This window comes from Hypanus sabinus, chromosome 3 (assembly GCF_030144855.1).
Source record: "Hypanus sabinus isolate sHypSab1 chromosome 3, sHypSab1.hap1, whole genome shotgun sequence".
NCBI classification, from domain to species: Eukaryota; Metazoa; Chordata; class Chondrichthyes; order Myliobatiformes; family Dasyatidae; genus Hypanus; species Hypanus sabinus.
This window is the reverse complement of record NC_082708.1, coordinates 155782974-155927152: the sequence shown is the minus strand read 5'-3', so window position 1 is coordinate 155927152 and position 144179 is coordinate 155782974. Positions and strand designations below refer to the sequence as shown.

General features: G+C 39.7%; 2 protein-coding genes across 5 annotated transcripts; one reads left to right on the top strand and one right to left on the bottom strand.

The window, feature by feature from the left end:
* The first annotated feature begins 33150 nt into the window (after positions 1-33150).
* On the top strand, positions 33151-51301 carry LOC132391795 (hematopoietic prostaglandin D synthase-like). Its single transcript, XM_059965420.1, has 6 exons — positions 33151-33324; positions 37684-37824; positions 45524-45616; positions 45723-45832; positions 47208-47306; positions 48094-51301. Exons 2-6 carry the CDS (start codon positions 37692-37694, stop codon positions 48253-48255), a joined length of 597 nt encoding a protein of 198 aa, XP_059821403.1. The 5' UTR covers positions 33151-33324; positions 37684-37691; the 3' UTR covers positions 48256-51301.
* A 451-nt stretch (positions 51302-51752) lies between these two features.
* LOC132391793 (SWI/SNF-related matrix-associated actin-dependent regulator of chromatin subfamily A containing DEAD/H box 1-like) lies at positions 51753-115154 on the bottom strand. Of its 4 annotated transcripts, none has more exons than XM_059965416.1 (23): positions 114833-115154; positions 104267-104441; positions 101941-102112; positions 98073-98136; positions 91203-91306; positions 87852-87941; positions 85301-85385; positions 83321-83727; positions 77469-77671; positions 74045-74135; positions 73555-73654; positions 73241-73300; positions 70839-70914; positions 70026-70161; positions 69658-69795; positions 64256-64351; positions 63338-63455; positions 61381-61499; positions 57315-57503; positions 56565-56683; positions 55609-55791; positions 53528-53637; positions 51753-52595 (listed from the first exon to the last, which is right to left on the bottom strand). In XM_059965416.1, exons 1-23 carry the CDS (start codon positions 115014-115016, stop codon positions 52534-52536), a joined length of 3081 nt encoding a protein of 1026 aa, XP_059821399.1. In that variant the 5' UTR covers positions 115017-115154; the 3' UTR covers positions 51753-52533. The 4 variants fall into 4 exon arrangements, with proteins under 4 accessions (XP_059821399.1, XP_059821400.1, XP_059821401.1 ...); XM_059965417.1 differs by having other exon boundaries at positions 83321-83724; XM_059965418.1 differs by having other exon boundaries at positions 51754-52592.
* Between the last annotated feature and the right edge of the window lie 29025 nt (positions 115155-144179).

Below are 144179 nucleotides of genomic sequence, written 5' to 3'. Positions count from 1 at the left end.
TCATAGATAATACTGAAAATAAATCTACCTATTGTGGATTTACCACCTCACCTGTAGCTCAGTGGGTCACTGAGGGAAAAGGTTGTCATTTCAATCTCAGCCTAGGAGCATCCAAAAAGGTCAAAGCTATTCCTCATGTGCAGAGCTGTGTGAGATCCTTACACTGTTGGAGGTAATAACATCTGGGCAAGATGTTAAATTGTTCATAAAGTAATAGAGACCCTCCTATCCGTATGCATCATGGCTTGATATGGCAACTTCTCTGCCTATGACCATAAGAAACTGCAGAGCCTGACTACACACTCATGCGTTCGATAAACAGCCAACATAATCAAAGCTGATGCAATAGCTTGAAAATATGTTCCATGAGGTTTTCACTGTTATAAGACTACTAAACAGTACCCTTGTATGATAGGATGGAGTCTTGACACCACAATTTTCCTTGCCATAGGTTTGTATCTTATTTGTCTATCTGCACGCACTTTCTCTGTAACTGCATGTTATTGATTTTCCCTTGTACTACCTCAATATATTGATCTGAATGGGTGGCATAGGAAACAAAGTTTTCCATTGTTTCTCAGTACATGTGACAATAAAAAATTACCATTGAATGATCAAGTTTGTTATCATGCAATACAGGATATTCATTGAGCCAAGCATGTCATTGCAATATATCAACACTTACCGCTCTCTGTGTAAAAAATCCTAGCCCTGACCTCCCCTAAATCTTCCTTCAGTCACTTGAAAAGGATGTCTTCTGGTATTGCCCATTGCCACCCTGGGAAAAAAAAGGCACTGGAGATCCATTATCCCTGCCCCTCATATCGTACACACCTCTGTCAACTGGCCTCTCATCTTCCTTTGCTCCAAAGAGGCAAAGTCCTAGCTCACTGAATCTTCCTCATAAAACAATTGAGAATAATTTGGAATGGTAAATATGAGGGGTGATTGATAAGTTTGTGGCCTAAGGTTGAAGGAGTCAATTTTAGAAAACCTTGCACATTTATTTTTCCTACATTTACACACTTAGTCCAGCGGTCGTGGAGCATATGGATCCCTTCTTTGTAGAAGTCAATGTCTTGGACCTCCAGAAGTGGTCCACAGCATGGCGTGATTGGTAAGTTTGTGGCTGAAGGTAGAAGGAGATGAGTTATTAAGTTTAACTTTCTGCATTTTCACTCGAAGAGTTGAATTGTAACAAGAGCTGTATAACTCATCTTCTTCTACCTTAGGCCACAAATTTATCAATCACCCCTGTTGTGGACCACTTCTACAAAGAAGGGATCTGTATGCTCCACGACCGCTGGACTAAGTGTGTACACGTTGGAGGGGACTATGTTGAAAAATAAATGTGCTAGGTTTTCTAAAATTGACTCCTTCTACCTTAGGACATGAACTTATCAATCACCCCTCGTATATATGGGAGCTGAAATCTCTGTCACAACACTCAGCTCCCATTTTCGCCTATTTGTTTAAATCTTATATCTCATCTTTTCTGTCAAAGTTGCAACCACATTTCAATCTGAATTGAAAGGGTTTATTTTCTCTGCCCAAACAAATCATTTACCTCACCTACCATCCACTAGCCTCCGCATTCAACATATAATTCTCTATAACTTCCACCATCTCGAACAGTACCCTACCACCAAGCAAATCTTTCCCACTCCCCACTTTTCACTTTCCATGGGGATCACTCCCTACGCGACTCCCTTGCCCACTCATCCCTCCCGGCACATTTCCTTGCAGGTGGGACAAGTGCCACAACTGCCCTACACCGCCTCCCTCATTACCATTCAGGGCCCCAAACAGTCCTTCCAGGTGAGGCGACACTTCACCTGCGAGTCTATTGGGATCATTTACTGTATCCAGCGCACCTGGTGTGGCCTCCTGTATGTCAGTGAGAGCCGATGTAGACTGGGAGACTGCCTCGTCGATCACCTTCGCTCCGTCTGCCTCAAAAAGCGGAATTTCCCGGTAGCCATCCACTTCTATTCTGCTTCCCATTCCCATTTTGGCATGTCAGTCCACAGTCTCCTCTACTGACATGATGAGACCACACTCAGGTTGGAGGAGTGACACCTTATATTCCATCTGGGTAGCCGCTAACCTGATGGCACGAAGATCGATTTTTTGATCTTTCAATAATTAAGCCTCCCCCTTCTCCATTTGTGTTTTCCTCTCACACCTTCTCTTCTTGCCTGCCCATCACCTTCCACTGCTGCTCCTCCCCCTTCCTTTTCTTCCACAGACTTCTGTCCTCACCAGTCAGATTCCCCCTTCTCCAGCTCTTTATCTCATTCATCTATCAGCTTCCCAGCTCTTTACTTCACCCTCTCCCTCTCCCAGTTTCACCTATCACCTGCCACATAGTACTTCTTCCTCCCCTCCCCCCACCTTCTTTCCCTTCCTTTCCAGTGCCGAAGAAGGGTCTCGGTTCAAAATGTTGACCATTTACTCTTTTCCATAGATGCTGCCTGACCTGCTGAATTCCTCCAGCATTTTGTGTGCGTTGCTTTTGATTTCCAGCATCTGCGGATTATCTCTTGTTTGTAATCATACACCACTTTATTAAATAAACACATCTCTATTATTCAGGAAAGTCATATGGTATCCATCTGATAAGGATAAATAATCCCAGAGTTAGTTACAATAAGCTTTTCTTTCTCCATCACAACATAACAGTGATAAGAAAATTTAAGCAAAGTTTTTGATCATACCTCTAATTGTGCTGATGACTTTGATAACTAGCTGGATATTTTTGAAAACTACTATCACTTGCAACACTTAACATTTGGTTCTCTGAAAATGGCAACATAGGTGGATAGGATAGTGAAGAAGGTCCCTGCCTTGTTTGCCTTCGCAGACAGGGGTATTGTGGGTAAGTATAGGGACTTCATGTTGCAATTCTACAAAACATTGGTGAAGCTATACTTGGAATATTGTGTATGGTACTGGTAAACACATTTTGAAATCATTTGGAGTGCTAGAAAAAGTGTAGAAGAGATTTACAAGGACGTTGTTTCCATTGGAAAGTTTTAGTTATAGAGAGAGTTTGAATAGGCTGGGATTATTCATATAAACAGGGGATTTATAAAATTATGAGGGGCTTTGATAAGGAAGTCCATTTGAGGCTTGTTGGCCAGAGGCTGAGTCTGATAAGACAGCCCGTCCTGGGCTTAGAAGACTGTATATGTGTGTAGGTGAGTGGGTGGGTGGGTGGGAGGGAGGGCAGAATGGGACTTGTTTCATGTTGAGCAACGTGGGCATGCCATGTAAGCACCAGAATGTACGGTGACACTTGCAGGCTGCCTCCAGCACATCTCCACCTCTTTCTCAATAGAAGAAGCAACCAGTTCCACTAAACCATTATCCTCTTCCATCAGGCAGAACTGGTCCTCTCCCTCAAAGTTTTTTCCTTTGGCTCCTCCCACTTTCTCTAGACTCGAGGGGTAGTCATGGGCACCCACGTGGGCCTCAGCTATGCCTGCCTTTTCTCTGACTATGCAGAACAGTCCATGTTCCAAGCCTTTCCCGGTAATGCTTCCCAAATCGTCCTCCATTACATTGACTATTGCATTAGTGCTGCTTCATGCACACATGCAGAGCTCAATTTTATCAACTTTGCCTCTAACTTCCACCCTGTTCTTAAATTCACTTGGTCCATTTTTGACACTCTCTTTACTTTCTCGATATCTTTGTCTTCATGTCTGGAGACAAACTGTTGACCGACATCTTTTATAAACCTATTGACTCCTATGGTTACCTTGACTATATCTCTTCAATCCCTAACCTGTAAAAATCCTATTTCCTTTTCTCAGTTCCTTCAATTCTGCTGCCTCTGTACCCAGGATACGACTTTCTTTACATCATTAATGTTCTCCTTCTTCAAAGAAAGGAGTTTCCCTTCCTCCACCATTGATGCTGCCCTCATGCATTTCCTCCATTTCCCAAATATCTGCACTTGCCCCATCTTCCCACCAACTTAACAGTGATAGAGCTCCTCGTCCTTACCTACCACCCTTTGAGCGTCCGTGCTCCACACATCATTCTCTGCAACTTCCGCCACCTCCAAAGGGATCCTACCGCCAAACTTATCTTTACCTTGCAGTCTGAGAGTCAGATGTATCAGTATTACAGTGGAGCAAAATTACAGAGGCTTGAGAGAGGAACTGGCCAAAGTTGATTGGAAGGGAACAGCAGCAGGGATGACGAAAGACCAGTAATGGCTGGAGTTTTTGTGAGCAATTACCGGATAGAATTAAGCAGAAGTATTCTAAAGGGAGGATGATGCAACCATGGCTGACAAGGGAAGTCAAAGACAACATGTAAGCAAAAGAGAGGGCAAAGGATACAGGAAAAATCAATGGCAAGTTAGAGAGCTTTTAAAAACCACAAGAAGGTAACTAAAAATGCCATAAAGAGAGAAAAGATGAACTATGAAGGCAAGCTTGCCTATAAGAGAGGATCCAAAATGGTTTTCAGGTACATGAAGAGTAAAAGAGAGGCAAGAGTGGATATTGGACTGCTGGAAAATGATGCTGGAGAGGTAGTAATGGGGAGGAGAAAGAAATGGTGGATAAACTTATTAAGTATTTGGGTCAGTCTTCACTGTGGAAGACACTACCAGTATGCTAGAAATTCAAGAATGTCAGAGAGCAGATGTGAGTGTAGTTGCTATTCCTAATGAGAAGATGCTTGGGAAGCAGAAAGGTCTGAAGGTAGATAAGCCACCTGGACAAGGTAAAGTAGGCAAAAGTCATCGGTTTTCTTCAGGGAAATCTGACAAACCCATTGGAATTATTTGAGAAATAACAGGCAGAATAGACAAAGGAATTGGATTTTCAGAAGGCCTTTGACAAGGTGCCACCTAACATGATAACAAGGCTGCTTTAGAAGATAAAAGTCCATGGTATTACAGGAAAGATGGATAGAAGATTGGCTGACTGGCAGGAAGCCAGGAGTGAGAATAAAGGCGCTTTTTTCTGATTGACTGCCACTGATTAGTAGTGTTCTGCAGGGGCTGGTATTGGACTCCTTTTTATGTTTTATGTTGAAGATTTGGATAATAGAATTAGAATCAGGTTTAATATTGCTGGCATGTCATAAAATATGTTGCTTTGTGGCAGCAGTACATTGCAATACATAATAAAAAAATTAAATTAGAATAAGATATATATATGTATATAAAATTAAATTAGTAGTGCAAAAAGAGAGCAAGTAAAGAAAAAAATAGTGAGGTAGTATACTTGGGTTTATTGTCCATTCAGAAACCTGGTGGCAGTGGGGAAGAGGCCTGGCTTTATGGCAAGTTAGTGTTGAGGAAGCAGGGAGTCTGCAGAAGGATTTAGATAGATCAGTAGAATAGGCAACGAAAAGGCAAAAGGCAGTGGCGTATCTAAGGTATGGCAGGTATGGCTCATACGTGCCCTGGGCACCACTTGAAATAGGACGCCACTGAGCAGTTTCTAGTAAAGTCAGACAATCCACCCTCGGATAGTGAAAAAATAATTTTCTTCAGATGTATGATCTGCCTTTGATTATCCTGGGTGAGAAGCACTAGGATGGCCTTATTTCAGAGCATTGTGTAAGAAGACCATGAAACGTCTCTTCATGAAGAAGAAGGAAAGTGGAGCTGAAGGACAGAAGAGACAAAAGTTGGAGGTGGAGGAAGCCAAGAAGTCGAGCAAGTTCTTCATGCCCTTCTCTGGAAAGCCTGGAACAAGTAGTTTGACACATTCCATGGAGTCGCCTGCACCTGCTACAAGTTTGTTAGAATCAGAAGGTGGATCAAGTACAAATGTGTCACAAGCCGAGGAGGAAGTCGTCAGATAAATCCGAGTATGACGAGATTAAGAGTGAGGCTGCCACAGAGAACGTGGACATGACAGGAGGGGAAGATGGTGGTGGTGGTGATGATGTCGAGTTTATTGACAAGATTGAACCTGACCACACCGAACCTAGTGAACTGGATGGTCTCAAAGAGCCTCGAACTGTCACACCAGAAGTGATTGAACAGCATGACACTGGACTTCTGAAGTTCGACAAGGATACTGGAAAATCAATTCTGCCTGATGTGTTGAGAACAGAAATAATAAAGTTGGGTTTGAAGTCTTTCCAGAACAGGGAGGGGCCTTCCCTACCAACAAATAAAGCGCTCAATGAACAAAACTTGGTTCAAGAGGAAATTGGGAAATGGTCATGGTGAGGAAGTGACTCACTCATGGCTGGTCTATTCCCCTTCTAAAAAGTCTACATTTTGTATCTGTTGTCTCCTCTATTCCCGGTCAGACCATCAATCCTCATTGAAGCAGGAAAGTGGATTCAACCAGTGGGAAGCACCTGAAAGGATTAGTGTTCATAAAAAAAGCCAAGAATCATCGGGAACACTTCCACAGTGGAAAGAAATTTAGCTGGAAACAGAGAAGTTATTGACACAGTATTTCAGTCACAGATTGAGAAGGAAAAGCAGAAGTGGAGTGATATCTTGAGAAGAATCCTTCGCTGCATAAAATCCCTTGTAATTCAAAACCTGGCTTTGCGAGGACACAGGAGGTCACTTCAGCTGGGCAATGACTCCAATGTGGGAAATTTCCTTGGCTTACTGAAACTACTGGCCATCTTTGATCCTGTCATAAAAGAACACCTCACTCATTTGGAAAGTCATTCTGGATCCATGTCTTATTTTTCACCAGGTGTCCAGAACGAATTCATCCACATGATGGCATCCACTGTTCACCAGAGTTTACTGAGAAGTATTCGTAAAGCCAAGTACTATGGTCTCATGTTCGACTCGACTCCTGATCAGGCGCACCATGAGCAGAAGTCAGAAGTAGTGAGGTATGTGGAAGTTGATTTTGAGAGGAAAACAGTCCACGTTAGAGAATCCTTCCTTGGTTTTATCCAGATAAGCCAGAAGAATGCTGAGAACTTGGCTGAAGACATCTTGAAACAGCTAGAGAAGGATGAAATGGAACTACAAGATTGTCAGTCACAGTGCTATGACAATGCTGCTGTGATGGCTGGACACACAAGTGGTGTTCATCAAAGAACAAGTGAGGAAAAACAACCTGGCCTGCATGAGAATTGCGACAATCTCTCACTCAACTTGGTGGGTGTACCTGCAGCCAAGCAGAATACAATGATGGTCATGTTTTTTGGAACCATTGAAGCTCTCTTCTTTCATTCAACACAGCACTGAGAAAAACTCAAAAACGCCGTGCCTATGGTTGTGAAGTCGGAGTCCAAAACCAGGTGGAGTTCAAGGACAGAAGTAGTGAAGCCCATCAACAAGCACCATGAGGAGATACTACAAGTTCTCCAGGACATGATAGACAATGAAAACGAGACCCATGAAACAAGAAGTGACGCAAGGCAGCTGTACAACCGCATGCTGAGTTACGATTTTCTGATTTTGCTAGGATTTTGGAACAAAGTACTCATTCGCATTGTCCGTATTCAAAAGAGGCTGCAGGATCCTAGCATGAATGTCCATGATGCTGTCCTGGCTTTGAAAGGCCTCCGAGATCACTTTTGTGATGAAAGAGAAGTGTTGGTCAGTGAGTCAGTCAAAGAAGGTATCGGTCTCTGTCAAGAATGGAATATTGAAGTTGAAAGATGTAAGAGACGAAAGAAACAAATGGCTAATGAGACCTCGAGAGATGCTGGGTTAACAGCTAAGGAGGAAATGGAAAGAGTCATGAAGGGAACACTCGACCATCTTCACAGAGAAATGAACAAAAGGTTCACTCGTTTGCACGACACTGATGCTAAGTTTGGGTTCCTTCTTGATGTTGAGGGACTATGTTACAGTGCCAACAGTGACAACCTAAAGAACAACGCAAAAATTTGAGCGAGTTGTACAGCTCTGATGTTGATGGACAGCAGCTATATGAAGAAATTTTGGATTGCAGAATTTTGCTATCAAGGCGGGTCAACATGAAAGTATCAAGACCCTGACGAGCTTCTCAAATTTATTGTTCAGTATGGAGATGAGAGCGTCTTCCCCAATTTTCGCATTGCTATTCAGATAATGCTAACCATCGCAGTTTCCATCGGCAGCTGTGAGAGATCATTCAGCAAGTTAAAACTAATACTTTCATATTTGAGAGCCTCCATGGGTCAAGGCAGACTCTGTGATCTTGCTCTGCTGAGTGTAGAAAGAGAAGAAACTGAAAAACTGACTTTGATCACATCATAGACCAATTTGCATCAGTGAAAGTAAGGAAGGTGCAGTTATAATTTTCATGTAGTGCCATAATTTGTTAATTAAAAGATTAACGAGCTTGACTTGTATTTTTGAGCTGATATTATGGTAAAGTTATCTAAAAGATGGGTGTCAGATGTTTGGACAGGGGCGCAATTTCAGTGCCTGCCATAGGTGTCATTTTCCATAGATATGCCCCTGGCAAAAGGAATATAGTGTAGGGGAAGTGTATGGTTATGCTGCTTGGTAGAAGGAATAAAGGCCTGGACTATTTTCTAACTGGAGGGAAAATTCAAAACTTACAGGTGCAAATGGACTTGGGAGTCCTCATGCAAGATTCCCTAATGATTAACTTGCAGGTTGAGTAGGTTGTAAGGAAGGCAAATGCAATTTTAGCATTCGTTTGAGAGAGCTGGAATATAAAAACAAGGATGTAATGCTGAAGCTTTATAAGGCATTGGTTAGACTGTATTTGGAATATTGTGAACAGTTTTGTACACCTTATCTAAGAAATGATATGCTAGTATTGGAGAGGATCCAGAGGAGGTTCATAATAATCATTCTGAGAATGAAAGTGTTAATGTATAAGGAGCATTTAATGGCCCTGGGCCTGGCCTCACTAGAGTTTTGAATAATGAGGTAGAGGGATCTCAATGAAATATGCCATGAGGAGTGATTTCTTTGGCCAGAGGGATAGTAAATCTGTGGAATTCATTGCCACAGATGGCTGTGAAGGACAAGTCATCGGGTATATTTAATGCAGAGGTTGAGAGTTCTTGATTAGTTAGGGCGTCAAAGATTTGAGGAGATGGCACGAGGATGGGGTTGAGAGGGATAATAAATCAGCTATAATGGAATGGCATTGGGCTGACTGGCCTAATTCTGCTTCTTGGTCTTATGGTCATCATCGACTCTTCAAGATGGCCACGCTGCTGTGTTTGGCTGCTTGTTGTCACCTATCACCGCTCCCGTTCCTGTTCCTGTTTGTGTCTCTGTGTATACATGAAGGGCCGGCCACTATTGTTTATGATCGTCAAACATTACTGAATATTCGAGTCTCTGTCTTGGACTTATAGTCTTTTAAATACAGGCTCAAAACTTACTTTTATTCACTAGCATTTGAATCCTCCTGATGTGGCTGATTTTTGGCTTGTGCCTAGGCCCTTGTGTTGTTTCTTTTTTGCCTATAAGCTGTTTGCCTTGTGGTTAAGTCTGTGTTTCTTGTATTTGCGATTTTAGTTATCTGCTCTGATCTGTACAGCACCTTGGTTAACGTGAGTTGTTTTTAAATGTGCTATATAAATGAACTTGACTTGACTTGACATAAACTGAAAGAAGTGCAGAAATTATTTAAAGGATGTTGCCATGAGTCAGGAGACTGAGTTATAGAGGTTGGGCCAACTAGGACTTTATTCCTTAGGGGTGTCAAACTCATTTTAGGTCACGGGCCGGATTGGGCAAAATGCAGCTTCATGCGGGCCGGATCAGTTGGACGCGTGCGAACGCAGCTTTCATTGCCTCTGTTTTTTCAGCCTGTTCTCATGTGTCTCAGTCTCTGCTATGACTACAAAGTGTTTCACTTCACAAATTCCATTTCTTATGAAGAAGACTGCTGAGCAAGCATTATTTTTATGATTGGTATTAACTTACAATCATAGGCTTCATATCGCCAGGCCATTAATAATTAAAATAATATACCCAAATAAAATGATCTCGCGGGCCGGATATAATTGTACGCTGGGCCGGATATGGCCCGCGGGCCTTGAGTTTGACACCTATGCCTTAGGGCGTAGGAAACTGAGAGAGGATCTTACAGAGGTGTATAAAATCATGATAATTACTCACAGTCTTTTTCCTGGGATTGGGAATCAAGAAATGGAAGGCAAAGGTTTAAGGTGAAAGGGGAAGATTTAATAGGAGGAAAGGGCAAATGTTTTTGTAGAGGGTGGTACGTCTGTGAAACAAGCTGCAGGAGGAGATGGTTGAGGAAGCTTCAGCAACAATATTTAAAAGGCAGTTGGATAGGTACATAAAATGGAAGGATTTAGAAGGGATTGAGCTAAGCATTGGCAATTGGGACTTGGTTGGAAGCTTATCTTGGTCAGCACAGACAAAATGGGCCAAAGGGACTGTTTCTGTCCTTCTATAGCCTGTTTCTGAGCTCCCATCAGATGTCCCTGCAGAAGAACTTCAATTCAAGATTCAAAGTACATTTCTTATCAAAGTACATATGCAGTACACTATCCTGAAATTCATCTCCCCCACAGACAGTCATGAAACAAAGAACCATGGAACCAACTCGTTCAAAGAAAAATATCAAACATCAAACCTCCCCTCCTCCCGTGCACAAATAAAATTGCGCAAACTGCAACAAAAAATGATCAAAAACACCGAATATAAATCACAAAATCAAAAGGCACGTATCAGTTCAGTGTGCAATTGTGGTGAAAGTGTGTTGGGGGTTTAAAATCAGGACTGCCTCTTGTAAACACAGGCAGCTTACACACCAGTTCTGAAATAAAACCATCCCCCTGCTCCCATGGGTGCTCTCTGTCTTCTTGAGTTCCTTTAGCAGTTTGTTTCTTAGCCCCAGATTATAGCATTTGCAGTCTCTCGTGTCACAACTTACATTCTGCTCCTTACACTCTGAGGAATGCTTCCAAATAGCTTAGGTAGATCCTGCTGAGAGGTCACCTCCTTCTTTGCATACCTCCCGGTTTCACTGTCTCCAAGGAAAGCTCCTCTTGGCTCACCTTCACTGCGAGTAACTGGCTTGTGCAGATTGGTTGAGATATCTCTCTGAAGAGTATGGAAGCAGATATGATAGAGGCATTGTAAGAACAATTAGGCCCCTGAACAAGCAAGGAATGGAGAGATATGGACCAGGTGTTGGCAGATGAGATTAGTTAGAAGTAACGTCATGTCAGCACAGAGATTATGGACTGAAAGGCATGTTCCTGTGCTGTACTGTTCTATGTTCTACAGTCATTCAGTGGAAAGATGGAAGCCTGAAGACCTGCAATAGCAGGTTAAGAACTGCTTCCCTTCAACCATTCAATTCTTGAAGCAACTTAATAACTGCAGTGTAGCAACACAATGACCACTTTGATCACATGGCACAAAAATTATTTTTTGTTTTAATTGTGTTTTTGTAAAATAATATGTATAATTGGTGAATGCTGCATCTCTATTGCTATCAGCCTGTGTTGCTGCTGCAAGTTTTCCAATGCACGTAACAATAAACTTGACTTTGTCTTTGGAGATTTCAAATGCCAGAGGGTCCAGAGAGTGTTGGGTCAGCCAGTTCCATTATGGGTACAGGCTCATAGCAACAGAGATGCAGCATTCACCAATTAGACATTTTTTTTACAAAAACACAATTAAAACAAAAAATAATTTTAGTGCCAAGTGATCAAAGTGGTCATTGTGTTGCTCCACTGCAATGATTCGGGGAGGAGGTACAGGAGCCTGAACACTCACACCTCAATGTTCTGTAACACCTTTCTCCCCACTGCCATCAGGTTCTTGACCTGACCTGAAAACTTCTAAGGCTACCAAGGACTATAGCATATATTTTGTATATATCTCTCTCTCAGTTTTGCACTTGTTTTTGTTTACTTCATTGGTTATCTTACACATGTGCAATTTACATATATTGTATGTTAATCTAAGTTTATGTTAACTTTTGTTTGTCTTTTATTGTTAGTGCTTCTGGAAAAAAAGCTCATTTTCACGGCACTTACTCTATGTATGCAAATCAATAATAACAATAAACTTGAACTTAACTGCCAAGTGAAGTGGAGGCATGTTAATAACGTCACTCTGCTTGTGTGCCTCTCTGTGTTCAATCAATTCAACAGGAACATCACAACAAAATGATTAGGAATATACATAAAATGCTGGAGGAAGTCAGCAGGTCAGGCAGGTTCAATGGAAATTAATAAACAGTTGATGTTTCAGCCAGGACCCTTCTTCAGAACTTTAAAGAAAGGGAGAAGATGCTGGAATGATACAGGTGGTGGGGGGAAGAAGATAAGAGGTGAAGTCAGGTGGGTTGGAAAGACTAGAGAGGAAGAAATGTGGTAGGAGAGGAGAGTGGACTGTAGGAGAAAGGGGAGAAGGAGGGGACCAAGGGGGAGGTGACAGGCAAGTGAGAAGAGGCAAGAGAACAGAGTGGGGAAGAGTGAGAAGAGGGAAGGGTGGGGAATTTTATTTAAATTGGAAGGAGAAATCAATATTAGCACAAGAGGAGGCCATGGACCGACATGTCGGAACAGGAATGGGATCTGGAATTAAAATGTGCTGGACGAATATTGTTTTGTAAACATGTTACTGAAATAGATATCTACAAGCCTTGATTAATATTGGCACAATGAACTCAAATCACAGATGTCTTTTGTAGAGTTAAAAACATAATTGCTCTCTGGTATGAATCAATAAGGCATTCAGGTGAATAGCTGTCAAAATTAGAACATAAATACCAATTTGCGCCACATTCTACGAATGTTCAATGTCAAGTACCTGCATACTACATACTGTGGCTTGGCAGCTTTAGTCTACTGGGAAAAATCCTGCATAATTCAGCAATGACAAAGTTACCAAACTTCTCCGGAGTCTGGGCAGTTCCTGGCAGACTGGAAGAAGCCAAGTATCACACCACTGTTCTAAAAAAGATTCAGGCAAAAGGCAGGTAATTATAGGCTAGTTAATTTAACATCTGTAGTGTGATAATATTTGAAGCTATCGTTAAAGAAGTAGTGAGGCAGCTGGAAAGAAAAGGATCTATCAGGCAGACACAGCATGGATTCAACAAAGGCAGGTCCTGTTTGACAAACTAACTGGAGTTCTTTGAAGTTATAATGAGCACAGTGGATAGAGGGGAACAGAAGGTTGTTATTTAAGCAACACACACAACCAGTATTTTGTGCGTTGCTTGAATTTCCGGCATCTGCATATTTCCTTGTGTTTGAGGATGTTATTTACTTGGAATTCCAGAAGGTGTTTGATAAGATGCCACACAAAAGACTTATCCATAAGATAAGGATGCATAGAGCTGGGGGTGATATATTAGCTTGGATAGAGGATTGGTTAACCAATAGAAAGCAGAGAGTTGAGATACATTGGTGTTTCTCTGGTTGGCAATTAGTGGCGAGCAGTGTGCTGGGCCCATGACTGCTCACAATATACATTAATGATCTAGAAGAGGGGACCAAGTGTAGTGTATCTAAGTTTGCTGATGACACCAAATTGAGTGGAAAAACAAATTGTGTAGAAGATACAGAGAGTCTGCAGAGAGATATAGATAGGTTAAGTGAGTAGGCAAGGGTGGGCAGATGGAGAGTACAAAGTTGGTAAATGTGAGGCTATCGACTTTGGAAAGAAAAGTGGAAGATCATATTATTATTTAAATAGTTAAAGATTGCAGTATGTTGCTGTGCAGAGGGACTTGGGAGTGCTTGTGCATGAATCACAAAGGGTTGGTTTGCAGGTGCAGCAGGCTCTTGAGAAGGCAAATCATTAATGAGGGATAGAATTTAAGAGCAGGGAGGTTACGCTGCAACTTTATAGAGCACTGGTGAGGCTGCATCTGGAGTATGCATGCAGTTCTGGTCTCCTTACTTGTGAAAGGATATAGTGACTTTGGAGGCGGTGCAAGGGAGGTTCTCTAGATTATTTCCAGGGATGATGGAGTAATATTATGAGGAGAGATTGAGTTACCTGGGACCATACTCGATGGAATTTAGAAGAATGAGAGGATATCTTACAGGAACATTTAAAAATTATGAAAAGGTATTGGAGTATAAAAGTTGTAACTTGCTATTTGCTAGAGAATGAAATCCTAAGAATGTAGAAGACAATGGTGGGTTAATGAGAGGTAGCTAAGAGATGTAGATTAGAACATGATTAAGTCAATGGGTAGAAACAATAATGGCGGATATACGTGTGGTACGCAACTATAGACCGATTGCATATGCTAAACCAGGAGATTGCTATAAAACATGCTATGTCCAAGGATCGGTGGGCAATCGGCAACTAGCTCAATGACTGTCTCAGCTTTGATTTGCAAATTAAAGTTTAATACTTCTTGAAGAATCTTCTGCGTCACCTGGTCATTTGTGGGGCACGAGAAACCATGCAAAATTGGCGACCACGGCAGGACCGGAAAGAGACCCGCGGAAAGGAAACGGCAGATCGGGGACGCTTCCCAGTCCTCTAGGGACCCCCACAAGGCTAACAGAATTAAGGGTGCACCCAAACAAAAGGTAAGCACTTTTTGCAACAATTTGGACTAAGAATTCTGTTGGCTTTGGGGAGGTCTTGGAGTCTCAGAAGTGTGGAACCACTGCCGAAGGGTCTCTCCGGTCTAAAGAATCTGGCAGAATTGGGGGTTAACAGGAGGCTCAGAGGATTGATCAAGAACACTGCAGTGAGGGTAAGTACAAATAAGTTAATAAGAAGTTAAGTTAAGAAAAATTCCACGTGGTGTTGGTAAATCCCTGTGGATACCACTTCGTATGAAATGAAGGTCTGAATGGGCAGGGAAAGGGAAAATAGAGAAAATCCCTGTGGATACGGCTTCATATGAAATGAAGGTCTGAACAGGCAGGGAAAGGAAAATAGAGAAAATCCTCGTGGATACCGCCTTAAGAGATAAGGGTCTGAATAGACGAGGTGCAAAGAGCAAGTTCTGTGGGTACCGCTCTGAATAGAGGTCTGTATGGGCAGAACAGAATAGGAAACAAGGACAGTCCAATATATAGTTTAAAGCGCTGGTAGATAGACGATAGACTAGGCATAGAATTAGAGCAAATAATATTATCCAGTAAACGAACTGTGAACCTCTGAAATACCTTAAAAAGAGAGAACAACATGACAGGTAAAGGAATGGCAGTAGAGATTCTGAGCAAAAAAAACCGGTAAGTAAATATGAGATCACAAAAACTTCAGAAAAACGGGAAAAAAGAACCAAAAGCCTGGTCACAAAATGGCCAAGAGAAGGAACGTTTGATGTAAGCTTGTGCGAAGAAATTAAAAATTACAAACCAAAAGATAAATCTAAGAAAAGAGGGCAAAAAAGAGAACGAGAAATGGAAGTGCTAAAACTCTTCAGAATGGAGGGAAAAAGGAGAAAGGCTGAGGAGGACGGGTAGAATATTGATTACAAGCGAGGAAGACACTAAGGTGCTGGAGAAAAAGCCTGTTAGAGAGAGAGGAGGGTACGGTGAGAAGCTGGCTTCAGCTCCATACCCGGATGCGAAAGAAACAGAAAAGCCCCCTCCCTATAATGAGGAAGGAACCCCTAAGCAATGCCCCCTGCTGACGGGAACAGTAAATATGCAGGGAGAAGTACAAGTTTGGGATAATGAGGAGGAAAAATGACAATACGAGAAGGAAAAAGCGGCGATATGGGAGGAGATACAGGTAGAAAGGATAAAGGTGGAACAGGCAAAGAGAGAAATGAAAGAAGAGATTGAACGGATGAAATACTTGCTAGAGGAAAAGGAGTATGAGGAGTATCGGTTATACCATAGAAATGAACAGACTAGAAAAGAAAGTGGCTCATCAGGGCAGGAAGAGATGAGGCATTCAAGAGGAAGTGGAAAAAAGATAGGAGATGAGAGTCTTGGAGAAACACAAGAGAGAAGGGAATCAAGCACGAGTAAGGATCACGAGGAGTCCCTGCCACAGGTGTACAGACACGGACAGGAAGGAAGAGAAGGTGACTCTTTGGAGGAGCAAGAGTTAAGTGGAGAGAGAGAGGATGCGAGAATTTGTGGGGAAGAGGTAGGAGGCAGAAGCCTAGAAGAGCAGGAGGTGGCGGTAGGGGAGTGACTTACGGAAGTAGAGAGAGAGCCAGATAAGAGGGGATTGCCAGAAGAGATGTGAAAAATACTCCAGGGGCCAACCAAGTATTGAATCAAGACAGAAAGGAAGGACTCCACAGGGAGACGGAGGGAAGAAGAGAACCCCGGAGACATTTGTGTGGGAGTCAGTAAAGACATACCCTGAGACAGATGGGGAGTCAGGCAAGGAGGAGAGCCAGGGCAGGTGGGAAGAAGGAGGAAGAAAGATGCCGTTGTTAGTAAAGGATCAGGACAAGTGCAGTATATCTCTTGGGGATCCCAGGACCTAGAAGGACTGAAAAACACTCTGCCTAATCTACATGAAGGAGCAGGGAAATGGATTAGAGCCTTTGAAGAAGAAATGGTGGGATGATTATTGGCTATGGGAGATTTGAAGGAACTATTGATAAGGTTGATGGGAACCTCCAAATTTAACAAACTAATGGAAATGGCTGGCATAGTAAACTCGAACGACCCAAGAACTGACGGAGACGGGTTTGACAGAGTGAGGCAGAGGGTATGGCAGGCCCTCAGAAAGCTTTATCCACCCAAAGTGGACCCAAAAGCCTTAAAAGGGGATCCACAGGGAGACACTGAAAACCCAGCAGCCTACGTAGAAAACCAGTTGAAAAGGTGGAGACTGGAGACTGAGCAAGAGGTGGAGAATAGCTTATTTATGACCTCACTGTTCTGACATAGCATTTTGGATGCAATGCCTCCACAAGTAAAATCCAAACTGGAGGAAGTGGTTGGGCTAACGTCAAAGACCCCACAAGAATTTAGAGACCACGTAGTCCATGCAGTTGAGAAATACCGGAAAGACAAACTAAAGTTGGCTGAGTAGCAGGAAGAGGTGCAAAGAAAGTTAATACAAATGCAGCTCGAAGAACTCAAAAAGAAGGAAAAAGAGAAAAACAAAAAGATGCTGCCAGCAACCACGGTTCCGAGTACAGCCATTGAGCTGGATGAAGCACCGCTATATGGAGGAACCGATCATACTGTAAGACAAGGGCCGGAAAACCCCATGCCAATAATCAACGCCTTTGGAGGAGCATTCCCACAAATGCCCTATCAGGAACAGACTAAATTCAAACAGCCCAGACAGGTCTGGAAGTCCCAAGGAGGGGGACAGAGGAGCTATGGGCAGAGGGGACCAGTGAGGATACAGGCGGAAAGAGAGGTAGAGAGATTGTGCTTGGGGATGTCATCAGCCAGGTCACATGAGAAGAGATCGTCTGTTTGCACCATGGCTTGTCACATACCAGCAGGAACCGATAAGAAGGGGAGTAGGGAACTAAAGTTTAGCCAAGGACCAGCCCCCACAGGCCCAAGCAGACCTGTGAACCCCTATGCGAGGTATTAGGGGTGCCCCGAGAACTCGAGTGGGAAGGGACATTACCCAATGATAACAAGGGAGGCAGATGAGGAACCCATTGTTCAGGTTATGTTAGAAGGGCACCTGACAACAATGATGATAGATACTGGAGCCACGTACACCTGTGTACAGCCACAGTATGCCCTTCACCTTCCCACGTCAGGAAAGTTTATTAAGACGGTAGGGTTCTCAGGGAAAACACAGTTGACACAGTGCACGGCTCCAGTGCAGTTGAGAATGGGAAATAAAGGAATTGTTTTTCCAGTGCTAGTATTTAAAGGAACTCCGATTAATTTGTTAGGCAGAGATGCCTTATTGGAAACTGGAATTAAAATTAGAATGCACCAGAAATGGGCTGTGTGGAAAGAGCAGGGGCTCAATTGATAGCGCCAGAAGACAAGAAGGCTAATGTCTTTTGGATAGGAGATATTGCAGATCAGATTCAGGAAACCTGGGAAAAATGGAAAAGGGCGTGCAGGCTATATTACCCAGGGCTGTAATGCCCAAATCTGAGCTACATTGTATGGTGATTTTTGAGAGACTCAGGACAGGAAGTTAGAGGAGAGATGGCACCTGGAGGCATGTACCCAACATCACCTGGAAGGGGAGGCTGTGATAATTGGAAAGCAAGGAGCAGCTTTACAAGTTAAGTGGAACACCTTTTTAGAAAAATGGTACAGGATACCAGAGGCTGCGCCCGACGTAACGTTGCTGGTAAACAAGGGATATCAGTCTAAAGCGGGGGTCGGCAACCTGCGGCTCCCGAGCCATTTGTGGCTCTTTCACCTCTGTGCTGCGGCTCCCTGTGGCTTTGGGAAATAATTGGTCAGTATTTAATTAAAATGTATTTTATGTTAGTTTGTTAGCTTTTGAAATGTAATTCTAAATTTGAAGATTATGGTGATCTTGTACAATCTAAGTGTGGCGACTCATTTCCTCACAATTAGCCAGCATTCCGGCTAAGGGAGATAGCCTACGGGGGTTTGTGAGTACGCGTCTTTTGCAGCATCTGCGTCCATGGGGGCTGGGTTGAGGGAGGCTTAAAAGCAAGGCTGTTTAGTTCGAATAAAGTTATTCGACTGCAGTTTACTGACTGCGTGAGCACACCGCTACAACGTGTTTTTATCGCTATTAATATACGTCACCACTGCCAATACCTGACACCCGCCAGTGCACGATTTCTTTAATTTTTCGATCCAAGGTAAGCCAACTATGGAGAATTCTAAAAAAAGAAAAGTGACTGAAGAAAACAGAACGTTTAATGATACGTGGACAGATTCATTTGCTTTCACTGTTGACGAGACTGGTTTACCGGTATGCTTAATATGCAATGAGAAACTAGCAAACAACAAAAAGTCAAATGTCGCAAGGCATTTCCAGAATAGACACGCAGCCTTTGCTCAAAAATATCCGGATGGAGATGAGAGAAAAAAAAGCCGTTTCGGAACTGATGCGGAAGGTTGATCTGAGCAAAAATCATTTCCAGAAATGGATGAAGTCTGGAAAATCAACGACATACGCCAGTTATATTGCCGCTCAGGAAATAGTCAGGCACGGGAAGCAGTTTACAGATGGTGAATATATAAAAGAATCTTTCATTAAGATTTCAGAACATCTATTCACGGACTTTAAAAACAAGAGTGAAATTGTGCAGAAAATCAGGGATATGCCCCTCTCTGCAAAGACTGTCAAAGACAGAACCATAAAAATGGCAGAAGACATCACAAGACAGCAAATTAAAGACATCAATTCAGCTGTGGCCTACTCGATTGCCTGTGACGAGTCTAAAGACAAAGGTGATATTGAACAAATAGCGTTGTTCTGCCGGTATGTAAACTCTGCCGGGCCACAGGAAGAACTGATTGAGTTGATACCTCTAAAAGACCAAACACGGGGGGAGGACATCTGTGAGGCTGTCTTGAATTGTTTAAGAGCCAAAGGAATAAAGACCACCCATCTGGTGTCAGTAGCTACTGATGGGGGCACCGAATATGACGGGAACGCACAAGGGAATTGTGGCTTTACTGCAGAAGTCGCTGGACAGAAAGCTGCTGACTTTTCACTGCATCTTGCACCAAGAGGCACCGTGCGCTCAAACATTTCCTCCGGAATGCACAGAAGTAATGGATGTTGTCATTCAGATTGTCAATAAAATAATGGCAAAAAGTTTAAATCACCGTCAATTCCGTTTGTTACTGGACGAGCTGGAAATTGCATATTCTGATCTCCTGCTGCACAACAAAGTCTGATGGTTGTCCAGGGGGGAGGTGCTGAAACGCTTTGTCGCGTGTCTGGAAGAAGTGAAAACTTTCCTGGGCAGCAAAGGGCTCAACTTTCCTGAGCTGGAACAGCCAGAGTGGCTGGAAAAGCTACACTTCATGGTAGACATGACAGCGCACCTGAACACGCTGAACACAGCTCTTCAACGGGGTAAGGACGTACAGCCCTGCACATGTTGGAGGATGTTTTGGCATTCGAGCGCAAGTTGATGTTGCTTGCCAGAGATTTACAGAAAGGCACATTGTCTCACTTCCCCAATTTGAGAGAGTTCAAACAAGGTCACGACATGATAAATTCGGAGTATTTACATTCTGCAATCATCGCAATGCAAACATCGTTTGGGAAACGCTTCTGTGAGTTCAGAGAGGAAAAAAACACATTATCCTTCCCGGTCACTCCCCTAAGCATCGATCCATCCCTACTAAATACGACTGCATTGTCAGGTGTGAGTCAACCTGAACAAGTATGATAAATATTTTAATTGCCTATTATTTTACATATATTCATATGTTTTCATTGTTCAGTGAAATAGTCCTTTTATTTTTCAGGTTGACAGCTGGCTGACGTTATTTTTGGTTTGCTGCTGGCGGCAAATTTAAGTTTGGCGTTTTTCATAAATACAAGAAGGACTCAAATAGACGTTGAGTATTTTACTTAAAAGTAACCTTCAACCCAACGTCTTTTTTTCGGAGTTCAAAATGTTTTTGTTGCATGCAGAAATGTAATTTCATTTTCTCTGCAGGAGTTCATCAATTTCATAAATGCAACACATTATAGTTTGTTTATACATAGCATAAAGGCAAAACAAAACGTTGTATGCAGTGTTATTTCATTTTAAATGTCAAGCGGGTTTTGCAGCTCCCAATGTTTTCTTTTCTGTGGGAAACGGGTCCAAGTGGCTCTTTCAGTGGTAAAGGTTGCCGACCCCTGGTCTAAAGACTTAGGACCCTTAGTTAAGAGCGCTGAAACCGTAACAGTGTGGAGGAAAATCACGCCAGAGGTGTGGATATCAGAAGACAACAATTGCATTAAAATAATGGTAAGTGTAGATATGGTAGGGACAGTGAGAGAGGTCGAAATAACTCCCCAACCACACCTGCCCTTGCTGGGAAAGGAAAGAGGCCAGCCGAAAGATAAAAGGTTAGATGAGTTGCCGTCTATTCTATGGTCACAGCATGACACGGATGTAGGGAAAATAAAAACAGCTAGTCCGGTGGAAATAAGGCTGAAAAGGGGAGCAATTCCAACCAGGAGACCACAATACCCTCTAAGACCAGAAGCAGAAGAGGGAATAGCATCGACAGTGCAGGGGTTGCTTGAAATAGGAGTGCTTAAAAGAACAAACGGTTCATGCAATACCCCGTTGCTGCCGGTCTTAAAAGCAGATAAATCTAAGTGGAGATTGGTGCATGATTTGTGAGCGGTAAATGATGTCGTAGAGGACTTGCCAGCGGTAGTCCCCAACCCACACACGCTTTTGACTAATGTTCCACCAGAAGCAAGTTACTTTTCAGTGATTGATTTGTGTTCGGCTTTCTTCAGCATTCCTCTAGCCGACCAGTGTCAGTATCTGTTTGCATTTACTTACAGAGGTGCTCAGTAACCCTATACCAGAAATCCGCAAGGGTTTAAACATTCACCACGTGTTTTTAATCAGGTGTTGAAGGCAGACCTAGAGGGAATTCCATTGGAAAGTACATTGTTACAGTATGTGGATGACCTGTTGATTTGCTCCCACAGTAAGGAACAGTGTGAGCAGGACACTATAACTCTGTTAGAGAATCTGGCGCACGGAGGACATAAAGTATTCAAAAAAAAGCTGCAATTTTGCACGCAGCAAGTGGAATACTTAGGCAGGGTAATATCCAAGGGAGTGAAGGCGATAGCACCAGATCAGATTGAGGCAATAACTAAGGCCCCAAAACCCCAGACTGTAGGGCAGATGATGACGTTTTTGGGAATGGCAGGGTACAGCTCAGATTGGATAGGAGAATATGCTGAGATTGTGGCACCTTTGAGAAAGATAATGAAAGAAGCAGGACATACAAATTTGAAGAACGGACAGTGAAATGAAGAGGCGGAGATAGCTTTCAATACTATTAAGCAGGAATTGCAGTCAGCACCAGCATTAGCTTTGCCTGACTACGAGAAGGTTTTTCATTTGTATGTATCCAACCGACAGGAGGGTTGTGTCACAGCGGTTCTAACACAAGAGACAGGCACAGGAAAAGCAAAGCAGCTGATAGCATACTACAGTACGAGACTAGACGATGTGGCTCAGGGGTATCCACCCTGTTCTCAGGGATTAGCGGCGCTGTACTATGCATATGAAAAGGTATCATCTGTAACCCTGGGCTATCCTGTGACTCTGCACACACACCACAAAGTAGCAGAATTGCTGGAAAGAGGGAAATTTGTGCTGACGCCAGCCAGGATAGCAGTGTATCAGATGCTATTGACATTACCAGACATAACTATACAGAGATGCACTACCAGTAATATAGCCGATTTTGTCCCTTTGGGCTATGAAGGAGAACCCCATGATTGTGTAGGGAAGATGATGGCATTTGCCAAATTGAGAGCAGATTTACGGTCAGAACCACTAGAGGATGCAGATAAAAAGGTTCTGTTTGTAGATGGCTCTTGTTATAGGGACTATGATGGAAATCATGCAGGGTCCTCAGTAGTGCAGCAGGATCAGTCGAGCTATAAGATTATTAGGATGGAGTCCTGTCCCCAACCGTATTCTGCCCAACTAGCGGAAATCAAAGCCCTGACAGCTGTGTGTGAAATGATGGAAGGGGAGAAAGTAGACATCTATACTGATTTGGCATATGCTCATGGAGTATGCCATTTGTTCGGGGCAATGTGGAAGCAGAGAGGTTTTAAAAAAAGTAATGGAGATCCCATACAACGTTGTCAGCAAATTCTAGACTTAATAAAAGCCATAATGAAACCTAAAGCATTGGCTACAGTAAAATGCCAGGCACATAAAAAGGGAAATGATGTAATAACAAAGGGAAATCAAGCTGCAGACGAGGCAGCCAGAAAAGAGTCTGGGTGTACATCAGGTGTCATTGCCCCCCAGGTAAGCCTAACTCCAGAACCTGAGGTAGAGGAGCTAATTGAAATACAAGGTAAGGCAACTTTGGCAGAACAGACAATGCGGAGAAAAAGGGGGGCCAAGCAGAATCCGGAAGGCTTGTGGAGCATGGAAGACGGTTTGTTGGTAGCGCCCACCCCTCTACTGACGTTTCTGATTTCAGAAGCGCATGGGATGGACCATTGTGCAAGGGGGGAAGTGATAAAGAAAATAAAGAAGGATGGTTTTTGGTCACCTTATTTACAGGCTTCAATGGACTTTGTCTTGTCACAATGCGAGGTATGTGAACAGAATAATGTTCAGAAGGGAATTACAATGCCAATAGGTCACATCCCTGTACCTGAAGGACCATTTAAACATCTAGTGATCGATTACATAGACATGATAAAGACAGTGAGAGGGAAAAGATACATGCTGGTAGTAATTGATCGATTTAGCAGATGGGTGGAGGCGGTACCTTCAAGAGATCAAGGGGCAAAGACAGTGGTAAAATTTCTGACAAATGAAGTGATCCCAAGGTTTGGAATACCTACAAAAGTTAGCTCAGACAATGGTTCAGCTTTTATCCAGAAAGTGGTCAAATTGGTACTACAAGCGCTGAGGATAAAGTAAAGATTTGGATGTGTATACCACCCTCAGTCACAGGGCATGGTAGAGAGAATTAATGGAACCCTGAAAGCCAAACTGAACAAAATTTGTGCAGACACTAAACTTAATTGGGTCGATGCTTTACTGTTAGCATTGATGAGTTACCGCATGCAAACTAATCGAATGACATGCCTGATACCGCATGAGATGCTCACTGGGAAGCTATCATACCTGTGATAGGGGTAAGCAAAAATGTTGAATGGATAAACTATATATACTACAATGAACAGAGATTCATCAACTACACCGATGATGCACTGGAGGCCTTAGGGCAACAGCTAGATGCAACTAGCAGGATGGCATGGCAAAACAGACAGGTACTGGATTGGCTTTTGGCAGAAAAAGGGTGTGTGTGTGTAATGTTTGGAGAACAATGCTGCACTTTCATACCGAACAATACTAGCTCAGAAGGGTCTTTCACCAAAGCAAAGAATCTGCGGATGGAGGTCAAACAGAATGCAGGATTTGAACATCAGTTCTTTGATTGGTTGGAAAGTAGACTTGGAGGATGGGGAACATGGCTAACTAAAATGGCAATAACTGTCAATATTGTATTGTTGAGCTGTGCGGTTGTGCTGTGCTGTTTTCTTCCTTGTCTCAAGTGTCTTGTAGTGCGTGCTGCAGCCAAACAATTTCCAATGCTCGTAGCAATTACTGAAGCAAACTTAGTGGAGAAAGAAACATCGAAAATGTATCATTACAGCCTACAACACCTGCAGGATGAACAAGAGCAAAACGACAGTGTGGGAGTAGATTGTAAGGGCTTATGAGTCTTTTTCCCTGTCTCAGGTACAGAGGGACAGGTTTTTGGCTCAGCGGCCCAGGGTAACAGGGAGAGAATACTTTGAGGTCTTGGCGCAGAAAATTATAGTTTAACCCGAGATTTGGGAATAAGTGCTTGAGTTTATTGGGGCTTTTGTGTGCAGACTCTTAGTCTTCTTTCTCTGTGTGAGACCCTCTGGGTCTCAAAGGGGGATATATTGGAGTATAAAAGTTGCAACTTGCTATTTGCTAGAAAATGAAATCCTAAGAATGTAGAGGACAATGGTGTGTTAATGAAAGGTAGCTAAGAGATGTAGATTAGAACATGATTAAGTCACGAAATACTAAGAATGTAGAAGAAAAGGTGGGTTAATGAGAGGTAGATAAGAGCTGTAGATTAGAACATGATTAAGTCAATGGGTAGAAACAATAGTGGCGGATGTACATGTGGTACGCAACTATAGACCGATTGCATATGCTAAACCAGGAGATTGCTATAAAACATGCTATGTCCAAGAATCGGTGGGCAATCAGCGACTAGCTCAATGACTGTCTCAGCTTTGATTTGCAAATTAAAGTTTAATACTTCTTGAAGAATCTTCTGCATCTCCTGGTCATTTGTGGGGCATGAGAAACCACGACAAAGGATAGGTAAGATAGAGGCATTAAAGTTGTTTCCACTGGTATTTGAGAATAGAACTAGGGGACATAGCCTCAAGATTCCGGGGAGTAAATTTAGGATGAAGATGAGGAGGAACCGCTTTTCTCCAAGAGTAGTGAATCTGTAGAATTCTCTGCCCAATGAAGTAGTGGAGGCTACCTCAGTAAATATATTTAAGACAAGGTTGGAAATATTTTTGCATAGTAGGGGAATTAAGGGTATGGGGAAAAGGCAGGAAGATGGAGATGAATCCATGGCCAGATCAGCCATGATCTTATTGAATGGCGGAGCAGGCTCAACAGGCTTGATCATCTATTTCTACTCCTATTTCTTAAGTTCTTATGACGACACTGACCGATTAGAATTGCTTAAGATAGAGTGTAGCGAAAGCAAGTTTAGATAGAGCAGGTTCAAAGAAGAACTTTCCTGAGACATTGCTTCTCATAGCTGCCCTTGATGGTGGGAACTGGCAGAATTCAGCAGTCTCTGCAGCCTCTTGCATTCCTGTGCATCGGGGCTTCTAAAAGAAAAGACAAGTTCATTATCAAAAGCACAAAACACATCTAGCACAAATGCAATAAAAAACTTAACATTCGGCAGCATCACAGGCAAAGAGCATCATAGACACAACATTCACAAGTAAAACAAACTAAACATCAAATACAACTATTTTTTTACAAGAAAGAACACAAATCAAAACAAAAAAATCCTTCTAGTGTGTTATGATTCAGCAACAATGAATATAGAATTGAGATAGTTTTTTTTAAAAAAAACTTTTATTAAAAACACCGCTAAAAAACCCCCCAAAAGTAAACAAACGACTAACTTAACCAGAAGTCAGCTGGTATACGGCAGCTCGAACAGTCCTTAAACGATAAATGTGAACACAGTTCTTAAAAGTAGTAAATGCAAAAGTCCAAAACGATGTACACAGTCAATTAGGAGAGACTTTCCTTGAAGTAATAAATTCTCTTACGACGTGATGTTACTGCTGATCCCAGCCGAAATTTGCCTTGCCCAAAGGATTTGTGATGAAGGAAATAAAAATGGCTTAAATGGACTGACCTTTTCCTTTTGGCCAATAGCTCACTGCCCCAGGCCTTCCTGCTCTTACAGCAGGGACTATCGTGGGTGCGGATTACTACCTTCAGAATGAAGATTCCATAAGGTCGAACCTGCTTTACCACCGACACCAACTTTTCTCAATCCTTCAGCTTCCTGAACTTCGATAATTCTTCAATCTCCGACTGGACTTTAACTGGCAGCAATTTTCAGAATTGCCGACACAATGATTCTTACAGTAGAAATTAAAACTCTACTTTTAAGTGAAACTGCGTCATGAAATCAAATACGCAGCAGAACGGAGTCACTGATGAATTAAGCCATGAACTGACCTGTGTCACAGTCAGGTGTGCTCCTTTTAGACCTGTTGAAACAGGCCATCACATGACCTCTCACTGATGGGAAAATTACATCACTCCACCATCACAAGACCATTACATCATGTCCAGCAGAGACTCAATTACATCATGGCCATGTGACAGTCACAAGATACCCATGGGGTATGTAACACCTCCCTGCAAAAAAAAATTTTTTGGTCTGTTATGAACAAAATTTTAACAATTAACTATTTACAACATACACAGTATACATAGTATTATCATACAGCATCTTACAACTTACTATACAGTAGGAGTGTTACAAATGTTAAAATATCACTCCATAAAAAAATTACATTGTACATTCAACATCGAGATAGACAATCAGCAATGCCTTTAATATGAGTTATCAAAATATTGCACTCCTGTAACATCAAACTTTTGTTGCTAAATTGGAGTTTGATTTATTTCCTTAACCATTTTCTTTAACCAAGCTCGGACCTACAACAGAACCAAGGTAAGTCACAGTGGCATTTACGAATTCACTTTTAGCTAAATTAGTAGTTAACTTCTGAAAGCCTTTCAAATAAGTTTCTCCACCGCAGCAATGTGTGCTTCCCAAGTATCATTTCCTGTAACTAAATTGCCAATGTAAGCATCCGTATCTTTTAACCTCTGAATCACAGAGTTAATCATTTGCTGGAAAGTACCTGGGGCATTCTTCATCTCAAATGAAAGAACATTATGTTCATATAACCCAGACAGAGTTGCAAATACAGAAATCTTTCTACCTCTATCCGTTAATGGAACACACCAATACCCTTTCAATAAATCAATCTTTGAACGGAACTTTGCTTTTCCATCTTTAGCTACACAATCATCTACTCTAGGAATTAGATATGCATCTGTTTTTGTTACAGCATTCACCTTCCTGCAGTCCATACAAAACCGAGTTCTACTGTCTGACTTAGGCACCATAACACAAGGTGAACTCCAATTCAAGTTAGAAAGTGTAATAATATTATTCTCTAACATATATTTAATTTCTTTCTCAGCAAGTTCACATTTTTCCAGGTTCATCCTACACGGATGTTGTTTTCTGGGTTTGGCATCTCCAACATCTACATCATGTGGAGCTACTGTGGTTCTTCTAGGAACATCTGGAAATAAATCTCTATATTTAAAAATTAATTGCTTCATCTGCTGCTTCTGCTCTGGCTGTAAATGAGCTAATTTCTCATCAATATTTCCCAGAATGGTTGAGTTTAGTAATCTCACAGAAACAATGTTGGGTTTAGAATAAGTTTCAGATGAATCATCCATTATGTTCCTAGTGAGATCAGACTCATTATTATTGACCACACCAGTCATAGTAGCAGACTGTTTCTCATAATATGCTTTTATCATATTTATATGGCAAAGTTGTGTTGGCCTTCTATGATCTGGAGTTTTTATCACATAATCCACATCATTAATTTTAGACATAATTTCATAAGGACCATGAAATTTAGCTTGAAAAGGATTCGTTTGCAGCTGGGAAAAGAACTAGAACCTTATCTCCAGGCTTAAGTATCCTCATCCTAGCTTCTTTATCGTACCAGGTTTTCAGTTTTTCCTGAGCTGATTTTAAATTTTCCCTGGCTAAGCTACAAGCTTTAAGTAATCTGTCTTTAAATTTTAAAACATAGTCCAGCAAATTAGTGTGCACCTCTTTATTAATCCATTGTTCTTTTAATAAAGCCAAAGGTCCTCTAACTCTAAGCCCAAATACAAATTCAAATGGACTGAAACCTAGTGATTCCTGTACCGACTCCCTTATTGCAAATAGAAGTGTATACCCTCATTCCAATCATTTTCATTTTCCACACAATGCATCCTAATCATATTCTTGAGGGTAGAATGAAACCTCTCCAAGGCACCTTGCGGTTCTGGATGGTATGCAGACGAAGTGATTTGCTTGGCTCTCAATTTATAAACTATCTGTTGAAACAATCCAGACATAAAATTACTGCCTTGATCAGATTGTATTTCTTTAGGCAACCCAAAATAAGTAAAGAATTTTATAAGTGCATTTATTACAGTTTTAGTTGTTGTATTCCTAAGTGGTACTGCTTCTAGAAACCTAGACACAGTGCACATGATAGTCAGCAAGTACTAATAGCCAGTTTTTGTTTTTGGTAATGGTCCTACACAATCTATAATAATTTTGGAAAATGGGATGCTGGAATAGGTTGCAGTGGGCCACTGGAGTAACTTGATTAGGTTTACCCACAATTTGGCAAGTATGACACGTTCTGCAAAATGTCGCCACATCTTTTCTCAAACCAGGCCAATAAAAATGTTTTAAAATCTTGTCCACAGTTTTTCTTACCCCTTGATGTCCACCCAAGGGCACACTATGGGCTAAAGTTAAAAATACATTTCAATAAACTTTAGGAACAACTCCCTGATGAACTCCATTCATCACTTGCAGGAATTGTAGGAGGTCTCCACTTCCTCATCAATACTCCATTCTCAAAATAGTATCCTACTGGCACCTTATCAATTTCACTGTCTGGAAGAGCTTGTTCTTTTACTTTGATAATCTCTGACCCTACTCTGCTCTACTACCATCTCTTTCAGAGACAGAGACAAATCTTTATGGTCAGTCTTACTCCAAGAACCTTGTTCAAACAATGAAGGTAAAGTTTTTGAGACATCCTCAAAACTCGAATCCCAAGTTGAACAGTCATGGGCAACAACCTCATTCTGCACATCAAGCCTTTTAGCAATAGCTCAAGTTACAACACAGGAGGGATCTGTGTTAGAAACCATCCATGGTTCCTCTGACTTTATTGTCAAATGCACTTCAGGAAAAACTTGTCCATTTGTCAAGTCATTTCCTAACAATAAAGAAATATCCTTCACAGGCAAACTAGGTTGTAGTCCTGCTTTAACAAGCCTGGTAACTAACCCTGACCTTAAATTTATTCTATGCAAATATACAGGCATAAGGGCACTCCCAACACCTCCTATATAGTTTACCTCACCAGTGTCAGACTCATCATTAAACTTTAACATACTGTCTAAAATCAGTGATTGAGAAGCTCCAGTACCCCTAAGGATTTATATTGGCACCAGAGTGGATCCCTCTTTCAAGGATACAAATCCTTCAGTTATAAAATAATCATATCCCTTCCTAACTTGGTCAGACTCTAACAAAGCTTCATTTGTGTTTATCAAACCCTGTGGATTTACAGGTGTTTCAATATGTTGCACACAAGCATCTGGGACTTCTTCCTTCTTTTTCAATCGGAAACAGTTAGCCATTACGTGACCAGGTTTCTTACAGTAATTACAAATGGGACCAAACTTTTTTTCCTTCACAGGTTTTCCTTCCTCCTTAACTTTCTTGGTAACTTCTGATTTAATTTCTGGTTTACCTTGATTTCTCTGTGTTATTTTTCCTTTTAAAAGTTCTGCCCCGAGGAAATTTATTCTTGTGGATTAAAGCATACTCATCAGCTAATTTAGCAGAGTCCTGCAATGTAACAGTGTCCCTCTCATTTAAGTATATCCTTACTTCAACAGGGATGCTCCTTTTAAATTCCTCCATTAAAATCAGCTCTTTCAATTTATTATAATCCCCATTTACACTTTTAGAGGAAATCCATCTCTCACAACACACAGGTTTATCATATGCGAATTCCACATAAGTTTTTTCCACAGATTTCTTCAAATTTCTGAATCTTTCTCTATATGCTTCTGAAACTAGCTCATACGCCTTTAATATATGCAGGTTCACAATATCATAATTAAGTGCTTGCTCAGCAGTTAAAGCTATATAAACTTCTTGTGCTTTGCCTTTATTACACTCTGTAACAACACTGACCATTTCTCTTTCAGCCACTCTGAAATCAGAGCAACAGTTTCAAAATGCTGAAAATACTTCTCTATTTCAGTTTCATTAAATGGAGGGACCAATTTAATTTCCTGACTAACAGCAAACGTTTTTCTAGAACCAGAACACTGATTCTCAGACTTTAATTTTGCCATCGCAAGTTCAAATTCCCTCTGTTGATTTTCAGCTTCTAGCCGACGTAGTTCCAAGTTAGCTTCCAATTGCTTCTGTTTTAATTCAGCTTCTATTCTAAGCTTTTCTAACACAACCTGTTCTAGGTGTAACTGAATCACTGCTTTACTCACAGGGAACTTATATAAAACCGCTTCATCAAAAACACCCGAATCTACAGCATATAGTGTTTTGTGATTTCCCTCTGAATTACAGGCTTTGTTGTAACCTTCGAAATACCTTTAAGTTCCAACCTGCTAGCAACCTCAGAAACGTCACTCTTCTTCACCTTCGCTAATAACTCCGGATCTGGCGATGTCAGGAAGTCGTCAATATTCATTGTTGCTGAATACCACTCACAAACCAATCAAACAAAAGAATCAGGTATTCCCCTTTTCTAATACACTGATCGATAATTAAACAAACATCTAAGCACAGAAACAGTACTTATCCCATGAGCCCCCAATTGTTATGATTCAGCAACAATGAATATAGAATTGAGATAGGTTTTTTTAATAAATAAAACTTTTATTAAACACTGCTACAAAAAATGAAAAGTAAGCAAATGACTAACTTAAACGGAAGTCAGCTGTTATACAGCAGCTCGAACAGTTTTTAAACGAGAAGTGCGAACACAGTCCTGAAAAGTAGTAAATGCAAAAATCCAAATGATTTACACAGTTAGTTAGGAGAGACTTTCCTTGAAGTAATAAATTCTCTTACAACGTGATGCTAATGCTGATCCCAGCCGAAATATGCCTTGCCCGAAGGATTTACGATGAAGGAAGTAAAAACAACTTAAATGGACTGACCTTTTCCTTTTGGCCAATAGCTCACTGCCCCAGTCCTTTCTGCTCTTACAGCAGGGACTATCGTGGGTGTGGATTACTACTTTCAGATTGAAGATTCCATAAGTTCGAATCTGTTTTACTGCCGACACCAACTTTTCTTGATCCTTCAGCTTCCTGAACTTCGATAATTCTTCACTCTCCGACTGGACTTTAACTGGCAGAGATTTTCAGAACTGTCGGCACAATGATTCTTACAGTAGAAATTAAAGCTCCACTTTTAAGCAAAACAGTGTCATGAAATCAAATACGCAGTAGAACGGAATCACTGAAAAATTAAGCCATGAACTGACCTGTGTCACAGTGAGACGTGCTCCTTTTAGACCTGTTGAAACAGGCCATCACATGACCTCTCACTGGTGGGAAAATTACATCAATCTACCATCACAAGACCATTACATTATGCCCAGCAGAGACTCAATTACATCATGGTCATGTGACAGTCACAAGATACCCACAGAGTATGTAACAAGTGCAAGTGAACAAAGTGGTCATGGTGTTTCTAAACTCTAGTGATTATGGTTGCGTTGGTTGGTTCAAGGGAAATAGCATTTTGTTGAACCTAGTTGTGTGGCACTTCAAGTGTCTTAACCTCCTACCCAATTGAGGTTGCAAGAAGATGGAGTGGTCTGGAGTTAGGAATCTTTGATGATGGGTTACAGCCAGAGAAAATCTACAGGTGCTGGAAATCAAAACAATACACACAAAATGCCACAGGGCCTCAGTAGGCCAGGCAGCATCTTTGGAAAAGAGTAAACAGTCGTGAGAATAGTTTACTCTTTTCCAAAGAAGGGAGAGATCCTTTATCGGGACTCTTTTCCATAGATGCTGCCTGATCTGCTGAGCTCCTCCAGCAATTGTGTGTGCAATCTTGATGATGGGTGCTGCCATCTTGTGGCACCATTTCCTGTAGGTACTACTGATGGTGAAAACAACTAAACTGATAGAAGATTAGAACCTCTATAGATAAATCATTTCAGTTTGGTGTGCTGGAAGTGAGTTGTCTCCTGATACTGAAGGTACATTTTGGGATTAAGCATGGGTATTAACTGAAAATTGCCTATTCTGCATCTGGTAAATGAAAGCTGTATATTCTAGCCCTTGTATCCTGTATCTGATGACATTTTGGATAGACCACAGTGTTGATAGTGGTCAAGAAATACACACTATGGATCCAAACTTCAGACCTATGATATAATTGATTTTAGGTTTCTCTTATAGACTGGGGTACACTTTCAAGGCCAACATTTATTACCTATGCCTCATTTCCCTTGAGAAGGTGGTGATGAGACCTGGTTTTGAAAAGCTGTGATCTGTGTACAAAATAGGAAGAAGTTTTGACTCCAAAGGACAGAGATATTTCCAAGTCTTAGGCTTGGAGAAGAGCACATAATACAAACAAGTCTGGAGATTGTTTAATCCATTGTGCCTGTATGAGTTTTTTGAAATTATCTAACTGATCCCATTTTCTGACTCTTTTCCTGAAGGAACTGATTTTCTCACTATTCAATTCACTTCAACTTCCAGGCTCATATAAACTCAAGAAATCCAATTTTTTTTGTCAATTTTCTTGTCATCTGGCTAGTGACCTTGACAACCATAGGTAAAGCTCACTCTAGAAAAACTGCTGGTAACTTTGGAAACTTTAATTCAATTTTCCTCAGAATTGCTTTTGCTTTGAGAAACAGCCCCAGCTTCTCTAGTTTCTCTGCTTATTGGAATTATTATGGTAAATTCGTTGTGTGCATTTGAATGAGAAAGTATGCGGGTTGAATAATTGTTCTTTTGCATAAGATTCTGAGAGTGCAAATGGTCTTAGATCTATTGTTTAGGAAACGTTGAAGCTGCAGTATTTTCAATTAGATTGCCTTAAGTTCATCCCATTCTCAGCTGCAAAACTGAGGTTTCGGATGAGTCCATCCTTGTTTTCAGTCCACCCTCCCCTGTGGAACAGCTATGCGCCTTACGTCACCAAACGAAAGTGTTTAAACAGCACTGGAGGATGGTAAGAGGCATTATCTCGCCGTGAAATCATAGTCACGGCTTCAACTGTTTGCCGGTCCAGTTCCACTGAAGTCCAGAACGTTACTTGATAGACTTTGATTTCAGTACCGTTCGATATAAGGGAACTGAGCACATCTCACAGTAGTACCGAGATCAAACTGCGTGGGTAAGTGTAACAATGGATTATAAATAACTCTTTTGTTGTGAAATGAAAGTGGTCTGGTCTGAGCTGTTCAGATCTTTATTTGAAAGGTGATGATACATTAAAAAAAATTAAAATTTTCATTACAAATACGGATGGGGATAACCCCTTATGAAAGTTTTTTCAAATACTTAAAAAAGTTCCCAGGCAGAATGTATTGTAATGCATTGAAGGTTCTGAACTCCCATAAACTGGCCTGTCTGAGTTTCTTGCTTCATCTTGTTTCTGAATCAGAATCAGGTTTATTATCACCAGTAGGCGACGTGAAATTTGTTAACTTAGTAGCAGCAGTTCAATGCGATACATAATCTAGCAGAGAGAGAGAGAGAGAGAGAGAGAGAGAGAGAAATAAATAAAATAAAACATAATAAAGTAAATCAATTACGTATATTGAATAGATTATTAAAAACTTGCAAAACAGAATTACTGTACATTAAAAAAGTGAGGTAGTGTCCAAAGCTTCAAAGTCCATTTTGGAATCGGCTGGCAGAGGGGAAGAAGTTGGTCCTGAATTGCTGAGTGTGTGCCTTCAGCCTTCTGTATCTCCTACCCGATAGTAACAGTGAGAAAAGGGCATGCCCTGGGTGCTGGACGTCTTTAATAATGGACACTGCCTTTCTGAGACACCGCTCCCTAAAGATGACCTGGGTACTTTGTCGGCTAGTGCCCAAGATGGAACTGACTAGATTTACAACCTTCTGCAGTTTCTTTCGGCCTGCGCAGTAGCCCCTCCATACCAGACAGTGATGCAGCCTGTCAGAATGCTCTCCACGACACAACTATTTAAATTTTTTTTAGTGTACTTGCGCCGTGCCAAATCGCTTCAAACTCCCAATAAAGTATACCCGCTGTCTTGCCTTCTTTATGACTACATCAATATGTTAGAACCAGGTTATATCCTCAGAGATCTTGACACCCAGGAACTTGAAGTTGCTTACCCTCTCCACTTCTGATCCCTCTGTGAGGATTGGTATGTGTTCCTTCGTCTCACCCTCCACCTGACCCTAACCCACCTGGACAAAAAAGACACATACGTTGGAATGCTGTTCATAGACTTCAGTTCAGCATTCAACACAATCATCCCTCAGAAACTGATTGGAAAGCTGAGCCGACTGGGCCTGAACACCTCCCTCTGTAACTGGATACTAGGCTTCCTGATTGGGAGAACTCAGTCTGTCCGGATCGGGAGCAGCATCTCCAACGCCATTACCCTGAGCACCCCCAGGGCTGTGTGCTCAGTCCACTGCTGTTCACACTGCTGACCCACGACTGTGCTGCAACACACAGCTCGAACCACATCATCAAGTTTGTCGATGGCACAACTGTGGTGGGTCTCATCAGCAAGAACGACAAGTCAGCTTACAGAGAGGAGGTGCAACGGCTAACGGACTGGTGCAGAGCCAACAACCTGTCTCTAAATGTGAACAAAAGAAATGGTTGTTGACTTCAGGAGGGGACGGAGCAACCACTCCCCGCTGAACATCAACGGCTCCTTGGTAGAGATCGTTAAGAGCACCAAATTTCTTGGTGTTCACCTGACGGAGAATCTCACCTGGTCCCTCAACACCAGCTCCATAGCAAAGAAAGCCCAGCGGCGTCTCTACTTTCTGCGAAGGCTGAGGAAAGTCCATCTCCCACCCCCCATCCTCATCACATTCTACAGGGGTTGTACTGAGAGCATCCTGAGCAGCTGCATCGCTGCCTGGTTCGGTAATTGCACCACCTCGGATCGTAAGACCCTGCAGTGGATAGTGGGGTCAGCTGAGAAGATCATCGGGTCTCTCTTTCCGCCATTACAGACATTTACACCACACGCTGCATCCACAAAGCAAACAGCATTATGGACCCCACGCACCCCTCATACAAACTCTTCTCCCTCCTGCCGTCTGGGAAAAGGCTCCGAAGCATTCGGGCTCTCACAACCTGATGCACCATCAATAACTCTCGGAGACGGGAGGCAAAAGATGGGCTTTTAATTAGCTGCAAACGTGACAACGACATCTTGGAGACTGAGGGCCTCCAATCCCCTTTATACCGGGGTCTGTGGGAGGAGCCACAGGAGCAGTCAGCAGAGGGGCGTGTCCAGACAGGTATATGTAGTTCACCACACAACCAGACTATGTAACAGTTTCTTCCTCCAAACCATCAGATTCCTCAATACCCAGCGTTTGGACTGACACCAACTTACTGTCTTGTTTATTATTTATTGCAATGCCTGCACTGTTTTTGTGCACTTTATGCAGTCCTGTGTAGGTCTTAGTCTAGTGTAGTTTTTGTGTTGTTTTACGTAGTTCAGTGTAGTTTTTGTACTGTTTCATGTAGCACCATGGTCCTGAAAAATGTCGCCTAATTTTTACTGTGTACTGTACCAGCAGTTATGGTCGAAATGACAATAAAAAGTGGCTTGTCTTGACTTGACCTGCCCCTTCCTGAAGTCCGCAATCACTTGTTATTGAACCAAAGAATGGTATTGGAATATAAGAACAGGAGACATACAGCCATTGAGTCCACTTCCCTATTCAATGGGATCATTCTTAACCCGTATCTCAGCAACATCTAGCTCTCTGTAGCCCTTATTTAACAAAACCTAAACTCTACCTGACATTTCCTTTGATGTCCAACTTTCTAAGTGTTTCTAAGGGACAAAATTGTACATGTTCAGTAGTGTTTTTGCAGCATCATTACCCAAGGAATAGTTAAACTGTTAATCTATTATGTGCTCTAATTCCTGGCTTCTCTAGTACCTTTTTAAATAATTTCTAACAATTAAACCCTACAAAAATCCTTTAAATGTCATCAACCCATCAGTTAAATAATTCTTGAAGCTTCCCTGTAAAAAGAACGATACAGGGGTGGGGGGGGGGGGGGTGATTGATAAGTTTGTGGCCTAAGGTAGGAGTCAATTTTAGAAAATCTAGCACATTTATTTTTCAACATAGTCCCCTCCTACATTTACATACTTAGCCCAGCGGTCATGGAGCATACGGATCTTGGACCTCCAGAAAGTGTCCACAGCAAGGAGGATTCAAGGAGTTGAGTTATACAACTCTCATTACATGCACACACAGTTATACTCTGAGTGATTATGCAGAAAGTTTGAAGTTAATAACTCATCTGGGTGATTGATAAATCTATGGCCTAAGGTAGAAGGAGATGAGTTATTAACTTCAAACTTTCTGCATAATCACTCAAAGAGTTTACTTGCATGTGCATGTAACTAGAGCTGTATAACTCATCTCTTCTAAGTTAGGCCACAAACTTATCAATCACCCCGATGAGTTATTAACTTCGAACTTTCTGCAGAATCATTCAAAGAGCTGACCTGCATGTGCATGTAATGAGAACTGTATAACTCATCTCCTTCTACCTTAGGCCATGAACTTATCAATCACCCCTCGTAAACCAAGTGTTACATAATTTATGACTTCGCATTTCTATAGTCTCATAATTCCTCTTGAAAATTCAGGAATAACAGGTAATAGGAATCTTGTAAATCTTAAGTATGTGCATAATAAAACAAAATCTTATCGGAATGTTTTAGAAGCAAAGATGTTGTACATCCTGCCTGGTTGCAGCGTCGTCAGATATCAAAGGCTTACGCCTCAGGGTGTTTGTGCCACCTGATCTGTGTTTTGTTGTCATCAAAAAATGCACTTACATGACGCCTTTAATCTGGAAAAATAATAGCCAGAAGCTGCTACCAGACAAAGAATTGTCCATGAGTTACTAAAGGAGATATTAGAACAAGTGACCAAAAGCTTGATCAAGCTTTTAAGGAAGACCTCAAAAAAAAAGTTAGCAGCGGAGGAGTGGAAAGATCTGGGACGAAGTTCCAGAGATTAAAATCTAAGTAGCTTAAGATGTAACTGTCAACAACAAAACCATAGAAAGGGAAGATGCATAATAGACTCACAGGAAATTCTGCAGCTGCTGGAAATCTAGAGCAACACATGCAAAATACTGAAGTAACTCAGCAGGTCAGCATGGAAATGAATGAACAGATGATGTTTTAGACATCTGGACTGGGGTGCATAACAGACCTCAACTACAGGGGCAGAGGGATGCAAATATCTTGTAAAGAATAAAATGGTTGGGAGGAACCCAAAAGAACAAATTACATCTATGGTTCATATTTAATGAAAGTCCCACTGTTCTTTCTATTTATTGGAGATTTTTAAGATAACAATATTGCAGTTGAATAGTATCTTTCAATGTTTACGTACCTATTGTTTGGTATTATATTTGTTTATACTGTCTGTTATTGGCAGAATATTAAAATTATGCTTGTGTTCGTTTCACATTTCTTCCTGTAATCCCTGATAGGTTTAAACATGCCAAACTATAAATTAACGTACTTCAAACTGAGAGGGAGAGCAGAAACAGCTCGATACATTTTTGCATACAGTGGAATAAATTATGAAGATGAAACAATTGAAAGATCTGTTTGGGACCATTTAAAATCAAGTAAGCAGTATGGATTACAAATTACATTTGTCACCTCTGAAACTGTTGAAGGACTGGCATACATGTAATGTTTTTCATGATATTCTAAATTATTTCACAGCCAATTGGATTTGGATTTGGTTTATTGTAGTCTAATGTACCAGGGTAAACTTCTCCCGCATACCATTCATACATATTTATACTTAGCGATATAGAGCAGACTAGGCCCTTCTGGCCCTTCGAACCAAGCTGCCCCAGCAACTCCTGACAAACTTGATTAACCCTAACCTAATCACAGGACAACTTATAATGATAATTAACCTACCCAGTACTTCTTTGGACTGTGGGAAGAAATCAAAGAAAACCCATGCATTCCATGGGGAGGACATACAGACAATCGTTACAGAATGGCACCAGAATTGAACTTCGAACTCCAGAATGTCCTGAGCTGGAACAGTCTCATGCTAACTGCTGCACTACCTTGGCATTTGTTACAGTGGAGCATTGAGGTAGTATTTAAACAATAGCTGAATGTAGAATAAAATGTTGCAGCTACAGAGAAAGTAGACAATCAGGTGCAAGGCCATAATGTTGAGAGTCCATCTCATTATAGTATACTGAAGTACATCTTGAGGTTTAGTCACTTATGAAGTTGAAAATTGAGCAGTCAGTTTATACACAGATCATTGAAAAGAAAAAGAATATAAATACTAGAAATCTGAAATAAAAACAATAAAAATGCTGTATATTCTCAGCAGATCAGGCAGCATCAATGAAGAGGGAAAGATAGTTAGTCTATTATCAATAACCCTTCATCGGAACTGGAAAAGTGGGAAAATAATTGTGTTTTAAGTTGCAGGGATGGGGTAGAGGAATGCCTGGCATAAAGTGGGGACCAAGGTTGTCCAGGTGACATAATTACTTGTAGTGCTATCTAAGATGGCACCTTATCAAATGCCTTCTGGAAATTCAACTGTACAACATCTACCAGTTCTGCTTTATTCTCTATGCTCATTAAATATAACCATATAACAATCACAGCACGTAAACAGGCCATCTCGGCCCTCCTAGTCCATGCCGAACTCTTAATCTCACCTAGTCCCACCTACCCGGACTCAGCCCATAACCCTCCACTCCTTTCCTGTCCATATACCTATCCAATTTTACCTTAAATGACACAACTGAACTGGCCTCTACTACTTCTACAGGAAGCTCATTCCACACAGCTATCACTCTCTGAGTAAAGAAATACCCCCTCGTGTTTCCCTTAAACTTCTGCCCCCTAACTCTCAAATCATGTCCTCTCGTTTGAATCTCCCCTACTCTCAATGGAAACAGCCTATTCACGTCAACTCTATCTATCCCTCTCAAAATTTTAAATACCTCGATCAAATCCCCCCTCAACCTTCTACGCTCCAATGAATAGAGACCTAACTTGTTCAACCTTTCTCTGTAACTTAAGTGCTGAAACCCAGGTAACATCCTAGTAAATCGTCCTGCACTCTCTCTAATTTATTGATATCTTTCCTATAATTCGGTGACCAGAACTGCACACAATATTCTAAATTTGGCCTTACCAATACCTTGTACAATTTTAACATTACATTCCAACTTCTGTACTCAATGCTCTGATTTATAAAGGCCAGCCTTCCAAAAGCCTTCTTCACCACCCTATCTACATGAGACTCCACCTTCAGGGAACTATGCACTGTTATTCCTAGATCTCTCTGTTCCTCTGCATTCCTCAATGCCCTACCATTTACCCTGTATGTTCTATTTGGATTATTCCTGCCAAAATGTAGAACCTCACACTTCTCAGCATTAAACTCCATCTGCCAACATTCAGCCCATTCTTCTAACTGGCATAAATCTCCCTGCAAGCTTTGAAAACCCACCTCATTATCCACAACACCTCCTACCTTAGTATCATCGGCATACTTACTAATCCAATTTACCACCCCATCATCCAGATCATTTATGTATATTACAAACAACATTGGGCCCAAAACAGATCCCTGAGGCACCCCGCTAGTCACCGGCCTCCATCCCGATAAACAATTATCCACCACTACTCTCTGGCATCTCCCATCTAGCCACTGTTGAATCCATTTTATTACTCCAGCATTAATACCTAACGACTGAACCTTCTTAACTAACCTTCCATGTGGAACTTTGTCAAAGGCTTTGCTGAAGTCCCTATAGACTACATCCACTGCCTTACCCTCGTCAACATTCCTCGTAACTTCTTCAAAAAATGCAATAAGGTTTGTCAAACATGACCTTCCACGCACAAATCCATGCTGGCTACTCCTAATCAGATCCTGTCTATCCAGATAATTATTAATACTATCTCTAAGAATACTTTCCATTAATTTACCCACCACTGATGTCAAACTGACAGGTCTATAATTGCTAGGCTTACTTCTAGAACCCTTTTTAAACAATGGAACCACATGAGCAATACGCCAATCCTCTGGCACAATCTCCGTTTCTAATGACATCTTAAAGATCTCTGTCAGAGCTCCTGCTATTTCTACACAAACTTCCCTCAAGGTCCTGGGGAATATCCTGTCAGGACCCGGAGATTTATCCACTTTTAAACTTCTTAAAAGCGCCAGTACTTCCACCTCTTTAATTGTCATAGGTTCCATAACTTCCTTACTTGTTTCCCACACCTTACACAATTCAATATCCTTCCCCTTAGTGAATACCGAAGAGAAGAAATCGTTCAAAATCTCTCCCATCTCCCTCGGCTCCACACATAGCTGACCACTCTGATTCTCTAAGGGGCCAATTTTATCCCTCACTATCCTCTTGCTTTTAATATAACTGTAGAAACCTTTCGGATTTACTTTCACCTTATTTGCCAAACCAACCTCGTATCTTCTTTCAGCTTTTCTAATCTCTTTCTTAAGATTCCTTTTACATTCTTTATATTCCTCGAAGAACCTCAAAAATCCTCAAAGAACTCCAGTAATTTTGTCATCCCGGACCCATCCTTCATGAATGCATGCTGTATCTACCTAATGGAACCACTTCTACTCAGGTGTTTAGTTTTTCTTCCTTAGTAATGTTGCCTAGCTGGGTAATGAAACATCTGCAAGCTAACAAGCCAGCTCGGCAAGCCACTCAACAACAATAGCTTCAAGCTTTAAGCTAACTGGCCTATAGTTAGCCATTTCACCTGCATTTTTTAAAACAGTGGTGTGAACTTTGTTGTCTTCCAGTCTGTTGGGACTGCCCAGAGTCCAGTGTATTTTGGTAAACAATTGCAAACTCATCTAGTACAACTTTTGCCATTTCTTTCAGCATCCTGGGATGCATCCTATCAGGACCAGGGGACTAGCCTATCTTTAGGCCCATTAGTTTGCTCATCACTGTCTCTTTAGTGACAATGATTGCAACATGGTCCTCGCCTCCCATTGCATCCATAACATCTCTTTTTAGCATGTCAGGCCTGTCCTCCACAGTAAAGACAGACACAAATTAGTCATGGCTATTTCCACATTACCCAATATTCCCTCCACCTTCTCACCTTTCAAGGGATCTACTTTCACTTAAGCCATCCTTTTCCATTTTACATAATTATCAAAATATTTACTATTTGTTTTCATACTTTGTAACTAGTTTGTTTTCACAATCTATCTTCCTTTTCCTTATTGCTTGCTCAGTGGTTCTTTGTTGTTTTTTTAAAGTTAACTGAATCTTCCAGTTTCTGTTACTTTTGGCAATTTTGGATGCATGACCTTTGAGTTTGATGTCTTCTTTAATTTTCTTAGTTATCCAAGACTGGCTGTCTCCAGCCTTACTAACCTCGCTTTAATTGGGATATCCATATGTTGAGCACTGTGAAAAATCTTCCTGAATGTCTTCCATTGTTTTTCAACGGTCCCATCATATAGTCTGTGTTCCCAGTCTACGCTAGCCAGCTCCTCCCTCATCTCATTGTAGTTCAAAGTAAAATTATTATCAAAGTACGTGTATGTCACTATATACTACCCCGAGGTTCATTTCCTTGCAGGGATTCACAGTAGAACAAAGAAATACAATAGAATGAATGAAAACTACACAGAAAAAAAGACTGACAAACAACCAATGTGCAAAAGACCGAGTGTGCAAATACAAAAAAAAAGTCTCTCTTGTTTAAGCTTAATCCACTGGATTTAGATCAAACTATTGCACTCTTCATTTGTATGAGAATTTTAGTCATACTGTGATCACTCTTTCCAAGACAATTCCTACCTACAAGATCATTACTTTCATTGCACAGGATCAGATCAAATATAGCATCTCCCTTGTAGGTTCAGTAACATGCCATTCAATAAAATTATCATGGATGCCTTCTATGAAGATCTCCCCTGGACTGCCTTGGCTAACTTGATTTGCCCAATCACTGTGCAAGTTCAAATTCCCCATGAGAACTGAATCAGAATCAGGTTTATTATCACTGATTAATGCCATGAAATTGTTTTGCAGCAGAAGAACAGTGCAATATATAAAAATTGCTGTAAATTACAATAAGAATATATAAAAAATAAAAAAAAGAGATTAAATAGTAAGCACAAGGAAATCCTGACAAAGGGTCTCGGCCTGAAACGTCGACAGCGCTTCTTCCTATAGATGCTGCCTGGCTTGCTGCGTTCCACCAGCATTTTGTGTGTGTTGATTAAATAGTGAGGTAGTTTTCATAGGTTCATGGACTATTCATAAATCCAATGGTGATGGAGAAGAAGCTGCTGCTAAAATGTTGAGTGTGTATCTTCAGGCTTTTGTACCTCCCAAGACAATTGTACTGCTCCAAAGAGTGCTATATTACGTAATTCTTACCTTTGGCCATTAGGCTCTATATGTGTCAACCTATAGCCAGGGAAGTGGTGACCCCTCCTGTTAGACTGTTTAAGGTAACTTATTTTTTATTTCTCTTTCAATATTTGTATATCTGCATACTTGTAATGATACTGTGACACTGTAATTTCCTTTGGGATTGATAAAGTATCTATCTGATGATAATAGTGAGGAGAGGACATGTCCCAGATGGTGAGGGTCCTTAATGATGTATGTTACTTTCTTGAAGCATCACACTTTGAAGATATCCTCGATGGTGCTGAGGCTAGTGCCCATAATGCAGCTAGCTGAGCTTACAGCCCTCTGCAGGTTTTTCTGGTTTTGTGCATTGGCACTTCCGTACCAGACAGTGATGCAACTGGTCAGAGTGCTCTCCATGGTACATCTGCAGACAATCTAATCTAATCTATGAACCTGCAGAGTCAGACAGAATGCAGGTTATATGTTAGTTATACAAGACAGTGAAGGGAAAAAATACATGCAGAACAAAGCATTCATGGAAAAAAAATTCAATTAAAGACAAGTTCATGCTTGTGGTGTTCCATTACTGAGGTAGAGTAGGGGTAATGTAGGTCATTTCAAGGACTTGATGTTATAAAGACTAGCTTTATTTGTCTCATGTATATAGGGACATCAAAATATACAGTGAACTGCATCATTTGCATCAATGACCAACACACTCCAAGGATACCCACAGGTGTTGCTATGCTTCAGGTGCCAATATAGCATGCCCACAACTTACTAACCCTAAGCCATAGATCTTTGGAATGTGGGAGGAAACCCAAGTGGTCACAGGGAGAATGTAGATTCCTTGCAGACAGCATCAAGAATTGAACTCTGATCTTTCAATCTCTGCTAATCTAAAGGTTATGTTAACCACTACGCTAGCATGTTGTTGAGAATCAGCTTTTTCTAAATATGGTGGTGTGGGATTTCATGCTTCGGTACTTCTTAAAATAAATAGGAGAATTAGTTTAAAGTTCAACAAGAAAGATTTACAAAAGGACCTGAGAGGGTGTTTTTTGGTTTTTACAGTGGGTGTGGGTATGGAATGAGCTGTCAGAGGAGGTAGTAGAGGTGGGTACAATTATGCTGTTTTAAAGATATTTAGTCGGGCATGTGGTTGGGAAAAGTGTAAAGAGATAGGAGTCAAATGCAGGCACATGGAGTAGCTCAGATAGGCAACTTGATCAGCACAGGTGAGTTGGGTGAAAGGGGCTATTGCTATGCTGTATGACTTTATGTGCTGATGAATGGGATTAGTGTAATTAGTTGGTAGTTGGAAGGCCCATGGTGGATCTGGGCACTAGGATAGTAGGACTCTACCTATAACTTTGAGTATAAATCACTTGTATAATCATGGTGAACAGTTTGCTTCTGTCCTGTATACTATAAAGTAGTTTTATGCAGGTTTGAACCCAGAACTGAAAGTTCATGAAATCCACATTTGAATTTGATGAAAAGTTAAATACACAAGGGAGAAGGGAATAGGAGGACATGCTGACTGTGCAACTTGAGAAGAGGCTTGTGTAGAGCGTAAACACCATTGTGGGCCAAGGTTAGACTGACAATCTGTGCTTTGATTCCTTAGAGGAATACCCTTATAGCCTGAGCTCCAGACAATGGTAGTGGGTGTGGCTGGAAGACCTGAAATGGAGGAGAGCAATTGACCTGACAGCAAGGGTTACTGGTTTATTTGCAATAATCTGACTTTTCCATGTTTTTTTCCCCTCTCATTTCCAGTATTTGGTATAGAGAGAGTAACCCTTTTCAGTAATACTACGTGGTGAATAGAAAAGGCCAACACCAGCTGTAATTTTTACCATAAATGCTGCCTGGCCTGTTGAGTTCCTCCAGCATTTTGTGTTTAGTAGCATTGTATTGTACAGAGCTCTACAGATGCCGACACAGCTGTTTATTTGTTTAATACAAAAGCAAACTCTTGCAGAAATAAGGATATCTAGACCAGAATGCCCAGAAACACTGTGGCCAGATAGCACAGAGAAAAAGAGCTAATGTGTTTTTTTAGTACTGGAAATAGTCATTAAGAGTTTTAGGAGCCCGAAATTAGTTTATTACGGCACTCTTTTGTTTGTGTGCCATCCACAGATGATTTCATATGGAAATACTGTGAGGTAAAACAAAAGGAAAAGTGCTGTATTGCACAGAGGAGAGGATGGTAGGCTGATAATTGGTAAGCTTTGTACTGGATGGAGGGGGAGGACAGACTGGTGAGGAGTGTGAAGTGCGCTTTCTGAGTGTTGAATGGACTCGCCCAATTTGGGCTGTGATGTCAATCTCTCCCTCCTGAATTACCTCCCTCATCTACCCCTTACATGCCGTCCACTGACTTCTGGGAGTGAACAAATTACCGGTGTAGTAGAAAATTGGAGGGAAATATTCATTCTAAAGACAGTCCAATGTGGCGATTTTTGAAGAGGCGGTTTAAGATGAAGAGAAGGACTCTAGGCCTAGGCCTACGGACAATTCTGAAAGTAAATGATAAAGCATTACAAGCTTCTGAGTAATTCCACTGCACTAATGCAACAACAGACACAAAAAATCCATCTTTACAATGAAAGCTACTTATCAATGGATTTTTCATGGACTGGTGATCCAAGCTGTCCTGTTCCATTGAGCCTAGTCTGTGGCAAACAATGTACAAATGCAGCAACGGTTCCAGCAAAATAGAAAAGACACATAACTATCTGATAGATGACAGAACAAGGACAGAGGCAGATATCAACCTGTTCCATAGATATTTTATTTAAATGAATAAGGTGACATGATGCACCAGTAAGGCTGATATTGTTTCCAGTACCAGTTCCTTCAGGAAAAGAGTATATTTAATTGGTCTGTATGGTTCCTGTTCTAGATCTGCTGTTTAAACAACTTCCGATTCTGAAAGTAGATAATATTGAACTGAACCAGAGCACTGCCATTGCAAGGTACCTGGCTAGAGAAACAGGTAACGTTAATCATTATTTTCTCATTCATATTAGGAGTTTAGTGTGATCTCATAACAATGATGCATTTATTCACATAACATACACATTTAAAAAATTTTTACTTAGGCTTAGCTGGGAAAAGCAGCATTGAACAAGCTCAAGTGGATGCCATCGTGGACACAATCAATGACTACATGAACCTATTTCCTTGGACCGAGAAGAATGAAGCTGTGAAAGTAAGACTGAGTTTTATGCTGTATAATATTGTAGTATCTGTGACACTGATAACAAATTAGCAGGTAGCATTTTTGCTCATATTTTGAAATGTTGGATTTTCAAATGTATAGTGGTGTTGTAAGAATCTAGACTTGTTATATTTGGTTCCTTAAAAGCTGATGTCTTCCCAGAACCTTAGGAGTCTTACTGTTTATTATTGCTGCACCTACCTTTTTCAGGATCCTTGGAGATAGTCATTGAAAGAAGTTCTCGGTTTTAGACCCCATAACTTCGCCAGTACTCTCTCTTTTATGATGATTACCTTTTAATCCCTCTTGTCTTTTGACTCTCCCCTTTTTATGCTATGATGATAAACAAAGTATTTATTTAACATTTGTCATTTCTTTATTCCCTATTATAAATTCATCTCTTTAATTCCTAGTTCAAGGTAGATTTAATATCAAAGTATCAATATGCAAAAGATAAACTGAAAATAATAATCATAATAAAGAAATAATACTGAGAACATATGTTGTAGAAAGTGAGTCTACATTTTGAAGAATCAGTTCAGTGTTGGTGAGTGATGTTATCCATGCTGATTCAGGAGCTTGATGGTTGAAGAGTAGTAACGGTGGTGTGGGACCTGAGGCTGCGGTATCTTCTTCCCAATGGCAGCAGTGAGGGTGTGGACTGGGTGGTAGGGGAGCAGCGGGGTCCATGGTCCATCTTAAGGCAGTACTCTTTATAGATGTGCACGATTGTGGGGAATGTTTTTCCTGAGGGACTGTTCTCTATCTACTACTGTTCGCAGTAACCTATTTATCTTTATTGTTTCTTTATGTAACTGCAGAATTTCTTATCCATTGAGATATACAGCACAGAAATGTGCCCATGTCCCTGTTTTGCCCCTCTACATTAATCCCTTTTGCTGCAGTAGGACCCTACTCTTCTATGTCTTGATTGGTCAAGTGTCAAAGTGTTTCTTAATGTAATAATTGCATTTAATTGCAACACCCAATCTAGGATAGCATTTCCCCTGGCAGGCTCAATCACAAGCTGCTCTAAAAAGTCCTCTCATAGGCACTCAGAAAATTCCCCCTCTTGCAATTTGACACCAACCTGATTTTCACAACCCCCTTGCATATTGAATTCCCCATTATGTTTGTGACATTACCCTTCTTACCTGCCTTTTCCAGCTCTTTGCAATCTCAACCCTACATTGAGATTGTCTTAACAATGGTCCTGACAAAGGGTCTCGGCCCAAAACGTCGACAGTGCTTCTCCTTATAGATGCTGCCTGGCCTGCTGTGTTCCACCAGCATTTTGTGTGTGTTGTTTGAATTTCCAGCACCTGCCGATTTCCTCATGTTGTCTTAACAACATTCTTCTTTCCAGCAAAGGATGAATGAAGACATTGTCACCAATAAAGTACCCATACTTCTGGAAGGCTTGACCAAACTCCTGGGGGACCGATCTTGGTTTGTTGGCGATTCAGTGAGTATAACTTAATGAGTTATCTTGATGACTAATTATAGCAAAATAAACATCACATGCAGCAGAATCCAGAAAGCCAGTTGACTTAGCATTCATTTTAGACTGGCAGCCTGATACACTGTATATGCTTAGAATTGATAATTGGTTTCTTATTGCCACATGTACCAAGACAGTGGAAGAACTTGCATTTACATACATGCCATCCACGCAGATCATTCCATGTTTTTATAAAGTAGTACAAAAGGGAAATATGCAGAATGTTGATGTTACAGTTAGAGAAAGTGCAGGCAACAAATAAAGTGTAAGGGTGATGACAAAATAGATTGAGAAAAGAGTTCATCTTTATTGTGACAGAGGTTCATTCTGGAGTCTTATAATAGCAGGATAGAAACTGCTCGAGACGTTGCCATATATGTATTATGGTTAGCTATTTTCCTTTGTGGAAGCACCTGTCTCTGGCAAACAAAGTCAGCAAACACATTTGCTTACTCGTTTCCATTCACCCAATCTAGTGGCTGCCATTTCACCCAATGAGCAGAATTGCCAAATAGAGCAGCCCAGATTCAAATTCCTGAACAATATACAGCTAAATCCCAGTCCAGGTGAAGGGTCATGACCTGAAACATTGATCGTCATTTACCTCGACAGATGCTGCCTGACTTGAGTTTCTCCAGCAGCTCATACTTTTCGCTTCAATACCAGCCACTTTACTTTAACAATTGTTCGTGATCTTGTCTTTGACTTCAAATATAAAAACAACTAACTTTAAAATCATTTTTGCTTCTAGGTTACCTGGGCAGATTTTCACTGGGCTGTCTGTTCGATCACTCTCATCAGCCTAAATGCCAACCTGCATAACTATCCCAGTTTGCTGGCTTTGAAAGAACGAATTGAAGCTCTCCCTCAAATTGCAAGCTGGATAGAACGGCGACCAAAGACTCCACTGTAAAGTTACAGCATCAGTTCTCTGGAAAAGTTATTTTACTTAAAAGGATTTTACACTTCCAGACTAAAGTACGATTCACACAGTATCTTCAAGTTGTAAATACTAGTCTTTATCTTGGAGTAATTGCTATAAATTTCTAAGATTGAAGCTTTCAGTTTCTAATCTGTTAGGATGTTAAAGAAGATCCAAAGACGAGGCTCATATTCCCTCCAGTACATTAGATTGAAAGGGTGAACTAATAGATGCACTTGGTGGACAAGGCTGATCCTATAACAAAGTTTGTGCAATATTAGGAAGCATTTCTTCATAAAAGGCAGTAGAAATCAATAACCTATTCTCACAAAACTAAATGGAGCTTTAGAGAGAATTCAGAACTGAGTGATAAACTGATATAGGGTTAGGGATTGTGAGAAATGTAGTTAAGATACAGATTAAGCTGAATGCCTGAATGGCATCCATCTACTCAGCACTTGGGATGAGATGGAGCAGTTGTCATTCTGGCCTGTTCTGTGACACCTGATTATGTCTAAAGCAACATTGTCTTCTTCTTGTCAGATTGAAATATTTAAATTAACAGTTTAGGCAATGGAATAAGTACAAGTGATTTCAGAATTTAAAGGGGCTACAAAACAGGTTTAAGTAACACTGAGAAGGGTTGTGTCAGGTTTCAAAATGTTTATGAATTTGCAGTACAGGCATACTGGGAAATAAAATTTAAGCAAGTGATACATTGCACTTCAGTTAGATGAAAAGAAACAAATAAAAGGATAAATTGGATATTGACATTGAAACAAAAAAAAAACACTAAAAGTGGAATTGTAGACAGCCCAATTTTAGAAGTGGAACTGAAGAGGAGTGCAGTTGTGTTAAACATTTATTTGCTATTGTTTAGATTACACTTGAATATTACATACTCGTCATTATGCAAAGGAAAAGGGAAAAGGTGACCAAGAATAGCAGCAAAAATGTAAGGTGAATGCTATTGGAAAAGGGTAACATGATTGGTATCATATTTCATCAAAAGGGAAGGCTTAGGGAAGAGGCCTTTATCACTGGAAGATAATTTGATGGAACAAGGTGGGGAAGTATAAAACTAAAGGTCATTTATGAAAGCCCAGAAACTAAATGTAAAATTCAGAATAAATACCATTTCCTGTAGAGATGAGAACACGGAGTGCTTTGAGGTGAGCAGTATGCATATTTAGAGCAAGGCTAGAATATTCTTGAAGCCATCTTGTGAAATACACCAACTTGGATGTGCATTGTAATATTCTATCAAGATTATAGCTGTCAATACAGCAATGGAGATGTTTAATAATCTAAGCAATTTAACTTATGTAACTCAATTACTTTTGTAAGGCAGCTTTACATTGTTAGTTGTGGCTTTCTTAAACATGAATTACTGCACTCATCTGTACATATTATTAATGACTATGACAACCAAATGGTGCATGTATTTTACCTGCAATATACATTTCAGCAGGTGAATCAAATATGAGATGCAAGTTAATCTTATAGCATAAAAATCCTTTGGCTCACTGAGGTCGTGCCATGCACCCACCCACAATAACCTAACCTCCCCTCTCCCCATGTTTTCATCAACTTTCCCAGATTCTCCCATTCACCAACACACTGAGCAACTTAGTGTAGCTGATTATTCTACCAAATCTCATCTTTAGGATGGAGACAGAAACTGGAGTACCCAGAGGAAACCTGTGTGGTCACCAGGAGAATGCAAATTCCATACAAACGGCACAACCGATCATAATTGAATGTGGGTTACTGAAGCTCAGGCAGCATCTCTATCTGCTGTGCCCCCCCCCGCCCATTAAATGTCCCAGACTGGCAAAAGGGATTTAAAAGTTCAGTACAGCATAAATTCAATACTGCATTCAGTGGTACAAAAAAACATCTGTATACAATATTTGAAGATAAATTCTGTGCGAGACTTGAAAAGTAATAATAAGAGCAAGTTTTACTTGCTACAGTCTGCTCTACACTGAGTAGCTTCTAGCAAACATGATTCTGAACTCTTGGCTACACTGGGCAACAGCTATTGGTATTATTATTGTCACACCTACCAAAATATAGGTGAAAAACTTTTGTTTGGCATGCCATCTAGACAGATCATTCCATACATAAGTACAATTGAGATAGCAAAAACAAAAACAGAATGCAAAAAAACAGTATTTAGAGTAAGTGCAGAATGGAGAAACAAGTAATTTGCAAGGGCCAAGGCACATCACACCCTTGAACGTTCATATAAGCAGCTTTGCTTGAATCTGATGGTACCTGGTTTTCTATCTTTTACCTATTGGGAGAAGGGTCAAGAGGGAGGATCCTAAACCATGTTGACTGCTTTTCCAAGGCACTGAATAGTGGAGAATGATCAATGGAGGGGACACAGTGCTGATGTGACATTTCAGGATACTAAATTGTGAGATTGGAAATTTTGCTCTGTTTAAAAAGTATTTTAAATAAATTTATAATTATAATAGCATACAATTAATAGCCTTAATAGTATTTATAATCCCAAGGAAATAATAGCTTAAATTAACTTCATTAACTAGATCTTGGAAATTTTGCATAGAGAACACATTACTACTTTGTTAACAGTTGAACCTAGGACCATAGTTAACATTTACTGAAGTCATTGGCTTGCAAGATAATTCAAGTATATTTTGTATTGCTTAACCTTTTGTGATAATTTGGCTAATAATGTGCAGACTGAGCCAGAATTAGGATACACAGCTGTTAGGAATTTCCTAGGGTCCTCCCAATTATGAACTCCTGACTTATACAAAAGAATGGGAAACTAGCAGGATGAATCATTGGCTGTTGTGGACTACCTGGGGATCACAAGTAATGACTTTTCACAGGAGATAAAAAAATTTCTAATATGCATCATGCTATTGCAAAAGTAATAAAAATACAAATTGATTCATTATTGTACTTGTTTTTATATGTGCATTAAGTCTGTTCTACTAGTGTTTATGTCCTGATACATTTTCTTCTAACCCCTCAGCTCTTGAGATTCAGAACATTTCTAAATGAGTAAAGTTCTGCATTACTAATGTGCATGCAGTACAAAAGATCAATCCCACTTAATATTGTGAAACATGGACATTAAGATCCATTTATAATTCATACCAATTGTTTTGCAGATAAGATTGGCCACCAAGTCTAGTTGGATCTCATTAAGGTGAAGTTGGTAGAATCAGGATATTGAGCTGATAGGAACTTCCTTGGTTCCACCTACATATTGTTCCCAGCTTGCAAACATCTAAATTACGCACAGCCCATTCATGTCAAAGAGCCTTCAGGAGACCTGCAGGATGGACCTGCTGGCTGCCACAGGTCTGCAGGCATTTTCAGCCATGGAAACGTGGTCCACAGTTATATCTTTCTGCCATTAGCTGCCAGCCTTTTCTGTCTAAGGCCAACATTAAAATCATAAGTCCCACGTGTACTGTGTTTATTTGAAAACAGCAAAATCTTTATTTGCACTTAGTTCTCCTTTCCACTTACCATGAGTACAACAAGTCAGGTAAACAAATAGGGACCCATCAATGGTAATCAGCACAAATGCACATACAAAGAAACACTGAATATAAGAATTCTACTTATGACCAGCTGATGCCCAAAGAGTTTACTGTAGCTGAGGTAGGATGTCCACCGAAATATTATAATAACCACAAATTGAGTGATTCTTTTTTCAATGTGTTTTTAGAATGTAGAACTGGTGGGCTTAGAATATTTTCTCAGTAGGTTTATTATTTTAATAAGCACTGCAGTTCTCATCAGAGTTCAATGAAAGCCAACCTACAGAAATACATGGTCCAAATAGAATTCAGTATCAGAACAAAAACCACCTGCTCTGAGAAAGTTAAGTTACAGGCACATGGATAAAACAAGTACATAAAGAAATGAAATGTAATGCTGTAGTATCTATGCTTGCATTAGATGTGAACTTCCAATTACATTTCTTTATTGTAAGTCTGTGTCTTAACTGTAGAACTACAGCAATACAGTAACAACAATACACATCTTCACTTTGCATCTGCTGTGTTTGGATGCAGCAAAATTCTGGACTGGTATCTCACAAAAATTGTTGTTCCTTTTCCTCATTTAAAAGCTACTCTGCTACATCACATTGGAACATACAGGATTTTGGTGCTCGTTTTTTCAAATGGAGGAAAGCTCTCCAGATTCTGTTCAACACAGAATCCAACACACTTATCGCAATAGTGCTTATGAAGCACAGGGAAGGAAAATTCATTGCTACAATCCTAATGAAGTCTTCAATAGAGTTGCTATGTTCACTGGAATGCTCCCCTCACCTGCTTAAAAAAAGGAAATATATATTAAAACAAATTTGGAATCACTGAGCTCCAAAACACATTTATTTAGAGGCAATGTAAAAATCTTAGAAGCACTTCTAAAAGATATTTCACAATAAAATAACTTATTATGAGCAGGTGTGAAGCCTGCTTGATCGCATCTGATCTACCTCAGCACCATCATAATAGGAAAATAGAAAGTTAATGTCTACTGATGTGTGTTTTGATTGAGCTTTAAGACCAGACCCCAACATTTTCTGTGGATTGAGAATTCAAATGGTCACCACATCGAGTGAAGAATTTTCTCTGAAGTCTTAAACAGTCCGCCCTTTATACTCAGCCCAGGGAAAATACCTTGCCTATTTCTGGGTTTTCAAGCCTTTTAAGAATTTTGTAGTAAATGAAGTGGAAGAAAGTTAGTTAATGGCAATATATGGTTAGTAAACTGCCTTCTAGCTATTCAGTATTAGATTCTTGAGTTGATGTGCATTCTTCTGATTACTGCCGGAATATTTATATGGGAATATATAATCTCTTGAAAAGAAATTAAATACATGCAGTTATAAAGCTTTCCACATACAAAGACGCTGCTTTACTCTCTAAGTGCCTTAGGGTTAGCACCTAAAGTATCAAAAGGAAATGTGCACCAGCAAGATGACTGCCTGGCTACCCTGGTCTGCAGGTGCTATTTGGCAGATCAGATCCAGGAGTGAGTGCATAGCAGACTGGGTGAGGAAAGGGTAAAGATTCAGGGTACCTTGGTTGATGTGCAGACTGGATTAAATTCTGTTGAATGATCAGGAGATGTTAAGTAGTTCACACTCCATTGTCAAACATACACAGGCTTTCTGAAATGGTGATACTTGGTAAGCTAACACAAACAACCTCACTTGAAAGGATTTGGAAAATTATTCATATTCAACTGCATAACTCACCTGTTTCTGATGAGGTCATATCTTGTTCCAGTTTCAGTTTATGCTCCCCAATTTTAAGCATGGACTCCTCAATAGTGCCTTTGCTGATCAGTTTAACAATATGTACTATCCTATAAACAAAAAACAAAACAAAATGTGATATCCTTACAAACTTCTCATTCTTTCAATACCAATACAGAATCAATGGCCTTTTTAATTACCTCACTGGGCATTTGCTAGCTAGTTGGTAACAAGGAAAAAGATCCTCTGCTCCATACTTCTCCATGTTGACCAAGACATATATCCAAGCTAATCCCATTTTCCAGAACTTGCCCTGTATCCCTCTAAACTCCAAATACTTATTAAATAATTTTAATATTTAATAAGTCTTAACCATTTAATTTAAGATTATTTCATCTGCCTTAACCACTTACTCTGGCAGCTGGTTCCATATAGCTAACATCTGCAGTGCATAAAAACATTGTCTTCTGTGCTCCCATCAAACCTTTCACATCTAATATTAAAACTATATCCTCTTGTTTTCAAATTCCCAATTCGGGGCACTCACCTGTGCCCCTTGTAATTTTATACTCCTCTATGAAATCACCTCTCAGTCTTCTACACTCCAAGGAATAAATCTCTCTCTATAACTTGGAAATTGAGTCAACTTTTGTTGGTATGTGAAAAATCTTATGCTAGATTTCAATGCAGTGCAAATACAAATATTAAGAACAAAAGCTCATCAACACTGCTTCCAAGGATACAAATTTCTGCAAAAGAAACCAGTGAAAACTTCCAAACAAACCAAAAGGAAAGGAGATAACCTCAGGCTGGAACTGTAACTTTCAAAACTGATGCCAATATACACATTTCAATCTCAAAACTTCTCTTTAGCAAAGCAACCATTCACCAAATCCCCAAATTTCTTCCGGAGATGAAGAATAATGCAGTGTAAATGGTATTGATGCAAGTGTCCATGATTTTAATAGCCAGATGTGAAAATACATCAAAACTGTAAGATAAAAGGAATAGTTGTGAAACAGAACATACTTTGGCAAATGAGTGGGTATCTTTAATAAAATTTTTTAGTAAAAGTATCCAGCAACTGGCCATACTGTTATTCAAGTTTAAATGACTGAAGAGGGCCTGTAACCTTGTAAAGGCTTAATACAGATCTGCAAGGTTTGACAGTAGCAAAACGGTAGGGAACAAATAAATTCACATTGATGAAGCCAAGCAACTTTTTATACACAGTGCTTAATTTAGAATAAACAATCTCTGCCTCTTCGAATCTCTAATGGTCTATCTAGCTGAGTTTAAAGAACAACTGAAAGCTAATTAGAATCAGTATTACTCATTGAGCTTGTTATTTATCTCTTTGACCAAACAGAAAAAAATGTGACAAAGGCAATGATTGAAAGAGTGGTGGGTGACAGCACCAGTATTGATGGTAAAGGAAGAAATTAGATTGCAATATTGGGAAGAATTTTTGTAAAATTGGCATTATGAATTGGGTTTGGGTTGAGCAAAGCATGGGAAGAATAGCCAAACTAGATGGGGGGGAAACTAATCTATTAAATAAGTATGACATTAAGGAACTTCAAACCATGTTCTTTTCATTGTCTCCATTGATGGATATATTTACAGATTTTAAACATCAAGCATAGGTGCTGGTGATTTGCATTTGAATGGCCATCACACAGAAGAATAAGGATACTCCTGTTCTAATCAGCTTCTAACAAAAATATTGTAACAGCAGCAAAAAAAGTGTAAAGATTCTTTACCAAAATTACCAAGGTACAAGAACTGTAGAATATTCCGATGAAAGAACTTATTTTTCCACCTCATTCACAGTGATTCTTCTCAGAAAGCAGGCAGCCAGATTCCAGGCATCCACCGATGTGGTGCCAAGCAACTATTGGAAAGGACTCAAGGTCCTCAGAACTAATACTTCCATCTCTTGGACAGCACTCCTAGCATTGTCAGATTGACCCAACTTAAAAATGGACTGAGAGGAAAAAACACCCTGCTGCTGAGCTAGTTTAAAATGAATGCTTTAGCTTAGACGAAGCCAAGACTTTTAGACATAAATTTAATCTTACTTTTTCTGTCCTACTCGGTGACATCGATCTTCTGCCTGTTTATCATTGTAGGGATTGCAGTCAATGTCATGGAGAATGACAACGTTGGCCGAGGTAAGGTTTATACCTAGGCCCCCGGCTTTGGTTGACAGGAGGAAAACAAAAATATCCATATCTGTGTTAAACTGATCTATCAAGTGGATTCTGAAAAAGAAAGTCAATTGAAAAGTCATTCATAAATCAAAGACATACAAACCCTCTTCGTACTAAGAGGAATAAAAGAGGCACACACAGTAAAGGCACATAAAGGTCTGCTGAACCACTAATCATACATTCAAAAGGCTGTCTGTGGTTGGGTATGCATGAGCACAGATGTTTTCCTGAAGTCACTCAGAGTAACTTTGAAACAGAACAGGGGCAAAAACCATGGCATCACATGCTGGTATTTTACTGCATTAAAGAGCCCAATTTTTTCCCCCCAATTTCAGTAGAAGGTTAAATTCACTTCTGTGAAATGCCCTTCACAGAAACATAACTCTAAGTTTTATGGAATATTCAGCTTAATGAGAGCTAATAATTTATATTACAATTACAATTACAAAAATAAACAAGCCCCTAAAGAACTCAGTAGGTCAGGTAGCATCTGTGAAGGGAAATGGACATTCAATGGGTCAAGACCCTTTATCTGGACTGAAAAAGTACATAATCAGTATAAACAGATGAGTTGCTGGTATTGGGTCAGAGCAGGCACGTGGCAGGTGGATCCAGGTAAGAAGGCGTTGACTCCCATATGGAGTGAAGGAGATAGGGGAGTGAAGAGTAGCGACAACTGAAGCTGTTTGCAGTAGTCTGTCTCCAAAAAAAAAAATTGTTATTTTTGCTTGATCATGTAGGTTTAAGCAATGTTTCTCATATTTTCTGGTTACCAGATCTTTCATACGACTCAACATCTAAAGTATGCATATACATTATATTACCTGTCAGAGATTTGGGTTTTGCCATCCAATCGAAGGTACCTGTGCTTATGGTGCTTCAAGAATACTTCTATAATGTCCAACATCATAGTAAACTGGCTAAAAAGGACAACTCTGGAGCCCTGTTGAGAAGAAATTTCACTGTTTCACAAGTATAGCTACAACTGGGGCAAGAACTACAATGGGAAGCCACTTTAATATTATCTGTGAAGGCAGTGTGAAAGTGGTTTCAAAATCGTGACAAGTAGTATCAGAGGTTGTCAATCCTGATACACTTACAATAAAGACCGTCAACGTGAATGAAAATAAAAATGCAAATTTACATAGTTAATTAGCCTGTAACCCATGAGTAAATAATACTAATAAAATAAATACTCAGCCTGGTCCCAGGGAAAATTAAATCCTTTGGCTTTTAACAGAAAATATTACAGCAGAAATGACAGAAGTTAAATCAGATCTGGATACAATTCTAATAAACATAAAAAGAACAAAATGGATTAATTTCCTGCACCCCTGAATTGTCTTAAATATGGGGCATAGAGAAAATTTAAAATATCTAGACTACATCAGCAAATGAGAATACATTCTAATGTAAACATCACTACATTCAAAAATCATACTTGCGGTATGTAGATTCTATTTAATTTATATAAAAGTAATCACAGCAAGAGCAAATCTCAACTTATTTCAAACTTGGCTTCACACCATGTTTATCAACTAAGATTGCAAACTTTTATTTGTTTTAAATATTACCTCCTCTTTGAGCTCTGAAAGAATATTCTCCAATCTTTGGAACTTTCCTGAATCCAACAGCAAGTCCGTTTCTAATTGGAAACTCCTTATGCTGCTGTACTCTTGACACAGGCGGTGCAATTCAAAATCAGTCATCACTTCCATGTCTTGAAAGATGAAATCAGGATTGGCATCTCTATGAGTGGGCTCCTAAAATGGAATACAAGTTGGCAGTAAAAAGAGTTTAAACAGATTACTACCTTGTTGTATCTTAATCACATAATATACAAGCCCTGTTTAGTTTCATAGTTGCCAACTTTTAAAGCGGTGAAAACTTTAATAAAGTAGTATTTAACTTAGACCACATTTGAGAAAAGGTGTTCAATCAATAGTGTTTAGCTGAGATAGCGCCGAGAAGTGGCAACTCTTTGCGTTAGCTCCAATGGGAATTATCAAATATTCCCATTTAAGACCAATTAATACAGCTGAAATCCACAATCACAGCCATTAGGTATTTCAGTAAGCAACGTCAGTGTATCTTGGACTGCACACTTCAGTTGCAAGTGCAGTCCTCTTTATGAAAATGTAAGTGTGGAAGCCAAGCTGGTCTGCAGATACTGTGGATACGCAGAGGCTTTACTGCCGACTATCCTGCTGACAAATGTAAGAGTCTCTGGAAAATAAACTTAAGATCTTAAAGCAAGACTTCAGTACCAGAGGATTATCAGGGACTCCTGTGTACTTGCTTCACAGAAACATGACTCACACCCTCATTTCTGACTCAGTGCTGCAACCTGATAGCTTCACTATGCTCCACAATGACAGGTCAGTTGAGTCCTTAAGGTAGAGGAGGTGAAAAGGGCTTTATGAATAATTCATCATGGAACACAGATGTGGTGGTCTGTCTCAGTCTTGCTCACCAAACCTGGAACATCTAGTGGTCAAATGTCATCCATTTAATCTGCCGAGAGTTTTCCCCCATCATCCTGGTAGTGGTTTACATTCCACCCCATGCCATGTTAAGCAGGCACTGGAGGAGCTGAACATTGCGATCAACAGTCACAAAATAGCATAACCAGATGCTTTCTTAATCATTGCGAGGAATTTCAATTTGAAGTAGTCTCTAAAAACTACCACCAACATTACTGGTGGAAACCAGAGGAGCAAACATGCTTGACTAGTTATACCATTATCAAGAATACTTACTGTGTAATCCTACCCCCACACTATGGAAAGTCTGTTCATCTCTGGTGTACAGTCTGGTGGTCTGTACTAAAGGCAGAAACTAAACACCACAGCAACAGTGGAGAGGACCAAGAAGGGATGGTTGGGGGAGGTGGAGGAACACTTACAGGACTGTTTTGAGTCAGTGGACCGGACAATATTCAGGGGCTCATAACTGAATCCGAATGAATATGCCACGGTTGTCATTGACTTCATCAAGACCTGTGTGGATGACGGAGTGCCTTTCAGAACATACCTGAAAACCCCAAACCAAAAGCTGTGGATGAACCAGGAGATTCATAGTCGGCTGAGGGCTAGATCTGTGGCATTCAAGACTGGTGATCCTGAACTATACAAGTAGTCCAGGTATGAGCTACTATTTTAAGAGCAAGAAAACAATTCTGATTGAAGTTAAAGAGGAATTGGTTGCACATTAGCTCTGACAGGGTTTGCAGGTCATTACTTCCTTCAAGATGAAATCTAACATCATGAATGGCTGTGATGCTTCACTCCCAGATGAGCAACACCTTTAATGCATGTTTTAAAAGGAAAAATAAAATTATGCCCGTGTGAATCCTTGCAGCATCTGGTGTCCCTGTGATCTATCTCTGAGGCCGACATCAGAACATCTTTCAAGAGGGTGAACCTTTGCATGGTGTCAGTCCCTGATGGTGTACTTGATATGGCTCTGAAAACTTGTACCAATCAAATGGCAGGAGTGTTCAAGGACATCTTTAATCTCTCACTGTTGCAGTTGGATGTTCACACTGTTTCAAAAGGATGTCAATTATACTAGTGCCCTAGAAGAGCAGCTTGAGCTGCCTCAATGACAATCACCCAGTGGCACTCACATTTACTGTGATGAAGTGCTTTGAGAGGTTGGTCATGGCAAGAATTAATTTCTGCCTAAGCAAGGACCTGAACCTGCTGCACACAATAGGTCCACAGCGACGTAATCTCACTGGCTTGCCACTTGGCTGTGGATCTCCCGTACAATAGGAATACTTACATCAGGCTGCTGTTTATTGACTACAACTCAGTGGACTTCAGGAAGGGGAAGTAGAGGGAACACACACTAATCACTATTAATGGTTCAGAAGTGGAAGGGGTGAGCAGTTTCAAGTTATTGGCTGTCAACCTTCCTGAGGATCTATTGTGTGTCCAACATATTGATGCAATGACAAAGAAGGTCCGACAACTGTTATATCTCATTAGGAGTTTGAGGAGATTTAGTAAAGCCACTCGCAAATTCAACAAATGTATCATGGAGAAAATTCTAACTAATGGGTTGTATTACTGTCTGGTATGGAGGGGCTACAGCATAGAATTGGAAAAAGCTGCAGAAAGTTGTAAATCCTCCAGTTCCATCATGGGCACTAACCTTCCCAGCATCCAGGACACCTTCAAAAGTTGATGCCTCAAAAAGGCAGCATCCATCATTAAAGACCCCCCCCCACCCCCCCATCACCCAGGGCATGCCCTCTTCTCATTGCAACCATCAAAGTGGTGATACAGGAGCCTGAAGATACACATTTAATGATTCAGGAACAGCTTCTTCCCCAGTCGTCAGATTTCTGAATGTACAATGAACCCATGAACACTTCCTCAGTATTTTTTTCCCCACTCTTTTTGCACTACATATTTAATTTAAAATGTATTTATATGTGTATACACACACACACACACACACACACAGTGCCTATAAAAAGTATCCACAACCTTGAAAGGTTTCATGTTTTACATGAAAAAAAACATTGAATTACAATGTTTAATTTAGCTTTTTTGACACTGCACACTCACACACAAACTTCCTATTGTAAGGAAGTTTTCTCTAGTACAGTATGCATCTCTTCGGAGTTACATCTTGTCCGCACTGCACCAACCACCGCCACTGGGCTATAGACATGCAGGAGCAGTGTGTGGTTAAGTGCCTTGCTCAAGGACACACACGCTGCCTCTGCTGAGGCTTGAACTAACGACCTTCAGATCACCAGCCCAAAGCCTTAACCACTTGGCCATGTGCCAACACAGCAATGTACTACTGCCTCAAAGCAACAAACTGCATGACATACTGTATGCCAATGATATTAAACCTGACACCGATTCTGAAAATTCATTAACTTGAAATGTCAAGGTTCTCTCTTCACAGACTGTGTGACCTGCTGTGTTTCTCCAGTGTTTTCTATTCTTATTTTAGAGTTACATATCTACTTTTAAGAACATTGTTATATAAAAACTTGACTGTTAAATTGAAGTTTTATTTTTATTCCATTATCTGCACTTTGTGGGAAGCAGCTAGTTAAGTCCTATAGCAAGATACAATCTGCTGGAAGAACTCAGCAGGTCATGCAGCATCTGTGGGAGGAAAGAAATTGTCAGCATTTCATGACGACATAGTACAGAGGGGAGATGGCTGGCACAGAAGTAAAGGGAGTGATAAGAAAGGACTCTAAGGTAACTGGTGGACAGAGAAGAGGTGTCAGGCAGGTAGTACTAGGAAGGAGAGGTGAATGGGGATAAAGTTGGAAGACTGTGGCAGGTGAATTATTAATAGAAGCAAACAAAGTGTAAAAAACAATAAATGGAGTAAGTGGTAGAAGTGAGTAAGAAGGTGGATGACATCTGCTGTAGAGAGATAAATAGGAACACAAGTGTTGGATTCTGTTAAGTAAAGGAAGCAATAATGGAACCACCAGAGAATGGGGAGGTGAATACCAATAGAATCCAATGGGAGTGGAGAACCTGTGTGTGCAGTTAGAGGATGGTGGGGGGGGGGGGGGGGGGTTAGGAGAGAAGAGTAAGTGGGGGTGCTGGTTAAGTCCTAGAAGCCATTATAAAAGTTAGGAAATAACAAAAGTCTTACCTTCTTCATTAGCTTGGCCATTTTCTTAAGCTTTTCAGTGGTATAATATTGCCTATGAAGCAGTGGGTGATTTGCCATCTTTCGAAGTTGCATCATCACATTACATAACTCATTTTTTTCTGCAGTATAAACAAAAATTACAGTATAGCTTAAAGGCAGTAGAATTCTGCTTAGAAACATTAAGCATTCTTTGCAAAATATTTGCAAACTAAACCAACAGGTAAAAAGGTTGATATGGCTGTGTGGGCAGAGGACCCATTTCTGAGTTGTAAAAATCTGTAACTATGACTCACCAGAGCAGATTTACACTCAACCAAATCGCGCTCCACTGCCCAACAACCATATTGTACAAAATATCCACAAGTTTAATAAGAGGGGCACTTGAGAGTAATTTATGCTGTAGTATACAAGTTTATAATTAAATAGTTCATCAGTTGCAAGGAATCATCTTTCAAAAGTTGTAATAGGTATTGACTAACTGAAGAATGAAAAGTTGCTCATTTCCAAAGCTTAAAAGTCACAAACACATTTATTGTTCTAGCTGCAAAGTCACATGACACCATGATCTTCCAGTTACTTGACAGTTAAAAAAAAACACTTGTTCTTTCAAGACACTACTGCATTATGGACTTAAATAGTAGATTACTCCATTCAACTCTCACAGTGGTGCCAGCTGTATCTAGTAAATATCAAGAGTAAACATTACTATACTGGCCATCCATGGTCAAACACCTGACTTACGGACACCTCTACATATAAATGAGCACTTGTAATCATTAAATTCAAAAGTCTGATGTACATACTTATGCTCGTTCTGCAAATGGAAAATGTTAACCCTCTCCCCATTTTTAGAGTTTACTCTTTATCAACTCTGTGACATATACAAAGCTTCTTAAAGTAATAATCCACATGGGTTCACATGTTTATTCACTATAATAATGAGCAAATAAAGCCTGCTACAATTTAACATACTAAATATTATAGTCATACAGCACAAAACAGATCTTTCAACCAGGAGTTTATGTGAAACACCTATTAACACCAATTTGAATTTTTTTTCTCACCACATTCCCACCAACTGCTCCCAGATTCTACCACTCACCTGCACAATAGCGGTACATTACAGTAGCCAATTAACTTTTCAAACTTTATGCCTCTGGACTATGGGAGGAAAGTGGAGCACTTGGAGGAATCTAGCATAATATGATAACAGGGAGAACTTGGAAGTTTCACACAGACAGCTCTAGAAGTTAGGATCATATACAGTTTACTGGAGTTGCCAGGCAGATCTATCAGCTATGCTATCATATTGTCCTACATTAGACTTGATAGTGGTTTATTATTTTTTCACACACCAAGATGCAGTGAAAAGCTTGCCTTTGGTACCATTTATACAGATCAAATTAGTGCACTGAGCTAAAGTAAAGTAAAACAATACCACAAGGTAGAAAAACAATAACGTGCAAGAGGTAGATTTTGAGGCTAAGAGTCTATCTTAACGTATAAGAAGTCTTTAAACAGTGGGATTGAAGCTGTCCTTGAGCCTGATGGTACACGTTTTCAGGCTTTTGCCTAATGGAAGAGGGGGGAAGTGAGAACATTCAGGTTGGATGGAATGCTGATTATGTTGGCTGCTTTACTGAGGCAGCGGCAGCATCCATAGAGGGAAGGCTGGTTCCTGTGATGCACTGAGCTGTGTCCATAACTTTCTGCAGTATCTTGTGGTCACGTGCAGTGTAGTTGCTATACCAAGCAATTATGCACCAGATAGAATGCCTTCTGTGGTGCATCTATAAACTTAGTTAAAAGAAGTGAGTGATTCAAATTGTGGTCTCAATCTAACAAAGAAGGAACAAATATTTTAAAAAGATTTTAGATCTATAAAAACTGATCAAGATAAATACAAAATAAAATTGAAAAAAGGCACACTAGGTACCATTGCAGGCACAAAACATACCATTACTGCTGATAGATTTCTTTAACTTCTTATAGAGGGCAGTATACGCTTGTTCCTGTTGATTTGACATTGCACACATCTCTATACGATCTTGTTTTGGTGGCAGTTGCTGCAAGACCTAAAATTACAGACAACACGTTGCAGGCAATTAAAAACAATTAATTTAAGTAAATAATCTCAGTTTAAAAAAATACACTGGATAATTTCAAATTTAGTAGCTGGCAAACAATTAAAACACCACAATGTCAAAAGGATTTCAGCATTTTTACAATGAAAAGCTAACATTCATAGCATTTATACATTGTGTACATATCTATGCCTATGACAACAAACATTAACCTGTGAATTACCAGTGTCATTTTGTTAAATTTATGATCAAAATGCTTGTCTGGCTATCTACCAAATGTCTATAAAAATGCATGTTTACATTATTATCCTCATTAATTTTTATTGATGCTGTTACAGACACCGAGATCTTGAACGTAAGGCAGAGCAACAGGCTTACCCTACTGGCTGAATCATAAAATTCAGACAGGGGAGAGACAAATAGGATAAATACAAAACATGGTGGAGAAACTCAGTAGGTCAGTGAGGGGAAAATGAACAGCTGATGTTTTAGGTCAGATCCTTTAACCTGGACTGGTCAATAGAAAATTGCTCATAGACTAGATTCTGACAGAACCATGTTGTCATCAATGATAGCCTTATAACAGATGCATGTTTCTGCTAATTGCAAACATAATACTGGGTCATTGATGACTGAACACCGGTGATTGAATTTGCACATTCCCATTGACAGAGATCTGAACATTATGTTCTGACATTCTGCATAACATTAAGTGAGGACTAAAATGACACTTAAATGTTTCACAAGCCAGAAACTGAAAGTTTACAGAGATTACAGAGACAGCTGCTTACCTCACTCTTTACTCTCCTCAAGATAAATGGCTTCATGATTTTCTTAGCATGAACAATCCTCCCTTTCTCAAAAGTGCTTTGTTGCTCCAAGATTTTCTAGTGCAAAATGGAAGTATCAAGTCACAGACTGGTAAATGTCCAAGATTTAATGTTAATCAAGTAAATTTGCTCCTGAATAAAGCCAGAAAAATGCATGGAAATCATAATTTCAAAGAAAATTCAAGTAGATAGTCATAGAGCACTACAGCACAGAAACTAATCCTTTGACCAATCTAATCCATGCCAAAATATTATTCTGCTGAGTCCCATTGACCAACACTTAGACCATAGCCTCCATACCCCTCCAAATCCAGGTACTCATCCAATTTTCTCTTACATGATGTGCTACTCCGACATTTACCATAACTTAAAACAAAAAGTTTAGCTATTTCTAAATGCAGACACACTTGGTATTAAGTTACACAAATTAATACAAAAAGAGTGATCAAGATCTAACATACAGGTTAGTGGCTGGAATGGAGACATCAGGTCGATGTTACAAGTTTGATTACAGAATCATGAAGTTCAAAGACGCGAGACTCGCAAGTTGACAGGAGAATACTAAGAAGCCCCAATATGATTTGATTTGGATGATTCGAGTGAATGTGTGAAATGCTTCAAGGATGCAGTATGACGTGCCTAAACGTGCAGTTATCCACTTTCTTATCAAAATAGAAAGACACAAAATGATTTCAATGATAGATTAGGAAAACAAAAGATGTAATGATATCTGGTAGCCTTTTTATATCAGTCTGAAAAACAGTATGCATCAAGCGGTTAGAAAGGTGAAAGGACTGTTAACCTTTCTGCAAGAGAATTTGAGCAGAGGAACAAGGTGGTTTTGTGGAACTGTACTGGACCTTATCTGGAGTTTGTCTCCTTATCTAAGCAGGGTCTTGCCATGGAGGCAGCAAGAAAATAAAAAGAATGAACCTTGAATGTGGGATTGACGTATAGGGAAATATGGGATCCATTAGGTCCATATTCATTAGAAGAATGTTAGGGGATCTCATAGAAGCCTGAAAAATTACTAACTGGACAAGAGGATGCTTCCACTGGTTGAGCGTTCTGAAACAGGGGCCAGAGCTTTATGATACAGGATATACCAGACAGAAAAGAGATTAGGAGCAATTTCTTCACCCAAGAGTTGCAGCTCTGATTTCACTAAAAAGTTCTGTTTCCGTGAAACATCTTTTCACGAAAGTGTATTAAAATATGTGGGATACTAGCAGAAATAATATTCAACAGTCTCGTACCAAAGTCGCAAGGGTGCTGGATTACCAGTTTTACTCAATTTCTTAATGCTAGAGGGATGAAGAGCTGTGGAGGGAATGCGAAGGTCAAATTCCTTCCTCAAGCTTCTATAGTCTATTTACCATTTCTTAAAGAGGCTCTGATCACATCTTTGAATCCTTTTCTCAGTCTTTAACTGCTACATCACTAACAGTTCTTAACACACCATTCCACACCCACACCTCAGAAAGTCTGATCATCTGGTTGTACTTCTACTGCCCGAGTATAAACAGAGACTGCAGCACCAGTTGTGAGGACCAAGAAAGTATGGTCAAGGGAAACACAGAAGGATTTACGTGACTGCTTTGAATTGGTGGATTGGACTGTATTCAGAGATTCATCTTTGAATATGAATGTGCATGCCACAGTTGTTACCAACCACTAAAGCCAGCGTGGAAGACAGTGTGCCACGAAAACTTGCTGTACATTCCTAAACCAAAAGCCATGGATGAACCAGGAGGTTTGTCTTCTGCTGAGGGCTAGATCAGTGGCATTTAAGTCTGGTGACCCAGGTCTGTACAAAAAAAAAACAGGTATGACTTGCGGAGGGCTATTTCAGGTGTGAAGAAACAATGGGGAGCAAGGTAGGAGATGACATCAGAAGCAGGTCAACTCTAGCAGGGTTTGCAAAACATTATTTCCTACAAAGTGAATCCCAACAGCAAGAGTGGCTACCAGATGAGCTCAATGCCTCTATGCCCATTTTGAAAGGCAGAATATCAGCTGTGAAGATCCTTGCTGTACTTACGTGACCTTGTAATCTCTATCTCAGCAGTGATGCAAGGCTATTTTTCAGGAGAGTGAATCCTCACAAGTCTGCAGGCCCTGATGGAGTACCTGGTTAGGTTCTCAAAACTTGTGCCTACCAACTGGCGAGAGTATTCAAGGACATTTTCAATGGTCGGAAGTTTGCACCTGCTTCAGAAGGGCAACAATTATACCAGTGCCCAAAAAGAGTAGTGTGAGCTGCCTTTTTGACTATTGCCCAGTAGCACTCACACCTGTGGTGATGAAATGCTTTGAGAAGTTGGTCTTGGCTAAAATCAACTCCTGCTTCAGCAACGACCAGGACCCACTGCAATTTGCCTATTGTCAAAATAGGTCTATGGCAGATGCAATCCCAATGGCTCTTGGTGTGGTCTTAGATCACCTAGACAATACAAACACCTATGTCAGGATACTGTTCACTGACTATAGCTCAACATTTAACAACAACATACCCACAGTCCTGATCAATAAGCTGCAGAAGCTGGGCATCTGTACCTCCCTCTGCAATTGGATCCTCGACTTCCTAACCGTAAGATCACAATCTGCACTCTTTCTTGCTGGCGATCAACACTGGTGCACCTCAGGGACATGTGCTTAGCCTGCTGCTCTACACTCTCTATACCCATGAATGTGTGGCCAGGCATAGTTCAAGTACCATCTATAACTTAGCTGATGATACACCTATTGTTGGCAGAATCTCAGATGGAGACAAGAGGGTGTACAGGAGCAAAATATACCACCTAGTTGAGTGGTGTCGCAGCAACAACCTTGCGCTCAATGTCAGTAAGACCAAACAGCTGACTGTAGACATCAAGAAGGGTAAGACAAGGGAATACGAAACAATCCTCATAGAGGGATCAGAAGTGGAGAGAGTGAGCAACTTCAAGTTCCTTGGTGTCAAGATTGCTAAGAATCTAACCTGATCCCAACGTATTGTTGCAGTTATAAAGGTGGCAAGACAGTGACTATATTTCATTAGGAGTTTGAGGAGATTTGGTTTGTCATCTAAAACAGTCAAAAACTTCCATGGAGAGCATTTTGACACACTGCATCATTGTCTGTTGGGTTGGGGCGGGGGGGGGGGGGGCTACTGCACAGGATTGAAAGAAGCTAAGAAATTTGTAAAATTAGTTAGTAACACCTTGGGTTCTAGTCTCCATAGTATCCAAGACAGCTTCAAGGAGCAATACCAAGGACCTGCCCTCTTCTCATTGTTACTGTCAAGAAGGAGCTACAGAAGCCTGAAGGCACACACTCACTGATTCAGGAACACAATGTTCCCCTCTGCCATCCAATTCTTAAATGAACACTGAACCCATGCACACTACCTAATTTAAAAAAAACTTATTTCTGTTATTGCACTATTTTTAATTTAATTAATATACATTTATATTCACTGCAGTTGATTTACTCATATTTTCTATATTATCATGTATTGCATTGTACTGCTGCCAGTAAGTTAACAAATTTCATGACATGTGCTGGTGATATTAAACCTGATTCTGATTCAGGGCTTGGAATAGATGGGCTAATGTGGACTGTCAACTGTGAATTGTGATTGAATTGTCCCTCAGTTCAAGAATAACTTCCTTTTACTTGACTAGGTGATGAAGTTGCAGATGAGTACCTGGGAACAGACAGCATTCCTGTTGGTCCTAAAACTTGTTGTGAGAAGCCCCCAGTCTTATTATAAAATTGGGATTATGGCTTTAGTGATTTCTGGCAAGGCTGACCTGGTATAGGTCGACATCAAGAGTCGAGCCAAGGCTGAATCACATTCTGGTTCTGTGGGGTGGGGCCTTGTGTTGGGTTTGTAGGTGGCACTTTCTATCAGAGCTGCTGAGCCTCCCGTGTCCTCTCCACACACACCTATTCTTTAGGGCCTGGGTTGCTGTCTTCAGTCGCTTGTAATGCAGTTTCCTTTCGATTGAAGAAGGATTGTTTTAACCCCGTAACGCCTTACACAGAGTTAATTAATTCCTTGTTCTCTTGATTGTTCTCAAACTGGCTAGTTTCTGCTTGTTCACAGACTTAAAGGCAGCTCAGAAGCTGTAAATAGTTTGCAGCACTTTGACTTTTCTGCAGAAGGCTTGACGCTGATCTTTTGGGACCAGGTTGATGGAGGTAACACAATGGACTAGGGCAAGTGATGTGGTCAGTTTTGTGGTTCCTTGCTTAGATGATATCAAACACCTTTCAGGCGCTGCTGTGGCGTGTTCATCAAGGACATTTATTAACTCTGCGAAATGGCAGTCTTCTTCTGATTTGTCCCTCCAGAAGATGATCTAGCTATTAGTTCTTTAACATAGCCATTTCCAACTTGTATCAAAGAATATTAAGAGATGATTAATAGTTAATTGGAAAGCTACACATGATAGCATCACATTAGGAATAACAAGTTCAGCAGCTGAGTACAACCCTTTGTTTCAAGGATTATCTTTATCATGATTCATTGATGGAAATCAAGACTCCAATTCCAACCTTGGCTAAGAGATTTTCCTGCAGAAATTATAGATGTTTCTGTGCCAGAGAATGACCATTTGATTTGATTTCTTTCCTTTCTATGTGTTATTTTCTAGTATCAAAAGTTGGCTCTAGCTCTGTCAAAATGAATCCTGCTCCAGGAAGTTTTGGCTTCACTGAATACGATTAGTAACCTGCTCTTACTGGTTTATTATGTCAATTTTATCGAGGTGTGCCTTCAGTATGATTTTGCAGCATTTTTTTTGAATTGTCAAAAGATCTCTGGTCATGACCAAGCCAGATATGCAGACACAGTAGTTTGAGAAAAATAGACCCAAGACAGAACCAGGAATATATTAATTTCCACTGCAGGCTTATACACAAATTGCCTTGCACAGGAGCAATTAACTTGAAATCTTAATGCTCAGAGTGTAACAGCCCAGAAGACATTCAGTCCACGTTCTGAAATTCTTTTAATAAAAACATAAAATACTGGAAATACTGAACAGGTCAGGCCATGTCAGTGAGAAGAGAAATTGAGTTAAAGTTTCAGATCAAAGACTTCATAATTCTTTACTGTATGTCAGCACATTCAACAAATACCGGAAATATGGAGACTTCGTCCACTTAAAATAACAAAGATTCCTTATATTTAGATCCTGTAATAACTGCCTATCTATTTTCCTTAAATTTCAAAGCAACTGCACAAGTTCTGCAACAGCTGCATGTTTTCTCTATTAGTCTAACCATAAAGCAAGAGTGACTCAAATTCTGACATTGCTACTGTTGGAATAGTGCTCCAATTCCTCAAATTGTTCTTTAAACCATCTCAAACTTACTGTCTTAGATGAAAACATTCTGCGGATTTCACTAGTACTACTGCTGAACATGTTCGGCATGACAAAATTCAAGAGAGACATTAATTCGAGAAGATTATTCTGCAGTGGAGTGCCAGTCAGCAGCAAGCGATGTTCAGCCTAAAAATACAAACCAAAATTTCAGATTGAAGCAGATTAACATCCTCATCCAAAAGGGTCTTTATTCAATTCCTTGGAAAGAATGTTAACAAAAAAAGAGAAGAAAAGTGGAACACAATTACTTGAAGTGGTACCAAGGAGCATAAATAATGCTGGTATGGAATTACAGTGGACTTGCAAAGAAGACGGTGCATTAAAAAGACACTTCAGTAACATAACTTACAACTTACATTGAATGTCATGAGATGCTGGTAGCGAATAGAACTCATATTCTTCAGCATGTGTCCTTCATCAAAAACCGCATAATGGAGCTTCAAGCGTCGAAAAAGTCCACGATCATCTGCATTACTGATTGCACAGTTATACCTGTTGATTAATTGAATGAATAAATAAATATACTGAGTTAATGTACAGAGTGATGCAAATAGATTTATTCACAGCACATGTGCAGAAAAAAAAACTTGTTCTAAAACAGTTCGTTTTACTGGATTAGTGTCTTTATATTCCCCCCCACTAACAATCAGCACAGCAATATTAAGGTAGAGCCTCACACATGAATGGAAATACATTAGATTTTCTGATGTCAGGTAATATTTAGATGCTTGAGAAATGGACAGATAAATTTCATCAAAATGGGATCATTTTCATTAGCACAAATCCCCAGTATCTAATTGAGATAGAACTCAGAGAGCAATCATTCAAAGGTTTTGCCACGGAGAAACTAGTATTATGGACTGTAAGCAACACACTAATTGCTGGTGGAATGCAGCAGGCCAGGCAGCATCTATAGGGAGAAGCACTGTCAACGTTTCGGGCCGAGACCCTTCGTCCACTCTCTTTAGTGACGTAGAACAAAAAGAGCATCAAAATTTATTCTTGCATTCTTAAATTTTCCAACAGAACAGCCATCTTTATGCATTTCTGTACCTGCCTACTCAGACAAGTTTCAACAAACACATCCAGAATTTGGTGATCTTCCCTTTATGTAACATTTAGTTCCTTGCAGTGTCTGTCACGTGTGTATTCAGAATTGCAGAACTTACGTAGTTACTATTACATTGAAGTCCACACATTTGTGAAGGATGTCAGATCTGAGAACTCTCCGCTCTTCTAAAGATCCTAACCACCAAAAATATTAAATCTATATTAATAACTTTAGGATAAGCAAAAACATTAAAAGCTAAAGCTGTAATTGGACCACAAGACAAAGGAGCAGCATGCGATTTAGTGTTGTATGTTCTGTAAGTTACAAGAACTACAAATTAGTCCATTTTGCAGATAAGGCATTACACTAAAGCACCAATTGTCAATGCAAAAGGAAGTAAAATATAAAGTCTCCATTTTTTTCTCTCAGCAATATTTTTATTGTTTTTTAAAATCAAGAAAGCATAGTACAGAGGAGGTTTGTGCAGTATATAACAAATGTACAATTCACATCTATGAAAGAGATGCACTCATAGTACAATCATGCTTTAGTTGCCTCCCTCCCAATTCCCATCTCCAAGCCATCATTGCATTAGCAAAAAGGGTTAAACAGAACCATTATCCCCACAGAGCTGCATTGGTATAGAGAAGGAGTATTTTCCTAACACATGAACTGTTATGTTTACACATCTGAGTTTGTAGAATTTTACTGGAGAATGCTGAAAGTCAGAGAGTTATGTGCAGAGGAAAGGAAGAAGGGATGAACCTTTAGTTTGGCTGGGAATTCTGAAAATATTCAAGAAAGGGTCCCCACACTCTTTGGAACTTTATGTCTGAATTAAGAACTAAATAATGAATCTTCTCAAGGTATAGTCTGGACATGATGTCCCTAAGCCACTGAGCATGGGTTGGCGGGGCAGCATCCCTCCACCTGAGCAAAGTGCGCCTGGCCAAAGGAGAGGCAAAAGATAGTATGCGATGTTTGGTTGAACTTAGGTGCGTATCCCCCTCTCCAGAGGTGCCACAAAGAGCAATCAAAGGGTTCCAGATTGTAATTAAGTATTTGGGATAGAGTTTGGAAAACATCTTACCAGTAATTTTCAAAGTTAGGGCATGTCCAGTACATGTGAATAAGGGAGGCCTCATCCTTTTTTGCATTTGTCGCAGCAGGGATTAACATCTGGGTAAATGTGACATAATTTAGTTTCAGACATATGGGCCCTGTGTATGATCTTGAACTGCAACAGGCAGTGGCGGGCACATAAAGAGGTTGAGTTAACTAACTTGAGAACTGAATCCCATACATCGTCTGACAGTAAAATATTTAAATCTTGCTCCCAAGCATTTTTAATTTTGTCAAGGGGGGGCTCGTCTCAGAACTGCTAAACTTGTCACAAATAGTAGATATTAGACCCTTGTGCAACGGATTCATTTACAAAAACATATCAATGACGTTTATGTTGGGTGCCTCAGGGAAGTTTGACAGAAAGGGCTGATCTTGAAAACAGGATATTAGCTTCTTGCAGTCTGGTCTATATACACATAAAACACCAATGATGCATCATCTTTGCAGAATATCTTAACCAGTTCAGATTCATAGAAATAAAGCCAGCAGTAGGGCACCCAATGGGGATTTATCAGACTAATTCTTGGTATTAGTGGGGCGATGGGAGCTGTGAAGAGCAAGCTTAGGCACTTCTGGGATGAAATAGTGAGCAGAGGGCCTATATTCTTCAGAGTTTAAACACAAAGCACAAAATAGTATAGGACAGGAACAGGCCCATTGGCCTATGATGTCTATACTGACCATGATACCAAATGAATCAACACATTACCCATATCTTGTCATTCATTTCATTTTCTTATGTCTGCCTCAATGCTTCTTAAACTCTACTATTGTATCTATGTCCACCACCTCTAAGTCTTCCAGGTATGTACAAGTAGAAAAAATTGCTCTGCACATCTTTTAAATTTTCCCTCTATCAGCTTAAAGCTATGCTCTCTAGTATTTGACAATTTTATTTTCAGATAAATTCTGGCTACTTGTCCTACTGATGTATCTAATAATTCTTAAACTTCTATCAGATCTCCTCTCAGCCTCCAATACTCCAGAGAAAATCCAACTCCATCTAACTTCCCCCTATACCTAATACTCTAAACCAGGCAGCTTCTTGGTGAGCCTCCTCTGTACTTTCTCAAAAGCCTTCACACATTTCCTGTAATGGTGTGACCAGATATAAACATAATATTCCAAATAGAGCCTAACCAAAAAGTTTTATACCAGTAAAAGAGTTTGTATTGAAGCATACAAAATGAAGCATGCCACTATTAATGTCTCACTTGAACAGGGGAAACAAAGTATGCAGCAAACTTACTGCGGCTTACTTTAAGCAATGTTAAGGCAATATTATATCAAATTTGCCCTACCAAATTTGTTGATAATGAGGAAATGTATACTAAAGGATATTCGCCATACATTTATATCCTATCAGTTCCAAACTTTGAGACACACAAACCTTACCATAATATAGAAGAATCTTTAGATCAGGGCACCATTGCTTAAGCTCTCGGATCCAATTATCTGAAGAAAAAGTAAAAATGTTCATTTATATTTAGTACATGAATGAAACTACTTACTTTAGTTAATACATGCTGATGCCTCATTTAAAAGACATTTCCTTAACTAAATAAAAACATTTGTCAATGTCTCCATAATTTCAGGAATAAATCATTGGGAAGATGGTCAGAACTACCTCATGCTCTAAAAGAAAGACAAAAACTAGCAATTTATTGATAGAAAGCCTTTAAAATTGGCATTAAGTTTCAAAATGTTACCTAGGGTAGAGGCTGGTACAATGATAAGATGCGGTCCTTTATCTCCTTCTTGGAAAAGGTAGGCAAGAAAAGATATGGCTTGCACGGTTTTCCCCAAGCCCTGAATTAAGTAAAGCAGTACATTATTAAAACATGAAGGAACTACTTAGTTCAAAGAGAAGTGTTGTGATCCAAGACCAATTTGCATGCATATCATTTTTATCTATCACATCAATATTTACCATATGCAAAATATTCATTGGGCAAAACCAAAAACAACACAATTTGCATTTAAAACAGTACAGTAATACAGAAAGAAAGAATCAAAGAAATGTCTTGCCTTTAACCCTCTGAAAATAAAATACTATTTTACAATCTTAAATAAATCTTAAAGAACAGATAGATAAAATGTGCAAAGAATACCAAATTATTAGCACCTTGCCAGAGGATGAACAAACATGGGTCATCAAATGTAATGGGAAACATCACAAAAAAAAATCCTTGCACTTACCATTTCATCTGCTAAAATTCCATTCACCCGGTGTTTATTCAGTAAAGCCAACCAATTTAATCCAATTATTTGATATGGTTTAAGCTCCAAACTACAGAAAAGAAAACAGACATCAACACGAAGTATGAACACTTCAAAAGTTAACTGCTTGAATATGTCATAAACTTTGAATAAATGTTTCATTTGCTTTCTGTAGCTTTTTCACTGAGGTCTTTTTGGGGAACCAATATCTCTTTTGCATGAAGGACCGGCAGTTCAGTGTTCTAGGGCTCCACTGTTTTAGACATAACAGAGGGGGAAGTATTAGACAGGGAGTGGTATTAAAGAGGGAGGGGAAGCATTACTTGTCATGCCAGTGCTCAGATAGGCCAGGCAAGAGGGTTGGTCTACTGAAACGGTATGCGTGGAACCGATAAATAAGAAAGGGATGACCATGTTAATGGAATTATATAACAGATCCCCCAAGTCAGTGAGATTTAGAGGAACAAATTTATAGAGAAAGCTTGATAGTTGCAAGAAAAGTAAGGTTGTGATATTAAGTAATTTTAAATTCCTACACATTGACTCGGACTCTCATAGTGTATAAGGAATAGATGGAATAGTTTATCAAGTGCCTTTAGGAAAGTTTCTTCAATCAATACGAAGAAGTCCCATTAAGAGAGATTGTTTCTCCTATTAGGAAACAAGATAGGGCAGGTGACGTTAGTGTATACAGGGGAATACTTTGGATCTAGTGATTGTAATTCTATTACTTTCAAAATAATTATGAAGGATAGGACTGGTTTTCAGGTTCAGATTCTGAATTGAAAAAAAGCTAATTTTGACAGAATCAGAAAAGATCTGGCAGGTCTGGATTGGGATAGGTTGTTTTTGGGAAGAGATAATTGGTGACTGGGAGCTCTTCACAAATGAAACATTGAGTACATAGTTTGCACATTCTGTTAGAGTAAAAAGTAAGGCGATTAGGTTTAATGAACAAAGGCTTTGAGGTATACTGAAGCCTTGGTTAAGAAGAAAAAGGAGATGCATAGTGGACACAGACAGCAAGAAACAAAGGAGGTGCTTGAGAAGTATAAGAAACACAACAGAGTGCTTAGGAGAGAAATCACAAAGACAAAAGAAGGCATGAGGTTGCTCTGGTAGACAAAGTGAAGGAGAATTCCAAGGGCTTCTACCCTTGACTGGTCCACTTGAAGAACAGTGTGGTCACCTATTTGAGCCAAAAGAGATGGGAGATGGACAGAGTCTGAAGATTTGAGGCAAAACAGTAGTGAGTTTATGGACCATATCTGGATTACAAAGTGCTCGTCTCTTTAGAGGCAAGTTAGGGTGAATAGGTCCTCAGGGCTTGACAAAATGTCCTTTAGGACCTTGTAGGAAGCTAGTGCAGAAATTGCAGGGACCATGGCAGAGGTGCTTAAGTTGTCATTTAGTGCTTTGCTAGACTATGTCATCTGACAGTTGAGAAGCAACTGCTTTGGCAGAGGGGTGCTGGTGGAGGACTTCAAATTAAATGTAAGCCAGATCACTGCATGGATGACACAGCTCCTTTCAGGGAGAATATCAATCAAAGCGGTTCTTTAACAATAAACTATTTGTTTACTTGGATTTAAATTTTGCTATTGCTGGCAAAGTGTAATTTTAAATTGTATCGCTAAATCTAAAGTGCAGTCCTCTAAGAACTCTGCTACCATACTCATGAATTTTATGTAACATAATCAGTATGTTCTGATTTAAAGGAGGAAGATAAAATTAACATATTTTATGAAGACCCTAGTGAGGCTGAAGAGGTTAAGCTCAGAATTATCTTTAAGTGTGGTTGATTCTACCAGGAAAGTAATAGTAGTTTGCATGGGTAGATAAATGAGAATTATTCTTTACTTTTCAAAACATAACCATGAGCTTCTATTTTGAGGAAAAGGAACAAAGAAATATCGTATAATCTAAATTGTAAAAAAAATTATTGCTATTTAAAAAATTCTGCTCAATCACTGTAAAAGTACATGCATCCTCCAGAGGGCGATCTTATTACAGCTGGAGGGAAGAGGCTGAGAAAGATTGCCATCTCATACCTTTAAGAAACACTTTATCTATTATTATGATGTCAGATATAAGAGCACAATGACTAGCAGTATTTTGTTGATATTTGTTTACTTTTGATTTTAAGGTATATAAACTTTGTCCATCTCCACCTGAAGAACAGTGCTGTTTGTAGAATCTATAAAACTTGATTCCTTTGAGCTGCACTTCAAGTGAACAAAAGGAATTAAAAACACAAATTTTAAGCATATATAATTATTTCTGAAATCAAAAGATAACAATTACTGGCTGCAATAGGTTCTGCTAGGTTTTCCCAATATAGTTGCTAATTACTTGGCATTCATTAACAATTTATTTTTCATCATGGTTTTTCCTATCATCATGTTCTAGTGTGACATTCTTTTGAGGCTACAGCTTCTCCCTTGAGATCTTAACTAAATCCAAGTAGTTTACCTTAAAGGCATATAGTTGTAAATTTTGCTCTGGTGTTTTATGTGGTGACAAGGCAACTGCAGTGATGGTTGCAGACTTATGAAGCATATTTCTCCTTTTCTACTTTCCATAACATTCATTTGTGAAAAAAAATGATTTACATACCAATAGGTCCCAACAAAAATAATTCATATTCTTGTTTGCTGAACTCTGATCACACAAATTTAACTGCTACTTTGCATTACCTCCCTGTGATTCAAGAATATACCCAATATAAATAGTGTTAAGAATTCAAAAGTGAACTGTTGAGCAGTTTATCCACTCCCTCCAGCTCCCTTATAAATGACAAATCTAGATTTATCAAATATCTTATCAATCAAATTAATAGGAATCAGGAGCTTACATTCACAAAATTATGAATGCCCCAAAATATTTCAGAACTTTACAGAAACACAACAGATTTTGCAAATGCTGGAAATCTTGAACAGCACACACAAAATGGTGTTGAATCTCAGTTGGTTAAGTAGCCTCTATTGGGGGAAATGAAAAATCAATGTTTTGGACAAAGAGCTTTGATCAAGATAGTAGCACCAAAGCAAATTTCATGTGTAGCACCAAAAAAAAACCCCACAAATCAATGACTTGCAACCAATTCTTTTGAAATTGGTAAGGTGCATCTCAGACAGTCAATATTTGTACAAATACTTTTCAACATTAGGACATACAAAATATTTACAGCCAAGAGCAACGGCGGAACTACTAATGATGTAAGAGTGAAGAGATATTTTTTAAAAAACGGATCAATTGATATGTACATAATGAAATCCATTTAATTCTTTAAATTCCTTTTTACAGATTGGAGATGATACAAATGCAAGTTTCAAAACAAAGTAAGATACATTAATAAAATTTGCAGTCATAGTACCATCTCTTTTGTTAGCAACTTACTTACCTTTTGTTAAGGATAGCTGGCTGTTCAATGGTCCTGTGACATCCCCCGTCCTCTGTTATTTCTGTCACTTGCTTTTCTAACCTTTGGGAAATTTCTGCACACCTGTTCATAAGTAAAAGAACCACTTCCCGCTCCTTGATTAATGTTTTGCAGTTCCATATCAGGTCTTCAGACAAACCATGAGGCTTGTCAAATTTTTTAAACTGCAAGATTATAAAACACATGATATCATTAGTAATGCTAAGAGTTTTGCTAAAGTACTAGAAGAATCTTTTTGTTTCATTGATCTTTATATTCAGCAAGAAAGGAGATACTCTCTGGTGTTTTAACAACTCAAGTTGTTGTGATCATCATTATAGGTATACCTCTTCTTTAAGCAATAATGTCAGGTCCTAACATTTTTATTCACCTGTACCACATCGCACCTGGCCCTGTGATAACGTACCAAGTTCTGCATTAGAACAGTGCATGTTTAGGTCTTACTCAAGTTAGGAGAATAAAATCTAGCTGATGCCCTACTGCTTGAAGTGCTTCAATGCTTTATGTGCCTTTTAAAACATTAAACCAAAGTCCTACCATGCATTAAATTTATTGTAAAAGGTGGTAACACTCATTTCAAGACATATCCAACTGTAGTGTAAACAGTTTGTACAAGTTCTGTATAAACCCTAAACTAGGCCATTGCTTCGTGCTTCATTATTGTCATTTCCTCAAAAACAGAACAATGCACCTTGGTATTATTCTCACGAGTTGATTTATCCTGTAATAAATAGAGAAGTTGACATTTGCAGCACAAAACAGTGGTTGCTGCAGTACATAAATGCTCCTGATTGAAATGAGCACTGTGCTCTCATCTTTAGAGCTCCGGCTTTACTTGGGACATCCTACTAAGCAGCTTTCAAACCCGCCCAACTTTCAAATGAATACATTCTGGTTTCACAAGAACAAAAGGTTCTGAGCTGCAGCAGAACTTTAATAACACAGCTGCAGTCATGATGTGAACATGTACATAAGTACATATGCAATATAATACAAAACAAGAACAGCTCCAAAAAGCTTAGTCTATTTAGAAGCACAAACAAATTACGCAACAAAACGGCTCCTGCTAAATTTGCATTCAAAATTTCCCTGTTCCCGCAAAGTTAATCTCACATAAAAATTCAACCATGAATTTGATGTGTAAACTCCTAATGTGTTCTGATGCTAAAAAAAGGAATAAGAGGGGAAAGCTAATAAGTAATGAATAATATTTTTCTTTCTCGCTGCTAAGGTGGAGAATTTTCATGTGCCTTCAGTAATAACTCTAATCAAATCTATTTAACATTTAGAGGGGAGTTTTTGGATAACAAAAGGCGCTTGCCTTAGCTGATAGTGACAGTGAAGTATTAGGATGAGCACTGCAATACGCACTCCTGCACTTCCCACCCTTAAAATGGGAATGGCTAGCAGGGAATACAAAAATGCTCTACAAGCTACCTTAGTGCACAATTGACGGAGTTGCCTTAAATCATAGCTATTTTATTTAAGTTCTTATTATGGAGAATAAAGCCAGTATTTTAAAAATAACAAAATTTACCTTTACTTAGAAACAAAGAGCATATTTGTAAGCAACTGCAGTTAGCACATCAGACTGAAAGAGGTTGAATGACCCTCCCCCTTTCTGGAAGGTTCTATAATTTTGCAAATCCTTGAAAAGTTGTGGTTTATTTTACAGTATGCTTGAAAATATAATATTTGCACCTTGCACCTATCAGCGGAGCCCGACTATTTTAGGAGCTGTCACACACAATTACCAACTTAAAATCTTATATTTGCTTATTCTATAGAAGACAACTCAATTGGCATATGCAAAATTTGAAAAGGATATAAGGTACTCATTATGAATGTGATGCCACAGTGCTTATCATTATAGTGTACATGAGTTTCCTTTAGTTTTATTGAGGGTTATTTCTTCGGGATAATAGTTATTAAATAACTACTCCTGATTTTATTTGGTGTCAAAAATACAGACAGTAAGACATTACATAATTTCTTATGGCAATGAACAGACAGTAAACTAAATATTTACAAAGTTTCTACTTCTTTCTCATACTCATGATGAACTTCGTCATGTTGAAATCAGTTCAAAAAGGCAACTGGCAAAAGGTTATCCAAATAAACCTTTTGTCCACCGGTATCAGATGAAATGATTCTGGAAACCGTAGTCAGCCATAGTTTTCTACATATCAACAACTTGTGTACCTGCAGCCTGTCTGATCATTTGGAGACAATTATGAATCCAAATGAAGACAACCTTGACAACAATGGAATTGTTTTCAAAGAATCCAAAGGAAAAAAATCAGCATGGATTAATTGATAAAGCTGACGAACACCATCATTTTTATGATCACTTCCTCTTATCAGAAGTCTTAATTCATTCACTCCATCTGCCTTTTAGTTCAGGGACAATTAATAATCAAACACACGTGGGAGTACGGCCACAACAATGCCAGGCTGGATGAGGAAGGCAGATTTCTTACAATGGACATTACTAATCCAGAGAGGTTTTTAATAACAATTCAATAGCTTCCTGATTAACATAACTTATATAACTGCAATTAATTTATTAAACTGAATATACCAGTTAATGTCTTTGGAGGTAAGGCACTATTTCCCTCTGCTAGCTTTGGTCACCTTAGACAAGGTATAGCACCTGCTTAGACCCCAATAAGGGTCATGTGAAGCCACGGGAACAAGTGCTGGACGGTCGTAGGAGCAGCTGGAGCATATCACATGTCAGAAAGCAGCAATGGCAAACCCTTCTGTCGAAAAAATTGCCATGAGCAATCATGGTTACGGAAAGACCATGATCACCTACGTCATACAGCATGGCACATAATGAACAAACAAATATCTTTGGATCAATAATTTAGGTCTCTGGGCATTAGAGCAGTAATACAATAATACAAAATATAATTGTATTTTTAGGAAAGATTAAATGCTTAAAATTGACAGTTTATTACTTAATTAAAAATACACAATTTTAATTGAAGAAAGCGTGAACTAATTTACAATGCAACGGCTGTAATTGAGCCATAATCCAACTTCACATTTTTGCACAAGAGCCAACCAGCTGCCCTTGGCAATTTCCATACTTATCATCTACAAGGAAAAAAGGTAAGAGTAAACTTGCTCAGCCTGTCTTACCATTACACTATTTCAAATACAAACTACAGAGTATTCAACATAAACGAGTTACAGAAGCAGTGAGACAGCAGTTCCAATTGCTGTACTGCTCTGCTGCCCTCTAGGGTTTGTGGTGAGAATGTTGCTTGTAATTTAAATAAAGGGAAGAGCACAAGCTTTTTTTGTGGGACCAAGGAGTCTGGCAAAACTTGCATTTTATTTAATTGGCCTTGAAAGTAATAAGGTGGTAAGTGACAGGCCTTTTGGAATATGGAAAGGAGGGAAGGCATCTCTGGTGGTGACGTCACCCTGGAGATCAAAGACATGGCAGAAGATTATCCATTAAACATGGAGGCTAGTAAGTAGAAGCTGAAGATGAGAAGAAGTCTTTCATGATTTGCTGGGGAAAGGATGAGTGCAAGTATAGCAATAGACAAATTGAGGATCCTGTTGCTTACCATGGAGTGACATCTTTGGAAAAATAACATGAAAAAAATGGAGAGAATCTGGGAAAATGGATTTAAATCCCTCACCAGCAGCATAATGGGAGGAAGTGCAATATAGCTTAGGTTTTCAACTCATTGGATTTTAGTTCCATTGCCAATATCATGAAAAAATATATTTTTAAAGTGCTGAAAATCTTTAAACGTAACAAAGGATGGAATACTCTCCACTTCCTCTACCAATAACCCTCAAGATGCTTGGCACTATGCAGTGCAAAGCTGCTCACTTGGTTGGCACCCTCTACCAATCAAAATATTCATTTCCTCTAACACTAGCATACATTGCACACCGTGAACAACATTTTCTACAATCAAGCACACGGACAGAAAATGCATAGGACTTGCAGTATCCCCTCCAAGTGACACACTATCCTAACTTGGAAATAAGTTATCAGTCTTTTGTTGTCTCTGTGTCCATTTCTTGGAACTTCCATCAGCAGAAGAAGAGCAGCTCATCACTATCTTCAAGAACACTTAGATGAGTAATAAAGGCCACCCTTGACAGCAACACCTGGTCCCCCCAAAAGGTTCCACCTTCTCTCTTCTCGTCTTAATGGAGCTCATTAATGTGATTGACATTACATCAATCAATCACTTCAAGTGATTTCACAATTTTGAAGTGACTTCACAAGACACACAGTAGTGTCCATTTAGTAAAAGACAATAAACATTGACTTTTCAACCAATACAAAATATAGCAAACAATGCATAAGAATTCACAGCTCCTGCACATAGGTAATAAATTCCCACATACCAGTTAGACAACGTTGAATACGCCACACTGATAACACTTGGAATCTTTAAAAAAAATGCAAGGTAGAAATCAACTGATAAATGAACCCCATTCAGATCTTATTGTTCATTCTTTCATACCCTTCCACCCCAAAGAGATCAAAGCAGATTTGTTGGTTTCCCTATTGTTTCAAATTTATAAGTAGTATTTCAGGAATAGCTCTGAACTCACATTAACATTGATTATTAATAGTAAAAAGCAAACACAAAATATCTCAATTATATCCAATAAGTAATAAACAACTTGTGAATAAAATAGAAATAAATTGTCGAAATTTCATTCACATAATTAATGATCATTCTCAGACAAAGACACAAGAAACCTGCACATCATTTTTGCTTCGATAAACAATAGATAAGAATAGGCTTTGCACAGAGGAGCTTTGAATATTCTTTGGTGTCAACAACTGCTAAACACTAAGCAATAACCATGTTAACGCACAAAAGGTATGTTGCAACTTCACATACTAAAAAAGCTGGGTAAGGCCACTAACTTTGAAATCAAACAGAGCCGGTAGATTTTGCAAATGGGGTGTTTACAATATTGGAACCATCAAAGGAAAAACTTAGGTTGCAACAAGACTGAAACAAACTGCTCAGCATGTGATTTCTACTTTACACAGAGCTTAAGGAACATTTTCAATTGAAATGTCTATAGAAGTGCGCTAAATGTTTGCTGTGTGAAAGAGAAGTGTAAACTACTTTTAAAATTAGTCAGAAAAAGGATAAACTAATGTTCAGCATTACAGAATGCTTTTGATGGCTGAATTATACACTATGTGACATTACTGCTTTGCATTGTCTCAGATGAATTCAAAAGAATGTACCCCAAAGGCTGAATTGCCATCACAAGGCAAAAAGGCTACTCACCAGGAAAATACTGTCCTCTGAAAGCTGACATCTTAAATATTTTAATAAAACTGCAAAGTAACTGTAAGAAAGCTCTTCTTAATCAAATAATTAATATTCTAAAAAAAATAAACTCGAATGGATCTCAAACCATGGTGTTGCCCAAAGGAATTTCCTATTCTTATCATTTTCAAATTCTTTAAACAATGCTCCATTACTTTTTTTAAGAAGATGAAACAGCAAAAATTGGCTGAGAAGTAACTTGTATCCGAATACAAGTTTATCTAGCTGTCACAAAATTCAAGATTCTATAGCACCAGAATGATTCACAGAATTATGAGCCAATCTGCTTCGATTATAAAAGTAAAATCACATCAGTTTGTAAAGCATGGACATATAACATTTATTCTAAATGTTATTGGCTCAGGATGATCCCAGGATTTGAAACTACTGTAAACACAAAAGGCCATGCAGTAAAGGTCAATATGCTCAATAAATGCTGCTTGTGCATGCTTCTAGGATTATTAAATAAAATAATCTCACCAGTGCCTCCCAACTGTTGAATGGCCGGAGTTCAATGATCTTCTGAGCTTTTTTCAAAGAACACTGAGGTATGAGAGTAAGCTCATCAACTGTAGCATCTTGCAGGAAACTGATAATTTTAGTCCGATATTCATCTTCCACTTCTTCACCTCCACTACTGTAGTCTTCATCAAGCGAACTCTCACCACCAGAAGTAATGGACACATCTTCAGAATCACTACTTTCCCTCCGAATTATTCTGCTACCTTTTTGTCCTTTGTCGTGCTTTTTACTTTTAACATTCTGTTCTTTTCTTGTTTCAGTTTCTTTCAATTGAACTGATCTCTCTTTTGGCTGTGTTTTAAGATTTGAAATGGCGTCTTTTCCATTTAGGTTTTCAGGTTCTGGCACACAAGGCACTTCATCTACTTACATAGAGAAATAAATTTCAGTTTGAGTGGTTATTGTAGAGGGAAAGTCTACAATAAAATGAAGTGTCACCTCCAAATTTTTAAAGAAACTCTTCATTTGGAGTACTGTCTTAAGGAAACCCAAGATAAAAATGTCAATATCATTCCATGATTAAGCTGACAAGAACAAAAGTTTTATGAAAATATAGAGAGAAAACAGAGGAAGAGGAGGCCATCTGCCTGTTCAGGTTGTACTATCATTTATTGTAATGATGACTGATTGCCCATTTCAGTGCCCTGTTGCAGCCTTCTTCTCATATTCCTTGTATATTATAATGCTGAAGGGATCATCTCTCTACTTGAGTAAATGTTTTGACATGGCCTCCACTGCCATCGGTGATAGAGAATTCAGCAGATTCAACTACCTCTGGTTGAATTACTCCCTATCTGCTCTCAACCACGTTCCTCAATTCCTGATGCTATCACCACTAGTTCTGCACTGTTCCATCATTAAAAACATCCTCCCTGTATCTAGTCAGTCACATTAGTAAAACTTTATAGGTTAATGAGATCCCTTCCCATTCTTCAGTGAATATTCACTAATCAACCCACTCTCTTCTTATACATTAGCCCTGCTGCACTACATACATAGCAAGAGCACCCTTCCTCTGACGGGGAGGACAAGAACTCTAGATGCGGTCTCACCAAAGAACTGAACAGATGCAGGACCAATCTTTGTAATTAAAAATCATACATATTTTATCCCATTTCTAGTGGATATGGCAAACCCAATTCCCCAAAATTGCTCAAAAATTAGAGACAGTTTGAAGCTGTCAAAGCTGATTAGAACTCTTCTTCATTGCTATTTTACCAAAATAATTTAGCACCATGAAAGGCAAAGTCGCTCAAGTTGAGATTTTCATTCTAATTTAAATATATGACCACAGAGCACAATTGAGTACCACGATAGTTTAGCAATCAGTGCGACATTCTTGCAGCTCAGAGCGTTCTGGAGTTCAATTCCAGCTCCGTTCTTTAACGAGTCTCTGTATGTCCTCCCCATGGAATGTGTAGGTTTTCTCCAGGTCCTGTGGTTTCTTCCCACAGTCCAAAGACATACTGGGTTGTTAATTGATCACTGTAAATGGTCCTGTGATTAGGTTAGCGCTACTCAGGTTTGTTATTGGCAGCTGGGGTACAGTAGCTCGAAGGACCACTCTATGCTGGGATGGAAGGAGGGTAGAAGGTATGAATGGATGTATAAACAGATAATTACATAATATATAAAAATAATTCTGAAATAATCCTGAATAAATTAGAACTTAATAGTTAATTTCTACCTTACAAAACATGCTTTCAACTGCTATGGAATGTTGTGCACTTGATGCAATTACACCTCAACGTAATTTCTTTGAGGAAAATGTACTCCACCTTGGATGATCTTGAAGCACAAACTCACCTAAGCATACTGTAATTTAACTGCTTGAAGGTGTAGAAGAAAATATTCTACATTTGCATAATTTCATTTTGAGTTTTATTTTCGTAAACCCTTTCAGCCGACTTTAAGTAAAAGAACAAAAATACAACTAACCTGAATCTTGATTGGCAAACACCTGCAAAGCTTCTAAGGCCTCCCAATAGGACCAGTCATGTTCTTTCAAGACCTCTCTAAGCTCCTAATAAAGAAAGGAATGAATTGCAGAGGCAACAATTATAAAACGAAGCATTTTATTCTGAAGCTACATTCAATTATGCTCATGCAATTATGTGATTGTGATGATCAATTTCTCTCACAATGTATTTGAGGGTATTGCATAGTTACAATGCAATAACCCTTAGGTTAACAGTGTACAGTAAACATCAACACATAAATTAGAATATTCAATACAGGTATTTAGTATCCATATATAAATAACAAGCATGTTTTAGAATGAACCATGCATAAAATTATCCATTAGCATAGTTTGAGGCCTTATTCCATTTTTGGAATATAAATTCTGTAAGTTATTAATTACTGAAAGATGAATACTTCTGATTTTTTATTATTTTATATTTAAGATAAAATAAGTAATTATTTCCTCTCTCGGCCCGATAACCACACACAGGTCTCAAGGACTGAAAGTGATTGAGGCATAAATAAGAAAAAATATATTTACTCTGTGACTAAATTGCCTTATTGGTATGAATAAAATCAAACCGAGAAATGAATGAAATAAAATTTTCAGTGTCAACTGTATTTCAGATGAGGTGTAAAATGGGACTTCTAATTTAGAGTTTTGTAATCTAATTTTCTCTTGAAAGTGAGTTTAAGGAAGTCTGGAATAGGATTCGGTTTAAAGTATTCAAAATGACACAACATGGCAAATGATCACTATTCCCTGAGCAGATAAAAATAGGAAGTATTGAAAGAACTCTCAAATCTGTCAATATACAAGGAAGCAAACTAGAAAAATATCTAAAAATATCAAAACATAATCTAATGCAAGTGTTTTTACTCTATTTAACTGCATAACTCACTGCTGTTCCTAAAATTCCATATGGCTGTCATTCAAACACAACTTTTCATATAATAGTATTAAAACCAATTAAGAGATCTGCAAAACAATAAAAAATGATAGCCTGCTGACATCTACTCCTCCATCATGGAAATATAACACAAGAGTGGTTCATAGAAAATTTGAAATTGAAATCTTGCCAACGTGTTGAATTCAAAAACAGAAAAATGTCTTTAAGACATAGTGACCTATTCAGAAAAAAATTATTTTACAAATCCTTGTATCAATATGAAGGATCACTTTCGGTTTCAGAGAGCCATAAAGCTGACAACAGCTGCACAACTTGCCCCAAATGCACAATAAACATGGTCAGTGTCAGCTCCCCATTTTATCCAGGAAGTCATTGAAAGTTTTCACAGATTTGTAAAGCACAACAACGTGCCCTTCATTCACCTCTTCCATCTGACTGTGTCTCCCCTTCTTCCACAATATGGCTACTCTCATCGACATTCATAGCATCAGATTGGAGGCTACACATCATATTCCATTTAGGTAGCCTCCAACCTGATTGCATGAATATTGATTCCTCCTTCTGGTAGTTTATTTTCTTTTTCCCACTTCTTCTATTCCCCACTATGTCTCCTTACCTGCCTATCACCTCCCCCTGGTGCCCCACCTCCTTCCTTTTCTCCCACAGTCCACTTTCCTCTCCTCTCAGACTCCTTTTCTCAAGCCCTATATGTTTCTTTCCCTCCTGACTTCACTCATCACCTCCCTTCCCCCTTCCTTTTTATTCTGGTGTCTTCCCCCTTCCTTCTGGACCTGTAGGGCCTCAGCACAAAACCTTGAGTATTTGTTCCTTTTCATAGATGTTGCCTGACCTGCCGAGTTCCTCCAGTATTTTGTGAGTATTACCTGAAGTCTATACAAATAACGTCCTTTGCCCTCTGCTCTGTACCCTGCCTATTAATGCTACACTGCCTGGTACCCTCACTCAGACATATATACAATTTGATCCATATATACATCCACTATTAATATAAAACAATTATATACAAAAGAATTAAGTGTAATTTGCCTGCCACCTTAGTTGAAAAATTTGCTTCACAATGACAATACACCCTGGCCTTTCTCAATTTCCTCTTGTTTTGATGACATAGATATGGCTGCATTCAATTCTCACACACAGGGACACTGAGGACCAAAAACCAATAATATGAAATGGAACCCAGTGTCAGTGTGAACTTTTGTCAACTTCATCAGCAGTGTATTGTAAACTCCTTTCAAATCATCTGCAAGCTAGGCATTTCAATGTCCCCCATCACCTTAAAACTAATCTGTTGTTCACTACTGTTGTGATCTAATAACATCTTGCTACACATTAAGTTTTTGTGTAAAGTCAACAGAATTGCAAATCAATTCAGTACTAACCCGTAGTTCACTTTGAAGAATAAGATTGTACGTAATAGGAAATCACATGAAACTGCAAAAACCGATTTCACAAATAGTTATTAAAATAACCATCTCAGTATTTCAGACTATTTCTGACTAGGAATGCAACCCAATCAACTATGTTTGAAATAGTTCAAATCTATCTCTTAAAAGTAAGTGACGCTTACAATAACTTTTGGACGAAGATTAACTTACCTCTTTATCTAAATCTGGAAACTTATTGTGAAGCTTTCTCAGTAGAGAGTCTTTTCTTTCATAATCTTCTATGGAGTCTTGTGACGCGAGCTAAGTTAAATGGAAAGACATTACACATATTGTCCCATAAGTATCAAAACTGGACATGTTAATATAATCAATAATGGTTCTGAGACACACAAAACTATCTATATTCTTACTTTATTCCTGCATAGCAACATCTCCAATGTTTAAAGATTCATGTAAACACTCAAGTGCAACATTACTCTTTATCCCAAAAAGCAATCACAACTTTTCTCTCTCTCTCTAGTTGCCTTAATTCTGTGCATGGGAATGAGTATTAGGAGACGATCAAAATTTTAAACTGCTACAGAAGAACAGCAATAAGAACCAACTAAATTTCAGAAGGGAACAGTTCCTAGTAGTGTGATATACTTAAACTCATAGAATTCTGCAAATTTAAATACAAATAAGAACCAAACTTTGAATTAAGCAAGCAAAACCCCTTATTTTCATGAGATAATTGAAATAATTTTTGCTTGTAAGTTTATTCATGTAAGAGAATTATCAATTCTGCATACAGACACTCAAGCTGCTTATTTATTATTTAAACACAGTAGATCTAGCCTAAAGGAATGTGGTCATTTCAGGAGAGAAGAGAGGAATTTTTGTATAACCAGGAGCCCTAAGATTAAGAACATCTCAGCTTTTAGAACAGCTGATACCAGTGGTGTAATCCAAAGAAACTAATGATGTAGATAAACTGAAGTATGTTAGCAAAAATGAAGCATCAATTCAATTTCTTGTCACATGATATTTTGGGGACTATTGACAGTATATGTATATATACTGTGTGTCAGCTATGATTTCAACATTTAAGAAAATTGGTAAACGTTCTTCTTTTCAATAACTATGACATTGTAAAGCCATGTCCTTTACCACACTCTTAATGCCTGACCTAACTGGACTTGGATCTCATTAGTATTCCCAGCAATGGTAATTGGTCAAATGGTAAATAGCAGGAATTCTTATAATTTTGCACTTTGGGGACAAAAAACTGAGCCACGGTCAGGGTCATGTAGTGCTATTACTGGAGGAATACTATGATATAAACTCTTATCTTCTCCCTCCCTCTTGATAACTCCTAGACCATAGATATTGAAGTGTTGTCATTAGATTGCTGTGAAACTGTTAGGAACTGGTTTTGCAGCTGCTTACTAAGCTCATTCCTTAGGAAGATAAACAAAGGCAGGTGAAAGAATTCTTTCTTCGCTGAGTAAGGAAAAAAAATAATGTTTTGCAGATTAGGGCTTCTTTCTAAAGCAAAACACACAAATAAAACTAAGCCAGTGTAAAAAACTCGGAATATTGACTATGAAAAAATTGCCCAGCAGGGCATAAATGCCAGAAACATCTTAAAAATTGCCACAGTAATTTTAAAAATATATCACAACTTTTACAAGTACAATATTTTGATTTCTCCTGAGACTAATTAAGACAATTAAAATATCCAAACAGATGTTGGGGGAGGGGGTAAGAATCACATTTTTAACGGCAAAATGTACCTTCAAATCTTCCCAAATTAAGACTCACAAATTATTTTAAACAGTGTTCTATGTGTTTAAGTTAATATTTATTTTACCATTATTATAACAATGAGAAAATAGAGCACACCATTATTAATAGACAAAACTTGCACATTCCCTGGTACCATCACATCTAAAAATATAGAAATTAGTAAATTGTCAGTAGTGACATGCTGTTTCTTCACAGGATCCAAAGCTGCTCCTTTTTTGTGTGAGCAATGAAGTATTTCAGTGTCCAAACCCTGAAAACCTAATGCTCTACTGAATGAAAAGTAATTGGTTTTTAAAAGTTATGATTATCCTTGAGCAATTTTTAAATGCGTGGAGAATTATTCACTCGAAAATGATTTAAAAAAAAGTTGATTATTTCAACTATTTAATTCTTACAGTTTCTTCCCAATCTTTATTGTGTTTTCTTCAAACCGACTTTTTTTAAAAGTCCTCGTTTTCCTCATGTTTTCTTTTTAAGTCAAGCTCTTTACTTCCTGACTTAGTGAAAATTCTTTAATCTGATTGGCTGATCAATCAATGACAACCCAATGCTGTTATCTGCCACAGATTCAGTATAAAGCACCCAGTCTTCAGGTCAAATTGAGATAAGAAGCCTGTATCTGTTCAATCCAAGGGCAACATTTTCTCAGTAAAGTAGCATGTATTATCTCTTTACCACTGACCACATTGGCAACAAAATCCATTGCCTCATATCCTCCAGGTGGAATGAGTAACTTATATGGGATTATTTGTTGATTTAAAAAACAATGCATGGAAAACAGGGTCAGACTGCAAACAGGCTTGACAAAATGAATTTATTCATAATCTTAAACACAACAATAAATCAATGTCTTCAGATAACTTTAAAATAAAGGGTACTCGTCAATATTGCAATAACAAAGCAGGGATGGTATTTGAATCTGAGACACCATTTCCCAAACAACAATAATACACACAAAATGCTGGAAGAACTCAGCAAATCAGACTGCATCTATGGAAATAAGTAAACAGTAGATGTTTCAAGCTGAGACCCTTCATCGGGAATGGAAAGGAAGGGGAAAGACATCAGAATAAAAAGGTAGTGGGGGGGAGCAGAAGGAGGACAAATTAGCAGGTGATAGGTGAAGCATGGGGGGGTGGGGGGAGAAGAGGGAGGCAAAGGACCAATTAGATCTCTCTATACTGTAACATTCATACATTCATTTCAATTTAGTCAAAACAGAGCTGGTTAAATCAGAAACTTCCAAAGATTACATTCCAAATGCTGAAGCAGCCCAAATAAATAACACAAAACCATCTGGCAATCTGGCATGGAAGAGAGAGTGCAGAAATTAACTCTTTGGTAGTTCCTTATTAACTTTGTTATCCATAGTCTCCCAGCCAAATGCAATAGATTCATAAAGTTATTTAATCTTTTATATTACCAGCAAAAACTCCTGTTGATGCCATGGCTTTATAATGGCATTTAAAGCAAACAACAACTGTAGTGTTTAGTTAGTTATTCAGAATCCGCACAAATCTGTATATAGCCAGAGCTTAAGAAAACTTCCACACCAGCAGTAAATTAGGAATTCCAGACGAGATGTTGGCTACAACAATTTTCCAAATACCTGATATCTCCTGCATAATGAACATGGAGGCACTCCATCTTTAGCACTGGCAATAAGATTTATCTTAATTAATTTTATAATCCTCATTTAAGTATTTTGCTGAACATTAGCAAATGTAAATAAAACTTAGGAAAGAATTCAGGTAGTTCTAATTGAAAACCTACTCGATTAGGTTTCTTCTTTTTTGTGGTGATGGAAATGGGGAGATCATCACTTTCATCAGAGCTGTTATTCTGGAATGCTTCCAGTTTCCTTTTCCGAGGAATGGCTGAAAAGATAAAGACAAGCTTTCAAATTGTCTGCTCCTTCTACAGCCTTGTTCATTATCTGTCCATAGATTATCATGTACTTTTTGCTAATGGGTGAATGCAAAACCAAGAAGAAGTAATAATTTTTAGATATATTTTGAAGGACCCATTTTATAGCTCATTTCTTATCAGTACACAAGACATAGTGGTGAGCAGCATCTTCGATTTGCAGTTTTTAAAAGGACCACTCCCATTATGGACATTCTCTTCTCCAGGGCTCCTATTGGGCAGAAAATCCAAAAGCCTGAAAGATCACACCACCTAGCTCAAGGAGAGCTTCCACCCCAATGTAATAAACCAATGAACAGACAGCTTGTACAACATAATGGACTCTTGATCTCACAACTTACCTTCGACGTGACCTTGCATGCCTGCATAACTGTAACACTATATACTGCTTTCTGTAACTATTTTGTGCTCAATGTCCTGATGCGATTAAATAATCCATATGGATTGCTTGCAGAACAACATTTTTCACTGCACCTTGGTTCATGTGGCAATAATAAACCAATTTAATTTACCAACTATAAAGTTACTAAGTTTAATAAAACTGGTATGGAGACACCAATCCTCAAAAACAAAAAGTGGTGGATACAGCCCAGCCAACCACACAAAAGGCCTTCACTACCACCGAGCACATCTATAAGAAGTGCTGACATAAGAAAGCAACGTTCTTGTCAAGGACCCTCACCATCCAGGCCATGCTCTCTTCTCACAGTTGCCACTAAGTACAGCAGCTTTAGGTCCCACTCCACCAGTCTAAGGAACAGTTATTACCCACAACCACTGGGCTCCTGAACCACTGTGGATAACTTCACTCACCACAATATTGAACTAAACAGTAAACACAAGCCATCGATTCACTTTCAAGGACTCTATCACTCAAGTTCTCAGTATTATTTGTTTGTTTACTTTTGTGTATTCACACAGTTTGTCTTCTTTTGCATATTGGCTGAATGTCACAGTGTGCAGCTTTACATTGATTCTATTGTATTTTTTTGTTCCACTGTAAATGTCTGCAAGAAAATGAATCCCAGAGCAGTACATGTTTACATATACATACTTCAATAATAACTTTAGTTTTAACTAGTTCAACATTTTTAATTTCGATCAACTATGCAGGTCTATACATTCTTTTAATGCAAAGTGACCATTACAGTACTGAGCAATTGTCTTTACAAAGATTATAAAAATACCATCTAGGTTTTGTGCAGGATCAGCAACTTGGGTTTCATTTAGTATCTAATATTTGTGAGGAAATAGGAGGACAGAAGCAAGATGCAGAATGAAGACAAATTGTCCCTACATTATACTTGTTATCAGTTACAAAATATATATTAAGACAACAGTTTACAATGGCCAGATCATTTCAGGAAAGTTTCAACAAAATTTTGACATCATGCATACTACGGGAATGAAAAGGAGTGTAAACACGAAAACATAACAAAATGTTAAAATTTTACCAACAGGATGGTACTTTATCATGGTAAAAGTTCAGACTTTTATTCAATGAACAGTAAAACTGCAGACAATTAAGAGCAAAATGTATATGTCCTATAGGTGAGCAAAGATGGGATTTTTTTTGAGAGTCCCATTTGTGATACACTTTCATATTTCAAGTGCCATATTTCATTGGTGCAGATGGAAGTCTTCTTCACGAAATGAAGGGAAAAATAGGTTTTACCTTTCCCCGAACAAAAAAAAATCTGCAGATGCTGGCAATCAAAGAAATACACACAAAATGCTGGAGGAGCTTGGCAGGCTTTACACAGACATTGCCTGACCTCCTGTGTTCCTCCAGCATTTTGTGTGTATTACTTTTATCTCTCTCTTTTATGCAAACATGTGTATATACTATAGTGTTTGTACATTCTATTTTATTTTAACATATGGCTATAGTAAAAAGTTCATCAGGATAAGTTTAAAAATTTATCAGTTTAGACTTGGAAGTTAACTAGTATGTTAATTGAAGGAAGAATACAGCACCTTGTAAACCTATTCAGCCTCCAATCCTTTGTTCACAAAAATGAGTATTACAACCAATGATTTTCATCAATTTAATTGCGAATTTTCATTTGTGAATCACATGCTCCTTTTTCACAGTAGAGGCCAAAAACAGAGAAAATTATAAAGAATGAAATACTAAAAAATCAAAAACTGAAATGTCAGCAGTTCAAAAGTATTCACCCCTCTTTGCTCAGTACTTAGTTGCACCACCTCTGGCAGTTACTACAGATAGCAGTCTCTTTGGATAAATCTCTATTAGCTTTACACATGATGGATCAAGATTTGCCTGTTCCATTCAAAATTCCCCAAGCTGTGCCAGGTTAGTTAGGGAGAGGTGGTGGACAGCAATCTTGAGGTCTTGCCAGAGATCAGAATCAGAATCAGGTTTAATTTCACCAGATCACCAGTTAACAATATATGCAATAAAATTTGTTAACTTAACAATGCATGATAAATATAGAAAAATACATAAAAACTATATATATTTATTTTTCCCCACATTTTCACGCAGGACTACACTAAGCTCAGATGTATGTTCAGTACCTTTGAGATGGCCATGCACCCTTTCCCAGATTTGTACTTCCCTATTGTCCTTTCCCCAACTTGTCCTGAATGCTTTTTTTGTCTTCATTTTGATTTGGTCTGTTGAAAATTTACCGTATTGTTCGACCTTACAGACTGAGGGGTATTTATTGTTACAAATTCATTGAAACGGGTCATGCTGTAATTTTCTACATCAATAAATCAGGTGAGCTGGTAAAATAATACAGTATATTGCATCTGTGGAAAGTTAGTGTGGAAATTACAAAGGAGATTAATATGTTTTCAGCCTCACAAATTTGGTTATAATTTTTAGTAAATTATTGCCAGACTTTGAAATTTTTCATTTGATTTGACATGATACACGATGTTTTGTAGATTAGCTCAAAAATCCTACTTCAATACATTTTAATTTAGAAAATGAGACAATAAAATGTGACAATAGTTGTGGGGACTGAATACTTTTTCAAGGCTCTGTATCTTATATACGGTCAAGTTGATGAGAAGTTACAAAATAATGGTTGCAATTTATATCGGCTGCTTACTTATGAAGTATTCAAATTCCTGTCCTTTAAAATCTCAATCTCTTTAGCATTCATTCAATTACAGTTAGTCATCAACAAGCAGCTTGTTTTTCGATCTTGTATTGATCAGGAAGCTCTAAACTCAATCTATTACTTAGTCAGTGTAATGGAATAAGATATTTTTTGTTATCAGAGTTGACCTACGACTGAGCAATTGCCCACACTGTGAACATTTTTAAACTTTGCAGTCTCAGAAAGTAAAGATTTCATCACTTCTTAAGTTTAATGAAAAAAGTGACAATAATCAACCATAATCTATACAACAGAAAAATCCCAGATAGATCACAGCAATATCAACCAAGAACACAGCCACATAAGGAAATAAAAATTGTAGAAGGTGAGCAATTGCTCAAGTACATCCTGTTCTCAAAGGACAGGGCAAATCCAATATTACTACAACCCAATCAATTTGCACTGTATCATCTGAAAATCATTGAAGATGAAATCCGCATCACTATCCAGCAATTCTTACTAAAAAAAAATAAGCTGCATTAGCAGTACCCTGTATGGGTTTGCCAGCAAAACCTAGCTCCAGAGTTTTCAAAGCCTTTGTCTGAACAAAGGATAAATTGGTGAGGTGAGAGTCATTGCCTTGACATCAAGCTAATTTTTGTATGTGGCATCACGAAGCCCTGATTAAATTAATTTGAATAGGCATCAAAGGTTGAACATTCCAGTGACTGGAGCCATGCCATGCACAAAATAAAAATATGGTTGTTGAAATTCAATCATCCTAAACTCAGGATGTCAATTATCTTCTTTGCATTGTAAGGTCAGAATTGTGGATATTGCTGATTGCCCAAATTGGCTACAGGTGCCTGTGTTGTAACTGTCCTGCAACCGTTTGGAAAGAATAACTATAACCTTGGATGTAACTGATGCTCTCAACCCTTTCTTAATATCATATAGGGCAAATCAAATAAGCTGAATTAATGTTGTGATCAAATATAATCAAAGGCTGACTTGAACTAAACCTGACATTCAACTGCCCTGCATCTTCCACTCCTAGCAGAGCACTTTTTTTTGTTCTTCATTCCAAGACATAGTCAGTACAGTTCAGCACAGCAACGTTACAAGCTGGACTAGCTTAATTCTTTTGATGACATAAATATGATCAGTCAGGCACTGCTGGGTCTCATCAGATCAAGTTAGTTATCAAGACTCCAAACTGAAGGCTGCATTCTACGGTAGTGGTGAGTTCACTTGCCAAACCATCAGGTTCAGGAACAGGTATAACCTACAATCATCAGGCTCCTGAACTAGCATGGATAACTTCACTACTATTCTGAGCTGATTCTATAACCTATAAACTCACTTTCAAGAACTCTTTACAACTCATGCTCTCAATTTTGTTTGGATAGTCTGTTTTCTTTTGCACATTGGTTGTTTAACAGCTTTTGTGGGCTTATATATAGTTTCGCATAAATTTCTATTGTATTTTTTTTCCTGTAATTGCCTGCAAGAAAATGAATCTCAAGGCAGAATATGGTAGTATATATATTGTTTGATAAATTTTAGTTTGAACTTTGCCATGGTTGGATAGAGATTATCTGAACAGTCACCATAATTCCTGTATTCTTAAAGTGCCTTAATTGCATAATGAAGTCTCCATTCTGAAACTTTGGGTCATCTTAAGCCAATGGAACAGAATTTTAGAAGTGAAGTACAAGATGCATAACTTTTACAATTGACCTATTTAGGCCACGTGGCAAGAGGACAAACTATTCTTATTCCTATTGTGCAAACTATTTAAAATGTGTCCCTCACACATATGGGGAGAAAGAAAAGCTGACTTTAATACAGACTGGTAGTACATCTAATAAACAGAAAAGTACTCTAATGCCAAACTCTAGGCCTTATCCACACATTTGACCCATGTAATCCACTATTGAAATTGCATAACAAGATTTCTACCTAAATCCATTACATCAGTTTTAGAGCACACAGATAAGCTTTCTCTGCAATAAACTACTTTAAATTCCTCAGTGGTTTAATACATTCAAAAGTTTATCTTTAAGTCTAAACAATTTACTGAAATACGATCAGCAAAAAATGTTCACAGCACACATAAAGGATGTTCTTTCCATATTAGTAAAGGAACCAAGAATTATTTGGAAAATCCAGGTCATGCAAGGTAGACTAAAAAAAAACTTGCATTTCAAATAGAAATTTTTGCTTAGCAGGGGAAAAGACAGGTGGATGGAGCTGAGTTCACGGCCAGATCAGCCATGATCTTATTGAATGTCGGAGCACGCTTAATGGGCCAGATGGCCTACTCCTATTTCTTATGCTGTTACCCACAACAAAACAGAACCTTTTATATTTCATGAGGAGTTCAATTTAGTAGCTAAAGGGTTGACAAGTTTACTGATTCCAGCTTTTAATTGCTGTCCTAATTATATTATGGTGTATCTTAGCACAACAATAGAAATAGCTGCTTTCCCCCAAACCAACCAAAAGAAAACAGAAGCAATAATGAGGACTTTACTCGATCAACTCCTTAATAAAAGCTTTCGGAGTACGCTTAATACAATTGTTTCCTGTTAATTCAAAAGGAAGTCATTTAAAAAAATATGGAATAAGGCTCATAACCTCTTAGTGCGAAGGCATACTACACAGTATTTCCCTCTCTGCTACTACAACTAAGTTTAACGGAGAATGACTGCCAGTACATTCATATAAAATGTAATGAAACACAAATGAACACACCAAGTTAAACTTGCCTATTTTTTCCAGTTATAGTCCTTGTCAATACATACATCTACAATAGCAAACTAGCTCTTTAAGTGAGCGCTACAGATGTAAGTTTACATTTGTACTAGCTAAAGCAGCTGTCATTTGGCACATGCTTTTTGAAAGTGTTTGTAAAAGTGGACATGCACAGCAATGCATGAACATGCTTAATGCAGATCACTATACATACAACAGGTCAATATTCTGTACTTTTAAATTTAACATATTACAAATTATAAAGCCACATTAAAGTTTTTTTGGCAAGATGTTAGTTACTATTTGCTGTAATTTTGTTAAGAGATCAAATTCATTACCTTTACTCTCTGAATGAGACAAAGGAGGACAATTGTTTCAAAATATATTGCACAATGTTCAATATTTGACGAAGTTAACCAAAAGAAATTCTTTCAACTTTTAAGATCTTCAGACAATTGAGTTATAAAAGGCATTAATCACATAGCACTAATTTAATTTCCACAGCATGAAAGCAGGTTGTTCTTTTGAAGTATGAGAAATGAACTATTTTAATTTGAAAGTCTTCTCATGAATGCAAATATAATCGAAATAACAAATTAGAACACCCTTAACCTTTCATGGTTTCTACATCAACAAGACTAATTTTGTACAGAATGTCAAAAAAAGAACCCAGTGCAGAACAGGAAGTCAGATGCACCAAACTTTAATGTCTGTCCAAAGTACTTTGAGTTATGCCAAGCACACAATCAGTAGCTGCATATTGAATTCCTAGCTACGAGTCAGCTCAATTTAGTCCATATTTTATGGAATAGATTCAAACCAAATCACCTTTTTTTGTACATTTTAATAACACATTCTATTTTAATATATAAGAAAGTGGCCTTACCTTCTTTAAATAAGATTAATCCTGAAGCGATAGCTCCATCTAATGTACTTGTTGATTCAATTACCTTAGTGAGGTGGAAAATAAGAGGGGGTGTTAAAATCCATCTTGCTGAAAACAGTGTATTCATTGTAATTTAATTCTAATTAATTTTAAACAGATTTAATTTTGAGACCTTCTCTTAATCCCAATGTTTATGCAGCAAGGAATATAACCATTCATACTTTGAAGGACCTAAAATTGATAATAGATCCATACTGAGTGATATCACTTATGTAGGGCTAAGTCAACTTCTGGATTCCTCCTTCTGGTCTAAACCTACTAGAATTGATTACATAATCAAAATTAAACAAACCCAGGACTTAAAAATTAATCTTAGTACTGTGTAAAGACTGTAATGTAATTTAAAAGTAATTCTTGCTCAAATATCTTTCAGGGAAAGAAATTTGCTATTCTTTTCCACTCTGGTTACTTCAACACCCAAACAATATGATTGACTTTACTACTTCCTCAGTTCAGAGAGGATTAAGATGCATAACAACTATAAGGATTTCCAGTGATGCCCAAATCCAATGAACAAATAAACAGAAGAATACAATATTCAGAAGATTAGTGTTTTGGGTGTGGTATTCTTCACAGTTGAGCTAATGTTGACACTTAACCAGAAATGCTCATGCTCTTAATATCGATCACGTCGGGTAACTCCCTTAACTGTCTACAGAACCATGTCTGAATGAGTTAATCATACCAAAAGGAAAATGGCAAACAAAATGAGAAAATTGAAACTCTAAATTAATAAAGTAAAAATTATATTATTTTACATTGCTTTCCCATCATTATTCATTTTGCACCATTTTGCGATTTATAGTAATTTTATGTCTTTGCTCCGTACTGCTACTTTCATGTCACAAGGCAGCTAATAATCCTGATTCTAATTCTCAATTAAAATGTTTAATGACTATACCAACCATAATTTGTCACTGCTTCTTTGTGCAATAAGACAAGCTTTAGATTAATTAGAGCTTGTGTTTATATATCCATGATAAACAAACCCTATTTCCATGCATTTTTTATCAAGTAAATCATGAAGGCATCACCAGTTTTAAGGAATAAACCTTGATGGGTAGAAGGTTACACTAGCTGCAGTATCACAGTTCCCTCCAACTCAGACTCCTGGTGCTGCCCTAAACCAGTCTCCCAGCTCCCAACTTAATTCTTCCTGCAGTAAGGAATAAAAATATTAGGCAATATCTTCCTGCCTTACTGAAGAGTAGCACATCAGCATAGAGAACTGGACTACTGCCAGTTGATCTGCGGAATTGTATCTCAGCCAGAAGGAGCAATTCAAAATAGAATAGATTTTTTTTGTCCAAAAGGCTCATAATCCATTGGCCGTGGAGGCAAGAGTTTTACTACATGTGGTTCCTTAGTGAACAATAATCAGCAGAGAGGAAGTGGAGATGGCAGAAAATCTAAGGTCTAGTCGGCAAAGCAAGGAATTGGGATATGACAGATTTGGTTCAAATCCCTAACTTGGTATGATCAGCTGCCTTCTCTCCTGCCATGCTTTCCAAGAGCAGTCCCTCCATGTAACTTCTCAGCACTCAGAGGCAAAATGTTTTAATTTTGCACCACTCACAAATATCTTCCTTGCATTTTTATTTGAAAGTCCAAATCTATTTTGACAAGGTTCCACACGGCAGGGTTATTCAGAAAGTCAGAAGGCATGGGATCCAGAGAAGTTTGGCCAGGTAGATTCAGAATTGGCTTGCTTGCAGAAAGCAGAGGGTCATGGTGGAGGGAGCACATTTGGATTGGAGGGTTGTGGCTAGTGGTGTCCCACAAGGATCAGGTCTGGGACCTCTACTTTTCGTGATTTTTATTAACGACCTGGATGTGGGGGTAGAAGGGTGGGTTGTCAAGTTTGCAGACGGCACAAAGGTTAATGGTGTTGTGGATAGTGCAGAGGATTGTCGAAGATTGCAGAGAGACATTGATAGGATGCAGAAGTGGGCTGAGAAATGGCAGATGGAGTTCAACCCGGAGAAGTGTGAGGTGGTACACTTTGGAAGGCCAAACTCCAAGGCAGAGTACAAAGTAAATGGCAGGATACTTGGTAGTGTGGAGGAGCAGAGGGATCTGGGGGGTACATGTGCACAGATCCCTGAAAGTTGCCTCATGGGCACATAGGGTAGTGAAGAAAGATTATGGGGAGTTAGCTTTCATAAGTCGAGGGATAGAGTTTAAGGGTTGTGAGGTAGTGATGCAGCTCTATAAAACTCTGGTAGGGCCACACTTGGAGTACTGTGTCCAGTTCTGGTTGCCTCACGAAGAATGTGGAAGCATTGGAAAGGGTACAGAGGAGATTAACGAAGATGCTGCTTGGTTTAGAGAGTATGCATTATGATCAGAGATTAAAGAAGCTAGGGCTTTACTCTTTGGACAGAAGAAGGATGAGAGGAGACATGATAGAAGTATACAAGATATTAAGAGGAACAGATAGACTGGACAGCCAGCGCCTATTCCCCAGGACACCACTGCTCAATACAAGAGGACACGGCTTTAAGGTAAGGGGTGGAAAGTTCAATGGGGATATTAGAGGAAAGTTTTTACTCAGAGTGTTGGTGCGTGGAATGTACTGCCTTGAGTCAGAGGTGGAGGCAGATACACTAGTGAAATTTACGAGACTACTAGACGGGTATATGGAGGAATTTAAGGTGGGGAGTCATATGGGAAGCTGGGTTTAAGGGTTGGCACAACATTGTGGGCCGAAGGGCCTATACTGTGCTCTACTATTCTATGGTCTATGTTAAGTTGTTAGTATTTGGAAAACTACGATTTTCTATTGCCAAGTATCAGCCTTGTTGCAAAATTTAAAATATGTACCTGCTTTCACGTGCCTCAAACTTGCACTTATTTTCTTTTTGCAGAAATGTTAACTTTACCATTAACATCTTAATATACTGATTGCTTGCAAAGATCTATCACTTCATACTCCTCTATAATGACTACACCTACCATACCTCTCATTTATCAACTAATGCTCTCCCCACACTTTCCAAGTGCCAATTTGCTAAGACTTTCCCCCCATTCTTTAGACCATTAATTCATAGCATTGCTTGCTAGTTACAACTATTCATTACAAAAATATAGTGGCACTACTATGAAAAATGCTTTTCTGGGTCGCCTTGGGGGATAGTTAATATTCAGTTATGGGGCTGCAATCATGTACTCACCCAAATGTGTCACTGTATCCTCAAATTATCAGAACCAGTTGGAATCTCACAAGCTGATCATGGCTCTTAATATCTCAGTAACTCAGTTTTAAACCCTGCTCTTCTCTCCACAGACTAAAGAAATATTTTTATTGCTACAGAAAATCACCTCCTGTACTTGTGTTGAGTAATCCATAGTTAAAGTTCAACCCTTTAGCAATTCTAAAATAGTGACAGTCCAGGTTTCCTCATATTATGCTGCACCACAAAGCTTGAAATTAAAAATTTAAAAAAAATTTAAAAAAAGGTGCTATTTCCATGCATTTGACTATCAATCTGTGAAAATTACTTTCTCTCCATACAAGCACATGTAAGACAGTAACCTCTCAGACTGGCCACTCTACATATTATAAAGGAAGCTGGACTATGTCTTGACTGCACTTTGTTAAACCAGCAAACCTCTGGATAACAAGATGCTTTCTTTTCCTTCCTTAGCTCTCAGAAACCATTATGCTAGTTAATACCAGCACAAACCAAGGATCAAAACTTGTATTACTCCTAATGTATGAGCTCAATTACCTGAGGCACATCAGTAAAACAGTTGGATTTTTAGTTTCACAGTTTCTTGATTTTAAAAATTATATAAATCTACTTACTTGCATTAGCTCATCAGCAGTTCTATTAGGAAATACTTCTGTCAGTTTTTCTAATTTTGTATCTGTACTGATCTCCGAATCAGTGTTAAAATGAGATGAGTTGCTGCAGTTTAAGGATGACCCATTTGCTTCTGGCAAAACATTTTCAGACGGAAAGTCAATAGCACCATTTCTGTAAGTTAAATAAGTGAATAAACTTTATACAGGTCTGAACAAATAACGATAAAGAAACACAGAGGCTCTCCATTATCATACATCAACTCAATTTTCCTGCCCTACCTTCCAAAGTTTTACTTCTCTTCGTACTATACAACAGGTCTCAATCTGAAATGCACTCAATGAACAAACAGCCTACTGGTGCAGAAAATCAGAAATACAAATAAACATGTTTCAAAAAACAGTAAGTTTTTTTTCTTGGAAATGGTGAAAATGAGTCAATATGAATTATTACTGAGTTTAATCTGGTAGAGTACCTGTCCCTGGCATGCGGATGTACCTCAGAACTTCAAAAGGAGGGGAATGGTAATTTTGAATAGGGATACTAGCAGACAGCTAATCTATCCCTAACCCATTGCCAACTATATCTTGCAGTGTTTCAGAGCTAGTCTCTTTGTCAAGTCGATGGATGGAAACCAATGCATAAATCATTTACAGTACAGTAAAATGAATACTTTCTAACCTCTCAATGAGCATAATTCAGTAAACAGTTTCACAAAATACTTTGACGAGAGATTGAATCACCTAGGACTACTCACTAGGATTCAGAAAGTTGAGAGGAGATTTTATAGAAATATATAAAATTATGAAAGGGATAGATAAGAGGCAAGAAAGTTGTTTCCACTGGTACTAAGGGACATAGCCTCAAGATTCAGAGGAGTAAATTTAGGACAGAGATGAGGAGGAACTGCTTTTCCCAAAGAGTGGTGAACCTGTGGAATTCTCTGCCTAATGAAGCAGTGGAAGCTACCTTAGTAAATATATTTAAGGTAAGGTTGGATAAATGTTTGCATAGTAGGGGAATTAAGGGTTATGGGGAAAAGGCAGGTAGGAGGAAATGAGCCCATGGTCACATCAGCCATGATCTTATTGAATGGTGGAGCAGGATCAACAGGCCAGATGGCCTACTCTTGCTCCTATTTCTTATGTTCTTAACCTAGAGTTACACAATCCATAAGAAGTCAGCATCAACCCCACTTTTATAATCTTACATTTTACTAAGATCTCTTCTATAGAAAAAAAAGCTCCAATTAAGCACAGCATAACTTTTTTTTGTAAATCAACCAACTGAAGTACCCATAACTACTGAGCGACCATTCACTGAACTGCCTTAAAGGAAAGTACATGGGGTTCCAGGCATGATTCAACCAATGTCCCGTACAATGTTAGGAATAGTTTCTATTCCTTTTGTATTTTGGGATTAGAAGGCATTGCGTTTTAACCAGTGCAAAATGACTAATTTTTCAGATGGCTGCTTTGGTAATTCTTTCTCTCCTCTGCTTCCAGCTGTATACTAGTCTGTACGTTTTAGTATGGCATAGCCAACACTGAGCAAACACTCCAGAGACAACTCATCACATGCTCACAACAAACTCACTGTAAAAAGTAAATCCCTGTTGTTAAATGTCTTCAAAAAGTTGAGATTCTTGGCCTGCTTCACAACTTTTAATCATGTAATAATTAGGTAAACAGAGAGGAAAAGGAATACATTTTCCACATATTGTCTTTTATGTCTCTCAGACCTCATCAGTATATTTATTATATCACTCAAGACAAGCATAATTTATATTATTTTACCTTAAGTTTGTAAGAGTGTCCTCTTTGTGATACAAACATTAACAAGGAACAATATGAAGTCAACAGGACAAAGAAAAAAAACTCCAATTGCTGGAATCATACCTTTCACAAAACTTATTTCATTCTTAACAACTTAAATTTATTTATTTCACCCATGTTGCACAAAGCAAGTCATTCAGTGGCCGACCCAGGACAGAAGTGCTTTGGTAGCTTTAAAAATACAGGGAAAGAAAACCATAAGGATGTTTAATGCTGCTTAAAATGCACGAGTCAATAAAAATTGTGAAGGTTGATGAAATTTTTAAACCCCCAAAACTGAAACATACAACTGTGATTCACAAAGAGTAAAATGTATTTAAAATACTGAAAATCTGATAGAGCAGTAAAAACCCAAAATGAAACATAAGATGATAAAATTGAAATTTGTTAAATTTAACATAAATTGGTAATCACCCTATAACACTAATACAAATTTCAGGCAAATATGCAAACCAAATAATGATACAACGTATGTTATAAAAATATTCCTTACATTTTTTCAATGCAATCCTTTGGCCTTCCACTCACTTCTGAATAGGGTGAAGTGTTCTTAATGGGCTCTTCATTTTCAGAATCAGAGTCTAGAAAAAGAACTCCTTTTCCATTTCTCTTGAAATGTGATACAACATTCTTCTGGTTTCGTTCCGGTGTCTCTGGTATAGTTGTCACTAAACAAATTTAAAGAAAAGAAAATATTTTTAAAGCTACTTAAAAGATGTGTTAATGTTTATGCTAATTATCATCTAGTCTAATCCCATTCATCAGCAAAGCAATGAGGTACTGACCATTCTATCAAGCAGCACCTACTCACTCATCAACAATCCATTCACTGATACCTTCTTGGCATTTTCCAAGGATCACTCTATGCTAGACCTTATCATGGCTTAAAGCAAACAAGAACTTGAGGCAGAGTAACAGCCCATGACATCAAGACAGCATTTGACCAAGAGTAGCATTCAGGAATAATATGAAGTCAACAGGCTAAAGAGGGGGGAAAAAAATCTCCATTTGATGAAAATATATACCTTTCACAATAGAAGAGTGGTTGCTGAGACTTCATCATCACAGCCCTAGGGCATCAATGCAACAGTTTCCCAGCCCAGAGGTGCAAGCCCAACTACTGACAGCTGCTACATTAATGACTTCATTTCATAAAGACAGAGATGGGATGCTTGCTAATTTATGGAATAATGTTTAATTCCATTTGCTATTCTTCAGCGAATGTAACAATCAGAATCCGGTGTGTCATACATAATGGAATTTGTTTTTGCAGCAGCAGCATGGTGCAATACAGAATACTTACTATAAATTAAATATGTAGTATATATAAAAAAAGAAAATTAAATAAGTAGTGCAAAAAGAGAGTGGAAAAAATAGTGAGCAATGTTCATGAGTTTATTGTCCGTTCAGAAATCTGATGGCGGAGGGGAAGAAGTTGCTCCTCAAACATTGAGCACCTGCCTTCAGGGTCCTATACGCCCTCTTTGATGGTAGCAAAAGAGAACATGTCCTGGGTGGTGGGGGTCCTTAATTATTGATGCCGCCTTTTTGAAGCATTGCCTTTTGAAGCTGTTCTGGATGTGGAGGAGGCTGGTGCCCATGATGAAGCTGTGTGAGTTTACAATTTCCTGCAGCTTTTTCCAATCACTAGACCATTAAACATTGAATTAGGCTATTCAGCCCATCCAGCCTGCTCCACCATGGCTGATGCTAGATCCCACTTAACCCCATACACCTGCCTTCTCGCTATATCCTTTGATGCCCTGATTGATCAGGAAACGATCAACTTCTGCCTTAAATATACACATGAACTTGGCCTCCAACCGTAGTCTGTGGCAGAGCATTCCAGATTCACTACTTTGATGAAAAAAATTCCTCTTTGCCTCTGTTCTAAAAATCAGCCCTCAATTTTGAGGCTGTGCCCTCTAGTTCTGGATATCCCCACTAGAGGAAACAGCCCCTCCACATCCACCCTATCTATTCCTTTCAACAATTGGTAGGTTTCAATGAGATCCCCACGCATTTTTCTAAATCAGTGAGTACAGGCCCAAAGCTGCCAAATACTCCTCAAATGTTAACTGCTTCGTTCCCAGAATCGTCCTTGTGAACTTCCTCTGGACTCCCTTCGATGGCAAAACATTCTTTCTGAGATATAGGACCCAAAACTGCTGACAATACTCCAAGTACAGCTGGACTGGTGTCTTTAAAAAAGGCTCAGCATTTGCCTTTGTAACCCTCGGTCCTAAGCTAGCAGCTTAATCTTGGGGAAGACAATCCCCAATCCGGCCAAACTTGAGAAATCTTGTTTGGGTAGATGCTGCGTAATGTGTTCCCATTACAAATCAGTACCACAAAATAACAAACAGTACACAATATGTGATTACACAATTGAGCATTATCATTCTTACAACACACACAAAATGCTGGTGGAACACAGCAGGCCAGGCAGCATCTATAAGGAGAAGCACAGTCAACATTTTGGGCTGAGACCCTTCGTCAGGACTAACTGAAAGGAAAGATAGTTAAGAGATTTGAGAGTAGTGGGGGGAGGGAGAAATGTGAAATGATAGAAGATCAGAGAGGGTGGGATGAAGCTAAGAGCTAGAAAGGTGATTGGCAAAAGTGATACAGAGCTGGAGAAGGGAAAGGATCATGGGACGGGAGGCCTCGGGAGAAAGAGGGAGGGGGGAAGCACCAGAGGGAGATGGAGAACAGGCAGAGTGATGAGCAGAGAGAGAGAAAAAAAAACAAACAACTAAATATGTCAGGGATGGGGTAAGAAGGGGAGGAGGGGCATTAACAGAAATTAAAGAAGTCAATGTTCATGCCATCAGGTTGGAGGCTACCCAGCCGGCATATAAGGTGTTGTTCCTCCAACATGAGTTTGGATTCATTTTGACGGTAGAGGAGGCCATGGATAGACATATCAGAATGGGAATGGGACGTGGAATTAAAATGTGTGGCCACTGGGAGTTCCTGCTTTCTCTGGCAGACCCAGCATAGGTGTTCAGTTAAACGGTCTCCCAGTCTGCGTTGGGTCTCACCAATATATAAAAGGCCACGCTGGGAGCACCGGATGCAGTATACCACACCAGCCGACTCACAGGTGAAATGTCGCCTCACCTGGAAGGACTGTCTGGGACCCCGAATAATTTATAATTCTTAATTTGACTATATGATTAGTAAAGAAACAAAAAAGGAAAAGGCAACACGAGTGAATCTGCAGATGCTAGAAATAAATAAAAACACAAAATGCTGGCAGAACTCAGCAGGCCAGACAGCATCTATGGGAGGAGGTAGTGACGACGTTTCGGGCCGAAACCCTTCACGACAAGCTCCTCATATGTTAACTGCTTCATTCCCAAAATCATCCTTGTGAACTTCCCCTGGACTCTCTTCGACAGCATTATCAGAACCCTCCTGATGAAGGGTTTCGGCCCGAAATGTCGTCACTACTCTTCCTCCCATAGATGCTGTCTGGCCTGCTGAGTTCTGCCAGCATTTTGTGTTTTTAAAAAAGGAAAAGGGCCCATTCTCATAAAACAGTCTAATGTACAACGTTGGAACTCTCGGTTCTGTCCATTTATTCCCCGCTGACCTCCTGAGTGTAAATGACCCTCAAATCCTTGCTCCAAGTCCACTCCAAACAGTGGTCTACCAACACTATTTGCGTCTTCTCTCTTCATCTCCCCAACAAAAGGCCAATCCCTGCTCCCAGACACACAAGAACAACATGCCTCTCATTGGATAGCACAAAGCCCCCATTTATTTCTAGTCATAACCCAAACATTGCTACTACAGAGAAGCCATTACCTTAGCAGAGGAACCTTACAGTAGGTTATACCTTCCTTACCACAGACTCAACCTGTAAATTAACCTTCTCGGAGTATTGTAGGAGGACTCCCAAGTCCCTCTGCACCTCTGATTTTGAACCTTCTCCCCATTTAGTCCACACTATTGTTCCTTTTAGCAAAATGTTTTATTATTCATTTCCCAACATAACTGTATTCCATCTGCCACTTCTTTTTAATCCATTCTTCCAATTTGTCTAAGTCCTGATGCAATCAGGACTTCCTCAGCACGACCCACCCCTCTACCAATCTTCGTATCATCCGCAAACTTTGCCACAAAGCTATCAATACATGTGCAGTGGCCCCTCCATTCCAGATGGTATGCTCTTAATGGGACATGTATAGAAATTTGAGAGTCTGGTGACATTCCAGTTCTCCTCAAATTCCTAATGAAGTATAGTCACTGTTGCGTCATTTTTGTAATTGGATCAATCCACATAATCCGGGCCTAGCCAAAATTTAGGCACACAAGTCACAGCATTTGACTGGTAATATTAAAGCCACAAAAGTGCTACACATTGACCATCTCCAAAAAGAGAGTCAAGTCACTAACTCTCGACAATCAACAGAATTTCATTAGTCATAGAACACTACTGCAAAGAAGCAGGCCCTTCAGCCCATCTAGTCAGTGCTGAACTATTAACCTACCTAGTGCCATTGAACTGCACACGGTCCAGAGCCCTCCATACTCCTCTCATCCATGTACACATCCAAATTTCTCTTAAATGTTGAAATGGAACTTGCTTCCACTGGCACCACCTTTCACATTCTCACTGCCCTCTGAGTGAAGAAATTCCTGTTCATGTTCCTCTTAAATATTTTACCTTTCATCCTTAACCCATGATTTCTAGTTCTAGTCTCACCTAATCTCAATGGAAAAAACTTGATCGCATTTACTCTATCTAAACCTCTCTTAATTTTGTATTGCTCGATCAAATTTCTCCTATTCTTCTATACTCTAGTGAATAAAGTCCTAACCTATTCAACCCTTCCTTATAACTCGGGTCCTCAAGTCATGGTAATATCCTTGTAAATTTTCTCTGCACTCTTTCAATTTTATTTCTATCTTTCCTGTAGGTAGGTGACCAAAACTGCACATAATGCTCCAAATTAGACCTCAGCAACATCTTATACAATTTCAAAACCACATCCCAATTCCTGTACAGGTGGCCTCCATTTCTCAAATGTTTGCTTTACGACAGCTTGCTGCTACAAAAGACCTACATTAGTACCTGCATTCGCTAACCAAAGAGGATTTTCGCTTTTACGAAAAAAAGGCGCCTGCTTTATAAGAGTCTTTACCCCAAGAAAGACCTCCATGACCGTGAAGCCTTGTGCAGGCAGTTGTGTGCGCATGCATGTACGTGCCTATTTTTTTCCCTCCAAATTGATTTTGGCTTGCTGACTTCCCCATTCTGATAAGTGAAACTACACCTTACATATGATATTTCTACTTTATATAGACTGTATATTTATCATATCATTCCTGCTTTTACTGTATGTTCATGTTATTTTAGGTTTTATATGTTATTTGGTAGGCTATTTTTTGGTTCTGGGAACACTCAAAAATGTTTCCCATATAAATTAATGGCAATTGCTTCTTCGCTTTATAACATTTCGGCTTACAAACGGTTTCATAGAAACACTCTACCTTTGTTAGTGGGGGAAACCTGTATTTGATATTTTGACTTATAAAGACCAATATGTCAAAAGTCCACACTAACCTGATACTCAAATGGATCAACCCCTCTAAATATGATGGTTGCAACAGAAGTTCAAAGGCCAGGTATGATGTAATGATACCTCTGGGTGGGTGGGTGGGTAGCAGGTAAGAAAGGGACTTGTTTTGCTGTTTTGTTGCTGCTGCTGGTGTTGTTCTGCTGGACACTGTCGGGTTGCTATGCTGGTGCCAGAATGCGTGACAACACTTATGAGCTGTCCCCAGAATATCCTTATGTTGTGTTGGTTTTTAACTCAAACGATGCATTTCACTGTACGCTTTGATGCACGTGATAAATAAATGAATCAGAATCTGAAAGAGCCATTTGCCTCCTGACATCCCAGTCAGAATCAGTTTCATTATGAAACACGGCGTGAAATTTGTGCTTTTTTGCAGCAGCAGCACAGTGTAATATCTAAACATTGCTACGTTACAGAAATGAATACATAGTGCAAATGAGGAATAAAATGGTAGTGTACTTGGTCATTCAGAAATCTGACTGCAGTGGGGAAGAAGCTGTGCCCAAAATGTTGTAGTAATGAGAAGGGGGCATGACCTGGATGGTGAGGGTCAATCAACTAAAAGGCACATATCAAGAGTGTGATGTAATATTCTCCTTGCCAAAACTTTCAAAATGTTTCAACACTAATACTGAGTAGTACAAATGAATGGCACCTCATCCACCATTATAAACATCCATTCTCTCCGCTATCGGCACACAGAACTTTCAAAATCTGCAAATGTTGCATAGAGAGATCTCGGTGTACATGTCCCAAGTATCCCCGAAAGAAAAAAGGGAACTGATCCAGGTGGTAGGAAAGGCAAGTGTGATGCTTGCCTTTATTAACCAGGAAATAGTACTATTATAGATACAACTATATAAAGCACATGCACAGGCTGGTGGAGTAGTGGCATCTGCACTGGACTTTGAGGTGAGTGGTCCCAGGTTCAAATCCAGCAGCTTTCCATTCGTGCTGGGTTGGGCTTTGCGCTAGCAACTCAGCCTCGAGAAAACAAAAAAAAAACAGAAAAATGTTAAAGAAAGGATGCCACAAGGGGCGGAAAAGAACAGCTATATAAAGCATAAGATAGACAGCAGCTGCACTGCTGTGTGCACTTCATTAAGGTGAGGATATGATTTTACTGCAGAGAATGCTGCTAATTTGGATTCAGAGTAAGCTGTATTCTATGTACAGAAGGCAATGGAGTAAAATGATTGAAGTATTTGAAACAGATGTAAAAGACAGATAGTGCAAAACATTCCTCAAGCAGAGGTGTCTGTAAGCAGAAGCAGACATAGGTTTAAGCAATGAGTTTAAACATCCACTTGACGAAGTGCTTTGAGAAGTTAGTCATAAAGCATATCAACAGCAGGTGCCATTTTACTGGCTCTTCACTCAGCTCCAGAACATCTGGATAATAAAGGCCAAAATGTCATGATGCTGTTCATTGAATACTGCTTAGAACTCACCACTATTGTCCCCTCAAAATTCATCACTAAGCCCAAGGCCTGGGCTTCAATACCTTCATATACAACTGGATTCTCAGCTTCATCACCCAGTCAGTACAGATTGGCAACAAGATCTTCTCCACAGGACTGGTAGACCACAAGGCTGTGTGTTTAGCCCCTGTTCTACTCACTGATTGTGAGGCAAAGTACTGCTCCATGCCCTATTTAAGTTTGCTGATGATACTACTATTGTTGGCCAAATCAAAAGTAGTGACGAATCAGCACATAGAGTTGTAAGAAAAAGTTTGTGACCCTTTGCAATTACCTGGTTTTCTGCATTAAGTATTCATAAAATGTGGCCTGATCTTCATCTAAGTCATAATAATAGACACACAATCTGCCTAAACTAGTAACACACAAACAATTGCACTTTTCATGTCTTTATTGAACACACTGTTTAATCAATCACAGGCCAGACTGGAAAAAGTATGTGATCCCTTATATTTAACAACTGGTAGAATCTACACCAAATGTTTCCTGTAGCTGCTGATCAGACTTGCGCTGTTGAGGAATTTTATACTATTCCTCCATACAAAACTGTTTCAGCTCATCAATATTTCCGGGATACCCTGCAGGTCAAACCACAACATTTCAATTGAGCTATGGTCTGGACTCTGACTTGGCCATCCCAAAACACAATTTTTCTTTTTTTTTTAAATCATTTTGTTGTTGATTTACTCTTGAGTTTCAGATCATTGTCTTGTTGCATCATCCAACTACCATTAAGCTCCAGGTGACAGACCACTACCCTGACATTCTCCTGTAAAATATCTTGATACAATTTTGAATTCATTGCTCCCTCAACAATTACAAGCTAGCGGGGCCCTGAGGCAGCTAAGCAGTCCCAAACCATGATGCTCCTTCCACTATTCTTCACATTTGGGATGAGGTTTTGGTGTTGGTATGCAATGCCCTTTTTCCTCCAAACATAACGGTGCACATTTCTGCCAAAAAGTTCAATTTTTGTCTCATCTGTCCACAGAACATTGCCCCAGACGTACAAAAAGGCTGGATGAACTCAGCAGGTCAGGCAGCATCCGTTGAAAGCCGTGTTGTGGAACATCCAGGTGGTCTTCTGCAAACATGCAGCAATTTTTTCCTTGGAGAGCAGTGATTTCCTCCACAGTGTCCTTCCACGAACACCATTCTTGTTCCGTGTTTTTCTTATACTGGATACACAAACAGGGAGTGAACAAGTTCTAGAGATTCCTGCTGTTTTTTGCTGTTACCCTTGGGTTCTTTTTCATATCCTTTGGCACCGCATGTTGTGCTCTTGGTGTGATCGTTGCAGGATGCTCACTTTGAGGGAGAATAGCATCAGTACTGAATTTCTTCCATTTGTAAACAATTTCTCTTACTGTGGATTGATGAACACTCAGTTCTTTAGGAACAGCTGACATATTTTCTAACTACATGCATCGCTACAATTCTAAGTTTCTCTGAAAGTTGTTTTGATTGAGGCGTGGTGCACATAAGCAGATCTTTCTCGAGAAGAGCAGGTTGTCAGTAGCTTGACTGTTTGTGTTTTTATAGGGCAGGGCACTTCTACAATCCACACCTCCAATCTCATCTCATTGATTGCAATGCCTAATTCCAAACAACATTTGTAGAAGGCATTACCCCAGGTTACTGCAGCTGGTGGCTCAGTGACATCTGCGCCGGACTCCCGAGCAAAGGTTCCTGAGTTCAAACCCAGTCGGGCCGCTCCCGGGCACACTTTCCATCTGTGCCGGGTTAAGTGTCGAGTTTGCCACTCGGTCTCGTAAAAAAAAACTGCGCTGTGAGGAGATGGGGGACCACTCACAGAATCATTCCTCCACGACAACCACTTGAAAAAAAAGTGATCGCCGAGGCTCTGGCAGAGTATGGCACACAATAAATTACCCCAGAGGTTCACATACTTTTTGAACCCAGACTGTGATTGTTTAAATGGTGTACTCAACAAGAAGTACAATTGTTAGTGTATTATTAGTTTAGGCAGATTGCATGTCTGTTATTGTGACTTAGATGAAGATCAGGCCACATTTTATGAGTATTAAGGCAGAAAACCAGTACCTGTAATTGCAAAGGGTTCACAAACTTTTTCTTGCAACTGTAAGAGGGCAACTGAAAATCTGGTTGAATGGTGCCACAACAGCAAGGTTTCACTCAACTTCAGTAAAACCAAGAACTGATAATTGACTACGGGAGGAAGAAGATGGCAGCCCAGGAGTCCTCATGAGGGACCTCATTAGGTGGAGAGAGTCAGTAAATTTCTTAGCATAAACATATAAGAGTATCTGTCCTGGGACCAGCACACGAGTGCCATTGCAAAGAAGGCACAGCAGTGCCTCTACTTTCTTTAGAAGTCTGCATAGATTCAACATGACACCAAACACTTTGACAAATTTCTACCGATGTTCCTAACTGGTTGTATCACAACTGGTGTTGAAACACCAATATCCAGCTATGGAAAAGTCTAGCACAGTCCAGTATAGCAAAACCCCACCATTCAGCATAATTATGTGGAGAGCTACCACAAGAACGCAGCACACATCAAAGCCCGCCATTATCCAGGCTACATTCTCTTTCCACTACTACAATTGGGCAGGAGGTACAGGAGCTTTGGGTTCTACACTGCAAGGTGCAGTAACAACTACTAGGCAAAAATTTGAACATGGTTTAGACTCGAAACAGGCATAGTAACGTCACTAATTCCACAACCTAGATTCACTTTCAAGGGCACAACAACTTGTTCTTAGGATTTTTTTTGTATTTGCACAATTTCTCTTCTTTTGCACATTAGTTGTTTGTCAGGCTTAATGTATAGTTCTATTGTAAATGTTATTTTATTTTAATGTCAACATATATGTACTTCGGTAATAAATTCACTTTATGACGACTTTGGGTAGCAGCTTTAGAGGGAAGATATACAAGAATCTTTTCCACTCAGAGGTAGCTCAAACCTAGAATAATAGTGGCTGTGGAGGCAGGTTTCTCAAAACATCTAAGTATTTAGATGAGCAATTAAAATACCATCTGGCTATTCACTCCAGTAAGGCCAACAAAAAGGAATAAGTATCTAATGGCCAGCACAGACAGGGTAGGCCAAAAGGTTAGGTCTGATGTCTTTCTATTAGATAATTAAAAACTTGTCTGGATATTCAAGCAGGCAGTACTTTTGATCAGCTATGTCTGATTTTGCTGAAAAGAAGTTGAGCTTTGAGAAGTGGTCTTCATTTTCCATAGTTTTGTACTACGCAATATCTGAGAACAGCATACCGGGTGCAAGATTCATTCTCTTGTATGCTTTGCTGAAATGACTTGGGAACATCAAATACTTCACCTCTAGGTATGTTCAAACACAATCATCTCCATCTTGCATGGTTACCAGAGCTTTTTGTGACATTAATCTTGGAATATAGTTGCAATAGTAGAAAAAAAGATTTCAATGAGCTCTTTAGCTTTAGAAAAAAATTACGATGGAATGTGCCTTTGACTAGAGCCTAGAGTTTAAAATTATTTTGCAATCTACAATGTTCACTTGGCAAGCAGAATTAAATAGCTACCCAAACAACAAATAAATCAAATTGAATTAAACAGGCATGGGAGAGGGGAAGAATTATAGTATTGGAAATGGGGTGTGTAAATCCACACTGGAAGAGAGAACCGATCCTACCCCGGGAGAAAGAAGACAACACGGGGGATAATATTATTGGGGGGGGGGGGGTGGAGAAGGTAAATCCAATCATGAAAGTGCGGAGAAGGGTTCGTTTCATGGGAAATGTTGTGGAGGGGCTGGGAGGTGAAAGGAGACATAATTAGGGGAAGTCGTGTAGGACAGTTTGGAGAGAACTCTACTCGTGGGGAGAGCAGAGACATGCGGTGGAGCTGATGTTAGGTGGAAGTAGGTTTGGGAGATGCCACACGCAGCGCATCCACCCTTTAACACTTCTGCCTTGTCTATGCTCCGCATGGATTCCCCAACCCCGTCCTCACCTGCCGACTCCGGATTCTCTGTACCGGACGGACTCCCCAACCCACCACCGCCGCCTTTCTTCTGGTAACGGAAACGATCGAGGTTGAAGCCGCTCATGGATGTGGAGCCGGGCCCGGCCGTCGATTCGAACCCAGCGCTGAAACGTGAGGCTGTTAATACGGGAACCCGCCGGCCAGCCGGCATCAAGCGTAGGGCGACAGAGTCGGCACAACACCACAATCCTCAGGCCCCCTTCTCGCCCCCACTCCGGGTCAGACTTTCCCGCGAAGCATGCCGACCGACCGGCCACCAGTGAACCCCCGTCCGATTGGGCGAGCAAGGAGGCCGAGCAACCAATTAGCGAGTGGGATGAATCCGACTGAGCGGTGCGAGAAATCGTGACGTATGAGGTCAGGGAGAGAGTGACGGGAGCAGAGGTGTCACTCTCTGCCGCCACTCCGTGAGGTCAGAAAATGCTTGGTGTTTTGGGAGGAACTGATCCCCTTCCCTGCCTCAAAGGATCACCCCTTATTCTGACACTGTGCCCCTGGTTCTGGATAGGGAGGACTGGTGGAGTAGAGGAACACTGGTTGTGGAGTAAGGGGTGGGGGGGTAGAGGGTGGAAGGGGAAAGGGATGAGGGTGTTTGGAGGAGGAGGTGGAGGAGGGCATGAGGGGTGAGAAGAAGGTGAGGAGAGGCGGGGGTGGGCTCGAGGGTGGACAGAGTAGGAGGAAGACAGATGGAGTGGGGGAGGAGGGCACAGTGAAGGTAATGTAGGATGCCATTGGGAAGTGAAGGAGGGCACCATGCAGGGTTGCAGATGAGGAAGTGGGGGGTGAGGGTGAACAGGGGATCTAAGGTAAGGATGAGGGAGGGAGCAGGGGACTGGAGGTGGGGTTGCAGGTGTGGAGGAGGGGGGTTTGGGGATAGTATGTGAGGAGGAGAGTGGTCACTGGTTCTGAGGAAAGGGTGGAGTGGTTTTGTGGATGAGGAAGGGTTGCTGAAGAGGAGAAGAAGGGGGCTGGGTGGAGAGTAGAAGGAGAGACATTGGGTACTTCAGTGATTTGTGTGTAGTGAAGTTGAGGGTCGGTGAAAGAGATGGAAGTAATGGGGGCAAGTTTTGATGACTGCGTGGATTTCTTCCCATGTTCTAAGGGCTCTTGTGTTGGTAGGTTAATAGAATTTTCTGTGAGTATGTGAGGATTTAGGGAGGATTAATGAATATGTTGGGCAGATTAGTGTAAATAGATGCTTGATAATTAAGGCTTTTTGGTGGGCAGATGGGCTATTTTCTTTGTTTCATAATATTTTTGACTCCTCTTTTTGCTATATCCTCTAAGGTTGGGTGGAAAGTAATCGTTATTTAAAAAGCCCCCATGGCAGCTGTGGAAGGTGAGGCAGTCCAGAAATTCAATTGATAATTCAGATTTTCAATAACAACTGTTCATATTAATGATTGCAATATTGGATTGTCATTAAAAATTTACCAGTTAATTAATGTCCTCTTGCAAAATAAATTTGTGAATTTATCTTGTCTAAATTGTGAAATCTAATTCACAAACCAATGAATGAACAACTAATGTAATCATCCTTTACAGACTCCAGCAATATCTGTGGGATGGGTTCATATTTTTGTAACTTGGAATAATTTTCATAGAAGATGTTCTAGCTTCTGACTTGTTTGTCATGGCTGGTTGAGAAGCTTTTTTTTTAAATCATGGCAGAGGTATCTAAGACCAGAGGCTATAGCTTTAAAATGAAGGGTAAGTGCTTTAGAGAGAATATACAGAAGAGCTTCACATAGAGGGTGTTTGAAATCTGGAACACAGCCTCAGAAAGTGGTAGAGGCAGATATTCTCAGATTTCTCAGAACATTGTAAAGCATTTGGGCAATCACCAAAATATGTAAAGCTATGAACCAAGTAAATGGGATTAATATAGATAGGTACTTGACGGTGCATGTACATGATGCGCAGAAAGCCCTGTTTCTGTTCTCTATGATTCTATTATTATCTGTTGTGTGAACAGTTGTGAACCCTGAATTGACTCTGACCATTCTGCCAAAGTGCACATCAAGGTTTATTGAAAATGCACTTAGGCTCATTCTGACACAAAAAAAATTCAAGTGCTCATGCAAATATAATAGCTTTTTCTTATTTTCACAACCCTAGTTGAACCTGTGTAGTCAATTTTCAGTTCTAGCTGAGCTATTTCTTAAGCTATTCTCTGGATTTCCAATTGTCCAGTATTATTAAGTTCCTTCTGCAAATCCAAGCAGATTATAGTGACTGGCTAGCCATTACACATCATTTGAATTCTACATAACAAAATAGTTGGTCCTTGGTATTAAAATATGTTATGACATTTAACTTGTTCATCAACCATATGGGAGCAGTTTAAATAGTGACAGGCTATAGTTTTCAGTAGCAAACAGGAAAATTTGAAAAAGATTAAGTTTTTGCCACATACTATGTCATGCATTTTCGATATTAGAGCAGGAAATAAGTCAAAAGTATTCATTTTCTTTCTTGATTGCCATTTTGTTAACAATTATTTTGTGCTTTTGTTGTGAATGTTACTTTTATGATTGTATGTGCCATGATGTTGCTGTAAATACAATTCACAACCCTAGTTGAAACTGTGAAGTGAATTTTGCTTACAGATAATGTACTATGACAATTAACTTGACTTTGACTGTGTATGCTACGGTCTGTGTGTCTGTAGACTCTGTTCCCTTGACTGCTTTTGGAGGTGAATTTTATGATTCGGCTTTCACATTTTTTTGATCAATGCCCGTGACAAAAAGATTTTTTTCATGAGTACTTTGATAAAACCCCAAGCACTTTGTCACAAAATTCTGACATGATTAAGAGCCTTGTACAAATCCAAATGGCTTATGGCAAATGAGGTAGCTTTCACGAAGAACGCATTTGGTTCAGGTGGTGTACCTGGCCATGTCCTTGGATCAGCTGGCAGGGGGAATTGTCAACATTTTTAACCTTTCCCTGTTTCAGTCTCTGGTTCTCTCTGGCTTTAAGAAGACCACTATCATCACAGTACCCAAGAAAAACACGTAACCACTGTTCTGATATCTCATCATGAACTGCATTGAGAGACGTACATCAGCCCCAGCCTGCCTGGCAATCTCAACCCATTGTAAATTTGTCTCCTGCCAAAATAGGCCTAAAGCAGATGCCATTTCCCTGGCCCTTCACTCATCTCTGGAGCATCTGGACAGTAAAGACACCTACGCCAAATTAACATTATGGTCTGCAACTCTGCCTTCAATATCATTTTAGGCAAACTCTTCACTGATCTCCAGACACTGGACCCTGCCTCTGCAACAATGTTCTTGACTTCCTAAAAAAACAGAACACAATCATTCAAATATAGGCAGTAACACCTCTGCTGTGATTATTCTAAATACTGCCACTCCCAAAGGTTGTGTCCTCAGCCCCTTACTCCCTGTTCACTCATGACTGTGTGGCCAGATTTTGCTGTAACAAATTTGTAGATGATAGTGGGCCATATCCCAAATAATAAGTTGCTTCATGATATGGTGCAATGACAGCAACCTTTCCCTCAATATCAATGGGGAAAAAAGAGCTGTTTATTTAATCCTATCATTGTACTTGTCAAGATGCCTTTTAAATGATGTAATTCTACCCTCCTCTACCACTTCTGCAGACAGCTTGGTCTACTTGGTCTACATGTAGAAAATGCTGCCCCTCAAGTCCCCTTTAAATCAAAGTTCAAAGTAAATTTATTATCAAAGCACATATATGTCACCATATACAAATCTGAGATTCACTTTTTGTGAGCATTCTCAATAAATCCAATAATTAATACAATCATTGAAAGACTTCACCAACAGGGTGGACAACTGGTATGCAAAAGACAACAAACTATACAAATATAAAAAGAGAAGAAGAAAAACAAAGAAATAATAAATAAATATTGGTAATATGAGATGAACAGTCCTTGAAAGTGAATCCAAAGTTTGTGGGAACAGTTCAATTTTGGGGCAAGTGAAGTTGAGTGAATTTAATTCAGAGCGTGGTGGTAATGCATTTGCTGCTATCTACATCTGTGGTGTTGACACTGATGACAGCAACCAGGATCATCAACAGTTTGAAGCAAGACACCAACAGCCTGTTCTGGTTCAATTACATTTGGAATTTCTTAGCTATAACATCACTAATACTTCTACTTCCTCAAGAGATTACAGAATAGGTGCTTTACAGTTAGTTATAGCACCTGCTCTGCATATTACTGCAAGAAACTGCAGAGAGTTGCAGACACAGCTCAGCACATCACAGAAACCAGCCTCCCCACAATGGGCTTTTTATATACTTGCCGCTTCAGTAAAGCAGGCAACATAATCAGAGACCTCACCACCCAAGACATTCTCTCTTCCCTGTCATTGGGCAGAAGCTACAAAAACCTGAAAGGGCATATCATAGGATCAAGAACATGTTCAATCGTACTGTTCCAAACTTTTGAACAAATCTTTTGTATGATAACTTAAACTAATAACCTTACAATCTACTTCATTGTGATCTTGCAATTTATTGTTAACCTGCATGACACTTTCTATATAGTCTTTACATTTTATTCTGTATTGTTTTTGTTTTACCTTTTTCGGTAATGATCTGTATGAACAGTATGCCTGTCAAGCTTTTCATTGTGCTTTGGTACATGTGATAATAAACCAATACCATTACCAATTGGATAAAGTCTGAATATACTGTATCATTCATGCTTGGTAAAGTTAACACAGAATACTGTGGTTATTAGTAATAACGTTAGAATTGGTGGATAACTGTTTGTCAGGTTGGAGGCTGGTGACTAGTGGTGTGCCTCAGGGATCTGTACTGGGTCCAGTGTTGCTTGTCATATACATTAATGATCTGGATGATGGGGAGGTAAATTGGATTAGTAAGTATGCAGATGATACTAAGGTAGGTGGCATTGTGGATAATGAAGTAGGTTTTCAAAGCTTGCAGAGAGTTTTAGGCCATTTAGAAGAGTGGGCTGAACGATGGCAGATGGAGTTTAGTGCTGGTAAGTGTGAGGTGCTACATTTTGGTAGGAATAATCCAAATAGGACATACATGGTAAATGGTAGGGCATTGAAGAATGCAGTAGAACAGAGTGATCTAAGAATAATGGTGCATAGTTCCCTGAAGGTGGAATCTTATGTGGATAGGGTGGTGAAGAAAGCTTTTGGTATGCTGGCCTTTATAAATCAGAGCATTGAGTATAGGAGTTGGGATATAATGTTAAAATTGTACAAGGCATTGGTAAGGCCGAACTTGGAGTATTGTGTACAGTTCTAGTCACCGAATTATAGGAAAGATGTCAACAAAATAGAGAGAGTACAGAGAAGATTTACTAGAATGTTACCTGGGTTTTAGCACCTAAGTTACAGGGAAAAGTTGAACAAGTTAGGTCTTTATTCTTTGGAGCATAGAAGGTTGAGGGGGGACTCGATAGAGGTATTTAAAATTATGAGGGGGATAGATAGAGTTGAAGTGGATAGGCTTTTTCCATTGAGAGTAGGGGAGATTCAAACAAGAGGACATGAGTTGAGAGTTAGGGGGCAAAAGTTTAAGGGTAACACGAGAGGGAATTTCTTTACTCAGAGAGTGGTAGCTGTGTGGAACGAGCTTTCAGTAGAAGTAGAGGCAGGTTTGGTATTGTCACTTAAAGTAAAATTGGATAGGTATATGGACAGGAAAGGAATGGAGGGTTATGGGCTGAGTGCGGGTCAGTGGGACTAGGTGAGAGTAAGTGTTCGGCACGGACTAGAAGGGCCGAGGTGGCCTGTCTCCGTGCCGTAATTGTTATTTGGTTATAATGGTTCACCTGCAATTCTGTTGGGGGGGGGGGGGGTGGGGTTGCAACAGTTCACCTGCGAACCTTTTGGGATCCTCTATTGTATCCAGTGCTCCCGATGTGGTGAGACCCAACATAAATTGGGGGACCATTTTGTCAAGCACCTCTACTCCATCCACCAAAAGCAGAATTTCCCCGGCCTAACGTTTAAATTCCTATCCACGTTTCCATTCCAACACATTGGTGCATGGCTTCCACTTTTGCCACTATCAGGATGGAATAGCAACACTTCACATTCTGTCTGGGTAGCTTCCAACCTGATAGAATGAACATTGTTTTCTCCTTCTGGTAAAATATTTTCACTCTCCCTTCTCTCTTCTACTCTGCACTCTAGATTCTTATCTCTAATCCTCACCTGGTGCCCCTCCTTCTTCCCTTTCTCCCATTTTCCCATTCTCCTTTGCTGTTAGGTTCCTTCTTCCCACCCAGCTGGCTTTACATATCACCTAGCTGCTTTCCTTCCCCTGTCCCCTCCTTTCTATTCTGGTGTCTTCCCCCTTTCTTTCCAGTTATGAGGAAGGGTTTTGGCTCAAAATGTCAACTGTTTATTAATTTCTGTAGATGCTGCCTGACCTGATTTCCTCCAGCATATTGTGCATGTTACTGTAAAATCCCAGTTTTCTGTTTGTTTTCACTTCTCGACATATACCATATATGCATTTGTCTGAAAGTGAGCTGTATCCGTAAGGTCATATAGTTGGCATTAAGTTGAGTTTGTTGTCATCTGCACAATGAGGTACAATGGAAAACATGATTGAAGCTGCATCACAGGCACCTAAGTACAGACACAATATAAATTGTACCATACATTGAAGAAAAAAAGTCTCTGCAAAAACAAGACCTTTCGAGAAAAGAACAAAACCGAGTCCACAGTAGTTCAAGAGGAGGTCTGTCGTGTTCTATCACTGAGTTAGGGTTAGGGTTTTGCAGGTTGGTTCAAGAACCTGAAGTTTGTATGAAAGTAGCTGTTCTTTAATATTCTGATGTGGGACTTCAGGCTTCTGCACCTCCTGTCTGACAGCAGCAGTCAGAAATCCGTAACAGCTCAATGGTGGGAATCCTTGATGAATTTTGGAGACAAACACATAAAATGTGGTTACTGACCCTAAATCACCTAGCCGAGTCAGTCATTTTGCCTACATTTGATCCCTATCCTTCTAAACCTTTCCTATCATTGTATTTGTCTAGATGACTTTTAAATGATGCAATTCTACCATCCTCTATCACTTCTGCAGACAGCTTGTTCCACATACTCACCACTCTTTGTGTAGAAAATGCTGCCCCTCAAGTCCCCTTTAAATCAATGTTCAAAGTCAATTTATTATCAAAGTACATATATGTCACCATATAGCAATCTGAGATTCATTTTTTATGGACATCCTCAATAAACCCAGTAACCATAATAGAATCATTGAAAGACTTCACCAACAGAGCAGACAACTGGTGTGAAAAGAAAAAAAGAAAAAATAAACAAATAAGCAATAAATAATGAGAACATGGGATGAAGAGTCCTTGAAAGTGAATCCAAAGTTTGTGGGAACAGTTCAATTTTGCGGTAAGTGAAGTTGAATGAATTTATCCCCTGTGGTTCAGGAGCCTGATGGTTAAAGGATAATAGCTGTTCCTGAATCTGGTGGTGTGAGTCCTGAGACTCCTATAATACCCTCTTCCTAATGGCAGCAATGAAAAGATGGTGAATGGGGGCCCGTGATCATGGAATGTTGCTTTCTTGCATTAATTCTCCATGTAGATATGCTCAATAGTGGTGGGAGCTTTACCCGAGATATACTGGGCTATATCCACTACATTTTGTAGGATTTTCTATTCAAGGGCATTTGTATTTCATACCAGGTTTTGAAGCAACCAGTCAATATATTCCCCTCCACACATCTATAGCAGTTTGTCAAAGTCTTACATATCATACCAAATCTTCCCAAACTCTTAAGGAAGTAAAGGCACTGCTATTCTTTGCAATTGCACTCATGTGCTGGTCCCAGGATAGGTCCTGAGAAATGATAACACTGAGGAATTCAAAATTGCTAATCCTCTCCACCTCTGATCCTCCATTGAGAACTAGTTCATGGACCTCTGGTTCTTCCACCTGAAGTTAGTAATCATTTCCTTGGTTTTGATGACATTGAGTAAGAGGTTGTTATGGCACCACTTGTCCAGATTTTCAGTCTCCCTCCTATATGCTACAACAGTAGTGTTATTAGTAAACGTAAATCAATGCTTTCTAGTTTTAGACTTGACTACCCTGGGATTAAGATTGTGACCATTCACCTTATATATTCCCCTCACAATTTTGGTCATCCTTCAGCTTTTGAAGCTCCAGGGAAAATCACCACAGCCTACCTAGATCCTCCTGACAGTCTAACCTCATCAGTCCTGGTAACATCTTTGTGAATCTTTTCTACGACCCAATGATACCCTCCTTATAACCAGAGCTGCACTCAGTACTCCAAGCTCACAACATCAAATATATTAATTTATGTAAGATAGATGAATGACTCATAAAATGCATATTATAAATATACTCTATGTCCTTACACAACATAAGTTTCAATTTAGCTTCCCCCTAAAAATGGACGTTAAGAAGCCTTAATGAAAACTGAGCCTAGCCTGCTGAGTTGGTTTAAAAATATGCAAATGTGTGGTTCTGTTACTATTACAGGATATAAACTGTCTTCAAATATAATTCCATTGTTTGAGAACTTTGACCCTGAGCTGTCAATCAACAAGTACTCCATGCAATCAGCAGCCATGTTAGCTTCTCAAAGGTTTCAGAAAGACCTGTCAATCAACTGCATTAGGCTAGGATATGTCCTTTGATCTGTGCCCAGATTGCATGGGATGACCTCCACAGCTATCCTGACACAAAAGCAGTGGATAACTGTGTCTTCCATAAATGTTAAGCTCCACAGTGAGCTTCTACCCACTTCTAACCCAATCAGAACATTGTCCTGTTCACGTTCTCCTTGTCTACTAATTCCATTTCCCCTTTAAATAATTTATTATATTTACCTCAACTACTTCTTGTAGTGCCAAATTTGATTTTCTCACTAGTCAGTTGCAAAGGTCATTTTGCTTTTTATTTGTGACCATCTTACAATCATCTTACTTCTCATTTTGGAAACCCCTGCATCCTACTTCCATGGCTACTAGCACTCCCTGTCTTTGCTCCTGAAGGCAAAGGCCCAACGGTTATATAAAAATATATGATGATGTTCAGAAGTTGATCTAAACATTGTCAATTCATTCTGGAAGAAATGCTTCTTGAATTATAAGTAGAATAATTACAACAATGCAGTATTAATATATTCACTTTAGGGCAAACAATAACCCACTCATGACTTTGTCATTCATGAGTTATTGGGTCATGCTCACTTGACAGCTGTGACTACTCTAACGAAGAGAGATGCTTCCGAATTGTAAGGAAATCTTTCCTTTATGTATGGATCATTTAAATAGAAGAATGAAGTCTAAATGTGGAATTCAAACAGGCTTTACTTTATCCAGGTTTCAATGCAAAATTTGCAAAGGGATTTATTTTTCTTGTTTATTTTTAAATGGCATCATTTGGTTAGAGTTGCAATGCAAGGCCCAGAGTGTGGACAGGATATGGTTACTATGGCTACCCTGTGATGATTCAGTACCTTCAACTGAAGAAATGAGTGGCAGTGACATTTAATCTACACACAAGTTTCCCAGGTTTCTTCTTCTTATTATTCCTGCTGGGGCAGACTGCTAATGTCTCCTATTTAAATATTCAGGGTCTACAGGGGAGCACTTTTTGTGTGGAGGCGAATGATGGTGTGCAGAGCAAATGTCATGATAATGTACAGCCAGCACAAAACAATAAAATTGGGCTTGAGGTGGGGGATGGGCTGGTGAGCTGGAATGGGCCTCAGAATTATTGTCAGTTCCACCTGATTTATCATAGTCTCCGACTACATCTCGTTTGAAAGCCTAAAAGTAATAAGGTGATCAGTTGAAATAATTTGACAGAAAAGTCAACCATAGGTTCTTTCAAGTTCTTTCTTCAAACCATACTTTGAGGAACAATTGTTCCTGCACAGTTGGAATACCAACAACAATATAAATTATGAAAGAAGATTTAGATTCTTCCACCTCTAACCTATGCAGCGATCACAGCACACACAATTGCAAGTTTGGCACTATAATTGTTTCTGTTTATTAACTTGTTGAGCATACATTGATCTGCTTCAAAGATAAGTGTATGCCTGTCAAGAGGTTCAGCCTCGTCAACAGCCACATCCATCCGTGAAAGGACCTACACAGTTTTAAAAGAAAATGAGACATGATAAATGCAAGCCTCATAAGAATTATACAGTGAGTTTAGGGCCCTGTGGTTTGCTCCAAGGATTTTCTCTGCAAAATGTCGGTCTCCTACATCTGTTACACACCTTCCTGAAATGAATCATAAACAAGCCAAATAATATACCGTACCTGTAATACTGCCTCCCAGCAACGTGACTTGATCAGTCAACTTCACCTAAATAGCCAATGTGCCCACTGGAGAGAGTTAACTAGTTAAAAGCTGGCATGATCGATTCTCATAATTTCTCTGCTTTAAGAGTAGACTTCCATTATCAAAAGGACTCCTAATAGAAAGTCAATATGATAGTTATGTTCCTAAGGAACTTCGCATTATAGGAAGTTGTGTCATAACAGAATAGGCTGTAGATGCCTTCAAAGCACAGATTTAAATAGGCTTTCTTGATCATGATTGTGTTATAACCAATTTAGCCCTGGTAATGAAGGTAGTGTTTCCTAATTCCCTAATGGCATTATACTAGTTTGCATTATGGATATGCATGTTTTAGCAGAACTACTTGTGTAAAAATGACTCAAGAACTTTTCCTGGCTGACAGAGTATAATTACGAAAAAACTCCTGAAACTGAGGCAGTGTTGTCCATGCACTACAGATGCAAGACTTCAGTTATATCCTGATTTTTACCTGTCATTCACCACTCAGAGCTAATATTAAGACCCACTGTGTCTATCGGCCTCACTTCCCTTCTCTTTTCTCATAGTCCAGCAAAAATATACCCTTTAAATGAAGTACATTTTGATTAATACTATGCTAACTGGCAGCAGCTTGCTCTGATAACTGGCCAGTATTCAGTACTCACCTTGTCTCTCAGTGTGAGGTGCACAATTTGACATGTAGAGGTCAGATGCTGGAACATCTGACTGTCTGCTCGCAACTGGATTCATGATTGAGCACAGTGCTGAATAACAAAGTGCTGAAGACAGGGCCAGAATATATTTCACATTCACCCCCGAGCTTTAAGCCTTGGAGGATTGCTTGAATTGGGCCCCCTAAAACTAGTGGACAAAAAGGAAGTAAAGGGTGACTGTCATGATTTTGATCATAACTATCATGGCCCACACTTAATGCTTTAGGAATAGCTTCATCCCCCCGTCATTAGATTTCTGACCAATTCATTATTCCTTTTTTGTGCTATTTATTTTTATAATTTATAGGTTTTATGTCTGCACTGTACAGCTGCTGCGAAACATCAAATTTCATGTTGTACTAGCCAGTAATAATGACTCTCATTCTGAGAGAGTGCAGCAAAGATTCACCAGGTAAGTATCTGGAGCGGATGGCCTGCATTGCCAGAATCTGCTCTAATTCCATCTATAATATTGAAGGTGACACCATATAGTGGGCTACATCCCAAGTAATGAGTCAGGCATATAGGAAGGAGATGGGGAGCTTAGTGACATGGTGTCATGACAACAACTTTTCCCTCAATGTCAGCATAACAAAATAGCTAGTGAAGGGGGAGCTACTGCACAGCAGGCAGTGAAGAAAGCTAATGGCATGTTGGCCTTCATAACAGGGGGAGTTGAGTATAGGAGCAAAGAGGTCCTTCTGCAGTTGTACAGGGCCCTGGGGAGACCACACCTGCAGTATTGTGTTCAGTTTTGGTCTCCAAATTTGAGGAAGGACATTCTTGCTATTGAGGGAGTGCAGCGTAGGTTCACGAGTTTAATTCCCGGGATGGCAGGACTGTCATATGTTGAAAGATTGGAGCGACTGGGCTTGTATACACTGGAATTTAAAAGGATGAGAGGGGATCTGATTGAAACATATAAGATTATTAAGGGATTGGACATGCTAGAGTAAGGAAACATGTTCCCAATGTTGAGGAAGTCCAGAACCAGAGGCTATAGTTTAAGAATAAGGGGTAGGCCATTTAGAACAGAGTTCATGAGAAACTTCTTCACCCAGAGAGTTGTGGATCTATGGAATGTTGTACCTCAGAAGGCAGAGGAGGCCAATTCTCTGAATGCTTTCAAGAAAGAGTTAGATAGAGCTCTTAAAGATAGCAGAGTCAAGAGATATAGGGAGAAGGCAGGAACGGGGTACTGATTGTGGATGGTCAGCCATGATCACATTGAATGGCAGTGCTGGCTCGAAGGGCCGAAGGGCCTACTCCTGCACCTATTATCTATTGTCTATTGTCATTCCTGGCATATCTGATGAATAAATTCTTCTCGGGCTTCCAGCCAGGTACAGGTAAGATAATTTCAAGTGAAGAGACTGTGTTGATGTAATGTTATGGATACGCTCTCTAATCAATGCTTGGTTAGTTTGTCCTAGAATGTGTTTCGCTGCTAGAGAAATAACCGTGGAACATAATCTCACAAATTTAGGGATGAAGTCCTTGTGCTGGTATCTCAGAAGGAAAACTAAAGAACAAAGAAGCCCCGCCTTCTCTTTACATAATGACTCAAAGTGACAAATATTGTAGTGAACTTCCTCCATGTAGAAGTAAGTGAAAAAGGATCTAGTGCTTTCCCAATGTATATGACAAATAAACTCTTCTCGGGTTTCCAGCTGGCTACAGATACTTCCATCCACAAACCCATAAGGAATTTCACAAGGCCTTTGACAAGGTGCTGCACATGAGGCTGCTTAGCAAGATAAGAGCCCATGGAATTACAGGGAAGTTACTAGCACAGTTGGAGCATCGGCTGGGCGGCAGAAAACAGAGAGTGGGAATAAGGGGATCCTATACTGGCTGGCTGCCGGTTACCACTGGAGTTCCACAGGAGTCAGTGTTGGGACCACTGTTTTTTACAATGTATGCCAATGATGTGGACTATGGTATTAATGGATTTGTGGCTAAATTTGCCAATGATACAAAGATAGGTGGAGGAGCAGGTAGTGTTGAGGAAACAGAGAGCCTGCAGAGAGACTTAGATAGTTTAGGGGAATGGGCTAAGCAGTGGCAAATGAAATACAATGTTGGAAAGTGTATGGTCATGCATTTTGGAGGAAGAAATAAACCGGCAAACTATTATTTAGATGGGGAGAGAATTCAAAATTCAGATATGCAAAGGGATTGGGAGACTTTGTGCAGGGTAGCCTAAAGGTTAAGTTGGTTGTGAAGGAGGCGATTGCAATGTTGGCATTCATTTCTAGTGGTATAAAATATAAGAGCAGTGATGTGATGTTGAGGCTCTGGAAGACACTCGTGAGACCACACTTGGAGTATCGTGTGCAGTTTTTGGTTCCTTATTTTAGAAAGGATATACTGACATTGGAGAGGGTTCAGAGAAGCTTCATGAGAATAATTCCAGGAATGAAAGGGTTACTGCATGAGGAACGTCTGGCAGCTCTTGGGCTGTATTCCCTGGAATTCAGGAGAAAGAGGGGGAATCTCATAGAAACGTTCAGAATGTTAAAAAGCCTGAACAGATTAGATATGGCAAAGTTATTTCCCATGGCAGGGGATTCCAGGACAAGAGGGCACGACTTCAGGATTGCAGGACGTCCTTTTAGAACTGAGATGCGGAGAAATTAGTCAGGGGGTGGTAAATCTGTGGAATTTGTTGCCATGAGTGGCTGTGGAGGACAAGTAATTGGTAATTTAAGGCAGATATAGATAGGTTCTTGATTAGCCAGGGCATCAAAGGGTATGGGATGAAAGTAGAGGAGTAGGGATGACTGGAAGAATTGGATCAGCCCATGATTGAATGGCAGATTTAATGGGCCTAACGGCCCACTTCTGCTCCTATATCTTATGGGTTAGGCTCAAATCACAGCTTATGCTGGACAAAGATGACATGGGACTCAGGTTAGCTGGTGTTTACAAGATTCCCTGTGAATGTGGAGCAGCGTATATCAGTCAGACTGGACGCATGGTGGAAACCCGCATCAAGGAGCACACAATGTGCATCTGTTTGGGTTGCCCAGAGAAATTGGTAGTAGTAGCAAAACACTGCATTCACAATGGCCATAGGATTGACTTTGATGGCACAAAGCTACTTGTCACACCAGTGGCTTTTGGGAGAGCCTGGTAAAGCAAGTCATTGAAATCAAACTAGTGGAAAAGAATTTTAACAAAGACAAAGGTCTCGCTCTTAGTAAGAACTGGAATTCGATTGTAAACAAGGTGGGAGAGCGGAAACCTGATTGGATCAGGACTAACCAATCAGGAGGGATGATATATGGGGGTATAAACACCTCCAGAGTAGGCATGCCCAGGCGTCATCCCTGATGAAGATGGCTGTGTTTATCATTGAAACTTCAGTTCTAATCGACACCTATACTTGGCTGGAAGCCTGAGAGGAGTTTATTCACAATAGCTGGTCATTGACTTGAGAAAGCAGGGTAGTGCACATGCTGCTATCTACATCAGTCGTGTTGAGGTTGACAACTTCAAGTTCTTTGATGTGGACTTCACTACTAGCCAGTCCTGGTCCAACTACTTTCATGTCACAGCTAAGATAGTTTATCAACTCCTCCATTTCCTCAGGAGGCTATGGAAATTCAGCATATCTCTGTTGATTCTTATCAATTTTCTCAATGCTGACATGGAAAGCATTCTGTCAGGATGCAGAATGGCTTGATATGGAGCCTGCCCCACATGTGACCACAATGAACTGCAGAGAGTTGTGGACGTAGCTGAGAACATCACGAGAACCAGCCTCCTTTCTATGGACTCTGCCTATTTTTCTCACTGCCTCAATAGAGCAGACAGCATAATCAAAGATGCAAAATTGCTGAAGGCATTCAAAACATCAACGGTTTCTTCCTCTCCATAGATGCTGCCTGTCTTGCTGAGTTCCTCAGCAGGTTTGTGTGTGTTACTTTACAATTTGTGTTTATCAGGATAGTTGAAGACCACATCCACCCCGGTATTCTCTCTTCTCCCATTGGGCAGATATAAAAGCCTGAATTAGTTAAAATCTGGATAACCCCATAGGACGCTATGCTTCTGTTGAAGGGAAGGAAGACTTACCCTGTCAGACCTGCATATGCACAATTTATCTTTTTTTTTCATGATTGAATTACCTGCATTTCTCCCCCAGAATTATCAGAAAGGAAGCTGTATATCTTGAAATACAAAAAAAATACAAATACAAATACTTATTGTCACCAAACAATTGATACTAGAGCGTACAATCATCACAGTGAATTGTGCTCACTGAAGTACAAATCGAAGTAAATATAAAAAAATTAAATTATAAATCATAATTAGAAACTAGAAAAGGGGAAGTAAGGTAGTGCAAGTCAGGTCCGGATATTTGGAAGTTATGGCCCAGATCCGGGTCAGGGTCCGTTCAGCAGTCTTATCACAGTTGGAAAGAAGCTGTTCCCAAATCTGGCCGTACGTATCTTCAAGCTCCTGAACCTTCTCCCGGAGGGAAGTGGGACAAAAAGTGTGTTGGCTGGGTGGGACTTATCCTTCTGAAGTACTTTTAGTAATAATTAATTTAATTATTAAACTACTCCTTTTGAAGTCAGTAACCAATTCCTTTGTCTAGCTGACATTGAGGGATAGGTTATTGTCTTCGCACCATGCCACCAGGTTCTTAATTTCCTCTCTGTACTCAGACTCATCATTACCCAATATGTGGCCTACAATTGTGGTGTCATCATTATATTATTGTATATAATAATATATTGTATTATATATATTATTCATATATATTTTTTCTCTGGCACGTATACCAGCAAATGAAGCAATGTTCTTCTGGACCAAGATACACAATACAGTACAATACATATAACTCACACACAACACATAAAGCAATATTACCACAATTAAAATAAAAAAAATAATAAGCTGCATTTACAACACAAACTAAAAAGTAAACTTAGTACATAATTTCAGCATCTAGACAAAATTAAAATGAAGAAATGGGCACCATGGTAGCATAGCTGTTAGCATGATGCAATTACAGTTCGAGACATCAGAGTCTGAAGTTCAATCCTGGCATCCTCTGTAAGGAGTCTTTGTACATCTTCACTGTGGAGTATCTGGGTTTTCTCTGAGTGTGCCAATTTCCTCCCACAGTCCAAAGAAGTATGGGGTAGGTTGGTCATAAATTGTCCCATGATTGGATGAGGACGAAATTAGGATTGCCAGGGTTTGCATGGCTTGAGGGGCCAGAAAGGCCTATTCTGTGCTGTATCTCTAAATTAATACATCAGTAGATAGAGAAATAAATGGATAGTGGTACCAACTTTGCAATACTTATCAAATTAATATGTAAGTGCAGCGATGTTATAGCTTGCATCTGCATGATCTGATAGAAGATACTTGCTGGTTGCTGCCTCCTGACCCAGCGACGCAGGTTCGGTTCTGGCCTCTAGTCCTGTCTGAGGAGTTTACACGTTCTCTCTGTGACCATGTGTAATTTCCCCTGACTGATTTGATTTTAGACCATTAAGACATAGGAGGAGGATTCAGCCATTTGGCCCATCAAGTCTGTTCCACCATTCCATCATGACTGATTTATTATTCCCCCTCAACCCCGTTCTCCTGCTTTTTCTCTGTGACTTTTGCTGCCCTGATTAATCAAGATCCTATCAACCTCTGCTTTAAATATACTGATGACTTGGCCTCCACAGCCATCCATGGCAAGGAATTTCACAAATTCTCAATCCTCTCCATATCTACACTGTCTAGACCTTTCAATATTCAACTCCCAAGTCTCATTGCATTTCTGATTTTTGAATTTTCTCCCCATTTAGAAAATAGTCTACATCTTTATTCCTTTTACCAAAATGCATGACCATACAACTACCGCTTTGCCCATTCTTCCATTCTGTTTAAGTCTATTTGAGACGCCCTGGTTCCTCAACACTACCTGCTCCTCCACTTATCTTTGCTTCATCTGCAAATTTGGCTACAAAGCCATCACCTAAATTGTTGACATATAATGTGAAATGAAGTGGCCCCATTACCGATGCCTATGGCAAACAATTAGTCACTGACAGCCAGCAGAATAGAACACCCTTATTCCCACTGTTTGTCTTCTGCCAGTCAGCCAATCTTCTATCCATGCCAGTATCGTTCCTGAAATACCATAGGCTCTTACCTTGTTAAGCAGCCTCAGGTGCAGCACCCTATCAAAGACCTTCTGAAAATCTGAATAAATACTGTACACTAACTCTCCTTTTCCTGTCATTTCCTCAAAAAACTCAAACAGATTTATCAGGGAAAATCTTCCAGTCCTCAGGAACCATTCTAGAATCTAATGATTCTTGAAAGATCGTTACTAATGCCTCCACAATCTCTTCAGCTACCTCTTTCAGAACCCTGGGTGTAGTCTATCCTGTTCAGGTGACTTAACCACCTTCATCCCTTCCAGCTTCCCAAGTACCTTCTCCTTAGTAATAACAACTACACTCACTTCTGCCCCCTGACACTCTTGAATTTCTGAAATACTGATTGTGTCTTCCATAATGAAGACCAAAGAAAAATACTTATTCTGTTCATCTGCTATTTCTTTGTCCCCCCCCCCCCCTTACTACCTCTCCAGCATCATTTTCCGGCAAAAGGATATTCCCTCTTGCTTCTCTTTTACCCTTTATATATCTGAATAAACATCAGGTATCCTCTTTTATATTATTGGTTAGCTTACTTTCATATTTCATCTTCTCCATCCCTATGGCTTTATTTTAGTTGCCTTCTGTGGGTTTTTAAAAACTTCCCAATCCTCCAGCTTCCCACTGATTTTTGATATGTTATATGCCCTCTCTTTTGGTCTTATGTTGTCCTTCATTCCCCTTTTCCTTTTCTCCTACATTCCAAAAATGTGCAGGTTGGTAGGTTAATTGACAATTGTGCATTAGTGAGGAGTGGAGTCTGGAGAGAGTTGATAAGGATGTGGGGATAATAAAATGGAGTTGGTTTAAATGTGCAGATTGATATTGCTGCAGACCTAGTGTGCCTAAGGGCCTGCTTCTGTGCTGAATGACTCTACAACCCCATGAAGTGAAAGGTGGCAAGAACAAAATGGACATCTTTCCTCATTCCTCTGTCCTCTTCATCTCTTTTTACAGTTTCTTCAGATAGATCAGCTGAATTAACAAACCCTCAGTACACTCTCTCTACAGGCATCACCACTACCTTTGTCATAGAGTTGTAGAATTATATAGCATGGAAACAGGTTCTTTGGCACAACTCCATGACCAAGTAGCCTAACTGAGCTAGCCCCAATTGCCCGTGTTTTGCCTATATCCTTCTACATATTTCTTGTTCACGCAACTGTAAAACTATCTTTCAAATATCATAATTGTACCAGTTCTTCTCAATGCAGATGCTACCTGACCTGCTAAGTATTTTCAGCAATTTCTACTTTTATTTCATATTTGCTGAAAATGCAATTTTTGGTTTTTAAATCAATACAAGACTACTACTGTGATGATAACTCCTTCAAATATGCCGCACTCCATCAGTAGATGTGGCACTCGAGCCTCGTTTGATTGCACCTATGTATAAAAAGGTGGTGGTTTCAAATCCATTCCCAGGAGTACCTGGCTATGCTCTGAAAACATGTGCCAACCAATTGGCAGAGGCGTTCAAAGATATTTTCATACTCTCATTGCTACCTGCTTTAAAAGTGTCCAAGAAGAACAGTCTGAGCTGTCTTAACAACTATCGTCCAGTAGCACTCATTTCTACGGTGATACAGAGGTTGGTCATGGCTAGAATCAACTACTGACTCAGCAAGAATCTGGACCCATTGTAATTTGCCTATCGTTACAATAGGTCTATAGTGGGCATGATCTCATTGGCTCTCCACATGGCTTTGGATCAACTGGACAATACAAATACTCTGTCAGGATTATTGAATATTTATTGACTACAGCTCAGTGTTTAATACTATCATTCCTACAGTCCTGATCAAAAAGCTAAAGGTCTCTGCACCTGGATCCTCAACTTCCTAACTGGAAGACCACAATTTGTACTGACTGCCCACCTTGCTGACAATGAACACTGGCAAATCTCAGGGATGTCTGCTTAGCTCACTGCTCTACTCTCTACAGCCATGACTGTGCGGCTAGGCACAGCTCAAACGCCACCTATAAATTTGCTGATGAGACAACCATTATTGGCAGAATCTCAGATGGTGACAAGAGGCATACGGATGCGAGATATACCAGCAGGTTGAGTGGTGAACTCAGTGTCAGTAAGACCAAAGAGCTGATGGTGGACTTCAGAAAGGGCAAGAGGAGGGAACATGGAGGGATCAGAAGGGGAGAGAATAAGCAACTTCATGTTCCTAGATGTCAGTATCTCTGAGGACCTAATCTGGACCCTACATGTCAATGCAGCTATAAAGAAGGCTAGACAGTGACTATATTTGATTAAGAGATTGAGGAGATTTGGTATGTCAGCAAAAACACTCGCAAATTTCTACAGATGTACCATGGAGAGCATTCTAACTGGCTGCATCACCGTCTGGGTATGGGGGGTGTCTACTGCACAGGATCGAAATAAGCTACAGAGTTGTAAAATTAATCAGCTTCATCATTGGCTCTAGCCTCCATAGTATTCAAGATATCTTCAAGAAGCAATGCCCTAAAAAGGTGGCGCCCGTTATTAAGGACATGCACTCTTCTCATTGTTACCATCAGGAAGGAGATACAGAAGCCTGAAGGCACATACTCAGTGATTCAGGAACAGCATCTCACCCTCTGCCATCTGCTTCCTAAATGGACTTTGAACTCACAGACACTACCTCATTAATTTATTTTTTATTTCTGTTTTTGCACTACTTATTTAACTATTTTATATGTATATATACTGTAATTTATATAGTTTTTTTCCATATTATCATGCACTATATTTTACTGCTGCCACAAAATTATCAAATTTCATGACATATGCTTGTGATATTTAATCTGATTCTGAACATGAATAGCAAAACAGTGCAGCAGGGAGAAGTTGTGTTACACTGTTAGAAACAGTTTAATAGAAAAATATAATTTCTTTTTGTTCTCTCAGGGTGTATGCCAAAGTTTACAATCTGTATTAACAGGGAGTTGTTGCCTCTCTGGCCAATAAAATCACCCAAGTTAAATGGATGGATAAATAAATGAAGATAAACATCCACGCCCAGGTCAATATCTCAGCATTGAGGCCCAAATTACATATAGTTGGGCAGATCCCATTGAGGACATATCTAACACTAGAGTTCCTGAAACAGACACTCTCTTCCATACTCCATTGTAGGGAGAGATTGCTGGGCAAATGGAGGGGAAGATTCAAGAATATGTTGAAAGACTTCCAGAAATATCTCAATATCCCACTGTTTCTTGTAATTGCTGTTCCTAACTGCTCAAACTGGAGGAATATTTATAGGTGTGGAGAACCCTGAGAGGTCACAGGGGATCTGTTTAAATGGCATAAGGAATGCACAGCTCACAAACTACCCACCCATTAATCACCTCAGGATTGGAGTGGAAGCAAGTTATCCTTAAGACGAAGGCATGGCCAAGGATAAGAATAAAATGGGTCAATACGTGTGCCCCAATCAACACCCCAGAAATGATCATTTGACCATTGTGGCATTGCTGTTTGTGGGAACCTACTGTGTACAAATTGGCTCCTGCATTACTACTATGACTACACTTAAAGAAGTACTTCATTGTGCACAAAACACATTAGCACGATATGCAAACAACCCTTTCAAAAATGCACAGGCATATTAGTATCTCTTTTTGGTGTTTATATCCGCAGTGAGGCATGAACACACCCTTTGACTCAGAGATAACGATGCTGCTGCTTAGCCACAACTGATACCTAATTAGTATATAGGCAGACTGACAAAAAATAGTTTTGAAAGGTTACATTGCAAGCAGGAAGATCTGATTATGCATGAATAATACAAGATGCTTCTAACACATTTTAATGATGTTTAAAAGCCAGAATGTGATTTGTGGGCATTCCACTGGAGGAATGTGCATGATAGGCCAAAAAGCACAGGATCCAATATTAAAGATGTTTCTTGGTAGAAATACAACATCTAATTTCTTAAAAAATGAAGAAAAGTGAGGTCAGGCTGCATCTGTGGAGAAAGCAAAATAGTTAATAAATAAATTACCTTGATTAGATCAGAGTTCTGAAAGAGAAAGCTTATAAATTAATTCTGTTTCTCTTTCCACAAATGTTGCCTAACCTGCCAAGTATTCCACCCTTTCTAATTTTTATTTCAGATTTCCATAATCTGTATATTTTGACTTTGTTGGGATTATCAAGAAATTGACCTTGTGGAATGAGCAATTTAGAAACTCCTGCTTCAGAATAGAATTGTGTTACATTGCTTATTAAAAACAAACAGCTGCCAACATTAACTCTTTTCAACTATATTGATGTTACCAAGGTTTCAACATTCCATTTAAACTGATTAATTACATGGCAGTGCTTCACAATACTTCTGATTGTTTAAAAGGAGAAATGCTTCCTGACTTACTCCCATGGTATATAACCCTGCTTGATGAACATGCAGCTTCAGAGCTTTTTGAAGGGAGACAGCAGAGGACTGTGCTACCTGATTTCTGTCTGGAGAAGACAAAGATGAATGGTCGCTTACAGTGCATAGGTCACGTGTGAGGAGTCCAAGGGCACATGCTTTACATGTAACCTGATGTGACTGTCACCCCGCAGCAGAGGTCTCCTGTGGTAACATGGCAGCATGATGAGCTGATTGCTAAGGCACCGGTTCTGGCATTTAAACTTGCAGCACCAACTCCCACAGAGTCAAATTATCGGTAAATTACTATTAGAAGTGTAACAACAGCAGCAGACTGCCAGTACCATAGACCCTTTCCAAATGGACCCATGGGTGGCGCCATATTAAACGGTGTGCTGCAGACTTGCTGAACAGAGTGGGATTCCTCCAGGAGTTAACAGCGGCAAGTTTAATTGGGCAGCAAAGAATTTGCATAGAAAATACATTAGCCGCACACTGCTTTCTTGGACTAGGCTCCATCAAGGCTGACAAATGTGAAGGATTTCCTGGGTGAATGCAGTTCGCCGTTGGCTGAGTTTTAAAATAATAATAATGAAGATGTCACCAGCTGAAGTTAACACATAGCGGGTTTGCTAATGGGGACTTGAGCATTGCCAAGGGGTGAGAGTGAATTCCTTGCAGGCTGTTGAGAAAGGATGGAGCTATAGGGTGAACTGGGCAGGAATTAATTCAGAATCAAAGATGAGCTCAAATGTTGTACCAGTCTACCAGCTGTTGAGGGATTGATGTCTAAAGTCACAAATACATTCAGGCACATACCCTGGTTTTATTCATGAATTTAACCTCTTCAATCCCACAACACAGCCTGAGACAACTACAGATACTTGACAGACATTTTATAGTTAGCGTTTATGGCCACAGTCCAACCATTATTTTGTTTTCAAGCAAATTTGGATAAATAACACAGAAACACAAGAGACTGCAGATGCTGGAATCTGGAGCAACAAACAATTTGCTGGAAGAACTCAGTGTGTCAAGCAGCATCTGTAGGAGGAAAACAATGCAGGGTCTTGACCCAAAACTTTGACAATTCCTTCTCCCACAGATGCTGCTCAACTTGCTGAGTTGTTATTGCAGATTGTTTGTTGCTTTAGATATATACCATAGTGTATGCAGTTATCAGAACTGATACTACTAGCAGAACTTGATACTCTTATCACTCCTTTCATTTGATCCATTCTCCAAGTCCTAGTTTCAGAGGTCCATGTGGCCAGGAGGCATGAGGTGGTGACAGAAGCATGGGATTAAATGCTTTGTTTCCCCATTAAGTGGTTATTTTGGTGTTTCACTTGTTGGCACTAATCCTTGATTTGTTTGGGTTCATTTTTCCAAGTACAGGTCCTCACCAGGTAATGAATATCTGACTTATATCAGTCCTACATATGTCTCACTGTTTGAGAGTCCAGGGGATGGATTTGTTGGCTGCTGTGAGGCTGCAGGCATCTTAAGCCATGTGGGAACTTATTTGCAGCTCTGTCCTTGCACCTTGCAGAAAATCTGAATGGCTGAGATAACACTCTGGATTAACAGCACGTTGCCCTTGGTTGGCTTATGAATTAATTTAATTATTTTGCCTGGCGGTTGTGATTCTAATTCACAACAAACCATTCTCAAGATCAGAACCTGTTCATAACTGGGGAGGACTTGTACAATGGAGCTGGTTAATGGGAAAATATATTGCAAATGTTTATCGATTTGACAACATTTAAAAGTAGTTGCGATAACCAATATCTTTTTTTGTTACCAGTATCAGGGACATTGAAATACTCATTAATTTAGCATTATAATCATGCATCTTCTGCCGCAACTGGGAAGGAAAATGCTTTGTTGGCTTTCATTGGGCAACAAAGCATTTGCTTATAAGAAGTAGGATTAGGAGGAATACGTCAAATGGCCCATTAAGTCTCCTTTTCCATTCAACAAGATCAGAGATAATCCTCTGTCTTACCAACTTTAGAATATAGAACATTACAGCACAGTACAATCCATTTAACCCACAGTGTTGTATCAATATTTTAACCTACTCTAAGATCAATTTAACCCTTTCCTCTTACATAGCCCTCCATTCTTCAAAGGTCCATGTGCCTAACTGAGTTTCTTAAATGCCCCTAATTTATCTGTCTCAACTATTACCCTTGGCAGGCCATTCCATGTATACACTACTCTCTGCGCAAAATGTTTACTTTTGACATCCCCCCATTCTTTCCTCCAAAAACGTTAAAATTATGCTCCATTCGATTAGCCATTGCCATCCTGGGAAGAAGTCCCTGGGTATCCACTGAATCTATGCCTCTTACCATCTTGTACACCTCTTTCTAGTTACTTCTCATCCTCCTTTATTCCAAAAAGACCTAGCTCATTCAACCTAATACTCACCTGATTCCCATTTTCTCCAATTTCCTCAATGTTTCCAGCCATGAAAATGTTCAATGACTGGACACGCATCACCCATTGAAGTAGTTTAAAGTCCATTAAGTAAAGGTAGTTTTAGAAGTTAGTTAGTTCAGATATCTTTGCACTGACTGCACTGGAGAATTATCTGTTGGTTGAAGGCTGGCTATTGGGTTACAGTTGTTCTTAGTATTAGCTGATTGTTGCTAATTTCAACTGTAACCTTGTAGTTAGATTTTTAATAGAAGAATATGAGATTGAATGGAACAAGAAGGGGAATTTAGAATTTCAGAACTTCATAAACAGATAATATCTTTACAGATAGCAATATTTATGTTATGAACTTCACTAACTAAATGCAATGTTTTGTCCTGAAATGTTAACAATTCCTCCTCTCCCCCCCCCCCCCACAGATATTGCTTGACCTGGTGAGTTCCTCAATTGCATTGTTTGTTTGCCTAAGCTTCAATGTTAAGGTATGTCAACTCTTTGCAAATATTTCAATTTATGTTTGTGTGATAAAGCTGATTATGACAAATTGCATTCACTCTATTCAAATTATATTCTGTTAACACTACAGGCTGCAAATTCAATAGTATCCCAGTAAAAATATGGACAGTTATTAAAATATGAACATAACAATGGGGATACCTTGCTGCGATGGTACAGGATTGGATACAGCGTCCTTTTGGAGTATTCTGTCCTGGTTTACCCTCCATACATAATAAAAGATATGCAGTACACATCACCAGGGCAGCTCCAATTCTAAGATGAGAACATAGAACATTACAGTACAGGAACTGGATATATACTGTAAGGTCCACAGTGTTGTAGCGGTGTGCTAAACACAGCGCTAAAATTACGACACGGAGTCGGTAACTGCAGTCGAAGGAAAAACTTTATTCGAAATCCTCAGCCTCACTTTTAAGCCTCTCTCAACCTGCCCCCCGTGGCGCAGAGGCTCCAAAGCTCTGTGCTCGCAAACCCCCGTAGGCTATCTAATTGTGAGCCGGTTCGGATGTGCCAGGAAATGGGTCGCCACAGTGTTGTACCAGACCAATTAAGTTACTAATCAAATGGGCAACTAAGCAAATTTCTTCAGCCTACATAATATCCAACTTCATCCATTTTTCACACATTAATCTTATCTAAATATCTCCTAAAGGTTCTATTGTACCTTCCTCTACCACCTTATCACCTCGGCAGCATCAGAATCAGGTTTCGTATCACTGGCATATGTTGTGAAATTTGTTGTCTTTGAGGTAGTGGTATAATGCAATACATAATAATGGAGAAAGACGTGAATTACAGTAAATATATATAATTAAATTAATTAAGTAGTGCAAAAATACAATATTTTAAAAGTAGTGTTCGTGGGTTCAATGTCCATTCAGAAACTGGATGGAAGAGGGGAAGAAGCTGTTCTGAAACATTGAGTGTCTGCTTCCAGGCTCCTGTACCTCCTTCCTAATGGTAGCAATGAAAGCAGGACGTGTCCTGGGTGGTGTGGTTCCTTAATGATAAGGCATCACTCCTTGAAGATGTCCTGGATACTATGGAGGCTAGTGCTCATGATCAAACTGACTAAGTTTACAACTCTCTGCAGCTTATTTCGATCCTGTGCAGTAACAACCCCCTCCCCCCCGCCCCACCTTCCAATAACATGCATTGATACAGCCAGTGTCAATACATGGTACAACTGTAGAAATTTATCGGTGTCTCTGGTGACATACCAGATCTCATCATCGCTGAGGCAGGAGTTAATTCTAGCCATTAGCAAACTCTCAAAGCAATTTATCACCCTAGTTATGAGTGCTACTGAACGAAAGTCATTAAGGCAGCTCTTCTTGGACACTGGTATGATTTTTGCCTTTTTGAAGCAGGCAGAATATTCCTGCTCTCTCTGTATAGAAAACTTGACCCTCACATCTCCTTTGAAATACCCCCATCACCTTAAATGCATACCCTCTGGTGACAGACATTTCAGCCCGAAGAAAAAGATACTGTCTACTCTCTCCATGTGTCATGTTTTGATCTGATCACAAGGGGGCACCAGAGTCCTCCAGGCTCCGGCGCTCCTCAACCCTTATGCATGTTTTGTGTCACCTGTGTCTTGATGTGGTTATCAGCGCACCTGTACCTTATTTTGTTTCTCTATTTAAGTTCCCACTGGTTTGTTTGTCTTTGCTCATCTTGAGTTTACCTATCCAGTGTGCAGTGATTCTTTTTTTCACCTCCTCCCTGGTCCAGCTGGTTTAAGTCTCTGCAGGAAGGCCTTTGGTTAAAGATACAGAACTCCGATTCAAGCCCAGCCTGGCAAACACCCCTGCTATAGCAAGACTGAGCTAAAACATGGTCCCAGCAAGGTATGAGCATCTGCAACTAGTGCTGGCCAGCCAGGAAGTCATTGTGAGTGGACATGAGTGAGTGTTCAAGTCGGTCTTGACTGCCCTGCAGACGCTTACTGAGATCATGGGCACCACAGTAGCATAGTGGTTAGCGCGATGGTATTAAAACTCAGGGTGTCGGAGGTTGAAATTCAGTTCCAGTGTCATCCGTAAGCAGTCTGTACGTCCTCCCTGTGGAATGTCTGGGTTTTCCCCAAAACCTCTGGTTTCCTGCTGCAGTACAAAGACATACTGGGTAGGTTAACTGTTCGTGGCAAATTGTCCTGTGATTATGTTAGGGTTAAAATGGGGTTGTCGGGGGTTGCTAGGCTGGTGCAGTTCAAAGGGCCGTCAGGACCCTTTTCTCTTTGGGGTGCAGAAGGATGAGAGGGGACTTGATAGAGGCCTACAAGATTATGTGAGGCATAGTTAGGGTGGATAGCCAGTACCTGTTTCCCAGGGCATCAATAGCAAACACTGGAGGGTATACATACAAAGTTAAGGGAGGGAAGTTTAGGGGAGATATCAGGGGTAAGTTTTTTTACAGAGGTTTGTGGGTGCCTGGAATGACTTTCTAGGGATGGTGGTGGAGGCTAAAACATTAGGGGTATTTAAGAGCTTCTTCGACTGGCACATGGATGAAAGAAGAAAAGAGGGTTATGGGGTAGTGTGGGATTAGTACTTTTTTAAAGGAATATATGTGTCGGCACAATATCGAGGGCTGAAGGGCCTGTACTGTGCTGTAGTGTTCTAGTGTCTAGGAAATCTAAGTAAATAAATAAATTATCTGTTTGAGCCCAGAAACCCCTCCTCCCACCCTAACTCTTGAATCTCCAAAACTGCTGCAACCCAAGCAATTTGATGACAACCCAGGGACACGTAGAGGGCTTGGTATCCTTTGGCTTTCGACCTGCAGCCTTCCCAGTGCCCCTCCAACTTCTGCAAAGTGGCCTATCTTCTCTTGCAAAGCTCTTGCCTGCATGATGGGAGACAAACTCTCCAAATCGTACAGACTTATGTCTCTTCACTAGAGAGATGAAGAGGGCATTTGACCACACAGTCAGTGGATGAGTGGCAGCCAACAACTCCTTAGGGTACATGTAATGTGGCTGATTATGCAATCAAGTACCATAGTCTGGTCACAATCAAGAGAAAATCTGCAGATGCTGGAAATCCAGTCAACGCACACAAAATGCAGCAGGCCAGGCAGCATCTATGGATAACAGTACAGTCAATGTTTCGGGCCTAAATGTCAACTGTACTTTTTTCCATAGGTTGTGCCTGGCCTGCTGGGCTCCTCCAGAACTTTGTGTGTGTTGACCATACTCTGGTGGTAGAGTGTGGTTAGAACACCGAAGCTCTTATAGCCATGTCCCACAGTGGGTTATTAGGTGAAATTAAAGATGCATTGGCAGCCAGAGACCCAGATGAAGACCTCACAGCTCTCATTTACGCCTCCATCTGGTTTGACAGTCATCTCCAGAAAAGGAGAAGAGTACAATGGTGTGTCCTCTAGGGCTGCCAGTCTCCAAGCCTTTCTGGCCTCTTTGTCCTCAGTGAAGTCAGGCACACCACCTAATTCCCTTCAACTTCCTCCAGAGGAACTGATGCAACTTGGCAGAACCTGACTTTCTCCAGATGTGAATGAAGGGAAAATGCTGCCTCTACTGTGGTGAGTGAGCCAGGCCACTTCCATTCTGCCTGGTGTTAGGAAAAAATCCTGGGAAAGCAGGTCTGTGATGGGTACCACCATTCCTCCTACGTCTGCTATACCCAGGGTGGTGCTGTCTACCACCTCCGCCTCCTGGGACAAACAACAACATTCCCTTGGAGCCTTCTGGTGCAACAGGAAATTTCTTGGAGCTTGGGTTAGCAAGACAGTTCTGTTCTTCCCTGGCCCATCTCGACCTACCTCCATGGCTCTGGATGGAAGATCTCCGGGCTCTGGGAGGAACTGCCACCATCTGTCTACATATAGAGCAGCATACTGAGACTATCTAGTTTTACCTTATTCATTCGCTGGAGTTCCTATTGATCTTAGAACAACCATGGTTGGCCCACCACAACCCACAATTCTACTGGTGCACTCCACGATGGTCCTCTCACTACCTTCTGCCTCTCTGGAGCTGTCCTGAGTTCCTTCCGAGTATGCTGACCTGTTAGAGGCTGCCAGTAAGGTAAGGGCCACAACACTCCTACCTCATTGAACCTATGACTGCACAATCCAATTGCTGCCTGGAACCTCTCACACTGAGGGGTACTCCACTCCCTAAGTGTTCCAGAGAGGTGGCCATGGAGGTGCACATCTGTGATGTACCAGCAACCCTGTTTCATCCACCCCTCCATGCCTCTTTTTGTGCGGGCTTCTTCTTTGTCGCAAAAAGGGATGGTGGGCTCTGACCATGTATAAATTATCGAAGTCCAAATAAGATCACTGTGAAGAATTGAGATCCCTTGCCCCTGATGACCCTGGCTTTCAAGTTGCTGCAGGGGACAACCATCTTCATTAAACCGGGCCTCCTAAATGCATACAACTTGGCCCGCATTTGGGAGACGATGAATGAGACACCGCTTATAACATCCTCAATGGCTACTTCAGGTATCTTGTGATGCTGTTTGATTTTAGTCAACAGCACTGTGCTCTTCCAGGCCCTATCAAAGATGTTATCTGAGAGAAGCTAAATGACTTTGTCTTCATGTACCTGAATGATATACTCATCTTCTCCAGGACCTACCAGGAGCACGTTCAACATGTTCGATGGATCCTTCGATGTTTATTGCAGAACCAAGTATTCATCAAACTGAAGAAGAGTGAGGTCCACATCTCTACAACCTCCTTCCTTGTTTTACTGTCTCTGAGGAGTATCTGCAGGTAGA

Coding starts and splice junctions, on each gene's coding strand:
- LOC132391793 (XM_059965416.1), bottom strand. CDS start 115,016: ATGCCGGCTGGCCGGCGGGTTCCCGTATTAACAGCCTCACGTTTCAGC. Junction 98,137..101,940: donor CTGCTGATGAGCTAATGCAA/GTAAGTAGATTT, acceptor CACCTCACTAAG/GTAATTGAATCAACAAGTAC. Junction 52,596..53,527: donor TATGACCTCATCAGAAACAG/GTGAGTTATGCA, acceptor CCTTTTTTTAAG/CAGGTGAGGGGAGCATTCCA.
- LOC132391795 (XM_059965420.1), top strand. CDS start 37,692: ATGCCAAACTATAAATTAACGTACTTCAAACTGAGAGGGAGAGCAGAA. Junction 45,617..45,722: donor GTACCTGGCTAGAGAAACAG/GTAACGTTAATC, acceptor ATTTTTACTTAG/GCTTAGCTGGGAAAAGCAGC. Junction 45,833..47,207: donor AGAAGAATGAAGCTGTGAAA/GTAAGACTGAGT, acceptor TCTTCTTTCCAG/CAAAGGATGAATGAAGACAT.